This window comes from Myiozetetes cayanensis, unplaced genomic scaffold (assembly GCF_022539395.1).
Source record: "Myiozetetes cayanensis isolate MyiCay16 unplaced genomic scaffold, myiCay2020 scf28, whole genome shotgun sequence".
Classification (NCBI taxonomy): Eukaryota; Metazoa; Chordata; class Aves; order Passeriformes; family Tyrannidae; genus Myiozetetes; species Myiozetetes cayanensis.
The window spans coordinates 1,596,815-1,720,560 of NW_026087499.1; the positions used below are offsets into that span (position 1 = coordinate 1,596,815).

A 123,746-nucleotide genomic window follows, 5' to 3' on the forward strand; every position below is an offset into this window, starting at 1 on the left:
GTCACCTGCTTTGTCTTGCAAAGTTCAGTTTTGGGCTCACCAAACCCATGTGAATTGTCTTTATTGACATTTGAATTTTTAAGATGATGTTTCAGACACACTGGATTTGGATAACAAGAAGTGTTTAGGACATGGACTTCAACACACAACTTGTCATGAATGGGATCACCCACTCAACACAAAGTTCCTGTATCCCTGTATCCCAGATCCTGTGCACCCATCTGTGCTGCTCATCTGAAGAGTCTGAGCTGTTCTGGGAGCCTTTGATGCCACATGTCCACAGCATCAAGTGACCCACCTCTAAAATGCCCTGTGTGCCCAGGACCCTGTCCCTGCCCTGGTGATCCCCAGCACTCCCGGCCCTGCCATTCCTGCCATTCCTGCCCTGCCTGCAGGAGTTGGCAGCTCGGAAGCCCCTCTGCCCATTGGGCATTTCCTGCTGACACCAGGAGTCAGCTCAGAGGGGAAACATCTGTAGGTGCTGCTGTAACTTGAAGGCTTTCCCTGCAGAGCCTGGAGAGACAGAACTGCTTCCCATGTGCCTTCACTGGGCAGAGCCCTGTGGTGCCAGCCTGCCCGAGGTGGCTCAGCTCACAGGGAAGGAGGGGGGATGAACCCTCCCAGACCCCTCACAACGTCCCACAGAACCCTGGAGTGAGCACGGGAAACGGGAGAAGTCCCAGTGCAGTGAAAGAACAGTGAAGTGGGTCCTAAGGATGAAAGGCAGGCTGGACCATTTCCACTGGCAGTGCTGAGGTCACTGAGCACTCCAGTGAAGAAGCACCTGGAGAACGCAGCGTTCAGCCTCTGTCTGAGGACTTCAACAAGCCCTCCACAGGCTTTCAGAGCACTTAGAAAAGTCACACTGCACTGACAAACGGAGGCAGAAGGACCAAGTGATTCTCTCAGAAACCAGAGGAGGCCGGGAGAGAAGCACAGATTTCCTGTGCTTCACCCAGCCCTGAGCGCTGCCCACGCTGCGTGGAAACTCCTCAGAACCAGGATCATTGTGCAAGACAGAGGATGCAGGACTGCTCAGACACATTCACCCAGTACTCACTCAAGCCACAGCTCAGAACAGGAAGTTTCAGTCAGACTTTCAATTCCCACACCAAGCTAAATCAATCTAAATCAAATACGTTTAAAAGAAAGAGCTTCGAATGGAAAAAACAGTCTCTTTATGCCACCCACTACCAGAGAGATTATTGTTCTTGCCTCAAAACTAGTTCTGGTTTGAAAGCTGCTTGAATTTAGAAATCCAGGGATTGGATTATTTTCTCTCTGTTTGAATTTCTACACAGGAAAACTGAGTAATTTGTGCAGTTAGCTAAGCCAAAAAACCAAACAAAAAAGAGAAAGGCAGGCAAGGAGGATGGTCACTGCTGGATTAAAGTTGATTTATGCTGATAGAATGTCAAAAATCCCACAGGAGGATTTTATCAGTCTTAAATCAGAACTGAGTCTTTAATCAGAACTTATTTTCTTTTTTTTTTCCTTTTCCCCCATTCTCAGAAGTTTACTCATCTGATCCACAATAATTTTGGGATCAAACCTTCTTGACATCAAATGTTGTTGGTGATATTTTCAGCACAGGAATTGCTGCAGTGGATCCCACACTGTGCCCATGATCCTTTTCCTGACATTGGCCATGACTGGCTGCTCCACACAGAAGTTTAAGACACTTCCAGAGATACCAATCCAAAAAAGAAGTCACTCCTCACCACCAAGAGTTAAAAGGGTTCTCTTGTTTCCTCTCTGATGCTGCTGTACTTTGTTTTAAAGGTCATTACTGTAACAAACCTGGGTGTTCTCGAGCCATACAGACATCCCATCATTCCTGAATCCTTCCACACTCTCAGCTGCCCAGCCAGCAGCACACAGTCAAATATATAAATAAATACATACATAAATATGTATTTGTGCTTCGTGGCAGTGTCACAAGCTCGGGTCTGTGCCTCCACACAGCCAGGGAGCTGCAGCAGGAAGGGGCTGTTCCTGCACTCTGCCCTTCCCTGGGCATTTGGTGCCAGTGCAGGATATCAGACATGACAGCCCTGCAGCCCTTGGTCTGCACACAAGGTCCAGCTCTGTCTGCAGGAGAGTGGGATTCACCCCTGCACAGCTTCAGCAGGGTATTCCAATCAACAGAGCCCTGAGAAACTTCCAGGAACCACCGGCAAAAGTCGGGAATGAGCAATATTAAGACTGACTAACTAATCAAGGTCCTCTCTGAGAGCCCTTTCTGAGAACTACCAAGGAAACCAATTAAGACCAATTGCATTCGTCAGTGGGGCTGGAACACATGGGAGCCCATGTCACTGCTTATTTATGGGCCACTTAAAAATAACCCTGCAGAAAACAGCCCCCGAGCTGCTCCTGGCACAGGCTGCACTGGAGGCAGTCAGAGGTTCTGGTTTCATCAGCAGGGCAGTCTGTCAGAGCTCCCCCCTCAGCCAGAGCCAGCTCGGGGGGCTGGGGCAGCACCAGGGTTACCCCACGCTCAGAGTGTCCCCGTGCCCGCCACTCTGCTCCCTGGGGGTATTCTGGTTCTCCACTGGCACCAGTGCCACGAGTGCCCAGCGGGCAGGAACAGGGATGGAAGCAGTTGTGAAACTGTCCCATCTACTTTTACCATCCCCATGGAAAACACACAACAAGACACACGCTGGGGACAAAACCCAGACGAAGTCCTTAAACCCTTTTGTCACCATTTTTAAGGAGACAGAGCACATCCTGAGTGTGCAAGTTCTCCAGAGGCACTGCCTCTTTAAAGTTGGAATGTGACTTTTTTTCACCCACAAGAAAAAGTGCAGTTTCCCAGGTTCTTACTGGAAAGTTTTCTTGGGAAAATATTCATTTCCAAAGCGTTGTTTTTACACTTTTGGTTCACTGGTTGTTTGACTCTTGTAATGCTTTAATAGTGTTTTTACTCCATGAATGTTTGTAATAACTTAATCCATCCTATTTCCTACAGTATCTCCTTTTAGGGATAATTATATCAATATGCTTCTGACATTTTGTAATCCAAATAATTTCTTTTTTCTACATTTTGTTCTCAGTTGGGTGATTCAAAACAAGACTTAATGGTATGCTCCTGGCTCCCACAATTTCTGAAAAAGCTGCTGCACAATAAAATCCACTAAATAACCCCAAAGAATTGGAAATGTGGATAACTCTCTGTAGCATTTTGTTAAATTCTAAGAGCTTTATTATCTAAGAAGAGAGTTCAAGATTAGCTACAATCTGGTGCATTCCCCAAGACAAGAATCTCGTGCATGTATTTTGTGTTCACCTGGCCTAAGAAACTTTTCACTTTATTTTTTTTTAAAAGAGCTGTGACAGACTAAAGACTATACCCATCATGAAATGTTCTTACACATGGCCTTCACTAAGGCCCCCAACCCTATCTATTTACAACAGGAAATCTGCAGGAACCCAAGCAGATTGAACAGGCTCACACAGGCCTTCCTCAAGAGCTGCATGGGATCTTCTGCAGAGGAGGACATACATTGCTCAACTCCATTCTTCCTCAACTCCTGTGCTCTCTTGCCACAGTCAAGCCTCAAAACTTCTCAGAGATGACTGGAATTTAGGAATGAATGTGCTTTCTGGTTCCACAGGCTGGTGCTGCTGAGTTTGGGGTGACACAGAGCTGAACTCAGCGCTGGGGGAAAGGTGTCAGGGCCACTGACAGGTTCCTCAAAGCAAACATCAGGCCCCACTGCACCCTTCTGCCTCCACATCAAATGAAAAGACAACATTGCAGACTAACTAGAAACATGTGGCTGGAAGGCAGCACTGCCTGTGATTGGTACTTGCACACAGGCACAGGCTCAGCCCAGAGCTCTGTGCTCTCAAAGGTCCTTCGCTTAATGCTGAGAGAGGGAAGGGGCAAAGCTGCTCCTGAGCTGTTCATAAAGGAAACCAGCAGATCCCCTGATAAGATGTTGTCTTCTTTCCTTCCTCTCACTGCTCACTGCTCAGCAGGGGGATTTCAGTGCCCGGCCCTGTCCCACGGACAGTCAGAGGCAGTGGAGGGGACCTCTCCAGCTCCCCAGATCTGACCGTCACCCCCCGACTCTCCTGTTCCCTGGAACCTCAGCGGTGCTTCTCTAACACATCCAACATGTATCTGGTGGAAATTGTCACCAGAATGTTTCAATCTCATAAGCTGCAGGAAGAAGCCAACTGACAGCACTTGACAGCACGGAGCACGGTGCCAGAACGCAAACCAATAAAGTTGCTTCTCCCTCAATGTGACAAAATGCTTATTTTAAGCACACTGAGACAATAAAGTGCTGATTAACAGGCAGCATGTTCTTCAATGAAACTCAGAGCGTGTAGTCTTGTGCTAAATACAGAAGATGCTGAAGGTATGTGATTATGGGTGTGAGAACAGCTCCACAAAACATACCAAAATCCTGCTTTAAACCAACTCCCCAGAGGATCCTCGGCTGCAGGGAGCACTGAGCAGCGTCACGGGCAGTGTTCTGTGAACTCAGGGAGCACCAACGCCTGGGTGAGGTTTAGTTCTCAACTGGCCAGCGTGGAGCTGTCTCAGATATATCCACGCTGTCTGAGTGATGTCTCTGCTGCCTTATCCCGGTACAAATGGGTGTGTTGACTCTCCAGGGATTGTCAGCGAGTGAGCACTGCAGCCCTAGCTAGCAACTACAATACCTTCTGTGTAGGAAGCCTAATCACACCCTAACACCGTGTTCTGCAGAAATTAATAGAGACAAAGCTGAAAATAATACCAACCCACGGAGTCTAAAAATAAGCACCAAAATTTCCCCTCCTCGTTTCTTTCTGCTTTGTGTTTCCCCTCAGGTGATGACACCATTCTCCTTTCCAGCTCTCCTGAAATGCATCATGTGCATCACAGTCACACACTGTTCTGGGGAGCAGGGTTAGAGTTCTGGGATGTGCTGCATGAGGCAAATCAAGAGTTTATTAGACCAGAACAAACAACAGGAGACAGTGCTTTGACATGGTGTCCAAGAATCAGACACCTGGAAACACACTGGAATATGTAAAAATTAGCTCACAAGTGTGAGATGCACTAATTACAGCAAATGTGGTGTTTTCAGCTGCACCACCATGAAGAAATACACTCCTGCAGAGTATTTCTGGTGTGACAGACTCTGTTTAGTTTTAGTCCTGCAGCTCAACCCATTTCAGACTTCCAAAAACAAGCCAATTAAAATACCAAAAGCTTATTGAATATGGATTGCTTTAGACCATGCAATGTAATGCAGCCTCGTTTCATGCAAACACAGGAGTTTTAAGAGCACGAGATCCTTAAAATCAGTAAAAAGGACAATAATTTACCAGGAGCACTGCAAAAACTACTTGCAGTTTCTGCCAAGCAGCCAAGCTTTCCAACGAGAGGACAGATGGAGAGGAGGCCAAACGAAACTATCCAAAAATGAGGAGTAACTACCCTAGTTTTGGGGCAGCTCAGTACATATTTCTGTAGCACTGACATGTCCACATGCATATAATAAATTCTTAAAAAAAAACATCTTTTGGGGTGATTAAAACAACTTTCCATCTCCCAGATGAAAGAAGGGAGGTCAGTAGGTGTGAATAGAGATAGAGCTGGTTTGGAAGTGGGATGAGAAAACAAAAAAAGGAGTTCTGGGATTATGCTCCAGACCTCCTGCTTTTGTGGCATTTAATGCAGAGAATGTGGTGGAGGGAAGGAGCAGGGTGAGGTTTGATTACAGACTGTGTCTGCCCCAGGCTGGGGGTGGGCAGTGACAGTTCCCTGCACGGAGGGCACGCTGCACTCCCCAGGAATAGGGCCCTGCTGCCAGCTGCACGCTCCACTCCATTCCTCCAGTCCTGAAGGAAGAGCACTTTGAATTCAGCAATCTATAACTGCTGTTAATGTTGGCCAGGAGACTGGCAGCACGCCACCGGCAGAGCCAGGCGCGGGGAGGAGCAGAGAGCCAGTTCAGCCTCCCGGGGTGAGGCAGACAGAGCCATTGGGAGCGTCTCCAGCCTCGGGGCTGGATGCTCCGGGGCCGTTTATGAGCGCAGCATTTACAACTGACACACATGAAATGCATTAGGAGCCGAAATAAATCTGCTCACATGCACAGAGAGCAGCGAAGATAAAACAATGCATATGGCAGAGTAGGTGAATGTTTGTCATTAAGCGTGGTGCTGAAGCCAGAGCACGTCTCTGGGGCACAGGGGACAGAGGATCTGCCCTGCTGTGTATCAATACTCTGGAAGAGACTTTCAGAAAGACATCCCAGCTTTTCATTTCTTTCTAGTGACCTCAAAGCCGATGGGAGACACAGCGTTGAAAGCCCTTGGGAGTAAAACTGTGCTTGAAAAGCAGATTAGTCCTATGCCTGTGCACGGAGCCAGTGAGCAGGCCAGAGGTCAGATCCCAGGCCTGGGCTACCACAGGAATGGCCTTCACTGCTCTGCACCCATGTTCCATTCATAAACAGGTGTCAGTAGGACATAAGGTAAGAAAGGGCCACTTCAAGGCCAGAAGGGCCCATTGTAATTAAATATTCTGACTTAGTGCCTCACTAACTGAACCTCCTATCCACATTCATTGAAGTAATAAATACATACTCATCTGTTGAATAACATTCTATGGTAAGTTGACTGTATACACCATTCTAGTTATGGACAAAATCACAGCACATTAAGTAGCATTGGAAATTTTGCACCGCTGTGTTGTGGTTTCATACCCACAAACAAGTCAGGTGATTTTCTGTAATTACTATAGCTTTGATTTATGGATTTTTTTTTTTTTGTGGAGCTCTTTAGTGTATTGATTTCAAATGAAGGAATGATACACAGCAAACAAGAGGAGCTCAAACTGCTATAGGCTATAATTTGGGAGATACACTTAAAATTAAATAAAAGACAACAACAACAACAAAAACACCAAGAAAGCAAGCCAGAAATAAATATGAAAACTTCAAGCCATGTTTGATCCTAAACCTGGAGTCTAACTCCTTTAAAAGGGGAGATGATAGGGCTCCCTCAGCAGAGCTGTGGGCTGGGCCACAGGACCCACGGGTTTGTGCCATCAAAGCTCATCTTTGTTTGAGATCTGAAACGTCCTCCCCAACACTGCAGTCACATTGCAAAATCCTGGGGGGAGGATGAAAGGCAGATCCTCCTCCTCGCTTACACTAACCCTGGGGCCTACAAACATCAGGACTTGATTTACCCAAACACACGCTGGGCCAGAGAAAGGACGAGGCTCCCAGCACTGGACTGGCACGCACAGTGTTCGTGGTTATCCAAAGGAATCACTGCATCACCTCAGCCCCCGAGCAGACTGTGCCCAAATGAGGTATCCAGCCCAAAAGCATCTCGTGGCTGGCCAGACTGACAGCCAAGCCAGCAGAGTGTGCTCCCTCTGTGGGGAGCAGCACACACACTGCCCAACAGACAGCACCCTCCCCGCTCCACACACACAGCACCCCCAGGAGCCCAGCCCCTGGGCCTTCCCTGCAGGAAACTTGTCTTTGCAGCAAGAAGGGCTCCAGACCTCCCTGCTCACACAGCTGAGCTCCTCTCTGCTGCATCTCCCTTCCAAAACATTTCCTGTCTCACTCTGTACCACACCACGGACCAAGGTACACCTGCTGGCTCTCACACAGGCTTCCCAAGCCTCCCACAGATCAAGAGTGGGATATTTGTTTCTATATCTCCAGAGGAGGATTAGGCAGGCTGACCATAATCCTACCCAGCCTTACACCTGCCACTCATTTCTTAGTGAAGGAGAGATGCATTTTAGAATCTGGAAATCACTCTCAGATGAACTCCTTTGCCCAGGGTGGGATATCACACTAGAGTTGCCAGCTCCCTTGTTTCTTGGTTGCAGAGGAAAAAAGTTTTCTTTCTGTGAGACAAAGGGTGGATATGATTGTTTGTTTTAGTTCTGTTGACATCATTCCTTGTTGTCAGCACCGTCTCTCCATAACTGAGGCTGATCTGAGGAAGCACTAGAGCAGTTAGCTAGCTTCTGAACACTTCTCCCTCCTTCTCCCTCGATTTCAGTGCCCCAAACAAAAACTTAGGCCAGTGAGAGACTTTTTCATATAAGCTGCCAACCTGCTTTGATCATAAACTCTGCATTTAACATGATGCTTACATATAAATCCTATTGCAATGACGTCAGAGCCTCCCAATCCCATTTTAGCAGCAATTAAAGGGTAATGCTCAGAGAACCGTTTCTCTGTATACTGTAGGAGTTTCAGCAGTGCTGTTATTACTTTTGAGGGGGAATTGTGCAGGCTCCTTGTCAATTGGTTTAGGTTGCCTAAATGAAGCCAAATTGCTGTTACCATCCCCAGCTGCTGCTGCTGCCTGCACGTTCCACCTTCCCCACAGTCACTTTAATCCATCAGCCAAGAGCAAAACAACCTTCCCTCCGTGCACCTCCTGCAAACAGGGCAGGGAAAAAACCCACGGGAGGAAAAAAAAAAAACGACACATCACTTGCAGCATTTTTACATGTAATAGTAACAGTCTCTTGGTGCCATCATCAGCCATGGCATTTCATTCACACAGAACGCTTGTGGGCACATCACATATGCTTTTCCATTCAATGTATTTTTAAATGTTTCCCAGGCAACTGTTTCAATACAATATGCCTCCTTGGCAACCCGGTACCCGCAAATGCCACGCTCAGTTCTCCCTAGGCCTCTTTTTAGGTCTTCCCATCTTGGCATATAAATGTCACAAGGCTGGGTTTTCCATACCCAGCCACACAGGTACTGACTGTCCTCACACTTGGCCAGGGAAGGCTGAGCTGAAGGGATGAGTCGGGCACTGGGCGCTGCATGTTGACAAATTCAGCTCTGCTGAGCTCCCAGGGGAGCAGCTTTCAAAGGCAGTGACTCTGCATGGAAAAGAGAATGCCTCCTGCAACTAAAATTAGGGAGAGCCTACAGAACTGTCTCCACTCAACTGACTTGCTCTGGAAACAGCAGCGAGCCTGCACTTCTGCAACTGAAACCGCACGTCATCCTCCTTCTCCTGGCTGTGCCAGAGGAAGCTCACACAGCTTTGCTCGCTCTCACATTGGTGAGGAGAGCCAGCCTTTCCCATTTCAGAGCAGACAGTGACTGGCACTGGACTGAGCGGGGCACTGTGACCAAGCCACTCTTCCCAGGGCTGTGTTTGCTGGCTCTGGGCTGTCAGGACACACCATACAGTCCATGTGTGCAGCAGCTCTCCCTGCTGCTCTGCAGGCTGGGGTCTCCTTGGGGACATTGTCCTTTATCACACCGAGCAGAATGGACATGCTCATCCTTGAGTGAAGTCACAGACTACTTGACAAGGACAAAAAACGATCACCATGTACTCCTAACCCAAGCACTGATTAGATAAAATAATTAAAACATAATGTTTCGATTTTCTAGCAAGGCACAACTTATTCCAAACATCTTTATCGAACCCAGGAGCTATCAGTACAGACCCAAAGATACTGCAGAAGGACTAAAGCTATCTGTGAGCATCAGTCACCACCAAAAAAAAAAAAAAAAAAAAAAAGTTTCAATAAAAACTGCATGTGCTTCAGCCTCAAAGTGGTACATTAAAAAAAATGATAGCTCCTGCATGCAGTGACATCAGGCTCTGAGAGAAACCCAGCAGAAACTATGGTATCTCTTCTTCATTGATTACTCCATAACAACAGCTGAAAATTACAATTTTTCCAGGCTATAAAATGCCGAGCACTCCAAATTCTACACCGGCAGCAAAAATCTCCTCCCTGTCTGTGAGCTGCTGGATCTGTAATAGAGACCCTGCATTACCAGGCTTTCTAATTCTTCCCAAATGCAGAAGCTCTCATTCAATGCTGCAGCTGTTGGGGAGGAAATCAGAAATAGCAGAAGGCGGATTAGTTGATAATGTACCAGTTCTTCCCCAGCAAATGCTGGCACCTGCGTTTTACACTCTCTGCTTTCCCTCAGCCCAGGAAAAGATCACTTGGTTTGTTTGGCAGGCAATTTATAGGCTTTAGTGATTGTGGAGTTGCAAAAGGATTAGAATTTGTTATAATAGCCCCTTCTTCCTGAGAGCAAAAGTTAAAACTGAGGCCCACTTTGGAGCAAGGACCAGGGACCATGTAAGTAAAGATTAAGCGTGTGCAGCTTGATGAGACTCAACGGGGAAGAGATAACTACACATGCTGGCACTCCATTTACAAGGAAATCCCTGCAGATAATCTGTAGGAGCATTCTGGCTTCCACAGGCTCAAATCCCTTGACCACTGGCTCCAGTCCAGCCAAGGCTGATTATGGTAAAGACTGCTCTCTGCATTCCTAGGAGAACTTTTTTCCTAAAACATTCTAATTATTAAATTACGCAAGACCCAAGGTCAAGTGAGAAGTAACAGGATTCCCATGCAGTGGAGGAAATGGTAGATAGGATCTTGTGCAAAGTGGCAAAGCCAAGAACGGGTCCCAGTCCACACTTCACCTTCATATTCTTAGTACATCATTAATTCTGGAAAGATGCAGTTGATAAATACTGAGTACCCTGAGTGGCTAAAGGTTTCTAGCATGCTAGTTGGAAATCCACAGGTAGAGCAAGAATGAGAACATTCACGACATGCCTGCCCTCCCAGGTTAGAATGGGTGTGCATTAAACAGATAACCAAAAAATCTTACCATTTTCAGTTAAATCCACAAAACACAAACCCACCCACAAAGCCCAGCTGCTCCAGAAGCAAGGTTTTCCCTGCTGCTTTTCACAACCAGAAGCTGCAGTAATAATTTTCACTGTTCTTTTTCTCATATTCTTTCATTTGTGGCCCTCAGTGCACAATAACCAGCTTTCATGTTCACTCCCAGCACAGCTCTTGCCAACGCTGCAGTGCCCGGCTGAGGCACCACAGGGCAGCCCCTTCAGCACCAACAACTCCTGCACTCCTGAGGGCTGGGCTGGGAGAGGTCACACCTAACAACAGCGACCTGTGGGTGCTACACCTGGTTTAGGAGCAGAGGATTGCCACAGCGGTATAAAACACCAACCCAAACATCACAGGAATAAAAGATGCCCTGTGGCATAAGCAGTCACGGACACAGGTACCCCTACAAGAGTGTTCGAGGCTCAGTCTGAGAGATTAAATCCCCATTTCTGCATAGTTTGCTGCCTCCACGTGGCCACAGCCAGGGCCACGATTCACAGCGATCTTGAGCAAAAACCCCAAGGAACACTTCTTCAACTCATTGTGAAATCCAATTTCTACCCCTCCTCTGTCATCTCATTTCCCACCCCTCCCGTGATCGATCCCCTCTCCAATCTCCATTTTTGCTTTATTTACACACACTCCCTCTTGCCGTTCTTTGCTCCATCCCTGCTGCCATCACCTTCCTCTCCACAGCAGGCCTAACACCCTCAGATCCCAACTCACCCCTTGCCCCTGTTCAGCTTACCTTGTTCCACCTGCAACTTCTGGGAGAACGCCCTTCCCGACAAAGGAGGAGAGGAGGACCTATTTCCTGGGATCTCGTTTCACACACTGGGAAGCAGCTTCTGAATGGCAACCAAAATGACAGGCAGAACACTGTGACTGTCCTGGTGTTCCCTTGGCACTGCAGGAGCTGTAACAGATATTAAAGTGGGAAAATGTTAGTCTGTGTGAGAGCAGCTGGCTTTTCCACCGTCATTTCTTTCCCATGTTCATTCTCATTTTAGTCTGCCCATCACACAGCTGAAATGCTGGCACTCTGCTGTGACTATTTGTTATTATTTTTACTTTTCAGCTGGGCTGTCTGTTGTAGAAGCTGATACAAATCCCAGCAGTAACCAAACACTTCCCACTTCCAACACCTTTATCCTCACTCTTATACAAAAAAGAGACCCATTAATGCTATAAATGTTAAGAAATCAGTTATCCCATAGAGTCAAAGACATGATGGACTCACAGAAATACCAAGTACCTGAGTTAATACGGGAAAGGTGAAAGCTGGGCTGAGCCTCCCAGATCCTGGGCTGCACTGACTGGATCATCTTCAGCTGGAAAACCACGGGGTGTGCGTGGCTGGAGCTGTCCCCGCTCGGGTTCAATCCACCAGCCCAGGGGGAATGCGAATCTCAAACTCTGACACCCAAATGCCACTTTCAAGGTTCAGATCTCAAGACGTGTTTGAAGTCAGGTTAAAGTAATGACTTTTCGCTGGGCTGTGTGATCAACATGATAATTCACAGGTGTGACTAAAGCACAGTCAATATTGATGCCTCCTTTTCGCTCGGAAGAATTCAAGGATGAAACAGTCCACAGACACCCAGTGGTGGTGCACAAATTCAGTTGCGGAAAAGGAATGTGAACTCGGATTCATTTTTTACCAATAATAACTCGGTTTTATGGAAAAGGCCGCTTTGCACCCCGCTCTCCCTCATAAACACCTGTTACCAAACAGGATTTTTTTTATTTCCTCGCACAATTATTCTCATATTCGACCGTGAAGAATTTAAACAGCAGAGTCACTTTGTGATTCTTTCATCTACCGCTGGAGGACGAAGTGTGTGTCACCGTTTCCCTGACGTGTTTTTGAGAAGGCCAGACGAGCGCTTTAAACCCACCCTAACACGCTCTTTATTTCGAGTCACCCAGCGACATTCCCGCCAGCAACGTCAAACCGCATCACTTCAGACTCTTTCCCGAAAGATAATAAGTTAGAGCGGCGGTGGCTGCCGGTGTTTGTAATTTGGGTGCCCAGCGGCAGCCGCGGCCCGGCCCAGGCTCGGCGGGGCCATGGCGGCAGCGCTCGGCCCGCCGCCATCTTGTGCCCTCAGCGCCGGGGGCTCCCGAGCACACCGAACCGCTGCGGACACAGCACCGGCGAGCGCCAAAACCAGCACAAACAGGGCTGTTCTCCGAGGCAGACCAGCCCCCTCAGGCGAGACGGGCCTGTGGAAGGGCGGGCGCGCTCCCCTCAGGGCGCCCTCCCCTCAGGGCGCCCTCAGAGCCTCCCCGCCCCGCGCCGTGAGGGCGGCTCTGAGGGCGGAGAGGCGCGGCCGTGGCGGCGGGCCAGGAGGAGGGAGGCGGGAGGAGGAGACCTCGCCGCCCGCAGCGCCGTCCCCCGGCGAGGCGCGGGGAGCCCCGGCCATGGGCGAGGAAGGAGCGGCCAAGCTGCGCCTGAAGCCCCGCGCGGCGCCGCCCGGCCCCGGCCCCGGCCCCGGCCCAGAGACACCCCCGCGCCGCCCGTGAGTCGGGGCCGGGGGGATCGCACCGGGCCGGGTCAACGAACACCGCGGGCATCGGAGGGGATCGGAGGGGATGGATTCGGGGGGCACCGGGCGGGATCAGATCGGCTCCGGAGCCCGGAGCGCCTCGCCCGGGCCGGGCCTGCACGGCCCCCTCGACCCGCGGCCCTCAGATCGGGGCCTCGTTACTGACTGTGTTAAAGGTTATTTCATAAAACACCCCCTGTAGCGCCTTTAAAAATAGACACAAAGCTGCAGCATAAAGCACAGCGGGCCCTGGGCCCGAAGGCTGAGGCAGTGAGGGGCTGGGTTCTTGTCTGAAGCCGTGGGGACGAGCCCTCATGCCGTGTCCCCTCCACAGAGGCTGAGGGGCTTCATCACTCCGCTCTTTGAGGGCTTGTAGTTTCTAATTTCTTCTAATTTCTTCTCAGTGCAGCTTCATTCCTGCACACTGATCCGAGAAAACACATCAGAAAGAAGCGGGAACGCTGGAAATAGCATTGTGACATTAGCAATCCATCCTTCTCTTTGGAATTGTCTTTCTACGGCATTACTCGTATAAAACCCTTTTAATGCTTGTAGTTAAACTTCCTAAAGCCTTCCTAGGACCCATTAAATCAAGTTGTTTGGAAAGAGAATTTCCAATGGCAGTATGGGAATGGCCAGGAATTCGTAGGAACCAATGCAATTGCCACCCTCAGTGCAAACATTTCCATGATTTCTGTGCTCAGCAGGCGTCAAGTTCAGTATTTGAGAAACAACCCCAGTATCTGCACTGCACTGTTTCACTTGGAAGTGAAGACAGTAATAAACATCCACAGCTCATTTGTTACAAGGAGGAAAGAGGGTGTTTAGACAGTAATTTAAAAAAAATTGGATTTTTTTTTATTGCAGTACAAGTTATGTAAGTCATAGGAAGCTGTAAAAATTAGTTTACAGGTTAAATAATGTCTTTGTGTTGCAGAAAAAAGGAGGCAAACTAATACCAATGCAGAGTTTTTTCTTTCCTCTCTCCCACCCTCAAACCCCTGTGTCTGTCTTTCCAGGACGTCGACTGACAGATGTCCCTGGTTTGAAAAGGAAGACTTAAATGAGTGTGAAAAAACCTGGATTTTGTTACTGAAAGACATCAGTCGAGATCTGCACTGCACAAACTGGGACACGGTGCCCAGCCTTCCGGAGTTCTTGGAAAAGGTAGCGTGCTGTATCCTTGGTTTGTGCACTTTGTGTCCTGCTTCCAACAGCAGCAGCCTGGATGATGGGGAAACCACCTGCCAGAGCCTTCCGAGCTGTGAGGTTCCAGCCCTTTGATCTCCACATGTAATGATGTGGCAGCAGTGGAAGGGCAGCTACCACAGGGTTGTTTTTTCTCAGTATGGCAAATCCTTTCCAACGTTTCGCTGGGAAGAGGGGGCCTGTGTAGGGATGGCGACTGCCCCGAGCACCAGGATCTTCCTGAGGAATGGGAGTGGGAAAGGCAGACTGTAACAGAGGGTTAATGACACAGGAACCACCCTGGCATCGCCCCGATAGCGCTGGGCAAGGCCACGACACAGAAATCAGTCCTTATAAAGCACTTTTTGTCTCGAGGTGGTTGTTTTTGTCCTCAGTCTCTCTGGAACATACCGAGTCCCCACTGTATCCATTTAGAAATGTTAAGGGAAGACACATATTCCATCAGCTCCAGGAAGCTCTTGATTGCTTTATGTGTGCTGGACAGGGATGGAAATCAAATGTTCTTCACTGTAGCTCAGCCTTCTCAGTATCTGCAGTGTGTTCACTTCATGTGCTGATTGAGCTGCATCTGTTTGGGGCATGCTCTGTGTGTTGTAGGGTGCTGAGGAGGAGAGTCCAGGACACCAGGAAGTCTTCACAGCAGGAATGAGAGACTTTCCATGGGTGCCATTCCCACCTTTTCACATGGAACAGTGTCTGGACCCCAAGGATTTCAGCTCCCAGAGCCAGAGCAACGAGTCACGTACAGGGTGGGGCCAAGCAGATCAGCTTCCCAGTTTATCACCCACAGCTGAGGACACCTGCAGGGGCACCAGTACAGAGCAAGGCAAAACCACAGCTGGGGAAGGCACAAAAGGCATTTCCAACCCTGGAGCGAGTCCTGAGCCACGAGAACTCCCTGGACACAGGAGCTCTGCACAGCCCTGGGCACCAGGCTCTGTGAGAGCTTCCAGGCCCCAGCAGCACCTCCCAGGGGCTGCACAGAGCGGTGGGGGAGACAGGAGAGAGAGGGGCAAGGAAGAGCCCCAGCCCCAGGGGAGGTTCCAGCCGGGGAGGACAGAGCTGTGCCTGCAGGGGAGCCTGGAGGGAGCGTTCCTGGGGCCGGGAGCGGCGAGGAGAGGCTGGAAAAGCGGAGTGGAGGATCTGCAGCTCTCGACAGTTGTCCCATGTGCCTGACGCAGTTCAGTGGAACGTAAGTTGGAGGGGGAGTTGTGTTTTGGTTTTGCTTCTGGTGGGTGTTTTTATAACTTCCCAGTAAACAGAGCCCTGCCTGGTTCTGGATGCACTCCCTATTTGCAAAATAATGAAAACAGACAAAAACTTGTACTGCAAAGTTCTTAACTGTCAGAATTACCTGCTTTAATCCGTTCATGTGCTGAGTACCTGCTCTAGAACAGGAACTGTGCTGTCCCTTGCAGCCAACACCACATCAGGGTACTTGGGCTGCCAGAGATGCTGAAAAAGTGCTTTTGGGCAGGTCCTCCAACCCTTAAAACTTTCAGCAGCAGGTACCAGTAAAGGCAGTTCTGCAGGGACTGCAGCTCTGCTGGGCACAGGAGTGACCCCCCCTAAGGACACGTGTGAGAGGGAGGGTAAGGAAGTGTCAATAAAGCACTGTGAGTGTTTCTCACTGCACACCCCCTGTGTTTGCAGGCTCTCCCAGCTGGACATCGATGGGCACCTGGCCAGGTGCTTGTCTGAGAGTGCAGATGATGTCATGTGGTAAATCCAGGAGAATGGAGAGCAAAGGAACAAGGCCAAGGATGAACCTCTCTCAAAGGAAAAGGAAAAATGTGTCAAGGAAGCACATCCTCGGCTCAAACTTTCGGATCACAAAGCAGTCAAGTGTCAAGGGTCTTTTTATTTTAAATCCTCTCAAATGCAGGTAAAGTAGTTCTAGTTCTGAAAATGGTGCTCTGGGGAGACCCCCAGGGAAATCAGGCCTGGTACTCCTGAAAAAGGGTACTGCTGGAAATCCCTGGAGCCCCTGCGTGGTCTGAGGCAGCGGAGCGTGGAAGCTCTTGGTGCAGAGGAAACAGCTGCACAAGAGACATCTGTTACCCTCATCTGAAAGTTTACTGGTATTTTTTACTAAACAGGTAATCTGTAAAAAGAAGTTTAATTAAAAAGTCACGTGAGCTTAGAAATTTTCATGATATTCCTATCTAGGAAGGTGTAGTTGTACAGCTGATTCTGCGAGTGTACCCATTTTAAACACCCCCCAACCCATATAAAGGGGGTGCAGGTTTCGTGTCTCTGAGGGGGCCCAGCTAAACTCACACCCTTCCTGGGCAGGTTTCTAAGTCAGTAGCAGTTTAATCAAGTGATTACCGTGACTGCTCTAATTAAGCTGCAGAGAGAACACCGGGCCAGCCCCGCTGAACTGCACAGGGAGAATGGGGCGGTCCCTGAGCCGAGGGCGGGTTCTGTGTCAGTCCCAGCAAGGCTGGGCTGGGACCCCCCGAGCCTGAGGGGCTGAGGGGGCTCAGCTGCTGCTCTGGGGATGCAGCTGAGCTGAGGCAGGGACAGACAAACAGGGGGGCAGGAGGGGCAGCCAGGAAGGCTCCTCTGCATTCCACTCCCCTGGGGTCTCTTGCAGACGTTGGACACAGCCCAGGTTACTGATAAATAATAACAGTCTGTTCACTTTCTCATTAAAGTCTTTAATAGATGTGCAAGAATATAAATGATCTCAGCTGTTATGGATTAGTATACCATCTTCTGCACAATTAAAACTGGTCAGCAAAGATCCCAACTAATTAATTATACAAAACTACAAGAACATATTTACTGTTTTACAATCATTAAATTAGCTAGAATTTCATTTACTATTTCAAATAAGACAACTATATATCATTACCAGATCCATTTGTAATATATTAGGATTTTTTTTTTCCAAACCACACATTTAATTACATCCTTCATTTTCTTTTATTTATAAAACAAGTACTTTATATAAAAAATTTCCCCTTCATCATGAACAGAACATTATTCAAACACTTGCACATGAGCAACCAAACTTGTACCCAGCAAACTATTTGGCAACACAGCAACATTGTAAATGCCTGTAAATTCTTAAATAAAAATCAAGTAGTCTTTACAATGTTTGTTTAGCAAAATGTGTCTTCCTGTTCTTCCTTCCCTCCCTCCCAAAATGTTCTGAAACCTAGAAAAAAAGGTTAAAAAAACCCCCAACCCACATTTCTTAATATTTCCAGTTTAAAGTTCCATGCCCTGGCATGTCAAAGGACAGCTTAACCTGTCACTTTTCCACTCATGAGCTGCCTGCAGTCACTCTGATCACTCCTGATCACCTTTAGTACCAGGGGAGCTGAAAACACTGAAAGAGAAGTTATTCAGGGTAAATAAAGTAAGAGGGAGAAGGGGGAAAGGGAGTAATTAAAAAAATGTCAGATTACATTTAAAAGGTAATGTTGCCTTTAGTAGATAATAAAGTATCTAAAGTCCAGGCATTTGAGGCAAGTACTTCTTACTAGTTAAATTATTTAGTGCTGATTAAAACACATCTTGCTTAATATGAAAAGCTACAGTCCAACAGAGAAACCCCCAACTGAAACCTGAATGGGATTCCTAGAACTCAACAACCACAGGTCTGCATAATTGTGGCTAATGAGGGGATACAAAACAGATTGTTAATCAGTGATTAATTACTTCAATGTTTTGGCAGTCTGGTCCTAGCACCTCATGACTTGGATGGGAATCCCAAAGATGTCATGTTCAGCACCGAATGCAATGCTGTACCCTGAGAAAACCAGAGGTTAATGGAAACAAAGTGACAGCGTCCCAATCGCTCCTGCCTTGGCCACAGCAGGGAGGGGCCAGGGCTCAGCTCTCTCCTTGGCTTCCTCCCCACAGGCTCCTTTCCCTCCTGTCTGCACAACCCAGCAGTGTCAGCCCCACACCGACACCCCCTGTGCCCTGACACCCCCTGTGCCCACGGGGAGCTGAGCCTTGTCCTTGCTGTCCCCCATTTCTGGGCATTTGTCTGTCTGCCATTAAAGGGCTTCACCACTCCCATGTGAGCTCTTCCTGAGCACCCCGTTCTGTGGCGCAGAGCGAGAGTTGTTAATGGACACTGAGGAAAGCAGACAGTTTACAGAAGTAGGAGGTGTGCTTTATCAGGAAAATGGATTTTATCTTATGGTTATTCTAGATTTACTACTTAAACTTTAAGGCTATGCTTTATTATGCTTTTGCTCTACTTCTGAATATTTGTACTGTTGATAAAAATACTTCTCAAAAATCTAATATACAACACAACATCATTGTAGGTGTAGGCACTGCTTAAGTATGTTCAGAAATCCTGTGTGTGCAAATTTAGTTTTCTTCAATCTCTACGTTTTGGTAAATTTGGAGTTTTAAGACAACAGATTTAGAAATCGATACTGTAGATTCTAATTTGGAATTAATCTCACGGAGTCACTCTGCATTCCAAATTCCATAAAAATACAACTAAACCTCAGGCTGCAGCTGTGAACTGTATGTTTCAGATGGAAATGGTTACTTAATATTAACAAGCAGAACTTACCAGGTGTAAGAACGTTCCAAATATGCAATAATCCTTCAATGCAGTTTATCCATTTAGGCACTTAAATCTTGTACCCAAATTTATGTTTTGATTGCTAATAAAACACAACTCCTTTTAAATATATCTGAGACGTTTAGACAGGTACCACTTGTGAAAAAAGGCATCAAAAATAAGCTTCAACACCACCGTAATATACTTTATTCTTCAGGATGTTACACTGGAATACTCTTCAACTGGGAGCTCATTGCATCAAATGTTTGTAGAAGGTGTGTGGATCTCAAAGTTTCTCATGATCTCCTTTTGCAGGGATGCAATGAACGCTTGAATCCTTCATGAAACAGGCACAAAATGCAAATTCCTTCATTAATGAAGCCAGTTGTGTCAGTGCCCAGAACTCAGGAATCACTAAGTGGCAGAGGACACCCACCAAAAGCGTTACTCTCTTCTTTGATTTGCAGCAGCAGATTTGTTTTCAGATCATTGGTCTCCATCCCGAGTGAGCAGTCCCAGCCTCGCATGCATATACTGGAGTTAAGGATAAATTAATGGCAGTCACACTGTCCCCAACCAGCTCAGCCCTTCATACTGTTTCTTCTGTTGACAGCAACAATGGATTAATATATTCAAATCCTTCAAATTCTGACTGATCTATTCGCTTTATGATATCTCTGAAAAACAAAGGAAGCAGGGGTTTAGTTCACCGGAGCAGTGTAAGTGATGCAAGACAGGCAGGTGCAGTGTGAGTTCACTGTGACACAGCTCTGCCCTGAGCCAGCACAGCCCCTCTGCAGTGCCTGACACACCCAGTGGTTACTGAGTGGTCACTGCAGGCGGGTGGGGGAAGCAGCACGTACTCATCGTCCGGGGTGAGCTGCACGGGCTCGCTGGTGAACTGCGTGTCGAAGTTGTCCAAGCCGTAATCGTCCGTGATCTGCGGCTGGAACGGAGGGGTCGTCTGCTTCTTCTCCAGCTGACAGAGACACGGGAGAGCAGAAATCAGGACATGGAATGGGACACCAAACCAACTGCCCCAAGTGCCAATGCAGAGGAGCATCAGTGCCCACGTCACATGGGGCACAGGCCGGGGAACAGACCCAGCACACCTCAGCTCTGCTGACAGCACAACCCCCAACAATTCAACAGACCCAGCACACCTCAGCTCTGCACAGCACAACCCCCAACAATGCAACAGACCCAGCACACCTCAGCTGTGTCTGACAGCACAACCCCCAACAATGCAACAGACCCAGCACACCTCAGCTGTGTCTGACAGCACAACCCCCAACAATTCAACAGACCCAGCACACCTCAGCTGTGTCTGACAGCACAACCCCCAACAATTCAACAGACCCAGCACACCTCAGCTCTGCACAGCACAACCCCCAACAACTCAACACACCCAGCACACCTCAGCTCTGCACAGCACAACCCCCAACAATTCAACAGACCCAGCACACCTCAGCTCTGCACAGCACAACCCCCAACAATGCAACAGACCCAGCACACCTCAGCTCTGCACAGCACAACCCCCAACAACTCAACAGACCCAGCACACCTCAGCTCTGCACAGCACAACCCCCAACAACGCAACAGACCCAGCACACCTCAGCTGTGTCTGACAGCACAACCCCAACAATGCAACAGACCCAGCACACCTCAGCTCTGCACAGCACAACCCCCAACAATGCAACAGACCCAGCACACCTCAGCTGTGTCTGACAGCACAACCCCCAACAACTCAACAGACCCAGCACACCTCAGCTGTGTCTGACAGCACAACCCCCAACAATTCAACCCTTGCAGTGCTCTCCTAAGCTGCCAGGCTGCACCCAGCACTGCACTCAGCAGCCCTGAGCCATCCTGAGCACACTGAGCAGTGTGAGGAGCTCCACACACAGCTCTGGTGACTAAACCAGGAGAAATGTTCCTGCTCCGCGTGTTCCCTTTCCCTGTATTTATTTTTCCATGTAGCTCAAGCTGCACAGAAGGAGTTTTTAGTCAGCATTGGACTCCTTTCCTTCTGTCTCAACTTGAAAAGAGTTGGAAAAGCTTTTAAGTCAAAATTTTCCTTTGAAATGGAGGGGGTGAGTACAAGATTCCAATAACTAAAAAAGCTTTCCAAGTAGTTTTTCATTTTCTCCTGAATGTATTTCCCAACACTTATTTGAGATTTAGCTTTAAATTTATCTGATGTGTTGATCCTCCCGAGCAGCACTCTCCTTAATCATATCACAAAACAGATCACCTCAGTATTTCCTGGTTTTTTAAAAAACCCTGCCCTGAACCTCTCGTGTCACTGCAGCCCTGCTGCCCCTTCCTGTGCTCCCCAGGACCATGGAATACTGCATCCCTGCTTTTCAACTGTTAGCTGGGTATTAAAAACACAGTGCTGATAGGGGAGTGCTCCTGACTGAGCAGTTCTACTGCTCAAGTGCCAACAAACATTAGGATGTCATTTCTGGGATGCTTTCCATGCTGAAGACAGAAGGAACACAATTACCAAGTAGCAGCAGATTAAAAAAACCCAACAATTTCAATACAATTTTATGCTTGCAAACCCACTGAAATGCAAGTCATCTACTCCCCCAGGATCCAAGAACCTCCCTCACAGCAGCAGTACCAAAGAAAACCTGAGAGCAAGAGAGACCCTTCATAAACAACCCCACTGCTCACAGGCCACATCCTGAACAGAGGGACTGATGCTGCTCACACCTCCTCAGCTTCCTAAACCCTGAGTGACCCTGATTTTAGGAGTGATGGAATTGGCAATCCTGACAGTTGACCCCATCTGTGAGTTGTGTTAATCACCCACAAACATCCCTGGCAAGGCAGAGGAGGTTTCTGATCCCCAGGAGCAATGAGGTGCTGGGACAGCATTCCAAAGGGCTGGCTTTTTGCACAGTCTGCACCCAGGGAATAAACGGTCCCACCAGCGCTTTCATGTCATCCAAAACTCACATTTTAGAAGTGATACCCCCCAAGCCATAGCCATCCTCAGAGCTGGGAAGCCAGGTCAGGTTTCTGGTGGTGGAACAAAGCTGTTTCCATGGGGGTGATGAAGGCAAGCCTGGCTCTCCACCCCCAGGGAAAGCAGAGCAGCTCTCCCAGCTCTGAGCTGCACTCCTGTCTGCAGGGGGGTGCTCACATGCACACAGTGGACACAGCAGAGCAGCTCTCCCAGCTCTGAGCTGCACTCCTGTCTGCAGGGGGTGTTCACATGCACACAGTGGACACAGCAGAGCAGCTCTCCCAGCTGTGAGCTGCACTCCTGTCTGCAGGGGGTGTTCACATGCACACAGTGGACACAGCAGAGCAGCTCTCCCCAGCACACCCCCACACGAGCAGTGGCTCTCACCAGATCCCAGTCGATGCTGCGGAAGAACGTGTGGGACTTGATGTCAGCAAAGCCTGTCTGGGGCTGACAGCCCAGCCTTTCTTTGGGATCCTGGGGGACATGGACCGTGTTACACCCTGCAAGCCCCAGCACTGCACCCTCCCAGCACCCACACACAGCCCCAGCACTGCCAGGGCTGTGCCAGCTGCTGCTGGGGCAAACACACCACAGCCAGCACGGCATTCTCGTTCTTGTTGTTTTAAAATAAAAGTTACTTGGAAAATTAATTTTTAAATGATACTTTACAAATTCTCAAAATAAGAGATTTATTTAGTAATGCATAATTCATATCCTTTTCTCCATTAATGATTCCACAGATTTCAAGCAGCTTAATTAAATGAGCAATAAGTATTACAGAAAAGAGTTTATAAGCAATCCTACAGTTATCTTTTTCCCAACTAAGAGCAGGCTTTTAAATCAAGTCCGTGCTGTGGAATTCCCTCGGTAAATTTGCAAGTAAGAAATGGGGTTTTTAACGTGGAGGATACCAAGGTTTTACAGATTTTCCTAAGGGTAAGCAGATTAACTTCTTAACTGTATCGCTTTCAACAGGAAGCTCTGACTTCCAGCTCTCAGATGCTAAAAATAAGAGAATGTTATTTACCTTGTTTAAAAATCCTTTTAACACGTGGGAAGCCTTGACAGAAAGAAACCTTGGAATCCGGATTGGCTTCTCAAGAATAACTGTTACAGGTTAAAAAACAGCAACATTGGTCTGTGACACCGACCATGACTTCAATACAAACACCCATCATGCCAATGTGGAACCAGTTGGAAAATGGGAAGATAAAGTAATTATTTAAAGCAAAGCTAACAAAGAGCTACAGTAATTCAAGGCACTGTTAGACTGACATTTCAAGATTTCCTAAGAGACTTGTTAACCATTATCTTTTGCTCCTGTTTAAACAGGAAATAAAACTTTCAGTGTCCTCAGTATATAGGAAAGAGTGTTTTTAAACAGCAGGTAATGTAATATGAATGACACCCTGTGACAGACTGTTACAGAGCTGCAGAACTGGTGTGGAGAAGGCTTTGCCTGTTAAGGACTGGGCAGCTGCACGATCCCCAGAGCAGCAGTGGGGGGTAACAATGGGACAGGAGAGCCCAGTGCCCCAAGCAAAGTGCCCATTGTCCTCCTCTCTCCCCCAGAACAACCAAAAAACCCCGAGGGGCTGTACCTTGGAAGAGGTAATCTTCAGTGTTCATGTCTGGATTGTCAGTGATGATGTCGAACGGGGACCGTCCCGCCATCATCTCGAACATCAGCACGCCCAGCGCCCACCAGTCCACGCTGAACCCTGCACACAACAAACACCATCACCTCCATCACCTCCACCATCAGCACACTGAACCCTGCACACAACAAACACCATCACCTCCATCACCTCCACCATCAGCACACTGAACCCTGCACACAACAAACACCACCACCTCCATCACCTCCATCACCAGCACACTGAACCCTGCACACAACAAACACCACCATCTCCATCACCTCCACCATCAGCACTGCCAGAGCCAGCACTGCACACTGAACCCTGCACACACACACACACACCACCATCACCTCCATCATCAGCACACTACATTTACACTGTCACTGGGCAAGTTGGAGTTTCCTGAGCTGGGATTACAAATGTAACCTGTGGGATCTCAATACATAACAGCACAGGAATGTAGAAATCTAAGAATGGTTGTATTTGAAACCCACAACTCGAGTTATGGTAACTGTGCAGTCAGAACTTACCATACTCTTCTCCTCTGAGGATCTCTGGTGCGATGTAATTTGGTGTCCCACAGAAAGTGCTTGTAGTGTCACCAGGGCCCAAACCTTCCTACATGCAGAAATCAGTTCAGAAATTAAAAGCTGACCTCCTTTACTGGGAATTTCCCTTCATTAGACTTAAAAAGCCAAGTCATGAGGGAGTCTAAAGAGCCTCCTTTCACAAAATAAATACTCACAGCATCACAACTGGTTATGACTCCACAGTTAAAACTGAGTCACAACATGTGTGCAACAACATTTTGCTCACTATTTACAGAGACATTTTAAAAAAAATCAGCTGAACAGTGTGGAAGTCCTTTCCAAAATGGATGCAGCACTTGACTCAACAGCATCACCAGAGGGACAGCTGAGGGACAACGAAACACCAGGCAAACCCCACCTTGCACATGCCATAGTCTGTTAATTTGATGTGGCCCTCTGCATCTAAGAGAACATTGTCCAGTTTGAGATCTCTGTAGATGATGCCCCTTTCATGGAGGAAGTTCAGAGCTATACAAATTTCAGCAGCATAAAACCTGAAATTAAAAAGGAGAAAATTCATGTTAGCATGAAGGTGGTACAAAAGCTGGTGCAATTTAAATGTCTGTTCTTACAAACATCACTTTACAGTCAACGTTTATCTTTCAACAGTATAACAAATCCAAGCCATGTTTATTCATAAGGACACTGATCTCTTATAAGACCATTCCCTAAATTAAATGTGAGAGATTATTTTTTTATTCTGTTAATTAAGAAAATATTTGCTCTTTATCTTTTATCTTTTGCTGAAAATTCCAAGTATGAGATGGGAGATCTGTGTTTTCAGCTTATAAAGTGAGACTTTGTGCAGTGCAGGGCAGTGCAAAATGGTTTTTTTTCATCTTCTCCTACCAACACTGTATTAATTCAACATAAGACCAAATTAAGTAGAATAGTTGCACTTTCTATCAACAGATCAAAGAGGCATTACCTAAATATGAAGCAATAAAGAGGAGTAAATAGGAATAACTGTTGCTACTTAAGTGCTTGCTCTATTTCAAAAAACCCTTCAAAAAACACCATTAACATTTCTTCCCAGGGCAGGACATTCTAAACTTAAGAATCAAGCTTGCTTTTTTTTTTTTTAATGCAATAAATTTTGTTAATTGTACAAACATGAAAGCACCACAAGCACTCCACGTGGGTCAGGAAATACCTTGCATGTTCTTCAGGGAGCTTCCTTTGCCGTTGCATATGGAACATGAGGTCTCCCCCATTTACATACTCTATGACAAGAAACAATCTGAAAGTATATAACACAGTTAATGGGTTCCAAGGGCACTCTCCACCAACTCAGAGAACTCACTTGGCCCCCCTCAGCAGAGTCTCAGCACTGCTCCCTGGACAGCTCCTGCTCTGCCTTCACCCCTGCCCCGCCACGCTGCCCGCGGTGCCCCCCTAGAGCTGGCTGGGCTGGGCAGGGACTCCCCCCAGCACTGCTCCCTCCCCACAGCCCTGCTGAGGGCTGGCAGGAGCCCGCCTGGGAGCAGCCCTTCAGCACAAAAAGAGTTTCAGGTCGTTCTTACCGACTCGTGGTCTGAAAGCAGGAATGCAAACCGACCAGGAACGGGTTACTGGATGCCTGCTCAAACACGTGTTTCTCTGTCTGTACCCAATCAATATCCTGCAACAGAGTAATTGAACAATCAGAACTCCTGCTGGATGAGCACTGGGGGTATGCCCAGTGAACACTGAGCATCTGTGCTGCCTCACACACACCAGCACTGTCCCAGAAACACAACACCCCCTGAAGCCTGGAGGCCGTTATTAAACACTGGCATTCCCTTACACGCTGAGAGGTTTCTGAACCATTTGAGAAAGCTCTGCACAGAATTGAAGCCCTTACAAATATCAGACATCTGCAATATTTGATACACTGCTCATTATGCTGCATGGAAATGAATTCAGTTCTCAGATAAGTGACCCCAGAGCTGCTGAAGCAGCTCATGCCAGTAACACCAGCACTGAGAATCTGCAGTTTTTAAAAGGTTCAAATAAACTGGACTCCATCTTCTCATCTGAAATTCAAATTTAATTCAATGAAACTGCTTAGTTGGTCCAGCCAAAAATCATTAAAAGCATCACAATACCTTTAATCCTTCACCAGGGAAAGTCCTGAATACCCAGTGCAAAACCACATCACAAAAATCTACTCAAGTCTAAATGTTCTGCAAACTCAGGTGCCTGATAAGGAAGCAATGAGCATTATTTCATGTAACCATCCACAATTTAAACCCTACAGAGAGTTTCAGCAGTAGAAATTCACTCCTCCTGCAATGCACTGATCATGTGTCACCCTGCCAATATAGCAGAAACGTAATTGTTCTAAAAATCCTCTATTTTCAGGATATCTGCAGATACTTCCAGCTCTCCAACCAATGTGGAGACAATAAATACAGGGAGTGAGAAACCAGGCCTTCCTGGCAGGGGTGGCCAGTGACACTGCAGTCCCAAAGGAACTAAGAAGTGTTACTATCAAACTAAATAAACCTGAGAGGTTTTGTGTTCAGACACTCTGAAAGATACAACACCTCGGAAGGGTAAAAATGGATCCAAACGAGAGCCAAAAGTCCTGCTTTGAATAAGGCAATAAATATGTCCACTTCTTTCTGGGGTTACTGAATGAGCTGCTCTTTAAATTAAGCCCAGGGAATGAATTAATCACACTTGTGTGCTCATGCATCAGTGCTGTACTAGTGCAAAATTCAGCGTAGAAAATTTCCCAGCTGAAGCCCAGGTATTTGATTTGCTTCTGTCTCACTTGTCTGCACTATCAACCATTCCCTGGAAAGCACAAGCCAATTGAAAGCTGCTGATCCTTGCTGTGTAATTGATTTTCCTTCCCCATGAAGCACTCACAAGGTGAAACTCCCATTACTCGCAATATTCTCAGGCACTCCCAGAATTCAGCGAATCTCCTATCAGTGCCCAGAATTTCATTTGCAGCCTATCTCAGGGAAGAGAAAAGCCAATTAGCTCAATCTGCTGTGTAATTATGAGAGCCACTGTTCAAGAAAGCCTCTTCTCATCCACCTCTGGTTCTCAGAAGCTGCTGCCTAACCCTGGAACAGCAGTTCAGCTTCTGCCTTCTTGGAAACCTGAAGAAACCACCCAGCACTCTCATCTTTGTTCTTGGAGGCAAACATCAAACACATGAGCAAGCCCGAGGATTTCAGAAGAACTGGAATAATGACAAACATGACAGCCAGAGCTACTGATTGAAACTACCAACACAAATAGTACTTAAACAGTGCTTGGGGCTTTTTTCCCTGAGCATCCTACTTTCAAAAAAGTGTGAATATTATAGGAAAAAGATGGAAGGGGTTGTTGAGGTTTTGGTTTTTTTTCCCCCCAAACTTGTGCATTTGAGATCTTGGATTAAAAAAATGTTAACAGGAATTTGGAAGGAATTGAGAAACGCAGCCCATTCCTGTGGCAAACAGAAAACAGAGACCTAGAGTGGCAGCAGCAGCACTTCTGAACTCCTGGAGAAAACATCCCAGGGTATGTGCCTCTTGCACACAAGCTCCACCAGCAGGCCTGTAAGAACACACTTTCAGCTCCTTTTCTGACATGCAGACAATGCTTTTGCCTCAGAAAACATCTTTGTTTCCTTTCCAAATTAAGTGCACTAATTCCCCATTTATCTCATCACTTACAGATTAGGATGTCCAGGTTGGAATATTTAATACATAAGTGCTACCAAGACTATTAATAACTGTTAATTGTTATTAAAACAAGGGAGATCTCTCTCAGATTTCCCCCTGGTGCTTCCTGCGGACAGCTGGGGACAAATGAGTTCCAAAGTCAGGAAAACTCTGACAGGAAAGTCTGAACCATGAGCTGCTTGCTCAGCTGAATGTTTCCTGTTACAGCATCCCAAGCTTTTATAACACGTAACAGAATTCAATTGACACAAACTTTTACCTCGTCATCATGGACCAGTTCCTTTTTCACCACTTTCATAGCATAGATCTGATCGTTCTTTTTTAACCGAACCAGGAGAACTTTGGCGTAACTTCCACGGCCGATAACTCGGATTAAATCAAAGTCCTGGAGTCCAAGCCCCTGAGAAATCTTAATTCCATCCATTCCATCAATGACTGGTTTGATATCCTGTATAAAAAGAAACAGATGCTGGAAACAGAGAACATTTCCAGAGCAAGTAACTATTAAAGCACTGGGCAGAATCTGCTGAGGTTGCTTGGCCCTGGACACAGATCTGAATGCTGATCACAACACTTTTTTTTAGAAGTGTTTGGTTTCTGTTGGCTTTGCTCTTACTAAGAGTTACTGGTTTTTCAGGGCATTAGTTCATCCCATGAAGCATTTCCACATTCCCTCCTGGGAAGCAGAAGGCAATGCCCCGAGAAATGGGCTTTGATTGGGATCCTTGAACCTCGAGCCACGTCGAATTTTCCTTTGTTCCAAGTGAAGAGCATCTCTCATTCTGCCAGGTACTCAGCACAAGTGAATAAAGGCTCTCCAAACCCAGGATCAGGGAACACTCATTTGCTAATGAATACACCTGCCTTGGGTTCAGTTTCTGTGTTCGGTTCTCCACAGTTTTACTGAAAATGAAGATTTCTAACAGGTGCCTGGGAACATATGGAAGCAGATCTCAATTTCTCAAGTGTGAGAACTTGCAGGAAATATTACACTTCCAGGAACGTTATTTTCAAATCCATTATTTAAAAAAAAAAAAAAAAAAAAAAAAGAAACAACGAAAAAAGAAACTTTCTCATCCTGCCTGCTGGCTGGAATTAGCTGTGGGAACGTGGGGCTGCAGATGGAGCAGCTGACCCAGACGAGTGCAGCAGGTTCTTGGGACGTGCCGGTTTTACCCATCCATCCACGGCTCTGACACACTTTGGGGGCCTATTTTTATCTGACCTCACACTACTGTACTTGGAGACAGATCAGCATTCTGTGCAGCCACGGCAAGCGTTTATATAAAGGATCCTGATCTGGGATTGACTGCTATTAGAAGAGATTGCTCTAAGCTGCAAGACTCCAGGCAAGGCTGCCACAGTGCCAGCTCCTCTCTGCAGGAGACCTGAGATGGTTTCAGGGCAGCTCAAAAGCCAGGTGGGACAATCAGAGCAGCAGAACCCGGGGCAGGTGAGCAAACAGCAGCCCTCAACATCCACAGCCAGCCTGAGCAGCAGCCAGGGCGGCAGCTACAGCCCTCTGATGTGATTTAATTTATACCCTTCCATCTCTGAATCTGAGATAACATCTGAAGACACAGGACTGAAAACAAGGCAGTCACCCAAGAGCAGAACTACTCAAGGGTGACAGGAGTGGTAGTGACAGGCATTGTAGGAAAGGGAGAAGGTGCAGCCTTGCTCAGAGGGGAATATCAGACCCTTTTAAAAGAAATGAATCAAAGCCCTTTAGAAATGAAGCATATTGGGATTTTTCAGACATTCTTGATGTGCAGAGATTGTGTCAGCCCTTCTATAAAAGAGCTGAAAAAAAATGAGTTCAAGTGTATGTTTTTCTACTTGTATTTCCACAGGAGCTGCCTATAAATGATTGGGTATTATTTCTATGAACCCTCTCAGAGGGCTGGTCAGTTAATGTATTATCAGACTGAACCAACAGCCTGAGGGTGACAGAGGGTGCACATCCATTAGGGACAGCACACCAGGCAATGTCAGAGCCACCATTTGTTGCAAGGGCCAATAAAATCAAACCCTCTGCTAAATCACTGTTATTCCAGCACAAACGAAAAGGAGAAAGAAAAGAAAAAGTATCTTGGATCATGACTGGGGTGACAAAAGCTGAATACAGAAGAAATCTGGGGAAAAAAAATCAATAAAAATTCAGAAAAAACACTCAGACTTTTTCAAAAGGTAGCAGAAAAAAACCAGGACAAATAATCAGCTTTTTTTATAAAAAGTTGACTGATCAGGGGAATGTAAATATGATTTACAAAGCTGTTGTAAAACCATACCTCAGAGTCATCTTTAATGGTGTCATGTTTCCGGCTGGAAGGAATGTAGGGAACTGGAAAAGAAACCAAGGCAGTTTGGTTACAAAGGCTCTTCTCAGAAATAACCTCGGAGATTGATAAACAGAAAGATGAGTTAGCAGCCTTCTCCCTGTAACGGGGAAGAGTGAAAAGTGGGCCTCCAAAGAGGGCAAGAGGAAGTGCAGAGCAGCCCAGTACTCACTTCCATCGGTGTCTTCCGAAGGGAGATCCACCTCGTCGTTCTTCTCTCCTATGCGCGGTTCCTGGGCAGGCATCACCGAATCCTTGGGAGCAGAGTGGCACAGGAGAGACAACCACACTGGTTAGGCAGCCCCCTTAAGTGACCGTGGCTTGCCTTGCAGCTGCAGCCCAGTGGCCACCTCACACCTGCCCCTTCCAGAATGAAAATGGGCTGTGTGGGAAGTGCTTCTGAACCTGAACATTTCTGAGTGTTGCCATTTTGTACTGCCTGAGAAAACCAGCCTGCAAACACTTAATGCTCCATCAGCCATTCTCTGCAACTGCAACAGATGTCTGGCTGTCTTCTGAAAGAAAGAGGGGTCTATTTTACTGCTAATTCAAACTTTTTTTCTATCTAAGACTTGTGTTTCACATGGAACTACAACAAAGTAAACACCTGAGCATGATGTTGCAGACTGCATTTAGAGCACTGGCATATTCCTTTCCTGCTTAACAAGAACATGGATTGTTACTCATTATGCAAGGGCATTGCATAAATTGGTAAAGATCACAGCAGCAGACAGTTCTACACTGCATGTGGACAGTGGTGTCATTCATGAGACACGTGGGACTATTCCAGGAGGGACAGCAACGGGCATAAATTATTTGGCAAAGAATTAGGAATGCCAAGGCAAGTCACAGGCAATACCACTAAAGAAAAACACTGCTTTAAGTCTTGAGTTAGAAAACCACACACCCACCAGTGAAACACTGGGGATGAGTATGGGAAAGGGCTAAAATTCAGGGATACAGCTGTTTAAAGCCTAGGGAAGACACCAGCATTGCCACTGGAATACACCAGAGCAGGACTGGAGAAACAGAGGGCAAGACCAGGAAGGCACCAAGCCCTTCTGCAACCAGCAGTGCAAAATCCACACCAGTGCCTTGGCTCTTCAAACATTCCCACAGGGAACAACTGCTGAGATTGTCAGTGACAACTCTACCTATCTGTCAAACACAAGATGTCTCAGGGAGAAGTCAAGTTCAAGCTTGAGCACACTCGAGTCACAGGGTGAGTTTTCTTTGCTCGCTTTGTCTCTGCTCTCAATCCAAAGGCTCGTCCTCCACAGACACCTGAGAAACCCAAATGCTGCCAGGGGTTACAGATGGACAGCCACGAAAATTGCTCAGGACACTTCCCCAGCAGGGCCAGGGTGAACCCCCTCAGCTCTGTGCAGACTGCACACTCACCATATGCCTCTTGCAGGTCAGTGGGACAAGGATGTGACAACGTTTATGGACCAACAGCTTGCAGTTGATACACTTGTAGCCTTGCCTTCCGAGCCCCCATATCCTTTCACTGCACTGGCCACAGTACGCTCTCTGCAAGGACAGGGGACACCATCAGCTCAGTTATCAGCTCAATTCCCAGCCCCTCTGCAGGGCAGTTATCCAGCAGCAAGAATCCCTCCCAGTCACCTGGCACTGTTCAGTAACAATAATTTCTGAACATCCAGGGTTTCCCCAATGACTGAAGGTTACACCTCACCCTCACAACTCAGCTAAATGCAGCCTTGTCTTACTGAATGTTCTGGCTTTGTCTGATGTCATTTGTATGATGTCATTTGCATGCAGATGTCAAAGCAGTCTCGGGTAGGATTGTGACACTCGAGCATCGTAACAAGGTATCAAAATCTCCATGTGTATGTTCACTATTGGCCTAATTTCAATTAAAACATCATTGTCTATAACATTTTGCATTATTAATGTGGCAGGTATGCATTCACAGTGTTTCAAAGACATGTTTGAACTGTGTAGCAAACAAATACAAGTCTATTTTCATACCATAAATTAAAGTGAGTTGCCACAGCACATTATACAAATGGATGTGACAATTCAGATACATGACTTAGATTTTTCACATATCTGGTGATAAGGTACTGAGTTTTAAGGGCCTTTTCCTGCTTTCAACGCAGTTTTGAGGTGGGGAACATTAAGAAAAAAAGGTAATTTCAATTTTTAAAAAAATTACTGCTGAATGAAAGAGTTGAGTGCCCTCCCAGCACTCAGTTTTTAGTGGAGTTCCCCAAAGTGCACACCACATTTGAATATATGCTGCAACACTCGGCATAACGGGCTAAGTGAAGGAGGTGTCTCAGCCTTAAAGCCACATTCACTGGCTGATGGGGCTCAAGCCAGACTCTCCAAAGGCAGCTGTGTTTTAGCTCAACAAACAGATCTTTAACTCGCAGATGATGCAGTACCCCAGATTCCAAACAGTTACAGCCCACAGAGAGCTGTGACTTTTAAGAATGACAAAGAGTCCTGAAGGTAGATTATGCTAACGAGCAGTCCAAGTCACACACAGGGAGGGCAGAGGGGATGCACCGCTCTGAACAGTCACAGCCTTTCCGAGGCTTCAAACCCAAATCCTTTCCACCGATCCCGTAGGAACCCCACCCCAGATTCAAAGCCTTGCAAGTCTCGCTGCTCGGTGTGACCTGAATAACGTGGCCCAGCCCGGCAGCCCCCGCCCCAACAAAGCCGCGGCCCCTCACAGCACTCACTCTGTTAAAGCGCTTGGCTTGGAACAAATGCCCATTCACTCGGTACAGCTTCCTCCATCTCCGGGCGCCGCGGCGGTAGATGGATTCTAGGGAAGAGACCAGAAAGGTGTAAAGCAGCAGCATGGCAGCTCAGCGGCACACGCAGCCCGTGCCAAGCAAGTTGTGCCCGAGAACAATCTCGCTTTGCTAAATATCAACGCACAGCTCCGGTGCCCGGGGGTTGTTAAGGCAGCCGGCAGTGACAGCCCGGGCAGGATGTGCTTTCACCGCTGCCTCTCCCTTTCCTGCAGCCCTGTCTCCTTTTCCTCACATGATCATAATCCCGTTACAGCTCCGGGGCTGCTCCAGCTCAGGTGAGAGGGACGAGTGTTAAAGGAACAGCTTCCTCAGGGAAGTGACGCTGCTGCTCTCCCTGTCCCCTTCCCATGGACACACAAAGGATCCTCGGTGCCAATAACGCTCCACACACACACCATTAACATGTTACAAAGCTGCAGCTTCATTATTTGACCTCCTTTTTATCCTGCCATTAAACATCACCCAGAATATTTCTTCTGTTTGGGCAGTTCGAGTACAGGTCTACGATTATTTTTAATACACTCTAAACATAACAAAGAATCATTTAATCTGTTTAAGCCTGGCTTTTCAAGAGGTCAAACAGGACAGTACCCAGCATCTACTCTAAGTTACTTTTGTTGTCACTGTTTACTTGCAGATGAGCAGTTTTTGTGTGACTGGCTATCTAGAGTTAAATATTTAATATCAAGCATGGTGCCACAGGGGCCCCATTTCGAGCTGGTGACACAACCAGGAGCAGGAGCTTCCCACGGCAGCTCCAGGTGGGCACTGGGGGAGTGGGAGGTACAGGGGGCTATAAAGACACAGAGAACTCATTGATCGACACCCTCAAAAGGCATCAAACTGTAGATTTATAACCCTCAGAAATTAATGCAATTAACTTTTCACCTTTAACGTTACTTCCAAGTTTTAAACATCCACACCTTATCCAAGATGAAGCCCTTTTTAAACAGAAAAAAACCCAGACATTTTCACTGTCAAATGATAATGCAAGTAGTAGAAAGTTCCTTTGTTGAGAAATTATTTTAAATTATATGGAGCAAGCCAGAACTCACAGGCTACTGACACACCATGTGTGAACACTGACTGCGATTCTGGGGCTGCTTTTAGATACTCTATTTTTGTCCCTCCAAAGCAAGACACATAAAAGCATGGAAGTTCCTGTGACTCCACAACTCCACAGTGCCAAATCCCCAAACATTCATACCTACTCTATTCACATGTGCAAATGTTTACTGTGCAAGCATCTGAAACAGATATTGCACTATTAAATGAATTGGTAACAATTTTTAACTAAAAATATGCCCAAACACGAACACCAATGAAGAACAACCCTTCCACCATTTGTAGGGTGACTTTTCACCAGGGGGAAAAATCTTCACAAGGGTTTTTTTTTTTTTCCAAAATAGTTAATTAATTCATTAGACAAAGCACCATATGGAGGCAAAGTAATACATCTGTGATCTGAGCATGAGCTTATCACCGACATGAGGAATATTAAGGGAATGATAAGTTAACGAGCAGCTTGTGCTGATGCAGCCTGTAAATAAAGGAGCAAGTCACCTCCCTAATTAATGATAAATATTAAATCAAAGGCAGGATTTTATATCACATACTTGTGAGGCAACAGTCTAACAAAAACTGAGCTTAATACAGAATAGCTTTAAAAGGTAGGAACCCCTACAATTTACCCCGAGAGGCAAATCAATCCCTACTGCCCCCCAAAAAGCGGCCAGGGTAAGAAAGGGGCTGATCCAGCACACGTGGATGATGGAGAGACCTGGAGCAGGGGGAACCCCAGCAGAGGCCAGGACTGATCCCAGCTCCCCAGCACAGCAGCACCACCACAAAGGCCTGACTATTCCATTACTGTGCCTAATGAAAAGGGCTACTTTTTAATTTATTTCACAGCACACATCAGTTAACTCATTAAGGAGTTGGAGTTAGCTGCTTGCAGGCTGAAGGAGATATCATAGCCCTAATTAAATAATCTTTCCTCTCTGATGAATACTAAACACAAGACTTTCCTAACCAAAAAAAAGAAGAAATTCTTCTGAATCCTCCTTTTGTATGTGAAGAGGTTTAGAGGAAAAATCAAAATATATTTTAAGCTGTTAAAAGGGATAACAAATTTTTATTGGGCTACATACATATATTCTAATGACAAAGCACATACTGAATTTTATCTACTTCCAAGATTGGAAAAAACAATTTCAAGTTAAGATTACAAGAGAAATAAAAATACCCAAACCAAAATACTTAAAAAGCAACGTGAAGCAACTGGCTGTTGCTGCTGTGCAATTCTTCCCTCTGTTGTCAAGCTGTGCAACTACATCACTACCAGTGATGCACAGGGAACCCTGGAAATACATTTAACATTGGCTTTCCAGAGACATTCCCTAGGGCTGGGGTTCTTTTCACAAAAGTCCAAATAAATACTGTTTAACTGTGGCTGTAAATAGGTGAGCAATTCATCTGCTGTTCAGTGGGCACTCCAAACTAACTCATCTACAGAAGATTCCATCATGAGCTCCCCAGGAAGGAGGGGACCCTTCCTTTGGAAATGTAACCTGGAAAAGTGGGGACCAAGAGAAGGCAGCACAGTCACCTTCCAAATGACACCCCACTCGGGGCAGAGCAGGGAGTGGCCCCAGCAGTGACCCCCCTGACCTGGAGTCCCCGTGCAGCCCCCGGGATCAGGATCTGCATCCAGGGCTGCGGCTCCAGCGTTGCCCCCCTGAGCACAGGGGTAATTTGCTATTGCTGCAAATCATTTCTCAGAGATTAATACAACTTGTTTACAGGCCAATTACCCGCCCTGCCAGCTGGACACTACCAGAATGGCCAGTTTTTGTTTTGTTCTGTTAATGCTGTGCTGAGCACACAAGTGAGCATTCTTTCAACAACAACTCCGGAATTACAAGGGGGAAATTGATATTGGGGTTTCAGAGAGGCTGGATTTGATAAAGGAACTCCATATAAAGACAGAACACATTTGGGGAAGGTAAATTCTGAAGGACTTGGAGAGCACACTGCTTCTCATCTGTTACATGAGTTTTTGAAAATATTTAATTGAAACAATAAAACTGCTTTCTGAAAAATGTAAAAGAATCTCGGGATGGGTTAACTGGCCCTTCTTTTTATTATGAATAAACTTCTATGTACAACTGAAGTTAGAAAATTAAGAGTATCCTTAATATACAGGTATTAAGTGCTCTGAATTCTTGCAGTTACTGTAAACATTAAGTAGTCAGAAGACTGCCTTTTTATTTTCTTTTACATTTACTTTAAGACTGATTTGCAGTTGGGAAGCCACCTCCCCATCCCCCTTTTCCAACAGACACCAAAATTAACCACAAAGTCAGATCAACCTCTATTAAAACAAAGCACAATTAAGACAGCAACAGTGACCAAGGCAGTGCAGGACCAACAGCAGAGAACCAAGGAGGAAACAAATCTGTCTCACCCAACAGGAATATTTACCCAGCATTTCCTGCAAGGCTGTGAATGTCCTGCCCCACTGCCTGAGAGGGGCTCAGCAGTCCCAGCTGTGCTCCTGCAGCACCTGCTCTCCTGGATGCTCACACTCCCATCCTGCTGCTAAGATGGCTCCGTGGCACCGCAAGGTGACAAGTCACGTTACAGACACAACGCCACAAATAAAACACAGCTCACAGCTCACTTGGAGCAAGGCTCTGACTCAGAACTCCATGACTTCATGGGAGATTTATCAGATGTGCTTGAAAATAACAAAGTATTGCAAGTGTTAGGCAAGAAACCCTCCCTGAGTTCAGTCCCTGAGTGCCCTGGCAGTGACAGTGTCCTGGTTCTGACATCTCTGAGCACGTCAGGGACCACAACCTCTGCATGTCCTTCCAGCCCCTCCTGCTGCATTTGGCAAGGCTGTCCCAAGCACAGGATAAGATGCTGCTCTAGCTGTTACTCTGATTTAAAAGAGCATGTTATGAAAAGAGCCAGAAGACAACTGGTGCTGGATCCCCACTTTGAGGGTGATGAGCATCTCTGTTTAGGAAAGAAAGAACTTCCCATTTTCCCTTCATCCCAGGCCTTCCCTGCAGTTGGAAGTTCACCCCTTCCATGACGTGCAGTTGCTCCTCTGGTTGCACAGTCCCAGTGGTCCCAAACTGGCACTGCAGTGTTAACTTTCACTCACAGATTTACTACAATGAAAACGGAGTTTCATCTTCTATTAAGATCCCTGAAGAGCTGCATCAAAACATTCAACCCATGCTGAAAGATACTGAGCCAGTACTTATTGAAATGATCTAATTCTTTAATTTAACTTAGTACTGAAGGAGATCAAAATGAAGTTCTGAACATCTATCTGTGGCATCTGCATCCACTTTGCAGGCCACTTTGTGTTCTTGACACAAACTCCTGTGTGTTAGTACACACATGCAGCAAGACTTCCTCTTCTAAACCAAAACCTGGGAACAGAAAGCCTCTGTCTTCTACACACCCTGGAATTACTGAAGGAGGCAACCAAAGAAGTGAGGAGCAACTCAATTTCCTCCACTTCTTGTCCTGTAGGAAACTGAACTGATTTAACTCCCCTTGCCTGTCCCTGGCAGTGACCTGTGTGTGCCTCTCCTCCCAGCACACCTCAGTTTGCTGCTCTGGGCTTTATCTCCCGTTCCTGGAGCCCAGCAGGCCCTGGGGGGCTGCACAGCTGTCACCACACTGAGCAGGCCAAGGCTCCCCCAGTCCAGCTGAGCAGCTCCCGAGGTCTCACCCCAAAATGTGGGTTCTCACAGCCCAGGGATGAACACTGAGGAGCCCCCTGACCTGCCCTCAGTTCAACATTAAAAACCACAACTGGCACAGGGCAACTAATTTCAAAAAGTATTACACAGAACCCAAGTATAACAACGTATCATTAACCACGACCATACAATTTAGGAGGTTACATATTAAAGAGCTCTTCCAAGCTACTGGAACTCACAGGCCTAACTAGGGCTTAACAGGCTCACAGATGTCCAGTAATTCCAACAAAACCAAAAAGCTTCATCCCCTTCTTGCCCATTTAGTTACACAAAATGCCTGTGTATCGACAGTAGATTTACCAGCTTAGGAGAAAACATGAGATAACCCAGGGAGTGGATCCAGACATTACATCAAAGAGAAGTTTTCTAAAGCCAGGTAACATCCTTTCTGCAGGATTATACTACATCCTGAGCAACAGCTAAGGGAGGGTAGAATAAATAAAGAACACAGGCTATTTGCTATGACACCTTAAAAACCAGCCCAAGCATTCCTTATTCCAGTGTATTTTCAGTTTATAGTTTACAAATTGGCGTATGAACATCTGCTGAGACACCCAGCACCTTTCTCTAAGGGCAGCTCCCAAACCTCCCCCTCAGACCTGTGCTTTACGATTTTCTGCATCAATTGTGCAAAGGGAGGCCTGGCCCTTTATCCTTCACGGGAGGTTTCACAGCACAGCCAAACGCTGAAATTGTTTCAGAATTAAACCCATGGAATGACTACAAGCACACCAGGCCTTTCCCTGCAATTCTGTTCCCAGAACTTGTGAGCTGTGTGTCCCTCTCGTCTGTCACGTATGACCCAGACGTGCAGCGCAGTTAAGGCACAGGAGGAGATTTCAGGTATTCTGGAGAAACTATGACACAGCTGTTTTCAAATCCTAAGCAAGAATATCTTCCACTGAAATCGCAGAATTCCCCCCTCCCCATCCCCAGTTCAGTTACAAAAAGCAGGAGAGGGTTGGTGGAGATTCCAAATTGCCTCATTATCCCATGCAATCCAATCTACGTCTTCAGAACAGTCTCTATGGTGGCAATAGTTCCTTTCTTCATTGGGGGATTAAATTGGTTCACGTGCTCTGAATAACCTAATCACTGCTGCCAATACAGTAACAAATGAAGGGAAAAACCTGCCTGAGGAGCTAGAAAAATATTTACAGGCCACACTACTCCAGCAAGAAGCCTTTTAGTGCTATTTCATAGTAGCAGGCAGAACATAAAGCAAAATGCAATGTCTACACCTAAAATATAAAGTTCACAACAGCAACTGGGTTCCTAAGATACCTTTACTCAAGCCTAGGATGAAATTTTCAGGAAGGATGGCTGGGGGGGAAAATGAAGCCCAAACACCTAATGCTGAAATACTGAGCAGATAAACAAAGAGCATCAGAGACATGCACAACACGGGGTAATCGTTACCAGAAAAACAAGGCAGCAAAATCAGCCAGAAATATTAGAGAATAAAAACTGCCACGCTACATTAAAAACATATCCATTCTTTTGTTAATTAAAGGTTTCCTAGTCTGCATTCCTCTATTTAATGAGCCAACAGCAAAGCAACCCTAGAATTTGCTAGCACCAGCTACCCAAATCTAAGATGAATTTTAATATTAAATACACAGATCTATTTGTTAAGCAGAAGTAAACTAGCACAGTTAATTCTGACAATATTGAGACTAAGTAAACCTTAATTCAAAACAAGTATTTAACAATTAAAAAACATCCATCTATGACAATCCACTAAGCACAATTCAACAAAAAGGCCTCAGAAAATGATGCTTGTAAATCATTAGTCTGTACATCAGCAATCGTACAATATGCAGGCCCTGAGCACATACCATCAGGGTTTTTGGGATACATTTCTTTCATTAATCTCCAATATTAGCAGCAGCAGCATCACTCACTCTTCCGTTCCTTTCCTGCTAAAACACATTCCCCAGGAGTCCTTTCAAAGCAATTTTACCAGCATTTCCGAGAGGTGGCTGAGCCCCATCCCCAGGCTCAGAGGCAGCAGCAGTGTCTGCATTTGTACCGAGCCATGGCTGCCCAGGAGGGTGGCAGGGAGGGCGCCCGGCCCAGCCCCGGAATGCTGAGCTGGGTGCTCTCCTGCAGCACACGTACACACGGCACCCCAGCCCAGCCCACACACACATGCAGTACTCACTGGGTTCTATTCTTTAGCCTCTTCAGCATGGAATTCTTTACAGGGCAGTAGGTATGAAATGAAACAGCCTCCCTGCACTCCACGGATGCCGCTGTGTGAATAGCATTAGACACCAAGGACAATAGGCAGGATCAGCTCGAACATTAAGAGCAAATATTTAATGGAAGACTGGTTACCCCCGTCTCTCCCTTTCACATCTCTGCCTCATGTATCCAGGCACGGGTGGTACTGGCTCCCTTGAGAGGCTGTAGCGAGCAGCTGAGGCACAAACTAAAACATGGCATGGATGTCAAGGAGCTGATGTCACCAAAACAAGCATTTCTCCGATAAAACCGGCAATTCCGTTAGGGAAGTCCCACAAATCGATGGAAATTGTTGGGCTGAACGTGCCGCGTTACACAATGACTGCAGCACCAAGAGTGATAAATCACAGCAGGATCTGTCAGCAGAAATAAGCTGAGACTACAATAACTAAGTTACAGAAGTGCCCAGCAGCTGCTGGGATGCACAGCACGGGATCACCGGGGCTGCGGTGTCGAGGAGCAGGAGAGGGCACACCAAGCACCCCCAACAGCCTCGCTCCAGAGTAGTTCCCAAACAGCCCACCCACCGAAAAACTGAAAGGATCTGTAAACCCCAGAGCAGTCTCAAGGTCTGCCATCTTTCTCAGGAAGCTGCCCAAGCACCAAGGCTCCTGTCCAGCAGATGCGGGGAGCGCCTGGCAGGGGTCACATGGAGTGTCTGGGAAGAGGCAGGAGAGGTTTCAGCCATCCTGTCACCTCAGCACAGCGGCACTGCCAGCCCAGCCTGTGGGCACAGCGGAGCTGAAGGGAAATGTGCTGTTTGTACACCAGCAGCTGTGCACTTACAGCGGGATCTGGGGCTGCTGCCAACAGAAAAGTGCAAAAATTCAGGAGCAAAGGAACCCTGAGACAATTCAAGCGCAGATGCTGGAGATGGCGCAGATTCTGCCTCCCAGACAGCACCACACCAGTGTAAGAAGAAAGGTTCTTCAAGCACGAGAATAACTTTTCTTAAGTCATGCAAACAGAATGGAAGTATTAGTCCCATGGTTTATTCCATTAATGGATGACATGCTTTTATTTCAAGCCTTGCTGGCTGGTACAATCCCAGAAGCTCAGTTTAACACAGGTGAGGGTAGCTGGCAGCTGCATCATTACATTGCAGCACAAATGCAAACCATCCAGCAGGCATTGCTGTGCTCTTCCAAAGCACTGTTGTTCAAAGGAGCTGGAAAGAAAGCCCTACAAGTCTGTGGAAATCCACTACAGAGGATTTGCAGTTCAGGAGATCACACACTACTGGAAAGAGTCACTCCATCACCTAATAGGAACAGGGCTGAGCAACGGATTGCAAATGAAATTACTTCACTATTGAACAGTTGTATTTAAAAACTCCATTTCAAACTGTCTGTAGCTCTGTAACAAACCAACAGTCCACACAGACAGTCCTAATTTAAGTAGAGGCCCATTCTGGATACAGCAACTGCTTCACTGTTTATTTGTCTCTGGAAAAAACCTGAGGCAAACTCATAAGCTCCTTTATAGTGCAAACATGATGCTCTAGAAAAGTGCAAACATCATAATATTCTCACTTTTAAAAGTATTCCCTATGAACATAAGGACAGTGATAAAGACACAAGGAATTTAAACATGATGAATATTTCCCGAACAAAGGACAGTATTTTACTCCTGACAAAATAAACAGTCCTTTATGTCACCAATATCAATCCCATTTCCATCCAGCCCCAGTGCAATGCAGATGTTTGTTGTAGGCCTTTAGCTAACAAGCAACAACAGTGAATGCACTAGTTTATGCTAAATTACAATTTCAATACAATTTAATAGGTCTGTTGCAAAAAATAGTTACACTTAGGCCACAAGACCCAATCTCCATGCAGGGTCCAGGGATGCAAAGAGGCAAAGTGCCCCAAAGTAATTCATTAGGCACGAGGAACCTGACCCCAAATCCCTCACCAGGCACATCCCACTGAACAGGCTTTTCAACCAACCCCACTGTGATCCAAGTGAGCTGTAAAAGAGGAAGGAGAAAAACCCTCCAGACAGAATAACCAGGTCAGCTGAGCCACCTCAGCTTGGAGAGAACTGCAACTCCTAACAAATTAACCCAAAAAGCCTTTCTGCTACAATATCTACACCTTTAATGAGTTCATTAATTAGGTGTCTCAGGGATCATTTCTTTAACTCTTCTAATCAGAGTAGAAAAGTCTCTATTTTCTCTAATTGGCTGAACAAGGACAGCAGACAGTGTTGCACATTTACTCTTCTTTCTTTCCAAAAGACAACTTTAATAACCTGAAAACTTGTCTAGTTTAACTTTTCACCTACTGTAGTTCAAACGTGAGAAATCGTATTTGAACTGTAATATTTTGGTATTTATTACACTCACTCCACCTTTGTAAAAGTCCTCAATGGAGCAATTATTAGTATTAATTCTCTAATTAAAAATATTCATAACTATCACCACTGCACCACACATTTTTAGCCAGTCTGTCAGTTAAATCCTGGTCAATCAAGTACTCTTCTCTAGCATTTTATCAGCAATTACTTTTATCTCCTCTTCTGTTCTCCAAAGAGCAAAGGTCCTTCAGGTTCTTCACTCAGCTCTTCCTCCCGCTCCAGTGAGAGCCGAGCATCATCTGCTGCCTCTGGCACCCAGTTATTCCCATTCCTTTGCTTAACATTTCCCAAGATACGAGCTAAGGTCCTGATGCCATCCCCCCATAATGAAAAGTGACTCTACAGCCATTTAATCCTTTTATCCCTGTGCAGCTCAGGCTACTAAAATACAGGTGAACCTTATCAATTATGTGTCCTTCCTCTGGAGCTTTATCTACCTTTCACAGGATTATTTTTACAGAGATTAATAACCTTTTTATTAAAATGGTTGTATCTCCCTCTTGAGTACATCCCTTCTTTTCCCTGCAAGTTAAAAGCCCAGAAGAACCACAAAAGCAAATACCCATGTTCAAACATGCATCTAAAATCCTGCTGTCTCTTCCTCCCAATATATCAACTACTGCAAACCAGCATTAAAAACATTAAAACACTGCTACAACATTGATTTCTGTCATTTCTCTGTTGACAAAGTATTAAAGATTTTACGTTCTTTTAAGAAAACGGAACAGATACAAGACTGTAACAATAGATCATGAAAATCTTTTAATATATTTCTTTTCCACATGACTGCAAAATATTTAGCTAAAATATGACAACATTTTAATACTCACTATCTTCTCCTGGACAGGGCATGCCGGGCTTCTCTGGAATGCTTGGGAAAACTAAAACAAAAACATTAGATTTTTAAGGTAAAGGATTCTCAGTAGTCCTTTTTCCTTGACTCTTGAGTATATTTACACAGAGGTAGTTTCTGGAAGCACTTAAATAATGAGAAATGATGTAATCAAACTTTGGTTCCAGACTGGCAGGATCTTACACTGGAGTGAAGCACCCATAAATCTGTGCAGCTAAAACTCAAAGGCTGCTGCAGTTCAGCTTTGGGCTCCACTTTCTTCTCACAACAAACTGCAGGGCACCAGCTACACCAGGACTGTTACTGGACAGACAGAGGAGCTGCTCCAGCCCCAGCTGCCCCTGCAGCAGTTGCTGGGACTGCCAGACACACAGAGGGGCTGAACTGTGCAATACTTGCCATGGATAATGAGCCCCTCGTCCCTGTTCTGGCAGTACAACCGGAAGGCCTCCTCCAGCTCCATCTGCGACGAGATGGTACAGGGGTCACCTGTAAGAAACACACAGGCAGCTGCAGCCTTGAGGAGTTCAGGGCACAACTTCAATCACTCAGTAAAAAGTGCACCAGCCTCGAGGATTGCCCTTCTTTGAATCACTTGTTACTAAGCTGGCACTTTGCTCAAAGCCGAAAGGGAGTAACAGAATTATTCCTCCCAACTTTATCAACACTGAGTAGATAGAACTGCACTGCACTGGTGTGCCACAGGATAACACAACATAAAAGGGGACAGCTATACTTAAAGATCCCCTTCTTTTCCTGTCTGCTCCTGGTCACGTTATCAGCATTACCTTGTGAGGGTTATTTTTGCTAAAACTCGGTAATTAATCCCCAAATCCCCTTAAGCAGACCCACATAAAGTACAGTACGTCACAATGGACAGGGAGCCAGCAAACAGCCAGGGTGTCACTCTGCCCCCCTGACCCCCTGGGAACACCCCCTCCTGAGCACAGCCCGGGTGACACGTGACCTTGTGACAGACAGGCCGAGCGATGACACCGGGGTCCAGCCACACGCTATGTTTGAGCTCTTATCTTAAAAAATTATTTGATAAATCATTTATAAAGTGATGCATCCAGGGCCCATCTACTCCTCTTTGAAGGCCACTGCTGTTGATGATCTATAAATACTGCAATAATGCAGCATGAAAGACAACTGGAATTATTTGTACTGCAAATCAACAATCCACATTTGTTATATGTTTATGGGATTTTATTATGAGCGAGCTATTCATAGCTTAAACATTTTGGATCTTGTCAAAAACAAAGAAACACTACAAAGGCCCAAAAGAAAATCTGCTTTCTTCAGCTCTTGGTAGGTTTTCTTTATTCATTAAGCCATCGGCAATTGTTTGCTTTTAGTTGGTTCAAAGAGAACATCTGTTTGTGCAGTCAGACAAACGAACTCCAATTCCATGTGGCAAGAAGTGGAAACACTCACATGCAGACACAGGATAACACAAAACCCGGGAGGGCTGGGGACAGCCAACACAGCAGATTGGCTGCAACTCAACAGCTCAGAGCCAGAAGGGTTGGACAGGTATGGATTTAGCCAAGGTTGGAGGACAACACTTATTAGAACTGCAACTGAAGAGATTTGTTGTTTTAATTTAAGTTAGCCTCACAAAGCCAGTGCAACAGATAGCAGGACTCATGTCTTCAAATCCTCCAAGACAGAACTCCTGAGGTTTTCTCCTTTCCTGCAACCATCTTCCTTTATTAGCAGGCATGCAGTTCAAACAGCTAAGCACAGGCAGTGTAATTACCCTCCATGCCCTTCTGATCAGGTTACTTTTTATTACACCCCCAGGAAAACAAAGGTTAGAAAACTGAGGTTAGCAGAGTTGCCTCTGTCTTTCTGGGTAATCAGAAGACAAAGAGTAAATTCAAAAATAATTGATATTACTCCTTGATATCTTAAAAAGGACTGACTCTGACTATAGGCTACCTCCTTCCCCAGACTTTAAAATTTGATTCAAACACTCCACAGCTAAGAGAGAGCACAGGCTGCTATCCACAATGTGACACTTGGTTATACAAGTTTCCTCAGTGCCCCTGCTCTGTCCCACGATGAACAGACCCAAGAATGCCCAAGCAGTGTTCCAGTCCCATACCTTCATCATCAATCCACTTGAGGGTGATTGGCTGCTCCTGCTGCAGGTTGCACATCTCGTGCACTTCATCACAGAGTTCAGCGTAGCTCATTGAGGCATCCAAGTTTGTTATCAGGATGTCCCTGCAGGACGTGAAGACATCAGGTTTTATCAGGAAATACCTGCATTAGCCTGCATATCCCAACAATTCCATCTGTGGACACTAAGCTGCAGAATCACACTTGGAGAATGAGCATTCCTCATATGAAATGCTCCCACTATGTCACCAGGATTACATCTCTCAGTGCTTAACTTCAAAAAAACCCACTTTAGTACAGAGAAAATAATTGTGTTAATCACCTACCTTTAATGCATGTTTACCTGGGTGAGCAAAGTTCCCTTAATATAATTATCAGCCTTTGAAGTGTTGTTAGAAAAAAACAGAAGCTTTCGTAAAAATTAATTTTTTTAATCCAGGTAATTCCTCCATCAGGAGATAAGTAAAATCTTCATTATTGTAAAATCCTTTTCAACTGTGGGCTTTTCCTCACATCCACTATATAGCTAGAGAGGAAGCTTTGATTAGGTGAATTGTCACAAGATGTAATTACAGGACAATTCAGATAAAATCTTACTCCAATTCTGCACCTTGTGCTCCACTTCCACAGTGTTTAGAGAAGGTGGTCCCAGCACTGAGCTGGGCTGATGGGAACCCTCAGTTTATCTCAGCACTGTGACAGTAACTCCCCATACAGGGAAAGCCCACACAGGGCTGGCACTGCAGCTCAAAGGTTAAAAAAAGAAGAGAGATTATACACAACAAACTCTCATGATACCAACTAGACTTTCTCCTCTTTTTAAAATACTTTTCAAATGACTATGGGAAACCAGCAAACAAACAAGTGGAAGAAGAAACAGTAGATGAATTTAAGTAATTTTGCTGCCTTCAAAACCTTCCAGGGGATAATGAGGAGAGTGTTTCGTAGGTAATGGCTACTGGCATGTTTAATTCTTTCACCTCTAACATAGCAAATACAGTAGAAGTTGTCCAACATGAGTGGGATAACTTTCCTATTCCCATCCTGTGTGACAAGTCATTTTTGAAAAAATGTCATATCATATTCTGCCTACTTATGTCTTTCAGCCAGCAGTTGAATAGTACTATGCTGAACTAAGAAACCTAAATTCCACAACTTACATTTTAAATGATATGCATTAATAACTTTCCATTTTGCCTTTGCTGAGAAAAATTACAAGCAAAGCTCTAAGACAATCACTTTAAAGAACTGCACTGTTCCAAATTCAGACTAAAAGCACTGCTACCTTTTCAAGTGTAACTTTAATCTACACTTTGTAAAGCTCTCAAAGAACAGCAACTTAGTAATTCTTCATAACAAAACAGCAGCAGCAACACATACACCACCTGCCACCCTGTAAACCTGTATTACCTACAATACTGAGAGCTGTCAGGTGAGGCCGAGTTTAGGAGCATTTCCCTGTCAAAGAAGTCATGTTTTATGCATTTAGGAAAGTAAGAGACCAAACTGGTTCTCACAGCAGTGTTTGAGGGCTGCTGCAGTGCCTTGCCCCAAGACAAGGTCACTAACAAATGCAGCTCGTTATTTAAGGCACTGCCACAACAAGCTGCTCATGAAATCAAGCACCTGTAGGTCTGTGGTAGCTGGACAATCCACTTCAAACCTGAAAATACAGACCTACACACTACAAACTCCAACCAAAGCTGGCAAATACTTATCAGCCTTGAATTGTTAACATTATCGTAACAGATGCCACTCTACAGGTGAATTAGGGAGCATATTCTTCGTGCCCACGTTCCTTCTTAATGTCTCTACAGCCACATCAGGCAGGGCTCAGCTAAGTGGAAACCATTCCTTGTTTAACACTAAAGAACCCCACAGGACTATTTTGAAAAGGTATGTGAAGTGGACACTCCACAGCAAGATGAAGAGCTAAGGAGCAGTGAGTTCTGTACGAGCAGCCACAGCAAGAGAATCCCATTGCCACTGACAGACAGTGTGTGTCACCACCTCGAGCCAAGGGAACAGCCAGCAAACAAGGCTGCACCTGTGCAAGTGATTTCAAGTCACCAGGTGTAAAGCAGATAACCCAAGTAACTGCAACAATGAAACAAGAATTACACAAGTTGCCTTGCCCCTGCAATGTGCTCAGGCAGTTATTTACCCTGTGCTATGCCAGGAACTCTGTCACACCCAGGGACACGAATACCTGAGATGCCCAGACTGCACTGGTGTGGTTCACAACTTTCGTGCTCAGATCTCTAACTGGGGTGTCAATAAGGTATTTGCACTGTTATTTTCATTTTAGCATAAGGAAATAACTGAAAGTCAGTGGCACAGCTGGAATTTGAAGCCAGCTAAAGTAAAAGCAGATACATTTTAACAGTAATTTCGGAGAAAACTGGCATCACCAAATTAATACAACTGCTCTGGAATTCTAAACTCAGGACCTCAAACTACTTGGCACTGACCTGGTGGATAAGTTTATGAACCACCACAGCAAGAGCAACATTTACTTATATAGCAGTAAAACATCAGAAAAGATCACTCAAGTCACTTACCAAATGCCAGCAAGTTCAGTCTAAATACTTCAAGTTTAAGAATCTACTTAGGCCAAATATTTAACTCCTTAAATGATTTAAAGTTAGGCCTTGAAGGAAGACAGAGACCAAAGCAACCTTATTTTACGAGGTCCTCGAGGTGGGCAGCAAATCCATCAGATTAAACATACCTGAAAATCCAGATTTCATGTTGCAGTAATAAAACCTTCCTGACTCTACTGACAGCTGAGCGAAGTCACAGAGGGTTGTGACGTTTTTATTACAGATAAAATGTAATAACTGCATCTGGATGCTGGAGATGGAGCTAGACCTGCCTGTGACCATGGGAATCAATAATCCATCAACCCAGAACAACTGCACGCCAGTTCTGCACGTTTTCCCCTCTTTTGAGAGAAGATTAAATTAACTTTCCTTCCTGATCAGCATGCTGCAAGACTCTGAAGGGTATTTTAATAGCCCAGAAGTTTACCTACCTGATCTGACATTAATTACAAATCCACCAGTGCCCTGGTTACTCTATCACCAGGTCAGACCACGAACTCCTGCTCAATAAGCTTCAAAAATAGACAGGGCACAAACACAGAGGAAAGGACACGCTGACTTACCCACTGTAGTGTGTTTTTACTCTGATGAAGTCTTTGTTCAAATCAATTTTTGAGCCCATTCTGCTAGGCATGGTCTGTATTTAGCAGTCTAAATGAAATTATAAATATGTAGAAAGAAGTTCATTCAAGACAGATAACTAATTCTGAAGGGAAGAGCTTCACATGTGAAATACGAGTTTCTGCTCCAGATGACTCTCAATCCAGCTGCATATGAAAAAAACCCAGAATATTGATGAATATACACACACTCTGCTAAACAAATGAGTTGTGTCAAATTTTAGAAACACGAATAGCTTTACATGGAACAGCAAGAAATCAAAAAGAAACTGTATAAGACCACTGACCTGCACAGAAATTAAACGAGATTGGTTAAAAATACCCCATGCAATTTAGTTTTACAGAAATATCCCAACCGTTTGAGGATGTTTGCTTAAAAAAACACATCCAACAGCTCCCTCTCGGCCGAAAATACTCCAAGGAAATCTTTACTTATTCATCAACACAGCGTCTGGCTCTTTTCTTCCACAGAACAGAGTAGCCAGAAATAGTTTTTATATACATAGAACACTGAAGTCAATTAACGTCGGTTATAAATTCACCCCAGGGAAGCGGGAGGGGAACTCCACGGGGCAACTTTACCTCACCTTTACGATCGGAAGGTGACAAACATCCTGTTTATTCCAAATCAGCGCCTCACACACCTCTGCGTGTTCCCGGACACCTCCCTGGCCCCGCCGACCGGGCGAGCCGGGCCACGGGTACCGGGGAGGCGAAACCCCGAACGGCAGCCCCTCCTCTCCCGGGGGCTCGGGGGACACGCGGCCCCTCAGCCCGGCCTATGACACGGGGAGGCGACACCGCCGCCAGGGACGAGGCGGCGCCGGCACCTCCCCGAGCGGAGCGGGCTGTGCCTCTCCTCTTACCTGCTCCGACCGCGGGGGTCCCGCCCCACGCACCGGGGGAGCAGGGGCCGCTCCCTGCGCGCCGCTCGGCGACACCTCCCGCGGCCTCAAGTTGCTCAAAGTCCCGCGAGGAAGTTTCGCGGCGGACTTTGCCTCGCTGCCGGCGGGGCCCCGGCGGGGAGCGGCGGCGGCGGAGCCTCCGGAGCCCCTCGGGTTCGCGCTCGGGTCCCCCCTCAGAGCCCCTCCGTGCCCCCCAGCCGCGGTCCCGCCTCAGCGCCCCGCGCCCACCCCCGCCCGCGGCAACATGGCGGCCTGAGGGCGGGAGCGGCGGCCGATGGGGAGCCAATCCCCGGCCGCGTCCCGCCCCCCCGCCGCCAATCGCGGCGCGGGAACCGTTACCTGGGGACACCGCAGCGTCCCGGCCAACCAGAGCCCGCGGGACAACACCTGCGCCAATGGGAGCGCCGCGCGCCAGGGAGGGGCCCTGAGGGGACCGGGAGGGGCAACAGGTGACGGGACAGGGCTGAGGGGACAGGGCTGAGGGGACAGTGAGGGGACAGGGATGAGAGGGGCAACAGGTGAGGGGACAGGGATGAGAGGGGAACAGGTGAGGGGACAGGGATGAGGGGCTTTGAGGGGACAGGGATGAGGGGGGAACAGGTGAGGGGACAGGGCTGAGGGGACAGTGAGGGGACAGGGATGAGGGGGGACAGGTGAGGGGACAGGGCTGAGGGGTCGTGAGGGGACAGGGATGAGGGGACAGGTGAGGGGACAGGGCTGAGGGGCTGTGAGGGGACAGGGCTGAGGGAGGAACAGCTGAGGGGACAGGGCTGAGGGGGGAACAGGTGAGGGGACAGGGATGAGGGGCTGTGAGGGGACAGAGATGAGGGGCTGTGAGGGGACAGGCTGAGGGGGTAACAGGTGAGGGGACAGGGATGAGGGGGGAACAGGTGAGGGGACAGGGCTGAGGGGTCGTGAGGGGACAGGGATGAGGGGACAGGGCTGAGGGGCCATGAGGGGACAGGCTGAGGGGGGAACAGGTGAGTGGGCAGTGCTGAGGGGACAGTGAGCAGGGAGAAGTGTGAGGAGACAGGTGACAGTGCTGAGGGGACAGGTGAGAGGTGTGAGGGGACAGGTGACAGTGCTGAGGGGACAGGTGAGAGGTGTGAGGGGACAGGCCCTGTGTGCCCCCCTGAGGCTGTCAGAACTGATTCCCAGGAAGGCTCCCCCAGTGGAGGAGCAGGGATCCCCTGTGAGTGGGATGAACCAGCAATGGGATCCCCTGTGAGTGGGATGAGCCAGCAGTGGGATGCCCTGTGAGTGCCCATCCAGCTCCTGCTCACAGCTGTTGGAACAGGGAAACCGCAGCCAAAGTTATCAGAAAGAGGGAATAAAATAACAGTACTGGAGTGGCCAGAGCAGAGGAGAGAGAAACAGCAGAGTTGTTGTGCTGGTGCTGTTGGAGTAACCACAGTCTCACAAGAGCCTGTCTGTGGCGTGGTTAATGCCCCTCGCTTTGTAGAGCTGGGTTTGGGTGTTTTTCCCTAATGCTCCTTTGATCTTCCACACCGTGAATGCTCTGACTGGAGCAGGAACATCTCCTGTGTGGAGGAGATCAGAGCTTTGTTCCTCCGCTGAAGGCTGGGAGGTGAACTCAGAGAGTCCTCTAGTGGAAATGCTGCTTATCCTGCCCTGATTTCCTTCTGTAATTCCAAACTTTTCCAGGCAAATAAGCTATCCAAGAGAAAGGTCTGCTTTGGGGCCTTTCTTGATCTGTTTATGTCCACCTTTGGGCAACGTAACCCACCAAATTTGAAAAATAAACCAAATGAAGGAGTCACCACTCTTAGATTTTTTGAGGGCTGCCTGCAGTTGAGCTGTCATAATTGGTGTTTTGAAATGGGAAGAAATTCAATCCTTAGCCTCAAGTTCTTTTCAGGCCCTATTTAGCACTTTCTGATGACTCTCTGGGCTTTGAGGTGTGTATGTGTTGAGTTTGCAGCATGGTAGCTCTGAGCCTCCTTTTGGTGTTTCTGCAGTCTTCCAAAACACAAATAAATAATTGTTGACATTAGTTTAAATAGAAGTAAAGTGGGGAAATTAATTCCCATCAGTCTAGATGTTTTCTCTGACACCAAGGAAATGCACCAAATGGTTTCATTTATCAGTCTTCAATCTGAATTATTTGTGCAGCCTCTGCTAATTTTATCTTGGTGGGAACTGTCAATATGGTTTCAAAGTTGGCCCTTAATTCTTCATGTGTTCCAAATTTCTCTGCTTAAAATGGAGAACATTATGTAAGATATGTCTTTAAACATAATTCTTTCAGGTCAAGCTACACTTTGATCTGCAGCTCCTTGAGCTGTTGGACTGGGAGATAAAAGGTTCTTCAGAACTGTGATTTGAGGTTTTGTGGGGTTTATTCCTGGTTGTTCTGGGTTTCTTTTTTCCAGCACAACTTACCAAGGACAAAAGCTTAGGTGTGTTTTCAGTGCTTGATGAAAACCTGAACTCAGTATTTTTACATCTTGCACAGATACTTTGTAGTTGATCGGAGATATTTTGTTGCTGTTATTTTATAAGTCTTATTTTGGGTTGGTTTGTATTTTCTTATATCACAAAACTGTTTAAACAGTTGAATTTCCTAATAGATGCTTCTCACTTCTGGGCAGATGGCATTTTTTGGAGAGGATGTTGGCTTTGCTCTGTGCATCATCTAACAAGGTTGTAACTGGTTTGCAAACACAACAAGCTGTAAATCCTGAGTGTATTCCTAAGCTTTTTATTCTCCTTTTTTTTTCCCAGATGGCAGGCATTGCACTTTTGTTTTCTATTAAGCCATCCTCACCTTAATGAAAAGTTGTAGTGTTGCTGCCTATTACACCAAGATTTGAAGAGCTGACAGGCTCCTGCAGGTAATTTAATTTTATTCCAGGTTTAAATTAGATATTTATTGCATCTAAAATTTTAGTTCTTTTAAAAATTATTATTATTGTTGTTATCTCTTGAGGTCCGATCTTTTATTCTGAAGTGAACTGATGTGTTTGAGAAAGAGAAAGGTTAAAAAAGGAGGGGTTTTTTCAAATATTCCAGTTCTGTTTTGAAAATAAGTCCATAACTCTACATTCAACCTCAGCATCCGATCATCAGATTGTTGTGGCAGTGGAGGAGGTGATTTATCAAGGAACCTGGTGTTGGTATTTCAGCTGCTGGGAGCCTGAGTTAGCTTGTTCTGGAACTGTGGTTCTGACTAAAAGCGAGGATCATCCCCGGTGCTGCTTTCCAGCCATTCTTCCTTACTTCGTGGCACTCCTGGCTCTGGCAGTAACTTCGAGGCTGTTCCTTCCGGGATGTACATCTGCACGTTTCCAGCAGATGGCAAGAGATTCCCAGGCAACTGTCCGGGAAACGCGGTTGTGCAGACAGAGCTCCCAGGTCCTGGTTCTGTGTCTCAGTGCCTCAGGCTGCTGGGAACTGCCCTTTAGAAATGAGTGTAAGGGGGGAAAATGTGCTGGCATTAACCCAAAGTGCTGCCTGAGTCCATCAGGCACAAAGTGCTGCTCTGTCTCTGTCGAGGCTGACCAAAACAAACTCCTTTCCTCCCTCCTAAATGCCCCAAGGAGGATCATTATGGCAATTAGTTCTTAAAGCCAGTTGTTGAGAAAAGGGGGCCATCGGTTCTAGTTGCACCTCAGGAGAAGTCAGCAGGTATCCTGTCAGTGACTCGAAATCCCCAGCTGTCCTAGGACCTGTCCATTTTCCCAGGCCTTAGAGGTGCAGTCAGGATCAGAGTGATGATTTCAGGCTGAACTGAACAGCAGGTAAATGAGTGGAGGTGGCTGCTGTCCACAAACACGTGTGACAGGTGGGTCCCAGCTCTGTGCCACTCCAGGATGGCAGTGCCTCCCCACAGGATGTCTCTGCAGCAGATCCAACCAGCACCATGTGCATCTCTTTTTTTTTTTTTGGCCAAGGAAGAGACAAGATGTTGTTTCTGTTGAAATCCCTGCCAGTGAAATCACTGAGTTCAGTGGGAACGACTTTGGGCCAAATGCCATTAAGTTTGGGTGAAAATAATAAGGCAAAGCATTAATATATTTTAACATAAACTGGAGTAAAACATATATCCTACATAACACCAGAAATCACCATGGTAATTCTTAGTAGATTTTCTTGCTGGCTTGAATATTAGTGTTTTCCAGCCCATGTTAAAATAGGCAAAATGAATAATGTTTCAAGACTATTTTAAGCCAACACCTCCCTTACTTGTCTGTCTTATATAAGATAGAACCAACCAGAAGTTAACCCACTTGTTGACACCTCATTAGCCAGGAAGATAAAGAATTCCATGAGTAGCCCAAGCTACATATCTTTAAAAGCAAATAAAACCAAACCTTTGTGCTTTTGTGTTTTTGTTTTGGTTTGCTTTTTTTTTCCAGGATATTTAAACAACCTGTTCAATTTTACAATACTATATGCACTGTAATTTATAAAAAAGAAATATAGATCCCTCCTGTCTTTTCTCCATATGCACATGCAAGCTTGTATTTGTAAAAGTTGCACCCACAAAGATGAGGGCAGGATAATCTTAAATATATCTGTAAAAACACAGCGAGTTTAAGAGGTACAGAAATAGATCTTTTGTATTAGTCTGAAGCTGAAGGAAACGTAGCAATAAAGGAAGAACAGCCTGGCTGGAGCATTACACCAGATGTTTTACAGATTACTCTGCATTTCATCACTCAGTCTTTGTTTAATCTTAAGGCTGTAGTAATTGTAGTGCTGGAATAGCTCAATGGCCTCTATATTATCTTGCTGCTTGCAGCTCTGCCTGTTCCAATTGGCCAAAGCTGGCCACTTACCCATTAGTGTGGAATGAAAGGCTGCCCTGTGCCAGCTGGTGACCCTGTGAATGAAAACTGAGAGTCTGCTGATCCCTGTGCTGCTCTCACTCACACACTGACCCCAGGAGCACACAATGCAGCCTGGGTTTGTTGTAACTTCTGGTGCCCACTGAGTGTGGTAAAGATGTCTGGGCCAAGGTTACAGAGAAGAGTTTCCTTCAGAGGGTGGAGAATTTGAGGGCTGAGTGAAGCTCTCTTTTCTTGTGTGCAAGGGTTTGCAGTGTGCAGTGCAGGAGAATGGGCCAGGGAGCCTGTGTTTGTGGGGGAGTGTGCTGGGGAATCAGCACTGGGCTGTTCCCTGCCTTTCACTAACACTCCTTGGAAGGTACAAAGCTTTGTGAACAAAAATCTCCTCCTTTTTTTCCCTTTTCAAGTGGGGAAGAAAAGGGAAAGAGCACTGAGGATGAAGTGGAGTTGAGGTATTGCAAGAGTTAAAGAAGGGATAAGCTTCCCAAGGTTCCCAGTGTCTCAGAAATGAGGGATATTTGGGTTTATCTTCTTGGACCAATCTTTTCACGGAACAATGAGCTCCCAATAGCCCCTGATTAGTCCTGTTGGTGCTATATTTTGTGACAGCCTGGGCTTGACTGTCCTCTCAGATTTGTTTTTACTCCACAGGAGTTTGCAAGAGGCACAGCAGTGACACAGCGCTGGTCTGAGGAGGGAGCAGATCCCTGGTGCCTTACGTAACGAGGGGCTTAGATCTGCAGTTCATCTCATTTAGGACACACTGCCTTCCTCATCTCAGCTCCCAAATCCACCCAAAAACACACATTCACTGCCAAATTTTTATTCAACTTCCATTAAGAACAGTGAGCTATGTCTGGACCACGTACTGCACGCAGTGTTATTTTAGTGTCCAACAGGCTTTCAGCCACTGCCAGTGGTTTCAACCATCACTGTAATAAAGAGGGCAGGAGGGAGTTGCTTCAGATTTATTTTTTTTAAAACAAAAATATTCTCTGAAACTTTCAATAAGCTTTTTGTTATCTGTTATGCTTCAGATCCGAACGTATAGGGGGCTGTTTCCTCCTAATGGGAAGTGCTTTTTTAGGTTAACGACGTGGGAGTGTTTCAAAGCAGAGCAATCGCATTAAGTGTTTCCTTGTCCCAACAGCAGAAGCCTCTTTGAGTGAAATTGGTTTCGCTACATTATCTATTGGATTAGCAAAGTGGTTAGGAACTGATGGGAGAGCTTTTCCTTTGGCTGGGGTAAATGAACTGATGGGAGAGCTTTTCCTTTGCTGGGGTAAATGCTCTCATTGCTACCCAGACACAGGACAGACATCTCTGTATCTTAACTCTTCATAGTGCTCTCACTGCCGGCATTCCCTTCAAACCCATCATGCAGTATCTTGCTCTTCATCATTCATCTCGTGCTTTCTGATTCCTTCCAGCCCCTCGAGGCCGCAGCAGCAGCTCTTTTAGCCATCAGTACAGCAGTTTGCAGCAGTGCCCCCAAGGCTCTCCTGAGCACACAACACACTTCCTCCTCTGCTGGCAAGGCCCTTGGGCCCTCAACAGGCAGAACGTCCTTATGGGATGAGATCTCTGGGGTTCTTTTGATTGTCCTTCTAATGCATTTCATCTTCCAGTTCAATAGTTGCAATGTCTGTTTTGTCAGTTTACAGAGGCTCCAGTGTCTGTATATGGACATTTTATTAACACTTCACATTTAGAATGATTACATTAACACATAGCCCACTCCTTTTCTCACAGACACGCCAGTCCATAGAGCAGAACTATAAATTGCTGAAAGGAACACAAATGCTTTCAGGTGCCTTCTGATCTGTCACAGAGGGGTTTTTTATGACACTAGTAAAACCCATCCAAAGTCAGCATTCAACTGACACCAGATTTGGCTTATTTACTTTATTAAGGGCATCATGAAATTAGAGTTGAATAGGGAATTGCCTTTAGATGTTAACAGATCTAAAGTACTAGAGCCTGAGGATTTTTAAATATGATGATTTTAAATGAAAAAAAAAAAAGTATATCACATGCAAAAGCACAGCAGATTCAAATTTATGCAAAACTCCAGTCAATTCACCACACTCCTGTACTGAAACATCTCCTTAAAAGTTTGAATGGCATCTGAGTTTTCCTGTTTCCGGCTCTGTGAAACAGATTTAAGAAAATCCCACTCTTGCTGAGGGAGGTGTTTTATCTTGTGCTACTCATGCAAGTGCAGTAGCAGTAACCAAAATCCTGTCCTCCCCTCTGACCACCTCGGTCCTGGGATGGCCACGTGTCCATCTGTAGCCCACAGGGCGCTTTCCTGCCCGCCTGCACCCTCCTGAGGTGTTCCTGTGCCTGTGTTTGTGCTCCTGTGTCCATCACTGGGACAGGCTGGCGTTCTGGCTGGGGGCTTTGCAGAGGGGATGGCTGCCCCCTCTGCCTTGGATCAGCCACACTGAGCTCAGCACCTTGAAGAGCTGCTCTGAAAGCACAGCGAACCCTCCCTGAATAAATCTCCTGGAGCAGTCAGCAGGACAGGCAGCCTGTGACTGTCTCCCAGATGGAGAAGCAACTAATTTTGTCCAATAACCCCATGTGATCAGTCAGTTGGCTGCAGTGTAAGGAGTTATGTCAGGTGCACAAGTACAAACTATTACTGCAGAAGTAATTAGATCAGACATTGCCTTTATAATATCTGCAGCCACCTCCTTGCTAATTACTGCAAATAACCAGCCACTGCTCACTAGAGGGACTAGGGCCAGGCTCTGCTCGCTGCTCTTTAATAACTTTAATTCCAAAATCACACATTCTTTTCTTATGATTTACACTCTGCAGGAACTGGCTGTGAGTGTTTCCTCAGCTGAATTCAGTCAATAACTTCACTCTGAGCAGAAGACACTGACCCTGACAGGCAACATAATAAACTCATAGCTGGAGAAACCTGCAGGGTACAGAAAGGACTCTTCCTTTTCCCAGCACTGATTTCAGACCACAGGTTATTTCTGATTTTTGCAAGTGTAACAGAGAACAGAGAGGTACCCTGGCCTTTCTAAAGGGTGTAGTTCTCTCGTGGGGATGGATCAGGGACAAAGCAACGACCTAGTAAGGAAAAGGCATGGTAAAGTCCTGCTTCTGCTGGTGTTATTCCACTCTGCACTTGATCATTATATAAAACAGTCAGAAGGATTCAGAAGAGAGCAGGAGAGGTTGAATTTCATGGGAGAGAAAGCGATTATGAGCAAAAATGCACTTTGGGGATAAAATAGTGTATTTCTGTAATGTAACATTGCATTAACATCAGGAACAAACAGCAAGAAAAGGAAATTAGAGGAGAAGCAGGAGGGGAAAAAAGAAGCCTGATTACCTGATCATTGAAGGAGATGCAGCTTTCCATTGGCTTTCTGGATAAGGTGGCAGTTGAGTTACTGTGCTGTAATTCAGTGTGTGAGAGCCTCAGAAACTGTGGCAAATCCCCCCACGGGAGTACCTGTTGGATGCACTTACCCAGGGGGAGGGGCAGAGTTTCTGCCTCTCCTGGAGGGTTTGTCTTCTGTAAAACTCAAAGAAACCAGTGTCATTAAAGCAGTTCTGGAGATGATGCAGTGCAAGATCTGAACTAGGGATCCCCAGCCAGTCAGTGCCGAGAGCCTGGAGCAGAATCCGGGTGTGCCAGTCCGGGGTTGGGGTGGGGAGGGCTCTGGGGAGCAGTTACAGCTTCATGGCAGTTTGGGCTTCCCAGCACACTGCTGGCTGACAGTTTTCCATGATAACAGAAACTAAAGATTGAGGTGAACCTAAACCTGCAGTGGAGCATATTTGCTACTACAGCTCAGTTCAAGGTCGTTGGTTTTTCTTCAGAGCATTCTCTTACTTGACTGATACTGAACAGATCTTACTCTCAGTTATAAATCAGTGCTGCAAGCATGAAATCAAACCCTAAGTCACAGATAAGTTAAGGCAGGAGGAATGTGCTCATGCTCCCCTGGGATCAAATGCTTCTCTCATCCTTATTGCAACCATTAATCATCAGCCACCACGCTGAAGATCCCCATCTGCAAGTCCCAGCAAAGCTCTTCTCTTACCTACACCTGCTTAACCCCTGCCCACTCGCCCTTCCATCTCAGCTTTCAGCCCCTTGCTTTGCCTCCTTTCCCTCTCCCTCTCCCTTCATATTTGCTTTTGGGTCAGTCTCTGTATTTAAAAACAAACCTCTCACTTTCAAGGCAACAAAGCCTTCAAAATAAATTTCCCCTTTTTGGTATCTCACATTGGTTTCCTACACGGACAATACTCGAGTGGGTTTAATTCACTGGGGAGATTTCAGAGGTCAGTTGGAAGCTTGTTTATTGGGAGTACTGTGTTCATGTGCTGAGTTCACTGCAATTATTTACACAACAAAGTGCTATTTTGCATGAGTTGGGTCTAGTCCTGACTTAAGGAGTGTTTGAGGACCTACAGATTTCCCTGTTGGATAATGGAAGTGAAGAGCCCTCACAGATCAGGTCTACCTGGAACAAAAATGGCAAAAATATCCAAAGCAAATGAGTAACTTAAAGCCAGTTGTGAATTCTTTTTTGTAGTTCATTCAGTCATTTAGGGACAGATTCAAAGAGGATATTTTCAGAGGCACACATGGTAGAATCTCACTGGCAATCAACAGAACAAATTCTAAAGCCCTTCCTGAAAATGGAGTCTCAGTTCTTCCTTATGAAGCACCTTTAAATTTCTTCCCAATCCAACACAGGAAGCCTGAGCTTTCCCTGTGTTTCCAAATCACTTTTATATATTTGGGGCCTATTAAACTAATAAACATTTCTGTGTTTAAGTGTTTAAACTTTCATTAGCTTACATCTGAAATGTAATACAGTCATTATTAACAGTTCAGTAGAATTTGATGTAGTATATTTTATTTCATGCTGTGACTAAGAGCACTGAATTTTTTCAATATTTTATCCAAGACAAATAATATTTTAAGAAAAACCTCCACTCCCCTCTATTCCTTTTTACTTTGTTCATGAGATTTTTCTGATTAAAAACTCCAACTCTCCCACTACTGTTAAACCCAGACCATCCCACAGAAGGCCAGAGGCAGAAAATCACTCATGTGCACAAGTGAGGAATTAACTCTTTCATTACAAAAAAGGAAATTATCTGAGTGTGAAAAGCCAAATCTTCATTACTGATCAACCCTTAAAGGGGAGGAAAACCATGGTCATTTAAGAGTTTAACTTTTGCTACAAATATGTACATATGAAAACTTGTCTCAGGGTATGCCAGGAAGGAGGGGGCTGGCACAGCACAGTTCTTACTGGATCAAATCAGATCAGCACCCCACTGCTGCTTTTCCTGACAGTTCACAGCAGGGCTTGCTTGGCCTCAGAAGTGTCTGGAGCTCGCTGGGAGATCCTTGCAGAAGGGATGGCTGGATTGTGTGTCAGCAGGGCCGTGTCACCGGGGTGGTGCTCAGTGTGTAGCTCTGGCCCGGCTGTCGCCCCTGGGGTCTCACATCGTGTAGGCCACCCAGTATATGACGTTGACAGCCGCGAACGCCGCTGGGAACACGGCCCTGGCGTAAATGTCAATGGTGTCGGCGTCGATGGGCTTGAACAGCGACTTCAGGCCGGTCTTTTTATCCAGTTTCATCCCTGGCCGCTGCTTGGTCTCTCCAGTTTCTATTTCTATTGTGCCGTACGATCCAGGCAGGCCCCTGGGAATTCGGTGCTGCCTGTTGGAAATGGCCAGTTCCTGGCTCACCCCAGCTATGGACAGGGAGAACAGAACGATGGCGTTCTTCACGTTGATCTGCAAGGGAAAGAGGACAATAAGAGAGTTTCTGCCTCTCCTGAAAGGTTTATTTTTCTGCAAAACTCGAAGACAGAGGTAAGAAATCAGCAGCATCACAGCAATCTGGCAGATAAAGGCCTCAGGCACTGAGATTGCCCGGGGAGCACAGGGCAAAGGCGGCTCCAGGACACGCTGCAGGGGCTCTGCTCTGCCACAGTCACTCCCCTGGCCCCTCACTGACCTCTGCACTCTGCCTCCTCGCCTTGATCTTGTTCTTCTGCTTCTTCATGTAGTCTGCGTTGAAGTGTGCGAAGGCGTACTCCACCAGCGCCGCGAACACGAACACGTAGCAGATCCAGAAGTAAACGTCCAGCGCCTTGATGGCAGAGGCTCGAGGCAGGGAGGAGCGGGCACTCACCATCAGCGTGGTCATGGTGAGCACAGTGGTTATGCCTGCAGGGAGCAGGGCACAAAGTGGATTCGCTGATCTATTGTACCTGGAGGCTTTTACTGCTCATCTGAAGCTGGGGATGTTTTCGCAGGACAAATACTGTGGCTCCTGATTTTCAAAGCAGAGAAGCTTGGAAAAAACTGCATTTGTGTAAGGCAGCTTTGAACAAGTTCTCCTTGGTTTTGTTCTAGATCAGGGCAACCAGACCCAAAGACTTAACCCTCCAACACTTTTGCATCTGGGCTGGCAACCCTTACTCAGACAAACAGATCCACAAGCTCCAGGAATATTTTTTTTTGCCACTGTCCCAATTCCTTCAAATGAATTCTTTCATAGATCTGCCTCACAGTCATTACTGCTTTTAACCCTCTTTAGGTGGTTATTTGCTGTTCTTTCCTGAGGCAGCTGCTCTGATAACATGACAGAAATTAAAACAGGAGGGAAGCCTTCCAAAGGACCATCTCTTCTGCAGGAGTAAAACAGAGTGGTCATAAATGCACCTTCATGGAGAGTGGGGATTATCAGAGAGCAGAATCCCATCCCCAGCACTGCCTTCCCTGCCAGTCCCCCTCAGCACCTGCTTTACCTAAGGACACCCTGGCAGGCACAGCTGACTGGCTGATCCAGAAGGACACCCACGACATGGCCACCAGGAGGATGGAGGGGACGTAGGACTGGATGATGTAAACTCCTCGATTCCGCCGCAGCTGGAAGTGGAGACTGAGCCTGGGAAACTGCCCTGCTGGAAAAAAGAGCAGGCAGAGAAGACCCTGGCTGTGTGAATGACAGTCAGACTGATACTCAAAATGACACAGAGCTCTGACATCTTCTGGACAGGGATCACAAACAGCTTTCCCTTCTGGTGTTCCATCACCCTCCACAAGCCCTGCACGAGGTGCTGCAGCTTCACCAGCTAAGAATAGGTCAAATGATTTGTCTCAGGTCATATCAATGCCAGATCTGAAAATAAAATCGTGAGTCTTCTCGAATAACAGTATTGCTTCAAAATGTGTACTGTCTTATCATCTGCTGTAGAAAGTCCTCCAGATACTAAATTTAGATTTTTTAAAAGGCCAAGTTAATTTCAAACTCAAAAAAAGAGCTTAGAGGAGATGTGCAGCATAAATGAGAATCTGAATACATGAAAGAGGATGAAAAATCAGCAGGAAAGAAATGACTCCAATCTTGTACAAACATTGCAATAAGCCCAGTGATAGACATACACACCACTGACTTCTACTGATCTGACTGCACGTCATAAGCTTCGTAACATCAGGGCTAATGGAAATTTTTCTTGATCTGAAGTCCCAAATTAGGTCAAGAAAATGGGAGCTATACCTCAAGTGTTTTTTGTCAAGTGCTGTCTGGCTACTCCACACAGTATTTTGCCAGGCAGGGAATGCTAAAGGACACAACATGCTACAGTGGCTACCTGGAGGCTTTTCACAAGTGCAAGCTGAAGAAAACTCTTATCAGACACCTGACAGGTTCTTAAATTAGTTACTTAAGAAGAAGGATTTTCTGTCATAGATACAGGAGGTTTCCCTGTGCTGGAAAAAGTCAGATCCCCCCCTGAACTGAGGAGAGATCTTGTTACCAGATTTGAAGTTCATAATTTCTGTTGTGAACTGGTAGTTGGTGATGGTGAACTGGGCGAGCTGCAGCTTGTCCAGCCCGTGGATCTCCTCCTGGTTCTCTGACCAGTGGTACACGATGTCCTCCGAGGAGTAGCCATCTGCCAAAAGGAAGCTGAGTAAACACCGAGGTCGAGGCACAGGTGAAGAGCTTAGAGGGCTCACAGTGGAAGTTCTGTAACTCCTCTGCTATGCTGATTTCCATCAGACCCATTGCAAACATGCTGGGGTTCAGCCTGGACACTTCTGCCTGGGGAGGTGCAGGACACCAGGGACATGCTGTCACTGCATTTGGTGATTACATGAGGAAAACTGGAGATGGCTATTTTTGCCAGGATAAAGTGGTATTGTGGCTAATTGCCTAGAAAACAAAGTCAGTGCTAAAAAAGAAAAAGAGAAACTGGCATTAACAGGCACAGGGATCTGCTCAAAAACTGCTGCTCCCAAATCTCTGGAACCCTCAGGCTCCTTGATCTAAAACCCAGATTCATTGCCACAGACTGGGTGGCCCTGCTTGTGTCAGTGGTGGTTTTCATTCAGAAGTGTTAATGCTGCTGGGATTTACATGCTGATCATAGATAGACTACAGGTTGGGCAAAATATAAACTCATTCTTCAGCCTCCTTTGTGAGTCCAAAGGAGTGAAGCCAATCCAGGCAGCATTCTGATGGATTTCTGTGTCACAGATACAGGAATGCCAAGGCAAGCTGAACAGCTATGTAAAGGTTAGTCACAAGGGCTTTCATTAAAAGCAGGGAATTCTTCCTTTTCCCTTTTTCTCATAAAGAAAAAAATAGCACATCAAATTTTGCCTGTGGGCTTCTCTACTTATTCTCTCCAGATTTGATGCAAACCTCAGTAATGCCAGTGACTGTCACAACTGCACAAGGTTTGACATCAAGCACAGAGCTCCAGACATTTGTAACAGCACTGCTCGTTGTTCATCATCTCTACATGAAATCCTAGAGTTTGGACTGGGCCAGAGCTGATCTGGTGTTGAAATGTCCACTGTGTAATTCCCAGCACAGGGACTGCAGGGATTGCTGATTGTTCTGGATCTCAAGGCACCCCTTACACTGCACTGCCCCCAGCAGAGCCGTGCCAGCTCCCTCCCAGCTCCCAGTCCCACATGCACAGGTGGCAGCACAGCCAGGGTTTGGTTCACCAAACAGGGTGCTCAGCCCTTACAGCTCTCCAGGTCCAACATGCACTCCTGCTCGTCCATGGGGTACTTGGACAGGTCCATGTCACAGGCCACTGTGGAGGTGATCCTGTTCAGGAATGTGAACACCAGTTACTGCATTCAGACAGAGCTTCTTCCTCAGAACTCAGAACACTGAAGGGAAAGCTTTGAAACCCTTTTAGCAGTGAATGGAATTCTTTTCAAAGTCCTTATGGCTGTTGCCTTTACTGAGTCTGTGGGAAACCAAAGGCAGGGAACTAAAGAAAAGTCAAGTGACTTTAATGGCAGAGGACACTTCAGCTACTTCTCACAATGAAAAGGAATTTTCTGATTCCATCGGCCTCCTTTCACTGTCCCCAGGATCCCTACCAATACCTTAATGGGAATTTTGGGCTTACAATTTCAAGGGTGCACATTCATCATTTTGTGGAACATTACCCAGTTAACTTCCACTCCAGTTCCAACCACAGCACTCCTCCAAGGTGAGGAAATGACACTTTCTCTGCTTGAGAGATGGGGAAGCTGAGCCTAAATCAGGCTCACAGTTCCCTTGGAAATAGTGAAATAGAAATCAGAAAAAGGAAATAGAGAGTGGAGAAGAGAATCTTTGCCAAAGAGCCATGAGACACTTGGAGGACATTCTGAACATGGTCGGTGACTCTGCACTGCAAAGTTGTGAGTGTTCCCTGGCAGTGTCATCCTGGGAAAGCAAAGGGATCTCTGACAGGAGATTTTCTTCCATATTAAATTAACAACTCTTTTATGAAACCATGCTAGGAAAACAGTGGTTACTCCACAGTCTGTCCCAGGAGTTAGCACAACAGAGAGCGCTCGCTCTTCCTCACTCACCTGATGCTGTATAAAATGACTCCATCTGGCTGCAGCCTGATAAGTTTGTTTTCCACAGTCACATCATGGAACCAGGCAGACTTGGCATTGACTATGAAAGTATCTGGCAACCAGAGCTTGTCCACAAACCTGCTGTCTAAGCCCAGGGTCTCGTTGGTGTGGTTGTACGACAGGCGCTCGTCTCGCCAGCTCTGGTGCAGAAACACTGTCATGGTGTATTCCTGTGACAGGGGAAATCCCAGGTGAGAGGTGATGCTGAACAAACACAGTGCTGATGTCTTGGGGCTCAGCCAAAAATCACTGTATTAGCCTGGAAGTACATTATCTGCTTCCAGTGCAAAGAAGTATTTTTATACTCAGTCAACCAGAGAGCTGCCCAAGCATTTGAATGCCTGGCACGCTTCTGCCATGGATAAACCCAAACCATCATAATCCGCTTCAACATCAGTGTTACACGGAATACACTGCAAGAGTTGTGTATTTCTCAAAAAAGAACAGTACAACTTTGGGCTTTGAACGTTTTTTAGAGCAAAACTGAAGACTCAGGTACCGTACCATGTTCACCTCTGAGATGTGGTCAATGCTGGCTACCTCGATGGCCAGGGCCACGTTAACGGGGGGACCTGGGGAAAAGGGTTGAAGGGGGTCATTGACATCATCACAGGACCTACACAGACATAAATGACCCAAGATTTCAATTCTTTCAGAGAGAGAGAGAGTTCACAAAAGTGTTTTCCATTATAAAGTGCACTTTCCAAGTGGAACCTACCCTAAAGCAAGAGATTTGAATCTTGTACCGATTTTTACCTCAATATCCAACCTCACTTCAGTGATAAAGAGATACAATCACAGCTACTGAAAACTATGGAATCCTTTCTGGAAATCACACTTTCTAGTTTAAGACAGCATGACTTCAAGCAGATGCAGGAATTATCACCATTCAATGTAATACAAAATTCCTTCAACTTCAATGCCAGTGATTTAAGAACTGTCTCAGAAGCCTGTGTTGCTGTTGTACAGTCTGTCTCCTGTCAAAACCATCCAAATTGTTGATGGTTATTTCTTCCCAGTACCCAAGTGAAAGATACTCATAACCTTTGAGTCACGTGAAGGATGAAGTTCACATGAACATCAGAGGGTAGAGGGACCGTAAGAACAAAAGAGGCGTTACCGTCCAAGCCTCACCTCCAATGCCAGGCCTGAAATTCCGAGCGTAGCCTTTCATTAAATCATCCAGGTTGGGCAGCCAGGAGATTTCGATGTTGGAACCGATGTAGTCTCCGATGTCACTCATAGCTCTGGGGAAAGCAGAGAAGTGTCCTTCGAAACGTGCCCGTGTTTACAGACAGCAAAAGCACAGAAAATGGAAGAGGGACTTCTCTCACACCAGAGACCACATATGGAATAATCAGCTGTGTTGGAAACTTAGTGGGAAAGCACTGTGTATAGGTAGGAAAACCATTTCAGATATTTCTGTGTAAAGCAAAACATACTTCAGGCAAGACTGTGGCCTCTTGCTGAATTACAAGTACATAACTCCAGAAGATTTTTCCTTTCTTTTAAAAAAAAAAAAAAAGTAGGAAAAATAGATTTAGAAACTTAGAGAAAACATGAGGGAAACCAAGCCACTTTGCATGCTGCCTGGAATGCATCCGTGGATGCTGGGATGCAGCTGTGCCCGCTCCCTGTGAGCCGGCCTGGGCACTCAGCTCAGCACCGGCAGTCATTGCCCATGAGCAGAGCCTCCTGCAGTCCCCAACTCCTCCTCCCACAGGGACTGAGGGAAAACTCTGACTGCCCTGGGCAGAAAATTGTCTCGTGTACAGAGCCAATTATATAAGGAGGAGTTGTGGGATTAGTGCACAAATGTGAGCTCTGAGCAGCAGAGACACTGAGGGCTCGCATTAGTGCAGCTGTCAGAGCCTGTGTGACCTGACACAGGGACACTGCTCCAGTGAGACTTCATTACTGCCCAGCAAAACCTTACTTTAAACTGCATTTATAACAGTTCCTTCCACGAGCACAGTGCTGTGTGTTCATCTCAAGTGACTGTCCCAGCCACTTCTCAGGTTCCTCCAGCTCTTCTGGCTAGGGATCAGAGCCACGATTTCAGCTGCATGAATTGGAATAACTTAATTGATTTAGACAAGGGCTTTGAAGATTTATAACAAATGTTGACAGAGGTTCTTTGCTTCTTTATTGGGTGTCATCAACTATATCAACACTTCTTTCTATCAGACTGCTTTTCTCTATGTGCTGGTCTTTCAGTCATCCAGCTGTCAGTATTTACTTAAATGAAATTATGGCTTCTTAATCCATGGCAAATTTGTTTTAAAATGTGCTTAATTGTAACTTGTAAGTCTAAGCCATAGGTATGGAATAGTGTTCCTAAGCAGTGACAACATCTGAGCATCTTCCCTGGGTAAAGAATGGTGCTTTCTGTCTTTTCCTAATGAGAATAAATGACTCCAGTAGGCCTGAACTGAAATATCTGCCTAAAATCTCTTTGCCTTTTCAACAGGAGATGGTGCTTTGCAACTCCTGCTGCTAAAATTGCCGCCACTTCTGGGAAGTGTTTTGCAAACAGAGCTGGAGTCAGAAGGTGAGTGCCCTGGAGTGATCTCCCTGTGTGCCTGATCATCTGCTTTGACAAAGCACTGGGTGTGCAGCAGCTCCCCTGTCAGGGCTCCATTTTAGTGGCATGAAGGAGCTGAAAGGAAGTTAAAATGCTGAGAGCCGGGTTAGAAACCGTGGGCTGTAGCCTGCCATGTGTTTGAAGCAGATTACAATCTAGAGGGAGTTTTACTCAAATATCCATGACACAATTAAAATAAATCTCATTTCTATTATTAATGAAGCCTTAGGGTCAGACCATCAGTGTAACAAACGTGCTGAAGTTAGTGGAGCTATGTGCACTTGAATACCAGGGGGGCTGTTAAAGTATTCCAGCTGAAATAACTTGCTGGGCAGATTTGCCATGCTGGGGGCCCTGCTTTGAGCCATTCCTCTGCACTCCTGCACCCCACACCCAGGCCTTGCTGGGAGGGTTTCACTCCTCTGTGATGAGCTGGGATTATGTACGGCCTAAAATATTACTCATTCTTGTACCTGAGAAAAGGAAAGCCAGAAAAGATGCACTGGGAGGGATTAAGTTTTCACAATATAAGCAGGAAAGATGAAAAGAAACTCCCATTAGTTGATTCAGCAACTTCCCTGCCCCACATAAGCTGCTGTAAGGCTTGTTTTAGTAAGAAGAGGGCTTTGTAAAATTAGGGGAGTGATCTGCCAAATGCAAGGGGTAAAAGAGCTCCTCCAGAGCTTATCTTCAGTTTGCACCAGGCCAGCGTGGGGAGCCTCTGGCTGAATGGCATCAGTCATGTGGGCTCCTCTCGCTCTGGAAGTCGTTCCCAAATCTAAAGCTGAAGGAGATGGGTTTTCTCCCACACTCTGGCTCTGTACATGTTTCATTTCAAACAGATATTTTGGGGAATATATTTGCATCTGCTCATATCCGGAATTTAGGCACTGGGAGAACTTCAAGTGAGCTCATTGTTAGCAGCAGAAAATGGGTTACTGCTGTTCAGGTGGTGAAAGGAACAGTGAGTTCTCGTGTCCATTGGACAAAGGGGAAAGGAAATCCCATGGGCTACCTGGGAAAACCTATGGAGTTCTCCTTTCTCTAATAAAGCTGCTCTTGGTGTCATTTAGGGAAGCAATGAATGTCAAATGACAGAGCAAAGAAATTCATCTCCTTCCAAGCTAAGTGCAATCAGTTCTAGAATAAAAAGTACACATATCCCCAAATCCTTCCTATGTGAGCTGCCATCTTCCTCCCAGCTGCTGCAGCACCACTGCATCCACCAGTGTGGAGGGATGAGGAGGAGCAGCATCAGTCCACGTGGGCAGCACGTCTTGCAGGGCTGCTCATGCAGGTGAGGCCCAGCCTGCCTGTGCTCTGAGTGTGCCTAAGGCAGTGGCCAGTGAGGCACCCATTCGAGGCCACACTTGCAGGGAGGGTGCACTGACCTCCTGACAAACACACAGAACACAGGCATGTGGAAAAGCACTCTTTGCATCCCCTGTTTCTCCTTTAAATCTGCTAACCTGATTCTTTTGGGGACTGTGGCATAGTTGTTATAGGAATCATTTATCCTGGTAGATGGAAAAACCAGTTTGACTGAAGGACTGGGGTGGAGAACGTTTCATTTCCTGTGAGGTAAAGCATTTGGGGGAAAATGTCCCAGATGTCATTGCCACTGAGGAAAACTTTTTCTTGGGGAAAAGACAAGGAATATCCTGCAAGGTCAGAGAACAATCTGGCCTCTGTCAAATTCCAGGATTATCCAGAGCAGTGTGGGTATCCTTCCCATCTGCCATTCCTGACTTTAAGTGAGGCTCACTGTAAATATGTTTTGTATTTTGAAATGTAATTGAAAAGGCATTAGGCTTAAATCATGGCAACCTCTAGAACATCAAAGCCTCTCTGTGAGTTTTAAGCTACAGAAAATGGACCATCCTTTGCATATATTCACGTGTTAAAGCTGCTCTGCTTCCACGAATAGAAGTAAAAGGCTTAGGGAGACACAGCAGAAGGACAATTAAATGCAAGTGTACAGAAGTGTCATTTAACACAGAAGAGTCTTAAATGTAACAGACACACCTATTTTTAATTGGAGAATTAAAATCTGTTCTGGTAAAGAATTACAAAGTATGGACACAGCCCCCCAAACTCCCCTCAGTGGTGCTCCTTCCCCACACAAATGAAGAACTATTTCCCCCAGTGTCTCCCTGCAGATGATCTCCTGCACTGGGGTGCATTTCTTCCTGCAGCATCCACAGCATATCAAGCCCTGATAAAACAATGAAGCCACAGTCTTTGCCCCAAAGAGCTGCCAGTCATACCAGTGGCAGATTTCTTGCCACTAATCACTGTCTCGAGAAGACAAAAAATACCACTTTTTAAAAATGTTTACCTGAAACAATGTGCTGACTGAGGTCGAATTTGGCTCATTCCCTTCAGTCAAACCACACATGACAGAGAAATTGCTTCAAACACAGCTAAAGCACCCTGGAAGGATATTCCCAAATGCTCTGAGGGAACAGCATTTCCCTGTGTGTCCCCTTTCCCTCCTCTGCCACACCAGGACAGTGTTTGCAGTGGTAGTTTTGCCTTTGGGAAGTCCTGTGTCCTACCACTGCATTCCAAAACCACCAAACTGTTCTTGCTTTGGGGAATATGTTTTTCTTACACCTGTCAATTTACAGTGCACAGAACTCACAAGCAGAGAATTCAGGGGCTTTGGATGGCCTCTGTCATCAAAACTGCAAGTCACATTGCATTTAGAAAACAAAATCAGAGCCTTAAAATGGCAGTTTTGCCCATTATCACACTGCTTTTCATAAAAGCATCTCGTACCAAAAATACTTTTACTGATGCAAGGGGAAAATGTTGCTCTAGTTCCATTGAACTGATCCCAATTACACATCCTAGCAAGGCTACTCCCCTTTTCCAGGATTAAAGTGTCCTGCCAGAGCCACACTAAATCCTGAATCTGCAGAAAACTGCTGTGCCAAACAGAGCAGCTTCCCTTGACCATGGAATGTCTCACACTCTGGCACATTTGGAAAACTACAGACTGAGCAGTTGGGATTTCAGAAGTTAGAATTTGCCTTGCCTGACTCTCTGCCATGAGTGGATGTATTTTTAACCAACAACTCATCACTATTGTGTAACGGGAGGAAGAAAGTCAAGTAACCAGGGAATTAATCCAAATATAAAATACTGTATCCAACAAATTATGGGTTGCACATATCCTGGCAGTGGCTGTGCCTGGGAGCAGACCTCGAAAGACAGAGGCTGAGAAGAGTCATCTTTAAAATTCTGGTTTTTTCCTCTTTTGTACTCAAACGGCACTTTTCAACCCAAAGCCTCAGTGCTGGCCCAAGCGCAGAGGGAGAAACAGGATCACTGAAATCACGGGCAAGGTCTGGGTGCCCTTTGGCAGCATTTCCTCTGCCTTCTCTGCGATGCTGGATCGCTCTGGAGCACGAGGATGTCAGGATCTGACCCTGCAGAACAGACTCAAGGTCACAGGACAAATCATCATGTCAGTCCTAAGAGCAGTTGACTTGACACTTCCTCTGAGCAAGATCCTCTTCCTTCCCAGTGAAAAAATCAGATCTCCCTGATGAATTCCAAAAAGTGTAACAGCAATGCTCTGTCTCTCTCCAGCTACCACTTTGCCTCTTCCACTGCTCCGAAGGTACGAGCGATGCCCGCGAAGCAGAAGCTGAAAGACCCCTTAAATGCCACAGCCCCCTCTGCTCTGGGGGGTGTGGGCATGTTTTTACATGCAGCAGGTTCTTTTTTACACCCCCTTCTATTTTCATTGCGTAATCATGGCAAGCTCTCTCCACATCCAGCCTCCAGATCTGGAGAGAATCTCTGGAGCCCGTGGCTGGTTGCCTAGCTAACACCTTCGGAGGAAACGGGGCTGAGCTGCACTCAGGCATCCTTCAGACAGGCGTCCTTCTCCACAGTTCGGCATTTTAAGCAATGCTTGGCGTTCTCCAAACGCTTTTACCCCTAAGATCTCTGACAGTCTCTTCCTGGTATCCTGAGTTCAGGACACTTAATGAACCCACCAGAAAGGCATGGCTGCATTTTGGGGTTTTAACGGTACCTGTGGAGGCCCCAAGCAGAGCTGTTCAGCTTGGACCCCGCTGGGTTTGTGGAAGAGGTTCGAGTTCAAACAGGCCCCCACAGAGCTGCTGGAGGGGCTGAGGCTGTGCTGGGATGTGCAGTGCCTCCCAAAAAGTGATTGCCCCCAATTTAGAGTAAGTGCCCTCAGGAAAAGCATTCCAGGGGCATCCCGTTAAACACACAGCCCTTGATTACCCCAAGAAAATGCTGCTCAGTTGGCAGAAGTGCACCCTCAGCAAGGAAACCAAGAAAGAAAAAAAGAAAAAACCAAACAGAGGAGGCACATTAAAGAAACTCTTGAATCCAGAGCCCTTTTCTCCTGCACACTCTCTGCGAGCAGTCCTGGCCCGTGAGTGCACAAAGCACCCCTGGGCAAGAGCGGGAGCCCCAGCCAGCCCTGGCACCACTCACCCCGACCGAGAGAACGCCTGCCCGAGGCCAGGCTGAGAAAGAACGAGAAGATGTGTTCTTACCTGATACACCTGTGCTGTTGGGTGCACAGTAGAACCAAGGCAGGAAAAACCCAGGTGAGAAATTCCATTTTACTCCCATTTATTAGACAGCGGCGACCAAAACCCAGGTTCCCCGGCTCTCCTGGCAGCTCCAAAGCTCCAGTGGCGTTGCCATCCTTGCCTGCTGCGCTAAGTTGAGGCTGAGTTTAAAACGATGGATGGTTGCTCAGCAGCAGCAGCCCCCACAATCTGCAGAGTGCCCGGGAGCCATGCGGGCAGCCCGGCACGGGGAGCAGGGCAGCCCCGCTCCGCTCCGCTCCGCTCTGCGGGTGCTCAGTCCCGCCCGGCTCCGCTGCCCTGCTCCCGCATCCCTCCCCTGCCGCGGGCTCTTCCTCCGGCCGCCCTGCCCGCCCGCGAGGCTGCCTGCCGAAAATAACCTCCGAAAGGCTGGATTAATCCCACGGAGCGGGGTGGGAGCAACTCAAAGTGCTCCGGAGCCACTCGTGTCCTGCGCGCATCGTGCCAGGGAGGAGCAGGAGGAGCTCCGAGGGCAGGGGCGGCCGGGCCGGGCGCGCTCGGGGACGCGGAGCCACACGAGAACCGCGGGCACGGCCGCCCCCCGCCGCCCCCCCGGCACATCCCGGCGGCACCCGGGCACGGCAGCTGCGGCCCGGCTTCCAGCAGCCCTCCGGGAAACCGGGAACGCGGCCGGGGGCTGTGCCCAGGGAAACTGCCGCCTCCCCGCCGCTTACGCGCTGTCCCGGGCCGGCACCGCCGGGAGGGGCACGCCCGGGGCCACCAACTTCTGCCTCGCACCCGTGGGCTCCTCGGGGGCTTCTCTACACCGGGACGCTGCCCTTGCGCCGCTCCGTCCCGGGCTGGCACCGTCCACCTTCCACCGCCCGTGCCTCGCCAACTCGCGGCCCCTCCGCTGCTCCCGGGGCTCCTCGGGACCCGCCGGGCGCCTCCACCCGCAGGTCAAACTCCCTTTTCTCCTCCATATTCGCTCTTTCCTTCTCTCCTCCTCCGCCTCCTCGGCTTCTTGGTGCTGTTCAATCTCGAATGACAATTTTAAAACCAACCCACAAAAGGAAAACGTGCGAAGGAGACATTTTCAAGAAATTATATTCATAAAAAAAAAAAAAAAAAAAAAGAATGTACAGGTACCTTAAGCAAATGAAAGGAGGCACCGGGGGTAAAGTGGGGGGTTTGTCTTTTCGTCTGCTTGGTTCTGTGTTATTATTTAGTACCAGTATTTCAAGTGGCAGCTAAGGGGTGGTGGGTGAGGGGAAATAACAGCCCTGTGGGACCCAGGAGAGCAGATGTACACAATAAACACACACAGATGCAATACAGCAGAAATAAGATCATGTCATAAATGTGTGAGAAGGATTGGAGGGGGCTATTTTTGTCCTGATCTTTTCCTCCCTCTGCCCATTTCCGTAGCCACCCCTGCAGCTAGGGAGGGAAAGACACAAATTTAAACTCAAGGAGTTGGATTTGCTGCATGAAAACTGCTTTTTTTTTATTTGAGGAGGGAAACGAAAAGGTTTTTAATGGAATTTACCTGGTGACACACAGAACAGAATCGTGTTGCCTCTCTGCATAACAGAACACATGTATAAACTTTTGGGATCCTTTCAGTTGAGGTTTATTCACGTTTTCCCCATCTTTAAGGCTGGTGTTCCAATGGGCTGCACACCTACACTGAGAGTTCCTTGGTGCTGCTTTCCTCTGGCCAGACAGCTGTCATCCCATTTACCAGTAAAAAAGAACAGTTTTTTCTGTCTTCAGCAGACATCTGTAAAACCAGCAAGAACCTCCCCCTGTACAGAGTGTGTGTGGATCTGTGTGGGGCACACGTGTGGGTGTGGGCACATCATGGCATCAGTAGGTGCTCTGAAGGGACAGACCTTGCCACAAGTGTGACCACTGGCACGAGTGAAAATACCTTGGCAATCCTAAAATACGGGTGGAACTTCTCTCAGATAAATGGATTACCTGTGATCTACACTGACCTTAATTATATCCCCATATGACACAGAAGAAGGACATTCAGCCTCGGGTTTAATTACTTTTGTACACAAATACATATTTAAACAAAATAGGCTGGTACATATATATATATAGATACATATATATATGCACACCCACTCAAAATAAACAACTCCCATTGCCAAAGGGAAGAGAGGGGATAAAACAATAATAATGATGGACAATATATTTAATTTCCTACAATTTCAGCAGAGTATCCCAAGCTCTTTACGGTGAATGACAGATTAAATTTGCTAAGATATAGATTAAGAAACAATTAAAATTGCTATTAAAACATCAAAACAAAACAAAATAAATAAGCTCCCCAAATCTTTCTCATCTAATCCTCTTGAAAATAATTAAAGCTTTCCTTTAGCTTTAGCTACTGGCTCGGAACTGTCAAATAGTCTTAAAAAGATGGCCCATGATACTAAATGTTCCCTAAGCCTTTTTGTCACTGTGCTAAACTCCTGCCTCTCCCAATCTCTGTGTCTGCAGGCACCAGCTTTTATGGAAATGCCCTTCCCGTGATCTGACCTTGAATGTTGGGCTCAGGCTGGCAAAAGTTGATGTTCTGCACCCACATCTGGACAACTTTACAGGTAAATGCCATTTAAACATTATTATCCTTAGTTGTTATTACCACTAGATTAACAATTACTAATTTTTGAAGTATTTTCCCTACTCAAGTAGTAAGCAGAGGTCACAACTTTGAAGCACATTTTACTCTAATTGAGACCAGAACCCCAGATTTCAATATCTGTCAAGTGTTTTTCTTCTGGAACACATCACAGGTTTTCCCCTGATCACAGTCATCTGCACTTTGTAACTGCTGCCTGTTGGGGAGCCCAGCTGGTTCTGGGCTCTCAGTAAACTGAGATACTGAAGATGGAACTTCTTACACCTGGCAGAGGGTTAACCACGGACAGTGGGGACTGTGACACAGTGGGTTTCCTGTGAGGAATGTCAACCTATGGTGTTTGGACATGTGGATGTATGTCCAATCATGAGTTGTTATGATATGGTAAACCAATGCTGTGTATACATGTGTCACCCCAGAACTGTATAAAGGTAGCTGTACTGTTGCAATAAAAAAGCTGCTGGTATCCTGAAACCCATGTCGCCTCCCCGCCTCGACCGCGACAGCTGCCATAAAACAATTTATTGGAGGGCACAATTTGTTGGGATTGAGGAGAAACACGCTCAGTCATGTGGCCCAAATAACAAGTTCTCACAGTCATTTATTACCTCAGGACTTTGGGACCATATCAGAAAGACATTATCTCAATTTATTTTGCAGTGGCACTGCATCACCCAGGATTCTTAACAGATCATTTTCTAAACAGAACAGGTGGTTTTGCTGCCAGCAAAATAAAGATATCATATTGTCACATATAATTTTGAGGCAAAAAATGTACCACAGGGCTAATTAGTTTCCCTCTCCCGTGATTCCACCTAAGCAGCTCGTGAAAGACTGTTGTGGCAACATCACCAAATGTCTCCAGATACACAAATTACACACATATGCCTATTTTTATAAATGAGATTTGGGACTATCAGTAGCAATCACAGGGTGGGAATCTGTAGCTCATTTCAGAGGTTGTGCTGTACTTGCACTGTGGAATGTCCCCCAGCCCCAGTACAAGTGTGTCTCTGTTTAATCAGCAGCAGGAGAACCACAGTATTCATTTCCCTTTCACCTAAAGGAATGCAGTTTTTATCTGTTTCCAAATGTTGTGCAGAACATCCATCTCCTCCCTCAGCCTGTGCCATTTGATAATCATGAGGCACAGTGCAGCCAGACACTCTGCCCTCCTTTCCTTTTCTTTGTGCAACCAGTTGGGGATGGAATTCCCCACTAGGCAGGGCTCGTTCCAGGGCTGGGAGGATTGGCTTTCCCCAGATGGGGGGATCTCAGGGGTGCACCCCCAGCTGGTGCCATCCCAGGCCACTCCTCATGAGATGCTCTGAGAGCAAATGCCCCTCTCATTGTCCATCCATCTGTGGGGATGAGTCATTGGGAAGATGCTTCTCGATGTTTGCCATTATTTACAGCCCAACAAATCAGTGTTTGCCACTGTTTGCAGTCCAACACTGATCCATAGGGGCAGAGGAGTCTTATGTAATTGGTAGGAGCCACAGTGCCAAAATGCAGATTCCATCACTGGCATGTCTTCCTGCCTAAAAGCCAGAGAGCTCCATGTATGAGCTGCTGTCACCTTGGAAACGTTCGGGAGAGGAATGCCAGCTCTGGGGGAGCAGAGTATGCAGCCACACAGCAAACTGAACTGCCCAGTCCTACCCATTCCCACTTGATCCTGAAGTGGTACCAAAGGAACTTCACAGAAATGCCTCTAAATTTAACCTCCCAGGCAGAAAACAGCAGGGTTTTAATTTATTCCTCCTCACTTTGCTACCCATTTTCTCCGAGATGGATCACTGGGGGTCAGAGCCTTAAAAATCTACAAGAGTTGCATCAACCAGAGCCTTTTTGCACATTTCCTGGAGCTTAAAGCTTTAGGTTCACTGACTTGAAGTTGATACACTTGGCTGGGAAGCCATAGTTTCCTTCAGAGGAACTGAAGATGTTCTCTCCCATCTATGTGGGAGATAAAAATCTCTATTGCCCTTCCCTACAGACAAATTATTCAACTGACACAAAATCATGACCATTTTTTGTTGTTGTGATGAAAATTGTCCAAATAGTTGTAAACTGGGACTAAATAAATGCCCTGCATAAAAATATCCCAAGAAGCCGACAGTCAGTGATATTTCCAGGTGTTCCTCCAAGTGTTCTCTTGAGGGGAAAATCCGTGCTTGGATCTTTTGCATCCCAGCTCTGGGAGTGTGGGAACTGGCAGGTTCAGAGTTAACACAGTCATATCTATTCCAGATCTGCAGAGAGAGCTATACAGTTAATCACTGCATATTTTTAGCCTACATCTTGTAGCTTTAATCCTGCAAATGTCTGTATGTAATTTGTTTTATGTAATGTGAATAGATGCCATAAAATCAAGATTCCACCATTTATAGAGCTAAGAATGTCCACATATTTCTCAAGAATGAGGACCTACAGCATAAGTGTGGGACAAAAAACTGGTCACTGTGAGTAATTTATACTCTATACTGTGGGTGCCAGTGGAAATAAATGCTGGGATTAGCAGCATGTTCTTGTATGCATGGGATCAAAAACCAGACCTTACTCTGACAGCAACTCTAACAATGACAGAAATATTGCTTACAATTAAGGAACCGTTTCAACTAAATAAATCTGAGAATGCATCTGTCTCTATGTACAGATCAGGGTGTATTTGGTGTGGATGATGCCCCAGTGTTTTCACAACTGAATCCCTGTGAATCTCTGAAGAGCTGGATTTCTCCAGCGTGTCATGGAGTGCCAGGAGTGAGGGAGCAGGGATGTGCTCTGCTGTGGATCCACTGAACTGGTCCTTGACTTTGTCAAGGAATAGAACAGAAAGGAAAGCCAGTAAATTAACTCGGAAACCTTCAGTACTCTACAATGCGTGTGCTCCAGCCCCTAATCCATGGGACTTTGCATTGCAAAAGTCAGCTGGATTCATGAGAAAGATTTCTTTTAATCATAATGCCAGCAACTCGCTTAAAATTGATAAACGTGTGTAGAGCTGAAAGTTCAGTGGGGATGCCTCTGCTCTGGGTTACCTGAGATCACCCGCACCAGGTGCCCCAGACTGGCAGAGCGGGTGTCACGGGGGCTCCCACAGGGTAATTGCTGCCGTTACCGAGGTGGAATCCTTAATGCCACTGTAAAGTGTAAATTAAAGAGTAAATCATTCCTTTGGAGAAGTGCCAAAAGCCCACAGAGCTGAACTGTCAGGAGCCCCCAGAGCCGCGTAACCCCCTCACCACCGGGCCCGGGCGGGCGCCGTGTCAGAGGTTCAGGTGTAACCCACGCTGCTGAGGGTCAGTCATAACAAGCAATCAATCCCGGAGGGAAAGAAAGGCCCAGCTGCCCCAGATCCCAGCAATTCCCCGGGCTGGACCGACCCACGGACAGGGACCCACGGACACAGCCCCACGGCCACCGGCGCGGGCCGTTCCACCCCACGGGCGGGGGTGTCCGGTGGAGCCACTCCGGGCGCGGCCCCCCCCCATCCCCCGCGCGGTGGTTGGCGCCGTTGCCGGGGCAGCGGCCGGGGCAGCGTGGCCGGGCCGGGGCTCTGAGGGGGCTGTGAGGGGTCTGTGAGGGCTCTGAGTGGTCTGTGAGGGGTCTGTGGGGGCTGTGAGGGGGCTCTGAGGGGGCTGTGAGGGCTCTGTGGGGGCTGCGAGGGCTCTGTGGGGGCTGCGAGGGCTCTGTGGGGGCTGCGAGGGCTCTGTGGGGGCTGTGAGGGGTCTCAGGCCTTTCTCCCCACGGGGCACTTCGGCCCAGCTCTCCCGAAACTTTGTTATCCTGCAGCCGGAGCTGCCTCCTCACATCGCGGTGGTGTGGCCGAAGTGCTGGGGCCCCTGCTGCATTTTTATGTTTGTGCCACCTCTTGGTGCCACCAACATCTGAAATCGGCTGTAACCCAGTCTAGGAATCCTGCTCGGCTTGAAGGTGCTTCCTATAATTTAATAAGTTTACTCCTTTTCTCTGCTCCTTAGCTAGAGAAAATAGATACTCTCCTATAGTTTATGTTTTCTGAGTTCTGCAGAAGGATTTACATAAATGCACTGAAAGCTGAGCCACCTTCGTTAAAATTAATCATATGCACAAGTCTCTGTGTGAGTAAGATGTGAAGTGCTCAGCCATGTGGTAATAACTCATTCTAGATGACATACAGAATTTACTGAATTCTAATAAATTGTATCAACATTTGGGAACAGTTTACTTCACATTAGAGAACTGCACAAGACTCAAGAGCAAGTAGTGTTTGTTGGAGCTGTGCCTGGATCATTCTGGGTAAAGTGGTGGCCTTAGTGGATAAAATACATTCAGAAGGGTTTTTTTATTACTGAGCTGATTGTTATAAAGAAAAAGAAATGGCAGCGTCCTTGCTTTTCTCTAGGAGATTCATTAAAGTCGATACTCAAAAGGTGGGACTGGCACAAAGGTGTGTGGTTGTACCCAGTTATTTCAGATGCATTAGGTATTTACTGAGAGCTGTGAATTCACCTCTGGAGACAACCACCACCAGTGCAGGTTGGTGGAGATTAGATGTGTAAAACATGTTCTTCTCTTTCTTAGCCTGGTTGTTTGGAATGACCTGTCAGCATGGAAGATCATGGGATTGCTCACAGTGAGGGAGAGCAGCAAACATCTCCTCGACCATTTCTGGGAGAGGAAGAAGAAGAAGGTGCAGCTGCTCAGTTCTGTGATGTGGATGGATGCTGGGAAGGTGAAAATAATGACTTGTTTTGATAACTCACAAAAATCCTGATATTAGTGTGAAGTTCATGTAAAGTAAACATGCAATGTTATAAAATGTCATCTCTGATTCTCCGCAGTGTGACTTGACAGCAAGTGTATAAAACTTTGCATTTTAGAGTTCAGAGTCTCTTTATTAATCTGTTGTTTCAATATCTGTTAGAATACGAGCTGGAAGAAAAGTTGGTTGGTAGTGGCAAGATGGGAACCAAGGACACTTCTGGAGATGTTGGAGACCAGTCTGATTCCAGCACGTAAATACCTCGTTCCAGTTCTATCAGGAATTTCCTTTGTTGTGTTGACTGACCAGCTGTATAAAATAAGTTTTAAGCTATTTTAGAATGTTCCCACTAAAGTTCTAAACTCTTGTTCAGGAACACTAGGATTGCCAACCCTAGGTGGGATCAAGAGGAGACACAAAGGCAGATAATTAATGTATTAAATGAGGGCATAAATGTTCAGCATTAGATATCCAAGTCTAGAAATCCTGCCTTAAGTGCATGCATGCAAACTGCTTGTGCAGTTTGGGTTCATGTGTTTCCTTATTTATCCTGGTTGTATTTGTCACAGTTCTGCTAGAATAAAACAGAAAACAAGGGTGGAACAAAGCTCAGGTAACTTTTCAGTTTTTCATTGTGTTTCATCGTTAATCGTGTGTTTGGATTCCAAGGGAAAGCTTGGAGCAGCGTTTGGATGACCTTAACAACACTCAGGCTCTGCGGTCTGAGAAGAGAATTCACGTAGCAGCCATCCAGAGGAACATAAAACTGCTTGATGACATGGCCAGGGAAAAGGAACTGGTGGTCCAGAAAACCAGGTTAGTGTTTAACTGAACATAATCCATCAGCATAAATCACCCACAAGTGCTGGGATACTGTATCAGTGATAAGTGTTACACTTTATAAATAAACCATAGCCTGTAGGAATCCTAGCTGTGAATCTTGCCCTCAGGAGGAAGAGTTTCACTGGAGAGAGTAAAGAACTTAGAAAATATAAGTGCTCTGTTTGTTTCTTGCAGACAAAAGCTGGATGCCTGTCGGCTGCTGATCAAGATGCTGGCAAAGCAGCTGGATCGGGTAGACATGGAAATAGAGAGAGAGGAGGAGGCTGGCAATGTGTAGGTAGAGAGTATTTCTGGATACCAGGGATTACAGGCATCACTGTGTTCATCTGTGTGCAGTTAATGAGACCAGTGCAGAAAGAGGAAACTTGGGAATGGGTAGGGAAGAGGCACATTTTAAAATACAACAACAGGTATTAAATCAGCCTAGCCCACTGCTGTCAGTTGTGTATGTCAGAGTCTCAATCTTCTATTCAGTCTGATGAATCAAGGTGCTGTGGCAGTCCTTTAGTCATGACTTTTTCTCTTCTCCTGGTGACAATTCAGTCAGGATTTAGAGATGTATATATATATACAGATTTATATACACCATTTCTTTTTCCTGTTGTGTTGTGGAAGGCAGGAATGCCTTTCAGGAGTAGCTCTGCATACAGGAGCTGCTCTGAAACACTTGTGCTGCTCCCTCAAGTGGGAGGCAATTTACTGTACTCTTCACATTTGGTTTAAATAGAAAGCAGTGGGTGGCTTGTGTACCGGGAACCAGAGTATTGTGACCAAACTTCGCAGCTGCATTTATAACCTGTGCTGATCTCCAGGTTAGAGCTTCCTGAGGCAGAGAGAGAAGGGCAGGTGAGCTGCCAGAATGGGAGAGCTGCTTGAACCAAACTGAGGAGCTGAATGCAAATGAGCCTCCTGGGGTGGTGCAAGTGGCATCTCAGAGACGGGAACAGAACTCAGCAAAGACAGAGGAGCGGTGTGGAGTGTTTATCCTTGGGAGGGGTCACACTGGGAGGTCTAGATATGTTTAAAAAAAGCAGTTCTCCCAATCTCTTGCATTTAGCAAGTGACTGGTGGAGAAAGAAGACTGGATAGATTTCTGGCTTAGGAAGCTCAGAGGCAGCGTGTTTCAGCAATAGTGGAACTCCTGTCTGCCATGAGCGCTGCCCGTGGCAGTGCAGAAATGCTGGAGTCAGAGAGCTGCAGGTAGAAGGTCCAATTTTCATTTAGAGGATGGGAGTTTGTGTTCAGTATAGTCAGGTCACTGTCTGTGGATCCTGTAGTACAGTCTGTTAGTTTTCCTGGGTACAGAAGAAAAATAACTGTGTGGGAGTGCTGCCATTATAGACATGGAATACTGGAGTGCCATTTTAAAAGCAAAATCAGCCTAGGTTCTCAAGGTTCACCTGAACTCTTCTTCATTAGTAGGGCTACTTTTATCAGTGTGAGAAATTAAGAGTTGCATTAAGCTAAGAAAAAATTCTCATCTTTTCATTTCAACCAATGTGCGAGAGCATAAAGAAAGCTCTGCCTCTGGGTGAAGAATGGACACTGGAAAGGTTAAATAAGACACTGTATAAATCAGTGGGATTCCAATACATAAATCCTCAGCCTCCAAGCTGTGTTTTTTTTAACCTGTGTTAGTTGAGGTTTCTTTCTGATTGTTCCTTTTTGATGTCTCCAGCGCAGCCCTGTCCCGCCTGCGGGCCGTGAGGGCCCGCCTGTGCTCTCAGCTGCAGAGGGAGAAGGAGCTGGAGCTGATAATTGATCTGAAACTAAACCAAAGCACGTGAGTGAGGGAATGGGAAAAGGGTGTGAAGGGAGTCAATCTCTGTTACCTTCTTCATGTGCTGCTGAATGGATTCAAAAGTGAATCAATACAGAAGTTGCTTGTACATACTGAACTACGTCATTGGACCTCATTGACTGCAAGGCAAAGCATCTGGAGAGCAACTTTGAGCCTGCAAGTTCATTCCTTGGGAAATTTCTTGCTGTGGCTCAGCCCTGAGTTAGTTTTGCACACTTAATTTTATTTGGAGTTGTGCATCAGTTGTGGACCTAAACAGGTCTCATTTTAAATGGAAAATAAACTGGGCTCAGGTAAACCTGTCTGTGATACTGATCCCTGCATGAGCATAAAGACTTCTAATTTATGGCTCTTTGTGTTTTTATAGGGCACAAAGGAAGGGATGGAACTGAGGGTGGGGAAGACATTGTAGCACTGTTGTGTATTTTTATGCTAAGCCTGCAATCGATTGTTCACACATTATAAATTATTTACTTGTAGAAGGCAGTGTGAAACTGCCCTTTGCAGAAGGCAACAGGTGAGTGTGTTTGCATTTTGGTGCCAGAGGTACAACTGCTGATGCCACTCCATCAGAGGAGGAGCACAGGCACGAGCTCGTAGCTGGGATTAGCCAAGTGGCTCCAGGATACAGTGTGTTTGCTGCAGTGTTGTGTAATAGCTGTAAAATGCTTGGCTTGTTTATTGTGTGATTAGCAGTACACACAACAGATTCTTGTAGTCATCCCTACCATATCTGAATTCCTTCAGCAGAGCACTGAAGAATAACAGCTATGGCCTGTCTCTGAAGTTACTTACTGTTGGAGAAAAGGCTGGTTTTCTAATTTTTCTTGGGTTTAGTATTTTCTTCTGGGTAAATGTGAGAAATTGAGCCTTGGGGTTTAATTTTTTACCTTTTTTTTTTTTTTAAACCAGTAATTTCGATGTTTTCAAAATGGGATGTGCTATTAGGTATGAGCCTTAGTCTGAGACAGCTTTTCAGTAACAGGGTTTGATTTACAATGTATTTAAAAAAAAAAAAGGAACAAAACACAGCTAGATGTTCATTTTCCCCACAGAGCCTTCCCTACTCAACACATCACCTTCAGTAAGTGAAAGAGTGTCAATATTGCAACACCTCCCGTTTTGTTTTGAAGGCTGGAGATGTGGGAGATACAAATCGAGCAGGGCAAATATGAAGTGCTCCGTGATAAACTTCGGGAAGAGCAGGAGCAGCTGCAGAGGCACTACCAGCAGCAGAGGGAAGGGCGGATTGGCAAGGAGAAAAGAACTGCCCTGCAGGTGGAACGGCAGCGCCGGGCCCGGGACAGGTGAGGGCTGGGTCAGCCTGTGCTGCCTCCCCGGGGGATCCTCAGCCACTTCCCACTGCAGGGGCTGACAGGGGATGATTCAAACACTGGGAGTTGTTGGGTTTCTTAGCTGGGTGTTGGTTCAGCAACGAGGAACTGGGATTAAAATAAGAGCTGGCCATGGCCTTGCAGTGCTGCAGGAAAAGATTTCTGATCTCTGAGAATAAACTTGCTAATGACAAAAGCTGTGAGTGTCTTGTGTGGAAGGAGATGAAGCTGATTGGGTCAGACTGAGTGCATGTGTCTGCAGTGCTGTTGGCCTCCAGGACCTTCTGAACTTATGGTCAAGCCCTTCGAGATTTCCTGGAGAGAAAGGGGCTGCAGACTCATGTCCTCATTTCCTCAGTAAACTCCCCAAACACCCTTAGGTGTCATTGTGTTGGAATTCAAGGCTTAGTCCTGCTGCAACTTTTGCCTGTGCTTTGCAGAAAAGAGGAGAAAGCCCAGAAAGAACATGAAGAAAGAAGGAAAAAAATACTTGAGGATGCCAAAAGGAACCATGAGAAAGCAGCCTGCTTCCTGAAGCAAAGCACAGCAAGGTTGGGCTTCACTCCTTTCTCTGCTCCGCAGTACTTTAGGCTTTGAAAAATAAGGGTTGTTCTGCAAGGTGTGTCTCGTGTTACAGCTGGAAATCTTGTGCCACGGTGCAGGGTGGTGACACAGTCAGAGCTCACGTGGCACAAAAGGACCTGGAAAGCAGAAATCCCACTCACTGTCCCAGTATGGCCTTCAGGTTCCCTGGAGGGAAGGGTCTGTCTTTTTGATGAGATACAGGGAGCTTGTAGGGATTAATAATCATTTAGAGCAATATTTTATGTGTATGTATGTGTGTCATTAGCTGAAGTGGTTTGAAGCAGTGTAACTGGAATCCAGGTTTGAAACTTGCCCTCTCCTGTTCTATATCCCCTCAGAAATGTGGTAAAAAAGCATCTTGCTCTCAGGTAAATGGATTGACTTCGTGTTCCTGCCCTGGTTGATGGTAAATTAAATGTTCTCCTAATAGGTTTGTGTTTATGTAATTACTGTGGCATTGAATTCTTTTGCTACTAAAGAAACATTTGTTACTTATTTTTACTTATATACAGATATATCCTAATATACAAATATATCCTAATATACAAATATTAGGACTTCATTGTGAAATGATGGAAACAATTGTGCTGTTTCTGTGCTGGTTTGTTTTTCATTAGATGACATGTGCAAATTGATCATAATTAAGAAGAACAAACAAATAGGTTTCTTTTCCTGACAAATGTATCAAATATATCAATCTTATTAATTTTTTCTAGTTTACCATTATATTAGCTGCAGTACTCCCAGGTTTGACTCCTGCCCACATATTTCTAACTTTCACTGTTTCTAGGTTGGGTACTTGTGCTGGGCTCGTCACTACATAATTGTTTAGATATTGGTTAGATGAGCACCTGAATTCTTGCTTTGTTTTAGCAGGACTATCCCCCTGCACCCACAGCCACTGTCCCAGCAAACAGGGGCTTTACAGACAAGTGGCTGGTGGCACTGGCAATCTCTGCCTGTCAGCTTAAACAGTCTCATTTCCAGGATGTCAGCCTGAAGGATCTTGCTTTGCTTACAGAATTCATGACAAAATTGCAAAGGAAGAAGAGAAAACTCAGGAGCATATGGAGAGAAGGATACAAGCTGTGCTTTCCCTGAAAACCAGCATCACTTCCAACAGGGTACTGCTGCTGGGCTGGGCTGGCAGTGAAGTCACTGCCCTGGGACACGGCTGGGGGTCAGTGCAGGGAATGGCAGTTCCCTCCCAGAACTCTGTGTGTGGTGGGCTTTGATCAGATCACTGCCCCAACCTCCTGAAACTGGGGACAGTGGAACTACTGCAGTGGCAGCTTTTGGCACTTCTGCTGATGCAGCTTATCCTGTCAACAGTCTAGTTGTTCTGGGAAGGGAACTCTCTGGAAAATAATGCGTTCTACAAATAAGTCCTCTGCAAATTCAGCCAGAAGGATTTCCAGTTATTTGGATCCCAAGGCAGAAATACCCCCACATGGAGAAAACATATGGAAGAAAAGCAGTTATTTAAGAATTTAAATAATGTAAATTAGGAATTTCTGAGCTATGCTGGTTTGCTCTTCTATTTATGTCCTAGAGAATCTGAGGGAATGATCTTAATTTAATACTGATTTGTTTAGAATTGTATATTTTCACTTTCCTTCATTGAGCAGCTGGAAGGGTAGAGAAGGAGACTAGTCCTAGTCAGAGCTTTCTGCCCCTCAGCAGCCCATATATATAAAAACCAATTATCTTCTACTTCAGAGACACCCACCACTAATTTGTGCTTGGATAAGGGGACCAACACTAGATTCCCTCTTTTATATTCTTTATTATGTGACCAAACATGTAACTGGTTTGTATGACTTCATAGGAAAAGCTCCAAACTCTCCAAGTTCTGAACAAAGCAAAGGCCTTGGAGGCAAAGAAGGAGGAGATGAAAATGAGGGAAGCCATCCTAGCAGAAGGAGGCAATGTTGTCAAGGAAATTTTCCTCCATAAACGACAGCTAAAGCTCGACAAAGAGGAACAGTAAGTGGTGTGTCCGTACCCAAGTGTCAGCTGCTCCCTGGGGCTCGTGCAGGAACGTGGTGGAGCTCAGGCAGGTCCTGACACAGCCCATGTCTGAGTGCACTCCCTCAGTCTGGCACAGCTGTCCAGTGTGTCCTGCTGGTTTAGGGCTGTGTCCTCTCAGTGTGAGCAGTGCCCAGATCAGCTGCTCCAGCAGGGAAATCAGTGACCCTCCATGGATACCTGAAGTAATTGTCCTTCTGCCTTTCCTGAACACTGTGAAAGTCTGTATTAGCCTTCTAAAACACTGCAGTTGAGTATCTTTAGTGTGCAAAAATGTGTAAATATCTTCTGAATCACCTGATGTCATGACACAAATTACCACTGCCCCCAGCTTGGCTGTTTAGCTCAAAGGCTCAAAAGTAGCTGGGCTGTAGATAATATTATCAATAAACAACCACTGTTGGGTTAATGTTTCTTACAACACTGGATTACAGAGCTTTCAGAGAACGGCAGAAATCAAGAAAAATTGAGATTGTGTCTCGGATTCTGAAAGAAAAGGCTTCTGTTGACAAGCAGAGGGAAAGTCAGTCCCATGTTAGGGCAAGGAAGGCTCGGGGTGAAGCTGAGGACCCTTCAGTGCCCAGAAAGGAAGCCTGGCCATGCAGTGAGGACACCTCCACACGTGCAGATGGAGCCACAGCACAGGTAAGCACAGGCCCAAGAATCACCTGCCTGCAGACTTTCAGATCTTTGGCCTCTGAGCTTTACAGAGCCCTCATTTTTGTGTTAGATCTCCTCAGGGACTGGTAACTGTTGGAGTAACTGTTCTGAGTCATTTTTAACTGTATCCTCCAAACTTCTGCTCTTTCACAGAAGTCCTGGCTCTCTCCATCACCTCCTGCCTTGGCTGCTGAGGAAACTGCTCCTGGGGGAGGGAGTCCTGAGGACAGACCCCAGGAAGTGCTCTGGGAGAGTGGGGATGATGAGGAAGAGAAGGAAAAGACCCTCTTAGAACCAGAGTTCCCAGGACTTTGGGGCAAGGAATACGACTTGCACAAGGTAAATGTTGGGATATCTCTCGTTACAAATAGGAAAGAACCTTGTTTAAAACCACTGATTATCTATTTTGCAGTTAAAATGCAGCCTTTCCATTATTACACAGATGCAGAGGTTCAGGTGTGAGAATATCATCAGTCATTGCTGTTTGACAATATTCTGAAGGACTTTGTTCTTTTAAAGAGAAAACAATACTTAGTTCAGAGATCTGTGAAGACACACATCACATGATGTTTAATTGTTTGAGTTTAAAACAACTTCACAATCAGTCAGCAGTACATCCTGTCAGTGTATATTCCTGAGGCACTGATCCAGAACTGAGACATCCCAGAGAAGTCAGCTGATTTTTTTTCTGAGTGTTTGTTTAAGAAGTTGAGGGGAAAAAACTTCCAAGGTGGAGAAAAGCTAATGCTGCCATGCCATAGTGTTGGGTGATGAGAAGCTACAGCACAGAGTAGAGAATAAATTCATTTGTTCCTGGAGGAGTTGGGAGCTGAGTTTGACCTGGAGAGAGCCTGGCAAAGGCTGGCTGGGTACTGAAAGCTTCCTTTTGCAGACTTTCCTGCTCTGAGCTGTGGATTCTGTGAGCCCACACAGCCCTGGTGTTTTTCTGCTTGTTCCCTCTCAGACACCCAAAGAAGAGGTGGATCCAACACAGCTGGCTATCAGGGCAGTGAAAAAAGAGATGGCTGAGAAAAAAATGGAGGAATTCCAGCCGGGGAGTTTCGCCAAGCAAATGGTGCCTGGTGGTGAACACAAGGGCTGTGCTTTCCACAGCAAGCCCAGCTGCATTCATTTCAAGGTCAGTGCCCATTCCCTGGGGATTATAAACATGGATCCACTGGAGGTGTATCCCAGTGTCTTGATCAAACTTCTGCTGCACTTTTTAATATGGCTTTATGTGAAATTTGGAACAGCAGCTGCCTCTTGCACTAACAATTCATAGAAGAGTTATAGTCACATTAAATAAACTACTTAGTTTTACTACTTGGGCCTAAATTATAAAATATGTCCTCAGGGGGGTTTAAATCCTGTCAGAAGGGTGAGGAAATGATGAAACCCCCTGTTAGGCTGTGTTCTGTGCTTTTTAAAGGGCAGCAGGACTTGTGTATTGTTTGTAAATATGTAATTCCTGTAAGATAAGGTCTTTAAAGAAGTGGTGGCTCCCATGCAATTGAGATTTCAGTTAACAAAACTGTTAATGCCTCTGTTAGACCATGAATGTGAGGTGATGTCTTTGACATTCACCTGCTGTGTTTTCATTCCAAGGATTTTGATGTTGGTCAAACCTACAAAAAGAAGATAATCTTGACCAATGCCTCCTACAGTGTTAATTACTGCAGGCTGGTGGGGATCAGTGAATGCCTCAAGGACTTCATCAGTGTTCAGTAAGTAAATTAACTGTAAACTCCTTGCTGGTTTTCCCTTTGTGCCCCAACAGGAACCCAATTCTGCAGCAACTGAAATTCCTGCCTGTGAGGGGTGAACTGATAAACTCCACCCAGCTCCTCACTCCCCTCTCCGTGGGACAGGGGAGAGAACTGGGGGGGAAAAGTACAACTCGTGGGTTGAGTTAAACACAGTTTAATTGGTCAGAAAAGGAAAAAGCTGACAAAATCAAGGATATCAATCTGGGAGCACAGAGCACTGCAATTGCAATCTTGTGGTCTTTCCCATCAATCTATTCCTGTAATCCTGCTGACAGGTTATGTAATGAAGCACTGCCTCTACTTGGGAGATTGCAAATTAATCTCCGTTTAACTACATTGATAATTTTATCTCACTGTTTATAAATAAACAAAAGGAAGTCTCACAGGGTTCTGTAGCCCCTCATTAACCTGTCACTCAGTCTGACTTCTGTGATAATTAGTCCAAGTGTGTGTGTGTGGGAAATAAAAAATACCTGCCATTGTTACCAGGGCAGGAGCTGGAGTTTGATACACAGCTTTGATTTGGAGTTTTATGTTCATTATCTCCATAGTTTTGACCCACCTGGCAAAATGTCTTCTGGAATGTCCTGTGAATTCGTGGTAACCTTTAAGCCAATGGTAAGTGCACAGTGAGGAGAATCCTACTGTTATCCACTAGTCTGATTAAAAACACCATTAATTGGAGTTCCTAACTGTTAACAAGCAAACAAGCTGCAGCCCAGAAAAGCTGCTGTTGAACATGGACAACAGTGTGCATTGATAAATTGAAATATGGCATATTCTAAGGGTAGACTTGGGGAAAATGCCTCCAAAAGAGAACAAGTTTCTAAATATTTATAATCAACTTAGCCAGGCTGTTACCAAAGACTGTTTTACACTGGAAATGTGGAATCAGTACAAATACCTTTTACTATGGTACTCAAAGCATGAATGAAAATACCTTCCATCCCACTACGTAGGCTAAACCTTTGGAAGTTACTTAGGGGTGGTTTTTTTGTTGTTTTCTAGGTAAATGAAAGCCTGGAAGGAGAGGTCCTGTTTGTGGCACAGACAGGTTCTTTTTCTGTCCCACTGAAATGCACCGTCAAGAGCTGCGTCGTAAGTGCCTCTTGGAAGCACGTGGATAATATAATATTATCAGAAAAGGCGGATGCTCATTTAATTGACATTCCTGGCTATGTAGGACAGGAGTAATTAATGGTTTATCTCCTCACAGCTGGCTCTGGATAAAGAGCTCATTGACTTTGGCAGCCACGTGGTGGGAGAGACAATTTCACGGACCATCAGCCTGACAAACAGCGGAGCTCTGGGAACCAGATTCAAAGTTCAGACGTCAGCAGGTGACAGGAGCACACCCAGAGCAGCAGTGAAACCTGCCCCTGGGAGGATGGTGGGTTCAAAGACATCTCTAAGCGAGCAGAAACTGCTCTGTGGGGTGTGGTGGAGCTGAGCAGAGTCCCAGAGCAGCTCAGGTTGGAAGGGACTCAGAAAATCATCTGGCCCAACTTTAGTACGTTTGGCTTGGTACCAATATAATCTGAACCATATATCAGGAGATAAAATTAAAAACTGTTATTTTGTGAGGAGAGGGGAAACCAACAATGCTAATTTTTTTTAACATTTTAGTATTTTTTGTCACGGATTCCTATTTTCTCCAAATTCACGACAACTAGGAAAAAATATTTCAGTTAAAAGAGGAGGTTGTGACAGAGTCATTAAAAATCCCAACTCCTGGACTTCAGAAAAATGCTGACTGGTGCAAAACCATCAATAAAGTAAGGGGTGTGATAAGGAGAAGTCTCGTTTCAGCAGACTTAGTTTTGACATAGAACTGCCTGTGTTTCCACTGCAAAAATGTTAGTTCTGTCAATTGTGAAATAACTGACACTGTATTGTATTGCTCCTGTTTGTTATTTACCTGTTTGGGGCAGGCAGCAAAAGTTAAATCTGTTCATTGATAAAGGTCTAAAAGAATGTGCAGTCCTTGGAAAGTGCAGCACGTTTCTCCATCTGTAAGATGGAACAAGAAAGAACGAGTCTGAGTGACAGCAGCTCGTTGAATTGGAGCTGGTACCACCCAAAGGAACAAGCACAGGAGAAAGTCGGTGTTTCCCAATAGGTGCCTGGCCGTGCCAGTGGCTGTGACCCCGAGCAGGACGGGAGCAGCAGCTCTGAGCACAGGGAGGAGGTGACCCCCAGTGCAGCCCAGGAGCCACAGGGACCCCGCAGCAGCAGTGCCACGGGTGAGTGACTGCTCTGGGACTCTGGCCATGCAGCTCCCCAGGCCAGGCATTGACCCTCTGAGTTCCCTGTAATGAACTCAGTTTGCAGAGTTCCTCAGTAAATAACTAGTTCATCATTCTGGTAGTAATGTTATATTTCTTTGTGTGTTGCCTCACAGAAAATGACTAAAAATACTGTCCTGACACCATTATATCAAAAGCAGCAGAGATCCTCACTTCTCATTAGTGATCAAGAATTCAGTCTCAGAACACAGAACCCAACCAGCCTCAGAAATTACAAAATTGTTAACATCATCCTTGTCTCAGCAACTGAATCCCCACTTCTCAGAATAGCAATCCACATGACAGGTTTATTTTTACAGTCTGTAATTCTAGGAACAAGGAAGCAGAGAGATGAACCTCCTCAGACATTTTCCATCTCATTCCTAATGTTTACTATGTGCTTAATAAAATCCAATCTTGTAGAAGAAAGACTTCCTTAATTTCTTTATTAGCTGTGTTCTTTAGCATTTCTTCCCAATATTGATCATTCCAGTTTCAGGAAGCTGAAAGCTCCATGCAAAGGTTGTGGGTGGTTTTTCCAGGTCCTCCTGCCTGCATTGCTTTGTCCCACTAAAACTGCTCTTGAAGCCAATTCACACTTCCCTCTGAGTTTGCATCTCTGGATGTACCATCTCCATCTTTGTCTCACTGAAACATTAACAGTTGTTCTGTCATGAAAGGCCCAGGTGCCTCAGGTGCAGTTCCAGACTGGACTAAAGCTGGCTGGCCAAGCAGACACCTCCAGACATTCCTACTTCCCCATCACTGCTATACATTCCTGTGCTTGCAGCATTGACCCCAAGGAATGTACTTGTGCTCTGTTGGATTATAACTGTTTTTGTGAATTGATGCAAACATCCAACATTTTTGTTGTGGTTTGTGTTTGGTGTTTTTTTCTTCCCCCAGAACAACTTGATCAAGAATTGTTGAGTATCAGATCAGATCTGGACCCAGACAACGCACGTGATTCAGTGGAACTTTCTCCTGAAGAAACACCAGCTGAAATTATGCTTGGAAAGGTAATGAGTGTCCTGAGATGCAGACAAGGTTTCACTGGTCTGAGCCTGCATCAGATAAATTGCTCTGGTGAGAAATGCTGAAGGTCATGATCATTTCAAGCCCACTGGACCTCACTCTGTCACAGCTGATTTTTACAGTGAAATCACAGGACACATCTGCCCTTGCTTTGGATCTATAAAGGCTTCTTTGAGCTGAAAGATCCTGTGTTCTTCTACATTTCCCACAGTTTCACTCTGGTTTTCTGCTGTGTGGTTCTGTGGTTAAACCAAGTGTGGTGACAACACACCAGACAGGGCAGGAAGAACATCTGGGAGAGGTCAGACCTGGGCCATATTCCACAGCTGATGTTCCCTGTGCTCAGTGTGTCCAGTTTAGTTGCAGATGGGGTAGGGCAGTGTGTGTGCAGTGTGAGCAGGCACAGCCTCTGTTCCACTGCAGTTTCTCCATTTCCATCAAAGCCATGTCCTTGTTTTCAGGTCACGGAGGGGGAGGTCGGACCCTTCAGCTCGGTGAAAGTCCCGGTGCTGTTTGTCCCAGCTGTCCCTGGGGACGTGAGGGCAGAGTTTGTGATCGTGTTTGACAACCCAGACTGCAAACCAGTGAGTGATTTGTGAAAGACTTGCTTCAAAACACCGTGTGAAAAGAGTTTGAAATCTTCTGGTCTGTGCTTTTCCCAAGATTTATGCAGTATGTGGTTTGGTGGGAGGTAACTTTGTAAGTCCTGCCCTTCCTTCTGATGCAGGATGCTCGTGACACCTCCCCATTTCTTAAATTTCTGTGCAAATAATCCTGATATTCCCATTTTATCAGACATCATGTTGGAAAACACCTCATGTCCTGGAAAATGTGGAAGTGTTCTCCCCTATTCCCAATACACGTAGATAATTTTCTTTCTGATATATCAGAATTGGAATTATTTAGCAGGCAGTAGTGAAGCTGATGTGTGAAAGCTGGAAGAGATGACAACTTCAGTTACCACTTCAGCATATTTTGATTCTGATTTCATTGGAAGCCAAATTCTGCTTGGAACAGTTCACAGAAGCTTGCCAAAAAATAAAGACAACTTCCCCAGCAGCTCAGTAGCCAGCCTTGGCTCTCCCCTCAGTCTGCAGAAGGAGCTGCAGGTTCCTGCTGAGGCTCTGTGGGCACCTTCTCCTGCAGGATCCCGCTGTGCAGGGCTGGCTCTGTGGGCACCTTCTCCTGCAGGATCCCGCTGTGCAGGGCTGGCTCTGTGGGCACTCAGGGAGCACAGCCCTGTGCCTGTCTCTGCTGGCTGATCGAGCTGCAGTCCCAGGGGTTCTGCATCCCCTTCACTCCACCTAAATGCACTTCAAACATTTCAGTGTCAGGGGCAGATGCTCTCCCTTCATGTTCTTTGTCACAGAATCCAAACCAAAGTACAGTTCCTTTTATCTGCTGGACACCCTCACGTCTCAGGTCTCCTTTAGAGATGATTTCTCTGGCTGTGCCCCCTGAAGAGCCCGTTGCAATATGAACAATAGCGTGTTCTGCTGGGCTGTAGCTGTAGCTCTGTGAGGGTCAGTGAGGATCTGGGACTCCCAGAACTAACCCCCTGTGGTTTGTGCCCCTCCAGCTGTGCTTCAGCGCCGTGGGGGTGGCTGTGGACGTGCCCATCTGGGTGCCCACCCCCAGCGTGGATCTGAGGATCTGCCTGTACGACCGGCTGTACCAGGACTGCGTGACCCTGCGGAGCAGGTGAGCTGCCCGGGCTGCTCTGGCACTCCAGGGGCACAGCTGGGCTAGAGCCCCGAGTTCCACACTGCTGGACCCTGCACTGGGCTGTGCTGCTGGCCCAGATTCCCAGAGCAGCCGTAGCTGTGGAGTCAGTGCACACCTTCCCACTCCTGGGAGGTGCCTGTGCTGTTCTGTTCGGTGCTGTGGCTGTGATGTCCCCAGGGAACAGCAGCCCCACAGTCCCATCATGTGGAATTAGCTCCCTAAACAATAAGGAGATAAATGTGTCTAAAACTAAGTGCACTTTGGGTATAATTGGGTCAGTCAGGAAATTTTACAGAATACTATTTGTTGTTTCTCAGCTATTTTACCTTTAATGAAAGTCCCTGAGAGACTTGGGAGACTGAGAGTCTTTCCAGACTTGGGATAGGATGCTGAATAAATCATGCACTTACTGTAAAATGGGAAGGATTCAGCTTTTCCTGACCCCCACAGGCCTTCAGCAGAGCACTGGAGAGAGTGACCAAACACTGACTGACAGGGGGAAAATATCTGGGTGTTTCTGAGCCCAGCGTGTCTGAGGACTGGTTCAGTTTGCACTGTGACACAAAGGGAACGTTCCAGCTCCTTGGCTTGCAGAGATTTCCTGCTATTAGAGTGGTTACATGAACATTTAATTGTCTCCAGGTGCTGGGTGTCTTCCCCCAGCCCAGCACAGTCACTGTGGGATTCTTATTTTAACAATTTGCATTTCTTAGAGTCTATTTCAATAGGATTGGGGTGGGCCTGTGGGAGGGTGGGGGAGAGATTGGTTCTGTGGAAGGCATCCATGCTAAACCTCTTACCAGAATTACAGACTGCAGAGATTCTTCACAGTTGGAAAGAAATGAGTAAAGCTGTTATCTCAGAAATTCAGCTTACAGATATGACAAGCACAAGTTGTTATGTAAGTGATTTTACTTGGTCTAGATAACCCAGGGATAAAACTTAGAAGTGTAGAAGCAGAATAACTCCCCTAATAAAACTGAAGAGTTCAAGGGGATCCCAAAGATAGAACCTGTCAAATTTGCTTAGGGCAAAACTTCTTAACTGAGGGAAAAATCCTGCTGATATTTTGCCAAGTTTCACTAAATGAAGAGCATTTAATATGCAGTATCCTGTCCTGGGCACCTGGGCAAGTCCAGGCTTTGATTTATCACCCAGTTCTCCCTCATTAGGGAAGCCTGTTATACACTCATACAGTTCATGTGTAACACTGTCTGTTGTACAGTCAGCTGGGATGGAATTCCATGCACTTCAGGTGCAGGAATGTCACATACCAACTCTTTATCCTGCAAAAGTGGGCAGATTTCATCATTCTGTTGTGGCCTGAGGAGTTCCTCCCTCTGGTGGCTGTTGACACTTTGCTGTGGCACCTGGAGGAGATTCCTCCTGGAGCCTGCCTGGATCTCCCTGTCTGTGGCGTTGTCATCTGTGGCAGAAGTGGAAGATGAAGTTTTCAAGTGACTCAGATACCTCTGGCACTGGAGTGCCCCAGCAAGCTCTGGTGGATTGCAAATTATTTGTTAATACTGATTTTGTTCTAGGGTTTTGGGGCTTTTTTCTCTGGTCATATAGACCCCAGTAATCAAGCAGCACAAAGGGTGAAAGTGTCTTATCAGAGTCCTGTTCAATACAAATCACTTTGAAAAGTAATTTCTTTGGCAGGTTATAATCTACACTGATTTAATGAAGTAGTATATAATTCTCTTAGATTGTCAACAGTCAGAAATCATTGCAGGCTCCCAGTCCCACATGCTGGAACTGTTGATTTAGAGGAGACCATCTGGCCTGACAGCTTGGAAAGCAGTCCAGGCAAGGAGAATGACAGGCTGGAATATTTGTAAATTGCTCGGCAATTTTGCACTTAGGCATCAAATTCCAAACAGGGGCTGTGCTGGGATAGGGCCACCATTCAGGAAACAGGGAGAGGTTTCCTGCTTCCAGTGTGCCATTGCTGGGGCAAATTGATCCCCAGGTTTAGCAGAGGAGCTGGCAGGGCCAGCTCAGCCATGCTGGGACTTCCAGCCCTGCAGGAGCTCTGCTGTTAAAGGAGAGGTCACAAGAGATCCGTGAATTCCCATCTGTTTAAAGAAGTCCCCAAGGTTCCAGTCACCCTATTGATCCAGAGAGAGCCAGTGTGTGCTAGGAGCAAATAATTAGCTGATATTTCCCAGTAACTTGGCTTTGCCTCCCCCCTGACCTGAGTCCCCGCTGTGCTGAGCTCTGGTGGCTCGGTTTGGATCAGCTGTGTGTGCTGTTTGCAGTACAGCTGGGTTTGTTTCAGTACTTCCCAAATCTTGTTTGCTGTACTCAAAAGAGACACGACTGTGTGAACTTGCTGTAGCAGTTTTCCATGCCCTTCATTTCCAGAGGCAGCTTGGGATTGTTCTAACCACCATGTGGAGGTGCAGGGGGTGTTGCTGAAGTGGCCCCAGAGCCACCCAGGCACGTCTGATCTGTTTGCAGAGCAACCACCACGCTGCGTTTCAAGTTTGAGGTGTGCAAAGAGGTGAGCAAGCACCTGGAGCTGCTGCCAAAGACAGGCTACATCCAGCCCCAGTCAGCCTTCAGTGCTCAGCTCAAGTTCCTGCCCAGGTAACCAACACCACCCCAAACGGGAACCCTGCGGCTTTCAGGGGTGCCAGTGGAAGAGCGGAGCAGAGGTGCTGTCCCTTCCCCATGAGCAGGCTGTGCTCCCCTGCTGGGCTGCTCCCCTGTCTGTGGGAGTTATTCTCAGCCAGGAGAGAGCTTATTGAGGCAGGTGGCTGCTTCATGGATCACTGATTAAATAATTTCTGGACAACAGCTCCTGTGCTTCTAATTAAGGTAAGAATGGTTGGGCTTCCTGTCCATCTCTCTCCTCCCCATGCACATTGCACTCCAAAAGCTGAAGGTATTGATCTGGAATTTCACGTGACATTTTATGTAACATCATCCCAGCAAGTTTCTCCTCTCCATTTCATGGTACATCTACATACACAGACATAACTCAGTGGTAGGAAACGAGGAATTCCAGTTTTTAAAAATTTAAAGACAAGAGCTTCTGTTAACCACTGTTAATTTTATTTACCTCATCATTGCCATCCTAAAGAATTTAGTGGGACATTTCACATAGAAATTTAAATGAAAAATGGATTTAATTCTGGTGCACAGCCAAATACTTCAGCAGCTTTGGCAGTGATTGCTGCTGCAAACCTGCTGCTGCTTTGATGTAGGTTTTGCAGTCCCATTGATGTATTTTGGATTCTCACTGATGTGCTCAGCATTTCTGGGTTCTGCACTGAGAGTCTAATCACTGATTTCAAAATTTCCACCAGGTTAGTATTCAAAGAACTAAAAGTATTTACAGTTCTTCCAACATCTCAAATCCCATCAGATTACAACAACTGTAGCATGATGACATATTTGAGTTCCTCAACTTCATCTGCTCTAAGCACTGTTCCCCTCCCGGAGTGGATGGAACCAGAGCTTGGATTTAGAGCCTTAATCTTCCTTTAAAAAACGGGGAAGCTTCAGAAAGGAGATTTGATGAGATTAAGGCATTTCTGACACACAAAATAAGTATCTGGCTGTCTGAGGGGACAGATCAGTTAAAGACCTCGTGCAGGGAGGAGCTGAGTGTGTGGGGAGCACGAGGAGTGGGGAAGGGCTGAGCTGGTGACACATTTCTGTGAGGCCTCCTCAGTGATTGGGCATTATGAGCTCCACTAACAGAGCAGCTGCATTAAAGGTGACACCAAAGGCAAGAGAAGCCTCCTCAGCAGTGGCAGCAGCTCCCAGCTGGCTGAAGGCCTGGGAGGTTCTCCCCGGTGTGCTGTGCAGGGGGATGTGCTCAGGCAGGTGGCCCAGCACTCCCCTTTGGGTTTGGGCCAGCCTTTTCAGTTTGGGCAGGTTCCATGCCTCATCAGAGGGAGGCCTGAAGGGTTGCAGGACCTTCTCCCCAGGGCACAGCAGCTAATTTAGAGTCTACCCCACTGTCCTTTCAGTCACAATTATTTCCCCCCTCTGGGTTATTTTGAAATAGATTCATTTCTCCTGCTCTTCCAAGTCCTGTGGCAAAGTGAAAGCTGGTGCTGCTTTCCTCCCTCGTGTTTAACCCCAGTTCCCATCTGGAAAGAAGTTGCCAATACCTTTGAACATCACCCCTATTGCAGAATAGCAGCAGCGAGGTTTTGGATCACCATGGTGATGAGTGGGAGTTATTTTATTCATTACCTGTTCTTTAACAATACAGTAAAGAATTGCATGTAATTCCATGAGTAGTACTAGAACATGAGCACTGTGGGGACCCAAGAACAGGAAACAACTCACTCTGGTGCTGGGAGTCACTAAAAATAGAGCAGCAGGGCTAAAAATGCTCCAGGTTTGTATTGGCTTGGCTTGGAGCTCTGCAGTGGAGCTTGGGAGAGCAAGAGGCTTCACCTGCAGAAAACCTGCATGTTCCTGAGGAACTGCTGATCTGCTCTGTCACCAGCCCTGCTGGGCTCCAGAAGAGCTCCCTGTATTTCTCTGGCCTCAGACAGGCTGGTCATGGACAGCAGTGCCCCCAGCAAACCCTGCCTGCTGGGGCTGGGGGCACGCTGAGCCTGCAGCAAGGATGCACAGGGTTTATGTGCTGATTAGAGAGTAAGCTTGTGATTTTTCAGAATTTTAAATGACTGGATGGCTTTTTAAAATAGGATAAATGGATGCTGACCTCAGTGACCTCCCCTAAAATCCTGCACGTCCAAAATCCTGTCGTTAAAATCAAAAAAACTCCAATGTTACTGTGCAAGGTCAATCCATCTGGTGTCCCTGGCAGCCACCTTTCAGCCCCTGCACTCCTGCTCAGAGTGGGTGCCAGTCTGGAGGAAAGCTGGGACAAACCCAGAACATTCCTGGCCTGACTGCATCCTCGTTGTCTCGGTCAGGAGGTGGGAGGGACTTCAGAGGTCACTTATTTTTGACTGGAATTTCCTTCTACCATTCTTCCATTTTCCATGCACATATCTGCCATGCAAGATTTTAATTAGACTTCCCTACACAGGAGGATTTGAGGTGGATTAAATTAAGATTAAGCTAAGATTAAAAATTGTGAATAATAAAACTTTTAGGCCTTAAGTAGCAGGTTTGGGTTTGTTTTTCTTTCTGTTCAGAAATAATCCATCAGAAGTTTCTTATTCCCCTTAGTGAGAAAACAGCCACGATATTTTAATAACACTGACTGTACTTTTGGGTTTTCAGGCAGTCTCTTCCTGAAGATGCAGGGAACTATTTCAATGCAGAGACAAGAATCCTGGAGGTGCCAGTGACAGTGGTGATCGTGGACAAGGTGCTGTTTGTGGTGCTGCTTATCAGACTGACAGTGCATGTAAATCATTCTAGAGAAGCTTCACTTAACCTTACCTAATCTTACATTGGCTCTTTACTGCTTGAAGTTTGATGACAGGAAAAGATGCTCAAAGTGCTGATAGAGATTTGATGGTTGCAACATAGAAAGTCAAATCCTTCCTGGTCAGTGCTCACCTCACACGTCACTGGCAAGGACTGAGGAGAACAAGTGTTCTGCAGTTATCCTTTTGGGTGACATCTCACTGAAATCCTGCAGGTGGAGGGTCTCATCTTGTGCTCTTGCATTTGTTTCAGGCTAGAACAGCCAGTTTTACTGTCCATGCCATCGTCTCCACGTCAGATCTGGAACTCAGTCCCGCAGCAATCGACTTCGGGCACTGCACCATCTACGAAGCTGTGCAGGCAAACGTCACGGTCACCAACAAATGCCTCCTGCCACAGGAGTTTGGATTTGTGGGGCTGCCAGAGGTATGTGGTTATCCCAGCACTCCTCCTCTGCTGTCAAAAGAGATGTCAGGGTCATGGGAGCGTGTGTCGATGGTTCTGTGCTGCTTTGGGTAAACCCCACTGTGCTGCACCCCCTGCCTTTGCCAAGCAGTGTAAACACCTGGGGGGAGGTTTTGCTGTTCCTTTATCAGAATACCTGGTTTTTCACACCAACAAGAGTCCTCACAGAGCTGCTGGTGCTCCTGGGGCACTGTGAAACAGGCTGGGGATGTGGCTGTGCCCTCGAGGCTCAGGATTGTGCCAGCTGGCACCCACGTGCCCAAAGGCTTTGTCTGTAACCAGGATGGCTTTTAAGGCATGCCCAGACTGCCCCCTGGGAATCATCCTGAGCCACTCCTGGGCACTTTCTGACTGACTGTGAGTTGATGTGGAAGCCAAATTAATCACAGGAGCTGCTGGTTTCGTGTGGGCTGGGTCTGCTGAAGTATTTTTTGCACAAAGTTGGCTGTTCAAGCTCCATAATAGCAGGATGATCACAGTGTGAAATGGTTTGGCACATTGGCATCAGAGTTAGAGGAACCTGACATTTAATTAGGCATTCTCCTGTTCTCTGCTGGTTTAGGGATTAAAATCAAGGAGGGAGCTGAAAGAAATTGTTAACTTCAGCTCTGTGAAGGCTTCACTTCCCAGTGTGTGTTTCCTGATGAGCTTAAAGTGTGATGGGGAGATGTTCTTGAGTCATCATCAACTCAGACACAAACCACTGTGCAAGTGTGGGGATTAAACTGGCCCTGTCACTGGGCAATCTGCTGCTCAAAGACAGGGGAACTGCTGGGATTCTTATCAGATTTTGTTCAGTTGTCTAAGAAGAGTAAATAAACATTAGAGAAAGGTGATTACCATAGATGGGAAGAAGCTGGGGAAGGGATTCTCCTGAAGTCTGAGCCAATGGATTTAATCCCTTTTGAGTTACTGAGATGAGAAATCTGCACTTCAGTCAGACTCATCACAAACTCAGACCAAAACTTCTCTCTAGAAGGTTTCTCTTTCCTAGACACTTCCACATTTAATAACAAAATTTGCTTATCTTACCAGTAATATCTTAATTTATTAATAAATTGATAATGTAACTAATAAGTTCTTATCCTGCCGTTTTGAAGTTTATTGAAGTTCAACCCAACGATGGATTTGGAATTATTCTTCCCCTGGAAAGCCTGACATTGGACGTGATCTTTAAAGCTACCAAGGCCAAAGAGTACAGCTTTGAGCTCACCTGCACGACAGAGATTAACAGGTGTGGGAAGAGACTGGATATAGGTGATGTGGAAATCGAAATCCCAAGGGACTTCCACTGCTAAGCTGCTCCAGAAATCAGAGCCCTGGCTGCTTTGAGGAGGGAAGTGTGGGATAGACACGTGAGGCCAGTGGGAATTCTCCAGCTGACAAGAGTTGCTCGGTGCCTGTTGGTTTCAGCCTTGGCTGACACTTTTGTCTTTACTGAGGTGACTTTTCCTCCCCCTCCTCAAGTTTATCCTTGTCCAGTTTCCAAGCTCCCAGGTCACCCCAACCTGCAGAACCACTGAAGGAATTCTTTTCTGTACAAATGCTTCGTGCATTAGGCTAATGCTGCTGCAACAATCATGGCATAAACTTTGGTTTGACTGGATGTGTTTCCAGAAGTTCACAGAGGAAGAATTCAAGCAGGGACTCTGGCCAATTGTGCATTAAAAATAGATAGTATTATTGTTCATCTTTAGGCAAAATTCCCATTGCAAGCTTGAAATTCTGCTTAAATAGGGACTACAGGATTAGCTCCCTATTTTCCGGGCTGATTAAGACACTATTTTATGCTGAGACAATTTATCATGTGTTTATTTTTAGACAATTCAAGCTGTCATGCAAAGCAGTTGGAGTCCACCCACCTCTTGAATTGTCTCATTCCTTGGTTCAGTTTGCTGCTACAGCTCTGAACTCTGTGTCTGAAGCCACACTGGACGTGCTCAACCCCCACGTGAGTGGGAACAGCCTCATCCACGCTGTCCCTCGCATCGGCTCCGGGGAACCTGCCCCAGTTGGACCCACTTCCTTTGAATTCCACGTGCCAGAGGATTGTCCCGTGACAATTACACCTGCTGTGGGAACTGTGCTGCCTGGGCAGGTAAATTCACTTCAGATGTCCAGTGTTCTGCCAAATCTTGGATCATCACATCTCCACAAAGGCTGTCGCTTGGGAATGAAGCTCAAAACACCAATTATTATTAGAATAGCTGGAATATTTTGCATTGTTTGAAATAATGGTTTAAATCAGACCTGAGGGTGAACCACCAAATGTGGCTAATGCCTTCTGGGAGTGTTCACATTCCCCCAGTGTTGTCACTGGGACCTATTTGAAGAATGTTTAAATATCAGAAGTGCCGGTCGTGTAGACCCAGCCCGCTGTGACATCCTGGCCTTGCAGGGAAGCTGTGAGTGACCTTATCCCGAGGCTCCTCCCGTCTGTGTGTGAATGCTGAGCTGTGGGGGGTGTGCTCTGGGAGGGCTGGGCCGTGCCCCCATCCCTGCTGTGCTCTCCTCTCCCCAGAGAAGCTCCATCCGCGTGTCCTTCCGCCCCGCGCTGCCGGCTCAGCTCGTCAGGGAGGAGGCAGCTCGCAGGCTGAGCGCAGCAGCTGTGCCAGAGGCAGGAATTCAAGTAAGGAGTGCTAAGAACAGCACATGCTGCTGGTCTGCCACTTCCAGAGATTTGTTTCTCTGGGTGGTATTTTTATCATAAAATTATCTGCATATTAATGAAGCCCCAGCTCGTGGTCCGTGCAGGACCTGCCTGCAGAGGACGAGGGTGGGACTGTGCTGTGGCAATAATTTAATCTGCTAACCATTTCCAAAGCATGCCTAGGGGATTTTATGGCAAATGCCAACTGCAATACTCTTAAAACAGACAAACAAAAAAAGCTTCTACCCTTCTTGCAGATTTACAGCATCCTTGGACTTTATGTGCAACCCTTGGGTCAGGTCATTTGTGACCCCCTGTGGTTGTCCTTAATTATGAGATAATAGGTAGAATTCCCTTAAGATACAGAACTCCTCTCTTAAGAGGGGGTAAAATATGTCCATTTTAACTTAATTTTACGTTATTGGAAATGTCTGTAAATCTGCTGTGTCTGTGGGCTGTCACCATAGTCCTGCTGTCCCTTGCTCTGTGCCCTCTGTCACCTCCTTGGCTCTGTGTCCTTGGGCTGTGTGTTTGTCAACTCGTGTCTTGGTCAGATTCCCAGTGGTGACCCTGAGTGTCTGGTGGACAAAGGGAAGAAAAATGACAAGAGAGAGGGAAAGAAACTGAGCATTTCCATTCCCAAAGAGCCTGAGAAGAATGGAGGCAGGAAAAACCTGACTGCTGTAAGGAGCTCTGGAGAGCCAAAACCTGAAGAGTTAAATCCTGAGTAAGTCAGCAAAAGCATCTTGTACTACACAGACAACATTCTCTTCAGAAGTAGTTTAATAAATCTACTAAAGATGTAGGTAGACAAGAAAGCAAACTGGAGAGGGAGCAGCTTGAGCTGTGTTGCAGAGGCTGTTTCCAAAATTAGTGCTACTTGAGAGCCACACAGCTGTACCCTCTCATGTGAGGCAAAGAATCCCTTTATGCATCAGAAGGGTTGAAGACTTCAAAGAATCTGTCAGGGAGCAGGAGCTGGGGCTGAGCGTGGCTTGGGCTGAGCCTGCCTGGGCTTCAGTTAAAGGGCAGCTACAGAGCTGGCCTTGCTGACCCCCAGAGACTGGGACCACTAAACCTTTGGTGAGCAGAACAGACAGAACCATCTGATGGCCCAAATGCACAGCGTGGAGTGCTCTGGGTTTGAGTGGAGGGTTTGCACAGCCCATGGCATCAGTCACGGTCACCTGCAGTGCTGGCAGTGAAATCCTGCTGGGAAACGGGCACTGGAACAGTCACTGGCCAGGGTGTGCCCCTCAGTGAGCACTGGCACCACGTGCTGCCTGCAAATTTGGGTTCCTGGATGCAAAGTCTGATACTTGAGGTCCCTGGTTTAGCAGATAATTCACCTTCTCAGAGCCACGTTTCTGCCTAATCTGAGGAATGTGGAAGTAAATACATACTGAAGCACCAGGGGGTTGGCTGTACTGGATGTATTGATGTTTTTGACTAAAATCCCATGTTCATTGCAATCCAACAATTACAGTTTTTAAATACTTTCAGTAGAGGTCATAAAACAAAATTCCTATTTTAAAGTATTGCTCACATATTGGACTAGAGGGATGTGATCCTGGGTGTTCCCATGTCATTGGTGCAGAAGGACTGGAAGACACTGGAACACTTGCTGTGTTCAAGCAAAGGAAATTGTACTGAGGATTTTGCAATCTTTAGGATAACATCTGCTATCTGGGTTTATAGTTTTTGTTCTCTTTTGGCAACAAAAGCCAACCACTTTGGGGGGTGGGTCCATTACTGACAGTCATTTGGTTTCACTGTTACATCCAATTTTCAACGTGTAACTAAGAAACAATAATCACAGATAGCTCAGTAGATATTTATTTGGTGTTTTTCTTGCTCTCTCACTCACTGAGATGATTCTTCTTCCTGGATTCTCTAGTTCTGATGCTTACAGGGCAGCCCAGGCCTCCCTGATGAGGAGTTTCCGTGGGAGTTTTAAGAAATACATCATTCCCTGCTTTGTTGCAAGTGGACAGGCTGCTGGAGAGAAGGGCTCTGGACACCTGAGCTGCAGGTATTGCATCTGATAGTCCAGAAATGCTGGGGGGAAATGGTGGCAATTTATTCCCCTGGGGGAGAAACTTGTTTTCTGCTCTGGATTACTTCATGGCTCAGCAGTACAAGCTCGTGCTCACAGCCCACCAGTTGGATAAGAATCAAAGACACGAATATCAAAGCAGCTCAAAGAATAATTGTGTGAAAACTTTGAAGCCAAATAGTTCATGGCTCTGCCTGGGCCCAGAGTGAGCACCAGGAGTCACGTGTGGGGCTGTCACTCCCTGCAGTCACAGCCTGTGAGAGGAGCTGCTTTCTGGCCACAGCTCCTATTGCTGAGTGCCCTTTTGCTGCCTGGCCCCCTTTGCTCTCTCTGCAGCCCTTCCAACACTCTGTTCCTGGAGCTGCACTGCCCAGCTGTGGCCCCTGCTGTCGTGGTCACTGGTGACAGCGGGGACAACGCCGTGGCCTTTGGTGACGTGGCTGTAGGTATGGAGCCTAACTCAGGTGCTGGGTGCTCTCTGGCTGACAGGAGGGTCCTCTGAGCACAGTTTTGTGTTTTCAAAAGCCAGGAGGGAAATTAGCCCTTAATAGGTATTTGGGTGGGAAATGAGGGGCCTGTCTGGCCAGCTGAGGCCCAGGAAACAGCAGCCTGGATCCCAGGCATGGAGCTGGGAGCTCGACAGCTTTGAAAGCATCTTGGGGAGCTTGGCCTGGTGCCTTGGCCAAGGACAGGGAATGAGTGTCTGGCCCAGGGAGAAGCAGGAGTGAGGAGGAGGAACGGGAGGGCAGGGCTGAGCAGCATCACTGCTGCAGCTGTTTCCATTCCTGGCAGGCCACAGGACGATGAAACGAATTCCACTGCAGAACATCTCCCCAGGGAAGGTGGGGGTATCCTTGAGTGGGACACACCTGCCATTGCCCCTGCCTAATCCTCTGCCTCTGCCTAATCCTCTGCCTCTGCAGGGGTTCTCTGAGTTGTTGATGGTTAGTTCAGACTGAAGACACATAAACAATGTGTAGAGTCTGTTCTTATGTATTTTTGCTCAACCTTTATGAACGTTTTTCCTTGAGTTGCACCCTTCCAGCTGGGATTCTCAGCTCTGAACCCCAATGGCCCCTTCCTGTTGGTGAGGGCAGTTGGGATGCTTGAGCCAGGTGAAAGTAAAGCCCTGGTCATCTCTTTTTGTCCAGATGAGGATAAATGGGTGAGTAGGAGATACAACAGCAGTGGGGGGAAGAGGAGAGGGATATGAGGGGTGTGTAACTCATGTGTTACCAACAGGGATGAGACTCTAAGTAATGAGAAAACCTTTGCTGCCCCTCCCAGCATTTGGGTTTAGTGTCTGTGCACTCCCCCCAGGAGTTCTGTAATGGCCCATTTGTGGGAAGGGTTCTGTTGGAGGGGTGGGAGGTTTCCTTCAGCAGATGGAATAACCCAGACGTTCCTCCTGGCAGTTCTTTGAGACCCTGGACATCAGGATGGCCAGTTGCACCCTCAGCCTGCACCTGTCTGGGCACGGGGTGGTGCCAGGCACTGTGTGCTCCGTGGCAGGAGTGCTGGACATGGGCTATGTCATGGCCAGGGAGCAGGTGACCTCCACAGTCCAGGTGAGTCCCTCTGCACACCGGGAAGCACCTCGGGGATTGTGGTAGGGAGGAGGTCGACATGAATTGTCTCCTCTCAGATTTTGTCCAAGTCTGGCAATGACCAGGGTCTGTTACTTGGTGGAAGACCCTTGGAAGGAGCCTGGTCCTGCTGGGGGTGGGGGTTGGTGTGGCACGTTTTGGGCAGCACTAATGTGTGTGTCCCCAGCGGCACCTGGGGGTGTTGCAGCAGTGCAGCAGCATCAGTTCAGCCAGTTTGCCAGCTGTGGACCCTCCAGGCCTGGGAATCAACTCCCTCGGTGCTAATGCAGCTGTGTGAATGGATGTCCCCAGGTACAGAACACTTCCAGCCTGACCCTGCCCTTCTCCACACAACTGGAGTCGCTGTCACCCACCCGGGACAGAGACCGGCAGAGCATGCCAGCCTTTCTCAGCCCCTCTGTGCAGAGAGCAGAGGTTGTTGGTAAACCTGGTTCTTCCTTTCCCCTTTTCCCTTTGCTGAGGACTCAGGCAGTGGAAAGCAGCATTGCTCTGTCCTGGTGGGTCTGCACAACTGTCAGACCTGACACAGCATTGAAATTAAAGCCCTCCTTTGGCTCCCCAGTAGGAGCTGTGCTGAGTCCTTCAATATGGGCAGCTGTAAATTTATGCAGCCTCAGCAAATTCCCACAAGGAAGGAGATATTGGTGTTTAAATAAACCCACACAGTAATTGCCTGTCACAGATTATATTTAGGGATGTCCATCTCTGTGAAAACACATCAGAATATAGGAAGGGTTTGGTGATGCTACCTCAGTTCCTCTGGAGGTGAATTTATTAAACTGATGGATGGAGTTATCTGGTGTTTATAACAGTCTGTTTTGCTGCAAAGCCATGTGTCAGCTCTCATTTATTCGCTGTTCCAACAAAAATTAGATGGGTTTAAAATTTATGGGGAAGTAAGATGGACTGTCCTCCTTCCTTAGCTGCACCCTCGTTTTTGTTTACCAGGAACACAGAACTACAGTGGCTTAAGCGTGTTCAGCGTCTCTCCAACAGAGGGGGAAATTGAGGCTGGGAAGAGCCAGGAGTTGGTGGTCACCTTCAGCCCTGACCACGAGAGTCTGTACTACTCTGACTGCCTCAGGGTCCTGCTCTTCGGCAAGGTGAGCCCTGCTGGGTCCTGGGAGCAGTCTGGGTGTTCCTGCCCTGGTGCAGGGAGGGGAGGGCAGGCCTGGGGCTCCCTGACCCTTTTGGGTTTGGATATTCGGTCACTGATTGACAACAACGGCGATTCAGGCCTGTCCCCCCCTGCAGTGGGGGGTGGGAGCTGAGAACAGTTCTGAGCGGTCCCTGCAGGGAGGGTTTCACAGCAGGGGATGGGGGGAGCAGGCAGGGGACAGGGGAGCAGGCAGGGGACAGGGGAGCAGGCAGGGACTGGCAGGTGCAGGCAGGGGACAGGGGGAGCAGGCAGGGGAAGGGGAGCAGGCAGGGGACAGGGGAGCAGGCAGGGACTGGCAGGTGCAGGCAGCGCCAGGAGAGGGGGCTCGGCCGAGGTTCCATCTGGGAGCAGCCCGGGATGCACGTCCGGATGGGCAGGTGGTGGCACTGCAGGCACCCCAGGCCCTGCCAGGACATGGGGCCAAGAGCGAGGGCAGAGTGAGCACTGAGGCCTGGCAGCAGCGCCGCACACAGGGCAGGGACTGCTCCTCCCCACGGGCTCTGTGTCTGCAGAGACCTCTGGCACTGGCACTTGGAATGCAAACCCCGGTCAGCCACAGCTGGACACTCGTCCTGCTTCACGAAATCAGCCAAGTTTGCAACAGAGAAGTTTTGCCTCCTTTGGTGATGTTTGTGTAAACAGTTTGTGCAGCCCCTGCTGGGAAACGGTGCCCAGGAGTGCAGGGTAGGGGTGGGCAGGGACAGGGACAGGGACAGGGCTCCTGCATTAGGGAGGAATCCTCTTGGCCTGGATCATTCCATGATTCTCATGCCCCTGGTGCTGCTGTGGCACTGAGCTGTCACTGCACTGAGCTGCCACTGCACTGAGCTGTCACTGCACTGAGCTGCCACTCATCCCAAGCTCTGTTCCCCCCCAGCAAACAGCCCACGAGATCCCCCTGAGGGGAGCGGCGCGGGAACACCCCATGTTTGTGGAGGGAGGGGTTCCCCTGGACGTGCCCGTGGAGTCCTTGGCTGTAACATCATCTGTGGCATCCCAGGAAGCACTGAGAGCAGGTAAAGTGCCACCACTGACACCTTGTCACAGAGCAGGGGGTGATGAGACGTGGGAATGCTGGAAAACCAGCATGGAACTTGATAAACAAGCAACAACTGCAGTTTGCGATTGCAAATTATGCAAAACCTCCTTTTCCTGAACTCCTCCCCGGCTCTGTAAGAAGGATCTCCCTGTCTGTGCCAGCTCAGGAGTTTGTGCCACAACACACACTGGTTTTAACCCCTCCTGATGCGATTTCTGTTCGTTCTGAGCTGAAATGGCTCAGGCTGGGCTGTGTCTCTCTGTTTAGAGCCACAGGAGCCGGTGAGGTCCCTCCTCCTGCTGCTGGAATACGTGGATGGAGCGGGCCCTGCAGAGCCAGCCCGGGCAGAGCTCAGGGTGGGGGCTATGGACACCCCCCTGCTGCCAGCCAAGAAGGTGAGGGAGAGGAACCTGCAGGTTTGTGTCGGGTGCTGTGGGCAGTGCTGGCAGAGTGCAGGTGGCTGCTGCTGCTGCTCTCTGTCCAAAACTCACTCTGTAAATCACAAAACAGCTTTTGGGTTTTCTGGTAAACTTTACATCATAAGAGCAGCCGTGTTTGAAAAGGTTCTTTTTGGGGGGCTAATACAGGAGGTTAAATAAGTCAGCAACATCATTAATGTAGCACTTTGCTTCCCTAACAATGAAAGACACAATTTGAGCCCAGAATTGGGTTTTGTGGCAGCACTTTGTGACAGCCATGAACGAGGGGCAGGAGCAGTTTGAGGGGGGCATTGCGGGCTTCGCTAATCCGAGCTGAGCAGGGGAGGTGCCGTGTGTTCGCAGGCCGTGGAGTTCAGCCTGGCCTCGCTGGCGGAGCTGGAGCGGGCGGGGATCGCTCTGGAGGAGGCGCGGGGAGCGCTGGACCGCGGGCAGGAGCGGAGCGTCCGCGTGTCGTGGGCGCCACCTGCAGACCTGCAGGTGAGTGACAGCCACGGGGACACGGTGGGGACACGCGGGGACACCTTTGGGGGATAACTCCTTACAGGCACCCAGAGCCAAAGTGCTGCTGCTGTCCCTGAGTGACCCCGAGAGGGAACTGCTGCATCCCACTGGCACAGCTGGTTTACACGGATCGCTCTGCAGTGCTGCTCACATTTCTTTGTGCCATTCCTTTGGCACATTCCTGGAAGCCAGTGGGGCCTTTTGATTTCCCACTTCAGCAGCCCCGTTTCCCTGGCTGTTCCTGCCTTTTTGTGTCCCAGGGGCTGGGTCTGAGGTCCCAACATCTCCACAGGGCCGTGACTGCCCCTTCTGATTCACCTCCGTGGGCATTCATGGGCACTGGAAGAACTGAGTGGGGTGTGTGGGATGGCAGAATGAGTAGCCTGTTCCAAAATTAGGAGGTTGCTGGTGTCACATGCAGGGAGGGCACTGGAGTTCCTGGCAGGGGGTCAGGTGGACACTGTGCCTCTTGGTAAGCCCTGGCTCTTGCACAAGCTGCAGCACTCACTGGTGGCTGACAGGAGCCGTTTCCTTCCCCGTGCTCTGCTCTTGCTGTGACAGGGAGCACAGTCAGTGGCACTCTGGGGACAGAGGCTTAGTCACTGTCAGACCCCCCTGCCTGCAGCTCGAGCCCTGCTGGGAACAGCAGAGAACCAGCACGGCGGGGAGGGGCAAACCTGAGCAAGTCCTCTGCTCTGTGACAGGAACCACGTGGGGCTTACTGTGGCTTTCTGCAGGTCAGTGACCCTCCCCTGGTGACAGCCCTGCTGACCCTAAAGGGTGACATCACGGAGTGTTACCGAGTCCTGCTGATGGCACGAGTCGTGTCTGCCTCTGCTCCCGTCCCGTGAGGGCTCCCGGCCGGCGGAGAGGAGGATGGAGCTGACACTGCTGGGAATCCACTGCTCTCTGGGAGACTTGGGGACATCTGGGGATTGCTGGAATACACCAGGGGAGCAGGGAGGAAGGGACATGTCATACTTCTGCTCTGTTTCCCCAGAAGTTCTCTGTAAACTCTGGTGCCACCAGTGTCATTCCCCAGCTGACTCTGGGACAATAACCCTGTGGTAGAAGAAGGAATTAATGAGGGCCCAAGAAGCTCCACCTGCTGTTAATCCCAGTGTCTCCCACAGGTGGACATTCCAGCAGGAGTGTTTGCTTTACATCCACATGGGCGAGTTTAAACAAGGTCTCTTTTTTCCAATTGCAGATGCTTTTTATAGGATTTGGAAAATCCTTGACTTTTTTAAGAGCAGAGTAAAAGTTCACATCCAAGCCTCCTCCAGCCCATCTGGGCAGTCCCTTTTCCAGTGCCCTGTGCAACCTGCCTGCTGACACGTGCTCTCCATCCTTGCCCTCCATCCTGGCTGTCCAGGAACTTTGTGTTTCTGTGTTTGCTTCCCTCTGGATTCTGACTAAGAGGAGATTCCTGCCTCTCTCCAGAGGGCCCTGCAGGTGTAACTTGTGTCAGGAAGAGCAGCTGGTTCAGGGAGAAGTGCAGAGGCAGCCCAGGTGGGCAGTGGAGGGAGCAGGCACTGGAAACATGGATAACCTTTGACATCTTGTGCCACGCTCTGTCCTCAGTCACTGTAAAGCTGTGACAGAGGTCCCTCCCCCCTCTCCCAGGGTGTGTTGCCCTTTGCCCCTTTGGCTGTGAATTCCCTGGTTTGGGTGATGCAATCCCAAAATGGAAACCCTGTTTGTAAATGTTCCTGTGGTGACGAGCTGGGGGCAAAGCCACTGTCACCAGAAACACTTCAGCTGGTCTGCCCCTGGGACAGAGGAAGCCTGTGGGAGGGATGAGGGGCTTCCTTGTTTTTCCAGCCAGTTGTTTGATCCATTGAGATCTGTTCCCATTTAATCATGGATCGAGTGGCCGTGGAGTCACTTAACTCTTCAGTCTGGAGGCTGCAGATGCTGCAGCATCAGAGAGGGGAGGGGCAGGAGCTGGGGGTGGCAGTGCCAGCCAGAGACAGCTCTGCCCTCCTGGAGCCCTGGCACAGCTGGGCTGGAGCTGGGGACAATGGACTGTGTGTGCTGTTCTCCTGCAGCCTGAGAAGGGCCAGTAAATCCCAGTAAATCCCACTCCATCACAGAAAACTGCTGCACGTGGAGCTGCCCCGGGGGACAGGGACCCAGGAGAGGGGAGTTCCCAGAGAGCAAGAGAAGCACAGCAGGTGGGAGTGAAAGGGTTATTCCAGGCACATAATTTGGGGGCATCCATTGTGTGAGGATCCTTGGAAGCAGACAGTTGACTGGGACAGCTGTGACTGGAAACAACTCCCCTGATGACTGAGACACACGAGCTGGACCAGAAGGGGTGGGTGTGTAGGTGAATGCATGAGCACAGAGCTGGAGCACTGGTGTGTTCTGGCAGGGATCAGTGCCAGCTCCCAGCAGGAGCTCAGCACGGCAGCCACGGCCTTCCTGCAAGCTCAGCTCTTGGACAGGCCCAGGATCCACTTCCATTCTGTGCTCCCAAAGCAGCTTATCACAGTCAGGCACTGCGGGCATTAAAACTGCCAGGAGATTCTAAAGGTGTCACTGGGTCCATCTCACGGGACCCCAGTAGGGATGGAGCCCTTATTGTGAGGACAACATGGAAAGTGTGACCTCAGAAATATGTCTGCATTTCCTAGAAGCTTAAGTTTTCTGCACTTGTGATCATTCTGCTTTCAGACTGAATTTTGCAGCTGTGATCACTCTTGGGCCACTGGACACAGACTTGTGCTTTCCCATTTGGATCTAAAATCATAAACTGCATCCTGTGCTGATGCAGCTCTGCTTTAATAAGCAATTCACACCCGTGGATGGCCTTTATAATCCTTAAAAGGCAAACCCGGCTCATTTCTAATGCAGAACGTACAAGAATGAGCAGCAGTGTCACCCCCAGCTGAATAATTCATGTCCTGCCTCTCCAGCAGTGACCTCAGCGATTGCGTCACACGTGTGAGCACAGGTTTTCCTGGGTGAGCCACGGCCCCGTGACCCTGAGCAGGAAAACACTGTGGTCAGTGTGCCCCGGGCCACTGGAATCACCGGCTTTGGGCCTCGGGGAGCAAAAGTGGGAATGGCACCTGGTGCTTCCCTGGCCCTGCGTTCCCAGGTGCTCCCATGGCGTGGTTCCTGGGGTTGGGATGGCCCTGGCTGGAGGTCAGGAGTCCACCAAAGCACGTTCTCTCTGGCAGGGAACACAAAATGAAAGGCTCATGGGTGGAGATAAGGAATTTCTGCGTGTGAAGTGTGGTTAAATTAGTGTGGAGCAAACTGACCCTCAGAGAGCAGTGGTACCTTCTCAGCCGTGTTCCAACGAGGCTGCTTTTAAACAGGGCCATGATCTCCTTCTCCAAACACTTGTTTCGGACTCACATCTCTCACACCACGTTTCCCATTCCTTTATTTCTCCTTCCAAGTGTCTCTGACACGGCACAGGGTGGGTTATCCCCGGAGCACTCCAGGGAGATCTCTGAGAGCCGAGCTCTGTCCCTCGGTATCCCCATCCCGACCTCCCGCTCACGGCGGGCTGGGAATGGGGCAGGAGCCGGGAATGGGGCAGGAGCCGGGAATGGGGCAGGGATTGGGGCTGGGAATGGGGCAGGGGCTGGGAATGGGGAAGGGATTGGGGCTGGGAAAGGGGCAGGGGCAGGAGTCCTGGGGGCGGTCCTGGTCCTGCCCCTGCCCCGCCCGGCCCTCCCCGCCCGCTGATGCCGATGCCGGTTATTTATTCCGATGTGGGCTCGGTGTCCCCTTTCAGCCCAGCCCGTGTCCTTGAGGACGCGGCTGTCGCTGTCGCTGTCCCGGCTCAGCCCCGGAGCGCGGACGCTCCAGCCGGGCCCCTGGCATCAGGTGCTCGGGGTGCTCCTCCTTCGGCCGGTGCTGCTCCCGGCACGGCTCCCTCCCCTCCTCAGGCATCGCTCTGCTCCTCTGGGGATCTGCGAGAGCTCTGAGCGGTGAGTAACACACTGCCCCTTCCCGACCCTGTCCCGCGGGACCCGGGGACGTGACCAGGTCAGAGCGGTGACCTGCTGATGGCCATCCCTGACAGCTGCCTTGGGATCTCTGAGATGGTCAGCGGCTCACAAGTGTGACTTGGCTGGCCTTGCTCTGTAGGCTGAGGTGAATGACCCTCTCCCAGAACGACTCTGCAAGTGTCAACTTCTGACCAGTCTCCAGATCCTCCCCCATGGCCAAAACCTTTGTTGTGGTGCCTGAAATCCATGGGAGGTTCAGGGTGTGCAGTGTGGCAGCTGGGACACGAGGTGTTCTCCTCCTGTTCTGTAACAGAGCTGAAAACACCTCTGGCTGCATCAGAGCTGTGGAAGAGTAACTTCCCAACAGCTGGGGGACACAGTTTGGGCAGGTCTGTGCCACGAGGCACCTCCTCTCAGTTACCTTTAAACAACACTGAGCTGGTCTGGGAGTCCTGCACGTGTCTTTCTCTCTCCCAAGAAGAGTAAAGCACCACTTGGTAAAAACGTTCCTTGGCTCAGAAGCCAATTGTACAGAGGGATTGTCTGTGTGTTCTCAGCTGGAGTAGTTTTACAGCTACGAAGAACATTTCTCTGAAGGTAAATCTGAAGGGGTTTTGCTCCATACTCGTACTGACTGCTTTCCCTTCTCCACCTCAGAAACCCTGGGAATTGTATTCCCTGTCACACAGGCACTGTTTGACTGGAGTTACTGCAATCCCTGGCTCATCTGCCTTCCCTGCCAGATGCCCTCAGAACATGTCTGATTGGACCAGCCTGTGGTATGTCTGGTGAGTTGGTCACTGCTCCCACTAACCCAGAGCCATCAGGGACTCGTTTCGAGCAGCACTTGCAGGAGGGGAATGGAAACCCTTCTCTGGGTTGGGATGGAGGGAAGGGCTTCTCCTGTTTTCTGGGAGCTGCCAGAGGAGTGGATTAGCTGACCCAGGGGAGATAGGGTGTCAGGCCCAGCATTCGTCCAGGGCTGTGTCATCTTTCTTTTCTGAGAGCACTCCAGTTGGACTGCAGGGCTTGTTGTTCCTAAATAGCCAGAGCTGTGCTGGCTGTTGGCACAGCACAGCCTTGCTGGCACTTGGCATTGCCTCGGGCACCATCCTGGGCTCCAGGTGCCACCTCAGGGTGGGGTTTGCTCTCTGAACTCACACCTGGAATGGGCTGTTGGAAAATAGGAAGCTCTGCTGGCTTCACCTCTTGCCCAACATGAGCATTACAGGCAGCTCTGCTTCAACCTGGGGCTCAGGGCCTGGCATCCAACTTTCTCATTCGGGATCCAGTGCCCACTGGGAACTAAACCAGGGAGGCTTGGCCTGCCTTGCAGCCCCTCATGGGTCCCCCAGCCCGGGGCAGTGGAGCAGCAGCCCCCAGTGACGCCGTTCCCCGCAGGCTGCTCCTGCTGACGCTGTTCCTGCTCCTGCTCTGCGGGCTCTCGGCGAGCTGTGTCAGGCTGTGCTGCCGCAGGAAGAGGCTCCCGGTGGAGACGTTCCCTCGGCACCCCTGTGACCTAGCAGGGATCGGCATCGACAGCGACAGCACCGCCCACAGCACCGTCACCTGTGAGTACCCCCAGCGCTGGAACACGAGCCTGCAATCCTGCCCAGCCCCTGCCACAACAGCAACCTCCCAGAGCAGCTCCAGCCCCACAGGGTGGGCAGGAGAGCCAGGGAGGTCACCAGGGGGACACAGGGAGTGGGTGCAGAAGGCAAGGAGGATTTAATGCTTCAGAGGTTAGAATAAAGTCCATGGCGGGTTAACCTCTTAGGTGTCCTCTCCCCCACCTGATCTTCTCACCATTCCCTCATTTTTTCCTGAGGGACATTCCAGCTGAAGTTGCCTCTGATGTGAGGATTCCCAGCTGTTCCTGTCCAAGCCAGCTGGGCCCCCTGTGTCACCCCCTGTGCTGGGGCAGGTGTTTCACAGCACTCCCTGGCACTCAGATGCAGAGCTGTTTCTCTCCTGAGCGCTTCCTTTGGGAGAATGCAGAGCTTCCACCAGGGGGATTCTCTCCTGACGGCTGAAGTGCACAGTGATGTGTTCTGGCACCACAAAAACGAGTCCACAGTATCTTGAGGAAAGCAGGACCAGCCTGTTACTTATCAGTGTTCCAAGCAGGTGCTTCATTTTTATTTTCCATCCTTTTTCTTCCCAGCATACAGCTCATGGCAGTACCCTCCGAGCGTGCAGATCCCTGCAGTGTTTGTGGATATGGATAAGAACACCCTGTCCCCCCCAGCTTACAGTGTCTATGCACTGGACTTGCCACCTTCCTACGACGAGGCTGTGCAGATGGGGAAGCCAGGGGCTGAAGTGGCACGGACACTCAGTGACATCCCTGAGCAGGGGACACCAGCGGGGCTGAGCCCCAGCCAGGACCCACCTGAGACAGCCACCAGGGATCCAGCACCACGGGCAACTGCAGAGACCTCACAGGGTGCCACAGAAGAACAGCCCCGGATCTGACTCGTTTCTGATGGGGAGGACAGGCAGGGAAGGACCGTAGGAATTTAAGAGGACGGGAAGGGTTTGGGTTTATAAGTAGGTTATGGTGGGAAGATGTTCCCTCTCGTGCCCTTGCAATGATCTGCCAGAAGAAATGCTTTCTGTGACTTCTGTAAATCCCCTGGTAAGGCTTCTTCAAGGATATGAAATGAGGTAAAAGGGCAGCAGTTTAAAAATGCCTGTAGAAGTGGGACGTGAATGCTCGTTCATCTTCTGATTAAAAAAAAACACTCCTTGTGTCCAGCAATAAAAAAGGTCTGGGGAATTCTGCCACCCTGGGAATGCACACTCAGAACAGAACAAGCAGGAAGCTGCTGTCCCAGAACAGAAGTTTCCCAAGCTGGAGCTGAAGGGGGGAATCCCCACAAGTCCCACTGAGCAGCCTCTGCAGTTTCTCTTCTTTTGAGAACATCAACTGCCCAGAAAATTGCTGAGGACAAACTGCTGCATGGGCCTGGAGATGTGCAAACTTCCTCAGGAGCCTGGAGAGGTACAAAGCTCCTGATGAGCCTGGAGAAGCCAAGCAAGGACAGGAGGGCGTGTGGAGGGAAATGGAGGGAAATGCCTTCACTGTTTCACAGCCACTGACAGGGAAAGACACAGAGGAGAAAAGACCCTTCTTGGTGGTTGGTCATGAGACCCAAAGGGATTGTTGTCGAGGTTTTGTAAATCTTTAAATTCCTATTTTTGAGAAGAGCTGCCTTGTGGGGAGGATCCTTTCAGTGTTTATTTTTTCCAGGTAAAATGCACATCAGTCCCAAAGAGACACTTGCACACTGGGCTCAGTGCTGCTGATGGGTTTCATCAAACATTTCAGAGATGCCTTTCTCCTTTGTTACCTGCTCAGGTGTCAGGCTCTCAGTCAGCACAGGACAGAGAATCCCAGACTCCTGGCAGCTTTGCCCAGTTCAGAACTCAGCTGAGCTCAGGGATGAGCAGGGTGGCACAGAACAGCCAGAACAAGTTGCAGGTACAAATCCCACTGTACAGGCTGGGCAACAGCCCAAGGAACTTATTCCTTGGGATGGGCCTTGGGGAATACTGACAGAGGGATACCTGCTGGGCATCATTTGAACCTGGGAGCTTGGAGCTGGTTACAGCAGCCACAGCCCAGAGAGAAACAGAGAAAAAAGGCCTGGGAGAGGCCTTTTAATGGCAGCTCCTTCCCTTGCTTGCCCTCCCTTATTCCAAACAGAAGGAATTTTGCCCACTCCTGAGCAGGGATTTTCTTGATTCCCCTCTAACAAGGTGCTGATTTGGCTGCCTTTAAGAACCTGAGCAATGCCCAGGGTGGCTCCTTGCCCTGGGATTGTCTGTGGGGTGGGAGCAGGAGGGGAAGTGAGCACTGGTGCCATTAACGGGAGCACAACCCGGGGTCCGTCACTGATCAGCAGTAGGATGGGTGGGCACAGAAGCCTGCACAGCTTTTGGGAGACTGTTACTCTGTGCCAGCCATTGCTGCAAGAACTGCTGTGGAAATGAGCAGCAGTGATTTAGGAGGGAAGGTCTCTGCCAGCCACTCCGGTGTGTTTGAGCTGCCCGGGCTCCCCGGGGAAGGGTCGGCTCTATATTTAACTTGCACGTCCCTCACTGTGAGGGCTGACTGGAGTAACAACTCTGCTTCTCTTGGGTCTCCTCTCTGTCATCCTTCATTATATTTCTCCTGTTTTATCCTTTCTCCTGTCTGCTTTTTCTGTGTCAAGATGGAGACTGGGCATAACCCCGGGTAACTTTGGGGGTCCCTGGCTGGGAGGGCAGTGTGTGCCCAGTCCTGGGTGTGTGCAGGGCACAAAAACGGCAGAGGTGTTTTTATTTGACCTTCTCCACCAGGACAGCGCTCAGGAACAAACCTCTGCCTTGGCAGAGCAGGAACATCTGCTGGAGGGAAATGGCTGAGCTGGCTCAGCAGCAGAGCTGGAGGCAGAGGGAGCCACAGTGATGACACCAGAGGGCAGTCCCGCCCTTCTGGGGGGAGCAGCGCCGGCAGCGGCTCGGGAAGGATGAACCTGCTGCGGGAGGATGGCAACAACCCCGCGGTTTGACTGCCCTGTGCTTTGGGGGGATGCAAAACCCCACTCCAAACCCCAAATGCCCCTGACTTCCTACAATAAGGGCATAATGTGGTGGTTCCTCTCCACCTGCTGAAGAGCCTTGTGTCCTGCCCAGGCTCTGCCTTAAGAGGTGGTTCATTAACTCAAACAGAAGCTCTGTTCACATCCACCACTGCCCCCAGCAGCTAGGGGGACTCTGACCCCTCACAGCCTGGGATGGCAGCCCTGGGAGCAGATCCTCCCGTGTTCATTATTTACACTTTCACTGCCCAGCTCTCCTCAGCCTGAGAGCACTGCAGAAGCCACCTCCCTCCAGACAGGCAGATCACGACGAGGGGATTTACAAATCCCCTTGAAATCCCTGCAGCAAACACAGAACTCTTCCCCCCGAGAAGGGTTTATTTTTGTGCAGGAGGTCCAGTTCATCAATATAAACCCCTGTTCCAGGGGGGAACAGACCCCTGAGGGAACCAGTGTCAGAACAGGGGGTGGAAAGGCTGCTCTGCTGAATCCTGGTCTGCACAGCTCGAAACTCGCTCCCAGCTGCCTTTCATGAGGCTACAGCACAGGAATTTGGATGGAAAAATGATCACCTGGGCTGTTGCTGTTTAATTGGATAAGTCAGAGAAAGAGTTTGGTGTGCAGAGTGGGAGTAGGGGACACAGGACATGGATTTGGCTGTGACTCCAAAGCCTCCCTTCCATAAGAAACCAGGTTTAAAAAGAACCCCAGGTGGGAGGTTGGTCCCACAGCAGGTTCTAGCCCAGCTGGATGGAGGCTCTAAGAATTCTCATTTGTCAGGCTGCTGGTTTTCCCCATCACCAGATCTCTTCAGGTCTCATTCTGTCCACACCAGCTTCGTGACACCTGGAAAGGAAAAGCCCCTCTCTGTAATCACCCACAGCCCTTCCCCTGCTCACACACAGCCCTGTCTCTGCTCACACACAGCCCTGTCCCTGCTCACACACAGCCCTGTCCCCTGCTCACACACAGCTCTGTCCCTGCTCACACACAGCTCTGCCTCTGCTCACACAGCCCTGTCCCTGCTCACACACAGCTCTGTCCCTGCTCACACACAGCCCTTCCCCAGCTCACACACAGCCCTGTCCCTGCTCACACACAGCTCTGTCCATGCTCACACACAGCCCTTCCCCATTTTCACACAGCCCTGTCCCTGCTCACACACAGCCCTTCCCCAGCTCACACACAGCTCTGTCCCTGCTCACACACAGCCCTGTCTCTGCTCTCACACAGCTCTCAGCACGAGCACTCGTGCTCTGGAAGGAGGCACAGACGTGCAAGTAAATTGCCTCAATAATTCATGGGCTTTCTAGCCCAGAGCAAATTATACCTTGGCTCTGTCAGGAAATTCGGGCTGCAAATCCCTTGATGGCCGAGCTCGTTAACCACCCCACTAAAGTGGTACCTCTGGAACGGCTCTTCTAATCGGTGCATTATGAGCTTTGCAGAGTATTAAGTGGGGAACCTGCAGCATCCAGAGCGAGGCATCAGCAGGGCCCGGCTGCAGGGAAAGTCAGAGAAAACCCATTCCTTTGTCTGCCTGGCTGTCCTCAATAGCTCAGGAGGAGGTTGGTTGGGTTGGTTTTGAGCTGTGTTTCATCTTTATCAGCTGCAGTTTTTGGGGGAGAAGGATCCCAGCCGTGCCAGTGCTGATGGGTGGAGGGACACTGGGACACAAACCTGCCCACTTGTGAAAAAAACACCTCTCCCAGAAACACTTTGCAGGTTCTTGGCTGTCTCCTGGCTCTCATTCCCATCATCTTTACCTCTTGGAACCCCTTTTTGCTCAGGGAGGCACTGACTAATTTTGCTGCAGATAGCGGAGGTTCTTCCCTTCACCCACAATTAAAATTCAAACTGCCAGAGAAGCCTTGGAATCCTACTCAGAGCAGACGATGAAAACAAGGTGTCACAGGGGAATTGTGCTCTAAAAACTGGAGAAGACAATAAATGTTTTATGAAATTCTCCATCCTAAGGTCAGCGAAACAAAAAAAAAGGCTGAGGTGCAAACCCACGTTGCCGGGAAAACATTTTGTTCTGGTCAGTCAAAATTTAGAATATAAAATGCCAGAGCTCTTTTTTATCTCCCTGGGAGGAAAGAAGGGCCTGTAGAAAAGACCACAGACTTTACAAGGGTTTTGGTGTTTCGTTTTGTGGTGGTTTTTTTTTTAGAATAACAAAGCTCACCTTGGGCACTTGGAGAGAGGAAAAAAATCTATTTTGAACACAGAAATTCCTGAATCTGCGTTAGGGTGTTTGATTTCTTGACTCAGTTTTCCCCGTGCTTTCCCAAGCTGCTCAGGAAGGAAGAGCCTGGTGTGGAGCTCCTGGGTGTGCACTGCTCTTTCCCTTTCCAGGAGCTGCTCCCTTCCACCCCCAGGGAAGGAGGGGCAGTGCCAAGGCCTGGGACCCGCAGTGTGCCCCACTCCAGGTGTGCTGGGAGTGGGGACTGCAGCTCTGCCTTCTCCTGCAGGGAATTTTGAGGATGAATCCGTGGAGCGTGGGCTGCGCTGTCATAATGAACCACAGGTACAGTCAGAGCATGATGAACTTTGTGTGGGACACGAAGTGCAGGGGAAAAAACCTCCCCACTCCCTCCCCCTCTTAAGGGGGGAAATCCAGAGAAGAAACGGGGGCCAAGAGTGAGGTTTAGAGAGAGCCCCTCTGGCCTTCAGGTGCCTCGTGCAGACATCACCACAAGGTTCCTGGCCGAGGGGAGAGGAGCAAGAGGGGCAAGAAACCTCCTTTCCCCCCCGAGCAGTGTCCCTGTGAGCCAGCACCCCGTGTGCTGTGGGGGAGCTGTCACACACCCCAGGGAAGGGGGCAGAAGGGACAGGAGGTGTCACACACCCCGAGGAAGGGGGCAGAGGAGGCAGGGGCTGTCACACACCCCAGGGAAGGGGGCAGAGGGACAGGAGGTGTCACACACCCCAGGGAAGGGGGCAGAAGGGACAGGAGGTGTCACACACCCCGAGGAAGGGGGCAGAGGAGGCAGGGGCTGTCACACCCCAGGAAGGGGGCAGAGGGGACAGGGAGCTGTCACACACCCCAGGGAAGGGGGCAGAGGGGACAGGAGCTGTCACACACCCCAAGGAAGGGGGCAGAGGGGTTGGTCCTGCCCCCATGCCAGGTCACCCCGGCTGGGCTGGGCTGGGCTGGGCTGGGCTGGGCTGGGCTGGGCTGGGCTGGGCTGGGAGGCAGGAGGGCTGCGAGCAGCCAGGGAACCAGAGGGCCACGCAAACAAACAGGCCGGGTGCGTGTGGGGAAGGTTTCCCCGCGGCTGTTCCCAGCAGATGGGGGCAGTGAGCCGGAGTGGCCGTGGGAAGGTCGGCTCCTTCCGCACTTATTTCACTGAAAGGCTTTTTCACCTTGAGGAAAGGCCCACCGTGCCTGCTGTAAAACGCTGGTTGGGCCATCTGGGATATATGTTCTGTTATTTTTCACTGTAATAATCAGGGGGGAAAAAAAATCTGTAATAATGAGTAGGGCTCTCTTTCAATCAAGAAACACCCTGGGGTGTGACAGGCTCCAGCCCTGCCACCGATATCCTGGCACCTCGATCTGCACCCATTTCAGTGTGTCTGCTCTAGTTTCCATTGGTAAACAGTTCTGGGATCACGGGGGTTGGAAGGGACCTTTGGCCACCCTTTAACCCAGCCCCCTGCTCAGCAGGGCAGCTTGCTCAGGGCCCTGCCTGCCTGGGCTCTGAATTCCACAAGGATTCGGATCTCACTGCCCCTCGGGGCAACCTGTTCTACTTCTGACCCCCCCTGGAGTGAAAGGAGCCTTCTGAATGGGCTCTCCTGTATTTTAGGTTGTTCCCACTGCTGCTCACCCTGGCAGTTGGGTGATAGATCCCTCCTGAACCACCTCATCTCGAGGACCCCCAGCTCGCTCGTCCTCTCCTGGTCCATCAGATGCTTCAGCACCCTGACCATCAGAATATTCAACCCCACCTTTTCTCCAGCTTGCCTGAATCGTTCAGGAATTTGTCCTTAATTTCACCTGCTGAATGTGGGCCCAGAGTAACCCTCTGCATCCTCTGAGGTGGTCACTGGGTGCCTGTTCCCTTCGTGCCTCTGTCTGTGGGGTCGTTCCCCCAGGGATCTGTGGCCCATCCTCACCCCCAAACTGGTTACTTTGAGTCTCAAACAGCATTCAGAGAAATGAAACTAAAAAAGGAGGAGTTTCTCATCAGACTGGAGACAGGATGGGGGATGCAAGAGGCAACAGCCAGGTCTGAAAATCAGTCAGAAGCACGTGAGTCCCTAATCACAGGTGTGGATGCAGAAGGGTCTGTGTTCGAGTCTTGCACGTCTGAGTTCCAGTGATTCACATCTAAAGCTGCTGCTGCATTGTCTTGAATTCAGGGAAGGTTCCAGCCTAAAATCTCTGGCACAGGAAGTTCAGCTTCCTCTCCAGATTTCCTTCCTCCACCTCCCTGTGTGCAGAGCAGCAGGGAACACACTCGAGCCCCCTGGGGCCGGCTGAGAACCCTGGAGGCCGTGGAGCAGCTGGAGTTTGGAGCCAACCCCCTCAGCTGGAGCGTCCCAGAGGGGCAGCACAGGCCAGGGGTTCTTGACATGGTGTTAAGGCTGCTGGGAGAACGGTGATGCTGCAGTGTGTTAGAAAGAGGTCCCCTGAAAGTTCACCTTCACCACCACTCCGGTGTATTTGGCATCATGGAAAGCTCAGGCTGAATTCTCAGCGTGGATTCTAAACTCAGCATCTCCTGGGTGCCAGTTGTTTTTCTGTTAGTTGCTCAACAACACAATTAACCCCTCGAGGGAAGTCCCTTTAAATGGGGAAATATTAGGCTTTAAGCTTTCACTCCAGCTGCTTAATCACTGCCACTGAAATGTTCCTTACCAGATCACTTAAGGGATGACCTACATGTGTGCATTTGCATGTGCACACACACTGATTTCTAAGATTATTATAACTTTATTGTTGCTATTATACCATTTCCCAGGAGCACCAAAGGACTGTTAAAAGCCAAGCTACAGCTTGCAAATGTAATGGTACAGCACCAAATGCAAACCCATGACACACAGCTGAGTTCTGGAGAAACCAGCACGGGGGAAAGAGCTCTGATACAATTCTGATTGTAGGGAAAAACCCCACTAAACTCCCAATTCTTCTGGCTCTCCCAGTATGGGTTTGCACAAAGAGAAGGGGAAAAAAGGAGATGGTTTGGGAAGGGAATAAAGAGGCCTGGACCAACCTTAAGACACCTGTACACGTGTCAAGGGTAGAAGAGGAAGAACAAACAAACAATCAGAGCAGAGCTGGCTCCCAGCAGAGTTCTGTGCTTTGTTGATCACAGAACTGCACGTTTGTACCACGCTGCAGGATTTTAGCATAGTGTAAAAATGGGGTGCTGAATGCCAGGAACACGAGATCCAGGTTCAAGCAACCCCAGTATTTCATCTCCCTCTTTCCCACAAGCTGCCCAGGGTTGGTGGCTCCAGAATTTCACGTCACTGTCCATCAGTTGCCATGGAGTGACCTGCACAGTCCCTTGGCAATTCTGAGCTGACTGTCCTTGAACCCATCCTAATCCTCACCCTCAGCAAGGAGTTCAGGCTCATCCTCCTGATGATTATGAGTTAGAAGCTCAGGTAGATGGACCTTCCTGCCTTGGTGCCCTAAATCTCAGGGAGCCTCTCAGCTCCCTCACCTTAAAACGCTGTCAATGCTCTTCTCCTCAGACTCCACCAGCTTTGCTAATTTTATGCAATGTTCTCAGAAGTCGTTTAAAATAACTCTTTTGTTCCATAATAACAGGGAAAGCGAAAGAAACTGTGAGAATGCAGAATGTAACTAAGGAGACTGAGCTGCCCCTCCTTTTTGCTCTGCCTGCCCTCACTGAGCACTTCTGCTCAGGGTGCTTTCACTTACTTGTTTCCTTCCATGGGCGGCCTGGATATTCTGCTGCTGGGTCCTTCCCCGGGAAGGAGCAGCCGTGGCTGTCACTCAGTTGTTAAAGAACTGGCGAAGAACAGCAGGTTGGAACAGTTCTGAGTCAGGGTTTAAAAAATAAAATTATAATTATTTGGACTAAGTCTATTAGAAACCCTTACCTGAAGTCACAAATAGAGACAGAAAGAGGCAAAACATAACTATTTATTACTTCAGCAGTATCCCTAATCCACCTGAGGAGCCAGGCAATTTTGAGAAGTGCTGATCTTTCACCCTCTTTTGCAGAGAATAATTTATACCTTTATGGTGACAGAGACCAGGAGCATCTTGAGCTACCACAAGAATCGTGCAATGTATTGCAATGCAATAACAATATGTGATTTTTTTGCATTTGTTTGCACAGACCTTGTATGATCCAGCGTTAGCTGAAGATTTTCCACAAAATCTGATAGGACAAATGAATTTTCCTTTGCAAAATAAGGATTTTTCTCTTCCTCTCTTCCTTTTTTTTTTAATCCTTTGTGTATATAATGACTTTTTTTTTCCCCATGTAGCAAGTGGTCATTCTTTTCCCCACAATAAATAAATAAATCGTGGAACTTGCCTCCTATAAATCTCCCTGAGATTTTATGATTAAATACTGTGTGTAACTGCTTTTGAAATCTCCAGAAAACTTTGCAAATATCTAATTATCTTGTGGTGTTTCTCAAGCGCTGAGATTTAATCAGTGTTCTCCAGAGGGGGATGCTGGATGAATCTCCAGCCTCCAGAACACTGACATTCCCATCTGCACACATGTGGTTCCACAGATTTTAGCGGGATAATTCCTGTCCACAGTGCACATGTATTTCTTTCAGGGGTGGAAGAGAAATTATTTCCCCACGGTTACTGATGGAATATAAGCAAATTGGGACAACAATTCAAGAATTATTTATTCTGATGTCAGGAAGTGTCTTGTTTTGTTATTTGCAAATCTCAGGGTGACAAATTAAAGCTTTGGTGCATCACACAGGTTACTTAAAAACAAACATTTGATTACTGCAAACCAAAGGTTTAACCACACCGGGATCTAATAGTTTTTCATAACAGACAACCTGAATAACAGCCAACCCACTTTCCTACAGTTTAATTGGCAAACCTGCTCTTTCCCTTCCTAA

General features: G+C 47.6%; 5 protein-coding genes and 1 long non-coding RNA gene across 20 annotated transcripts; 3 read left to right on the plus strand and 3 right to left on the minus strand.

Moving 5' to 3' along the window:
- Positions 1–13,063: 13,063 nt before the first annotated feature.
- On the plus strand, positions 13,064–17,555 carry FAAP20 (FA core complex associated protein 20). Its single transcript, XM_050322283.1, has 4 exons — positions 13,064–13,200; positions 14,247–14,394; positions 15,034–15,628; positions 16,090–17,555. The coding sequence occupies exons 1-3, from the start codon at positions 13,103–13,105 to the stop codon at positions 15,610–15,612; spliced, it is 825 nt and encodes a 274-aa protein (XP_050178240.1). The 5' UTR covers positions 13,064–13,102; the 3' UTR covers positions 15,613–15,628; positions 16,090–17,555.
- PRKCZ (protein kinase C zeta) lies at positions 17,084–49,607 on the minus strand. 6 transcript variants are annotated; one of them, XR_007629800.1, is made up of 20 exons: positions 49,444–49,607; positions 48,521–48,724; positions 45,338–45,459; positions 43,627–43,716; positions 43,205–43,255; positions 32,908–32,993; positions 31,592–31,723; positions 30,363–30,444; positions 30,143–30,195; positions 28,111–28,299; positions 25,710–25,807; positions 25,340–25,426; positions 24,545–24,680; positions 24,127–24,214; positions 23,558–23,677; positions 22,984–23,063; positions 22,341–22,430; positions 19,840–19,955; positions 18,986–19,653; positions 17,084–17,776 (listed from the first exon to the last, which is right to left on the minus strand). XR_007629800.1 is itself a non-coding variant. In XM_050322277.1 (19 exons), the coding sequence occupies exons 2-19, from the start codon at positions 48,589–48,591 to the stop codon at positions 19,566–19,568; spliced, it is 1,779 nt and encodes a 592-aa protein (XP_050178234.1). In that variant the 5' UTR covers positions 48,592–48,724; positions 49,444–49,607; the 3' UTR covers positions 17,084–19,565. The 6 variants fall into 6 exon arrangements, 5 of the variants coding, with proteins under 5 accessions (XP_050178234.1, XP_050178235.1, XP_050178237.1 ...); XM_050322277.1 differs by having other exon boundaries at positions 17,084–19,653; XM_050322278.1 differs by lacking the exon at positions 49,444–49,607 and adding an exon at positions 49,165–49,359 and having other exon boundaries at positions 17,084–19,653.
- On the minus strand, positions 19,969–22,332 carry LOC126643712 (uncharacterized). The gene is made up of 3 exons (XR_007629801.1): positions 20,690–22,332; positions 20,140–20,540; positions 19,969–20,088 (listed from the first exon to the last, which is right to left on the minus strand). It is a non-coding gene; the product is annotated as an uncharacterized LOC126643712 (long non-coding RNA).
- Positions 49,608–59,169: 9,562 nt separating the features above from the next.
- On the minus strand, positions 59,170–71,583 carry GABRD (gamma-aminobutyric acid type A receptor subunit delta). Of its 2 annotated transcripts, none has more exons than XM_050322193.1 (9): positions 71,361–71,583; positions 65,370–65,482; positions 64,740–64,807; positions 64,185–64,405; positions 63,341–63,423; positions 62,117–62,254; positions 61,106–61,258; positions 60,310–60,521; positions 59,170–60,086 (listed from the first exon to the last, which is right to left on the minus strand). In XM_050322193.1, exons 1-9 carry the CDS (start codon positions 71,426–71,428, stop codon positions 59,787–59,789), a joined length of 1,356 nt encoding a protein of 451 aa, XP_050178150.1. In that variant the 5' UTR covers positions 71,429–71,583; the 3' UTR covers positions 59,170–59,786. The 2 variants fall into 2 exon arrangements, with proteins under 2 accessions (XP_050178150.1, XP_050178149.1); XM_050322192.1 differs by having other exon boundaries at positions 61,106–61,261.
- A 590-nt stretch (positions 71,584–72,173) lies between these two features.
- CFAP74 (cilia and flagella associated protein 74) lies at positions 72,174–111,683 on the plus strand. 7 transcript variants are annotated; one of them, XM_050322188.1, is made up of 42 exons: positions 72,174–72,316; positions 73,872–73,975; positions 76,375–76,478; positions 77,809–77,949; positions 78,580–78,730; positions 78,923–79,013; positions 79,430–79,576; positions 79,778–79,876; positions 81,282–81,386; positions 82,538–82,711; positions 83,179–83,289; positions 84,345–84,447; positions 85,152–85,309; positions 85,786–85,996; positions 86,165–86,350; positions 86,976–87,149; positions 87,617–87,735; positions 88,329–88,395; positions 88,786–88,875; positions 88,994–89,167; positions 89,897–90,020; positions 90,969–91,081; positions 91,559–91,681; positions 92,677–92,798; positions 95,286–95,414; positions 98,043–98,130; positions 98,445–98,618; positions 99,758–99,891; positions 100,479–100,755; positions 101,179–101,286; positions 101,862–102,034; positions 103,205–103,339; positions 103,700–103,809; positions 104,156–104,211; positions 104,409–104,528; positions 104,779–104,931; positions 105,262–105,391; positions 105,919–106,073; positions 107,007–107,145; positions 107,436–107,563; positions 107,951–108,085; positions 108,847–111,683. In XM_050322188.1, exons 5-42 carry the CDS (start codon positions 78,607–78,609, stop codon positions 108,958–108,960), a joined length of 5,073 nt encoding a protein of 1,690 aa, XP_050178145.1. In that variant the 5' UTR covers positions 72,174–72,316; positions 73,872–73,975; positions 76,375–76,478; positions 77,809–77,949; positions 78,580–78,606; the 3' UTR covers positions 108,961–111,683. The 7 variants fall into 7 exon arrangements, 6 of the variants coding, with proteins under 6 accessions (XP_050178145.1, XP_050178143.1, XP_050178142.1 ...); XM_050322186.1 differs by lacking the exon at positions 77,809–77,949; XM_050322185.1 differs by lacking the exons at positions 76,375–76,478; positions 77,809–77,949.
- Positions 111,684–111,776: 93 nt separating this feature from the next.
- Positions 111,777–116,270, plus strand: TMEM52 (transmembrane protein 52). 3 transcript variants are annotated; one of them, XM_050322697.1, is made up of 4 exons: positions 111,778–112,059; positions 112,738–112,868; positions 113,482–113,651; positions 114,245–116,270. In XM_050322697.1, exons 2-4 carry the CDS (start codon positions 112,837–112,839, stop codon positions 114,553–114,555), a joined length of 513 nt encoding a protein of 170 aa, XP_050178654.1. In that variant the 5' UTR covers positions 111,778–112,059; positions 112,738–112,836; the 3' UTR covers positions 114,556–116,270. The 3 variants fall into 3 exon arrangements, with proteins under 3 accessions (XP_050178655.1, XP_050178654.1, XP_050178652.1); XM_050322698.1 differs by having other exon boundaries at positions 111,777–112,859; XM_050322695.1 differs by having other exon boundaries at positions 111,778–112,868.
- The last annotated feature ends 7,476 nt before the right edge of the window (positions 116,271–123,746 follow it).

Bases quoted from the DNA above. Each gene is read 5' to 3' on its own strand.
- FAAP20 (XM_050322283.1), top strand. From the start codon at position 13,103: ATGGGCGAGGAAGGAGCGGCCAAGCTGCGCCTGAAGCCCCGCGCGGCG. The intron at 13,201-14,246 runs GTGAGTCGGGGC...CTGTCTTTCCAG, and splicing joins GAGACACCCCCGCGCCGCCC to GACGTCGACTGACAGATGTC. The intron at 14,395-15,033 runs GTAGCGTGCTGT...TGTGTGTTGTAG, and splicing joins TTCCGGAGTTCTTGGAAAAG to GGTGCTGAGGAGGAGAGTCC.
- PRKCZ (XM_050322277.1), bottom strand. From the start codon at position 48,591: ATGCCTAGCAGAATGGGCTCAAAAATTGATTTGAACAAAGACTTCATC. The intron at 28,300-30,142 runs GTATGGTTTTAC...CTTTTTATACAG, and splicing joins CCATTAAAGATGACTCTGAG to GATATCAAACCAGTCATTGA. The intron at 19,956-22,340 runs GTGAGAGCCACT...TGTCTCTGTCAG, and splicing joins GCAGCATCGACTGGGATCTG to CTGGAGAAGAAGCAGACGAC.
- GABRD (XM_050322192.1), bottom strand. From the start codon at position 71,428: ATGGAATTTCTCACCTGGGTTTTTCCTGCCTTGGTTCTACTGTGCACC. The intron at 64,406-64,739 runs GTACGGTACCTG...CCCCTGTCACAG, and splicing joins ACATCTCAGAGGTGAACATG to GAATACACCATGACAGTGTT. The intron at 62,255-63,340 runs GTAAGGGCTGAG...TCCTTTTGGCAG, and splicing joins CATGTTGGACCTGGAGAGCT to ATGGCTACTCCTCGGAGGAC.
- CFAP74 (XM_050322188.1), top strand. From the start codon at position 78,607: ATGGAAGATCATGGGATTGCTCACAGTGAGGGAGAGCAGCAAACATCT. The intron at 78,731-78,922 runs GTGAAAATAATG...AATATCTGTTAG, and splicing joins TGTGGATGGATGCTGGGAAG to AATACGAGCTGGAAGAAAAG. The intron at 88,396-88,785 runs GTAAGTGCACAG...GTTGTTTTCTAG, and splicing joins TGGTAACCTTTAAGCCAATG to GTAAATGAAAGCCTGGAAGG.
- TMEM52 (XM_050322695.1), top strand. From the start codon at position 112,837: ATGTCTGATTGGACCAGCCTGTGGTATGTCTG. The intron at 112,869-113,481 runs GTGAGTTGGTCA...CGTTCCCCGCAG, and splicing joins ACCAGCCTGTGGTATGTCTG to GCTGCTCCTGCTGACGCTGT. The intron at 113,652-114,244 runs GTGAGTACCCCC...TTTTCTTCCCAG, and splicing joins CGCCCACAGCACCGTCACCT to CATACAGCTCATGGCAGTAC.